A 120,482-nucleotide genomic window follows, 5' to 3' on the forward strand; every position below is an offset into this window, starting at 1 on the left:
GTTCAGAGCAGCATTATTTGTAATAGTTAGAACCTGGAAACAACCTAGATGCCACTCAACTGAGGAATGGATAAGGAAAATATGGTACATTTGCATATGGTGGTAAAAATGATATCTTGAAATTTCCAGGAAAATGAACAGAGCTAGAAAAAAAACGTAGTCCATAAGGTATCCCAGATCCAGAAAGACAAATATAATATGTACTCATTCATAAGTAGCTTTTAGACATAAAACAAAGAATAAGGAGCCTACAGTCCACAACCACAGAGAACCTAGACAATAAAGAAGACCCTAAGAGAGACACACATGGATCCACCTAGGAAGGAGGAAAGGACAAGATCTCCTGAGTAAATTGGGAGCATGGAAGTGTAGAAGAGGAGAGGGGAGGAAGGGAAGTGGGGAAAATATGTAGCTCAATTAAAAACAATAAATAAAATATAAAAAAGGAACACACAGGATAGGAGCCTAGTTCTCTAAAAGTATCAACCAAGAGTTTCTTGCTTCATATTGAAATGAAATAATAAAATTTAGATGTTGCCCCAGGGGGAACCTTCTAAGCAGGCCTTCTCTGCATAGACTTAATTGCATTATTTTCTTCCTTTGCCAAAGTGAAGCCAGTCCAGAGTTAGTGTGATGGCAAGAGTGTTTGATAGGCACACCACAGACAGAAGACAACATGCCAACTGCTCCCAAATGCTTGCCACTCTACACCATTAATATTTATTAGGTTGTGGTAGGCATAGTAAGGCCACAAGGGACCAAGTCAGTTCACTTTGAGGGAACATGACGTAGCTGACAGAGATGGGGGAAAAGCCTTACAGCCTAAAAGAGAAGCATTTAAAAACAGCATTGAACATTTCCAGAATCTTACTTCATGGCAGGAATATTCAAAACATTCTATTCACATTATCTAATTTTATCTTCGTAACAACCCTAAAGGCAACTCTGGCATGTGCCTCGTGAATGCTGAAGTTAAAAGTATACAGTGGAATCGACCTATAGGCATTTAGAAGAAAATATAAGGTAGTTGGCATCCTCCTTCATAGCATACACAGGAAAACATGTGCAAAAGCCCAGGCTGTAGAATGCTTCTGAAAACGTTCAGTTTTATGGGAGTGGAGAGATGGCTCAGGGATCAAGAGCATTAGCTGCACTTCCAGGCTGCACTTCCAGACTGCACGGGTTTGCTTCCAGACCCTGAGTGGCAGAGGACCATGGTCTGTCTCTAAGCACAGTTCTAGAGGATTCAGTGCCCTCATCTGGCTGCTGAAGGAACTGCAAGCATGTACAAAGAGACCATGCACGTAAAAGAAAACTAATCTAAAGGAGGAAGAGAAGACGAAGAGGATGGAGGAGGAGGTCTCTTGATAGATCATCATTTTAACTGTACAAATGCTTTTTCATTTTATGATGCTCAATCTGTGTCCGCTTGACCTGTATCCCAGGGCAGGTGGAGTCCCCTTCAGAAGGTCCTTTCCCACACCTATGCTCTGTGGGTGTTGCCTAAGCTTCTTCTAGCAGCGTCTCAGTTTGCACATGCGCCTTTGATCCATTCAGAATTAGTTTTGTACCTAATGACTGTGAGGAAACCAATTTCATTCTTCCACATGTGGGCATCCAGTTTCTCCAACAGCGCTGTAGAAAGTAATCTTTCCTCCAGTGTGTATTCTTGGTATCTTTATGGACTAGTAGATGGAATATGCTATCTTACACATACTCACACTGGGGTCTTGGATATGGTTCTCCCAGTGACACATATGTGTTCTTGTGTCGGTAACATATCATTTCAGTGAGGACGGCTCTGTATGATAACTTGAAGTTTGAAATGGTATCAGGATTGTTTGGCTAACTGGGGTCTTTTGTGGTTCCTTATAAATTTTAGGTTAGCTTTTTTCTCCCTGTTTTTGTGAAGAATAAGATGGGGCTTTTGATTGGCATTTCCCTGAAGTTAATCATGCCTTTGTGTAGAGCCGTCATGTTCATGTGAATAATTCTACTCATCCGAGAGCAAGGTACGTCTTTCCGTTTCCTAGTATCTGTTACTAGTTCTCTCTTCAGAAACTTGAAGTTTTCTTTGTAGAGGTCTTTACCCTCTTGGGTTAGATTTATTCCTAGCTATTTAAATGTTTTCAGGTTATTGCCAAAGGGAGTTTGTTCACGGTGTCCTTCTCTGTGTTTGTGATTGGTGCGTGGACAGCCTCTGGACTTTCGCAAGTTGACTGTATGTCATCTTGATGACATGGTGCTTCATTTCTAGTTCGCTGGTAGAAAATTCAGGATCTCTGACATAAAACATGTCATCTGCAAATAGGGATGTTTGATTTGTTTTTTCTTGGTTGTGTCTCTCTTCTTCTCTTGTCGTATTGCGCCCTCTAGTGCTCGGAGAACAGTCTTGCAAAGGAGTGGGGATAGCAGACAATGCTATCGTATTCCTGATTTCAGTAGGACTGCCTCAAACTTTTCTCCATTTGGGGATCCTCTACAGATTTAATGTGTAGAAAAAAGTTCCCTTTAGCCCTCCTCTCTCTAGGACTTTTATCACAAAGACACGTAGGAATTCATGGAAGGCCTTTTCTGCCTGAAGATGATCTTTTTTTTTTTTTTTGGTTCATTTGTTTTTTTCTTTTAGATCTTTTAGATGTGGCTCATAATATTTAGAGACTTGCGTGTGATGAACCAACCTTTCATTGCTGGGATAAAGTCAACTCAGTCATGGTTGGTAATCTATTTGATGTATGTCAGGATTTGGTTTTCAAGTTTTTACTGAGCATTTTTAAGTCTGCGATCAACAGAACTCACTCTTCCTTTCTTCCTCCTTCCTTTCTTCCCTTCCTTCCTTCCTCCTTTCCTTCCTTGCTGAGTCTTTACCTGGTTTTTATTAGTCTGAAACTGGCTAATAATAATAGCTTCATAGAAGGAGTTTGAAAGCTCTCCTTTCATTTCTGTATTTTTGATTAATTTCTTGACTTGCTCGTGCATAGTGGGTGAGTATTTTAATCTTCAGTTGTAGGGAACCTGATGACCACTTAGGTCCTGTGAGGGCACCAGGAACCCACATGCTCAGACATAAGTACAGACAAGATACCCAGCCATATAAAAATAAAAATTAAGTAAGAGGAATGAGCCACTATACCTCATGATTATTCTAAATTTATTGTTAGCATAATTAGCCTTATTTCTTACAAATTATTATTATCTGTTGCTAGGGCACATACCTACTCCTCTGACTGGGCTGAGAGTCAGGGAGTCACATCTCAGTGGAGAGCAGCCTGCCTTCTTCATTCCTCTGACTAGGGTGAGTGTCTGAGCCCTTACTGCAGTGTATAGAATGGCGGGTGTGCTTGCTGTCTCCTCCTCTCTGATCCTTGTCTCTCCAAGTGCCCAGGCTAGAGAAGGGGACTCCTGGCATAACCCAAAAGGAGGAATCACAAATGGAGAGCTGCCAGGATCGCACTTTTCAGAGACAACAAGGGCCAGCTGGAAGGGAGGGAGCTTTACATCACTTCAAGGTATATTTCTCCACCCCTGCCACCAAAGTCCCTTATGCCCTCAGTAAGGGTGTCACCTCTTGTTTGTGGTGGGCATGTGAGAGTGGTAGCTACAGTCTGTATTTTCTTTTTTCTTTTGTGTTTGGTGTTCATGCATATGTGCCTGTTTTTGTCTGTCTGTCTCTGCTCTTCTTGACCAGTAAACTCTGGAAAGGTTTCCCTAAGATCCCTCTCTCTTCTTCTTTCTCTCTTTCTCTCTCCCTTTCCCTCTCCCTCCCTCTCTCTCCTTAAATTATGCTGTTGGTCTCTTTAACCCACCATGGCCTGTCAACTACACAGATGCTGGAATAAAGAGAAATGAGTTTTGTGATGTGGAATTCTATGATCTCAGACTTGGGTGAGAGAAAATGGGACCCAGAGGCACTTGCCTATTGTACCAGAAGTTGAGAGGCAGATGCAGAAGGATTAGAAACTCAAGGTCACCGTCCATTCATAACGTCTTGACTCTATGCAGGAAGAACAGTGATAGTTGAGCCACAGCTGGACGGCACTGCTTTGATGAGCTCATCTCTTGCCTTCTCGTGAAGCTTTCCCTTCTTGTTGCGGGTGGTGGGGAGAAGCCACCACGCTCATTTCTAAAATCCAGCCTTTTTAAGTTCTTTAAAGGAAACTCTACACTTAAATTCATTTTTGCTAATTTGATTGTACTCTGCTGGGGAATCTCTTTTAGCCAATGGCCTTTGAGAGACTGGACCAGGTTGGGCAGGGCCTTGGGTACCAAAAAGGTGTGTGACTGCACACCCACTCTCCTCTTTCACCTGGATGCTGAATTTGATTCCTCTTTCTTATTTGTGCAGAGGACTGTGACCTTTGAGTCCCCCCCCCCCACATAAAGAACTCCTTGTTACACTCAATTCTGTGTTAGTGTGGGATTAATTTATTTGTGTTCATCTACACAGGGCACCCAATGTGTTTAACACCTATAGTATAATACCTATACCTAATATATAGGTAAATGTGTTATACCTATATACCTATAGAGTTGAGGGTTGGGGTGGAAATTTTGTAGGCTCAGGGATCTCACATAAGAAAGAGGAAACTGAATGAGATAATAGGTAGGTTAGTGTGAGCTTACACTAATAATAATAGTGAAGGAATACTTGTGAGCTATTGTTTATAGACAATTTACATTGATATAGATTCTTGTATATTGACACAAATTCAAATTATATTTGTTATATTGAGTATGTTCCTATTTCTGATTACAATATTTGTACACCTATGCAATGTTATTTTGTTATATTGTATGCATACATGCTTTTACCTCTGCTTCTTGATACAATTTTAGGATATATTTATCATATTGTACTATACATTTCCACCTCTGATCAAGATACATATACATGGTTTATATTTTGAGGTCATTGTCCTCATTTGCTGTGTAGTTGTTTAAAGATTGTTTAATATTCTAATATGAGGCCTCACTCTTTAAGCTATGCATATATTAAGAACTATTGGTCCATAGTCATACATGTTTATCATACTTATAGTTAGACTAATCAGGTTCTTTAAATACATAGATTTTATTCCACATAGATAGGTAGTCTTCAACCATTTCAAAGAACTGTAGAATATGACATTTAAATAACTTAGGATTCTGTTGATGTGAGACACAATTGCTCCCAGTACCGATCTATTCCTGAGAGAATGTTGAGCACCAAAGACACTCCACTTGGAGTTTGACTTCTTGGTAAAGCAGGCCTTTGGGCAAGGAACTACCCATACCTCAACCACTGACAAAATGCGCGGTATCCAGACTGAACAAACAGGATACAAGAAAAAGACTGCCAAGCCTCCCCAAGACAGGGTAAGATGGTTTTGAAAATTTTCCTGTCTCTGAAAATGGTCTGTCAGTTACTCTAGGCCTTAGGCAAAATTGATTTCTCCAACATTGCAAATGAGATTTTGGGTGATTGCCCAGGTAGTCAGTTGTCTCTGTCATCTACTGCACATTTTGGAAGCTGCTTGATTGTACTTCCTGTCTACTCAAGTAATATTATTTCCCTTCTCAGGTCTTCGATGGGGTTGAAGACTAGATAGTCATAGTTACTTTCCTTTTATGATTTAACCAAGCCATTATCAATACAAGACTTAGACTCCTTAGGATAGAATAATCATTGAAACATTTAGCATATGCTTCTTGCTTAATATTGTTTATGCTGGTTGTAATTCTAATTTTTATACTTGATATCTGTTTTTATTGTATATAGTTTTGTATTGGTTTGGAACTCTCTTATTTAGACAAAACAGGGAGGTGCTAGGGAACCTCCTTCAGCCAATGGCCTTTGAGAGGCTGGACCAGGTTGGGCATGGCCTTGGGTACCAAAAAGGTGCGCGCTTATACACCTGCTCTCTCTCTTCTCTCACCTGGATGCTGGATTTGGTTCCTGTTCCCCATTCGTGCAGAGGACTGTGATCTGTGAATCCCCCTAAATAAAGAACCCCTCATTATACTTAATTCTGAGTTGGTGTGGGATTAATTTATTCATGTTCACCTGTATTCTTCATTTTAATTTGGCATTATTTAATTTTATCTGAAGGCCAGTCAGCCCTACTGATTCTCCTGCCTCCCTTACCCTCAGGGTTTCAGACACATTGTCTTGTTGCCTGACCCAGTTCTTCTTCCTGAATGCGGCCATGAAAGGAGCGAACCTCTCACAAATATTTTAAATTGTTATCCTTATCAATTACTAAATAATGAAGTGTTATTGTCACTTTGGCCTTTACGTTATTACTAGGAGTTATTGAGGGAGGGGGGAGAGGCCGAACAGGATCTCTAGTCCCTCTTCCCTGTGTGGCCATATTGAATTAATCTCCCTGTTCTGCTTTTACCACCACCTCTGCCTACTTGATGCTTTTCCTCCCACATCTGCTTGCCATGATCCTGCTGGGTTTTTACTTGCTTATTTACTTCTGCAAAATGCATTCATTTCTATAAGAGGGCCTCCCTATCCTGCTAGGCATTGAATCAGCAAACAGAAACATAACTGGTAGTTATTGTATATAATGGACATTAGATGGCGCAAGTTCCCTTTACATGGGGTGGAATGCACTGGTGAACAATAAGCCCTATTGCCTTCTTTCTTTTTTCTTTTTCTTCTTCCTTTCCTCCCTCCTTCCCTTCTCCCTCCCTTCCTTCCTTCTTTCTTTTCTCCCTCCCTCTTTCCTTCCTTTCCTCCTTTTCTCCACCCTCTCTCTCCTTTTGTTGATTCTTTGGATCCTTAATTTATCTTTATCCTGTGACTTTCTGTGATTCTTCAGGCAAGCCTACAGGGTACCACTTGACCTTGAAAGAAAATTATTTTACTCCATTCTCATTGGTGGGTTTCATCCTGGAAGAAATATTTCAGTACATCATCTTGTATTCTTTCCTCCTCATACCCACAGTATTTATTTGTTGCTTATTTATTTATTCATTAATTTATTCAGAAAAGTATTTATTTTCTAAATAAATTCTAATTTATTTAGAAAAGTTCTTTTATCCATAAAACCACCTTGCCTGTCCCAAGGTGCTTTTATATAACACCTAGAAAATGACCTAAACATATTATCTTTGCTTTAACTTCTTTTCAAGAATGTAATTAAAATGTTATTTCAATATCTGTAAAATAAAAGCATCAGAATTGTCATGGTTTCCAGGTGTCCTTCAAGCTGATGCCTGGGTCTCTACTGCTCACGTCTCTCCCAGAGTTAGGATCCACACTGATGCTAATAAGAAAATGCCTCCTGCGGAGCTCAACAGGGCTACAGTGTGTGTGAGAAGTGTTTCAGAACAAGTCATGGTCATTTTGGTGCCATGTGGGCCCAGTCTCATTTTGGTGGAGAGATTACGGTTCTTGAGCTGCTCGGGTTAAAGGAGAATTCTGCTTGCACAGATGTCTGTCTTTCCTTCCTACTTTGCCCTAGTAAACCCAATCTAAAGGTAAACATATCCAAGAACTTAACTGTACTGTGAAACAAAGCTCTACACCTGACACAGACACTGGACCCAATGCTAGTCTTACCCACAAACAGAATACTGACAACTGTCCTAGCCCTAAACATACCCCAAACTCTATTTCTAATCCTAGCCATAACCCAAACTTAACACAAGCTCTAGTCCTAGACCTAACTTGAATACCAAATAAACACTAGCTCTTGCCTTAATTTAGCCCTATATACAAGAACTAAATGTGTCCCTAGACCCAAAAGAAATACAACTCAATCTCCAGCCCAAACCTTAAATCTAGGTCTCAAACTAACCTTAGCACTAGTTCTATCACTAACTGTATACTATGCTAGTTCTATCACTAACTATATACTATGCTAGCTCCATCACTAACTGTATACTACGCTAGTTCTATCACTAACTGTATACTATGCTAGTTCTATCACTAACTGTATACTATGATAGTTCTATCACTAACTGTATAATAAACTAGTTCTATCACTTACTTTATACCAAGGTATAACCAATCCCTGTCAATAATCCAAACCATGGCTTTGCTACCAAGCCTTAATGTAAATGTAAACCTAAACCTAGCTCTATCTATAAATCCAATATTAACACCAAACCTAATGAAAAACCAAATCCCAAACCTAACCTTATATCTAACTAGCCCTAACCTTAAAAATAACACCAATACCATCCTTAGATGTAACCCTAACCTACCTGTAACTCTAATAATGATCTCCTACTTCTACTCTAATGATAATCTTAGAAATATAGCTAATACTGTCCAGAGTTCTGAAACAATTTTGGGCATAACCCTAACCCTGCATCTTCCACAAATCCTAACTCTAGACAAAGATAGCACTATACCTAGCCCCAGATTAGCAATAACCCTAATACCAAACCTAGCTCTACATTAACCCTAAACCTGCACAAACTCTAACCCTAATCTTAGAAACAAAACCAATGGTATGTGTACCTAACCCTAACATTAATTTTAGAAATATTTCTAAGACTATCAAAAGCCCTAACCCTAACCTTTAGTGATAATATTCATCTAGACATAAATAGAACAGGATTTCTATCTCTAACCCTAACCCTAACACTAGCATCAGCCTTAAACTAACCTGGTTTAGCAACAACCAAAACCTAAATCAAAAAATGAAAATCTAAATCAAATTCTAACCATAAATGCAGGACAAAAATGAAGGATAATGACAAACCAAGACCTAACCTAAAACCAGAGCTTGCATCTGCCTCCAACATGAGATATAATGACAATGTTTCCTCTCCTTAATCCAAACAAAACATGAATATTAATATCACTAATCAACCTATAACTGTCTCTAACAACAATATAACCCTAGCCATACATGAACCCCGATTGCAACCTTAAACATAATACTGAGTATCACCCTAACCTTAAACTAACACTAAACCTAGATTCTAACCCTATTCCCTACCATAACACTAACACTAACCCTAGGGATACATTAACACTGCTCTTAACCCTAAGCATAATCCACTATCACCCTAATCCTAAATCAACTCTAGCACTAACCCCCGAACCTTAACGCTAAACCTAACACTAACCCTAAATTAACCCAACCCTAACCTTAAACACTTAAGCTAATCAAATCAACCCTAAACCTAACTCTAGCGTTAAATCTAAATCCTAACCCTAATGCCAAACCCTAACCCCTAACCTCAATCTAACACTGACCCAATACCTTAACCAAAACCTCTAATTCCTAACCCCTAGCACTAACCCCAACTGTAACCTAAGGCAAACCCTAACCCAAAACCTTAATCCATAACTTAACCCTAATCCAAACTCTACCATAGCCCCTAACCTTAAATCCTAATCCTAATCCCAAACTTAAGCTAATGCTAACCATAACCCCAAGCCTAACCCCAATTCTAACCTGATGCTAACCCTAATTCCTAACCCTTAGTTTATCCTTAACCAAAACTCTTAACTCTAACCTTAACCCTTAACCCAACTCATAACCCTAATCCCTAGCCTTAACCCTAAACCCTAGCTTAACCTTAATCCTTAACCCCTAACCCCTAAACTAATCCTGACCCCTAACCCTCACCCTTACTCTAACTCTCACCCTAACCCCTAATCTAACCTTATCCCTAACCAGAACCCTAAACCTGAGTATCACCCTAACACTAACTAAAGCACACCCTAACCCTTCAGTATCTCCAATCAGGCCCTATCCAAAACCTTAACACTTCATCTAGACACAGCACTAAAACTAGGTTCAAAAAAACCATAAACCATTTTGAACACTAACTCTCCCCTTTACCTTAACTCTCCCCAAACTCTTCTCTGACCCAGTCCTAAGCCTCACCCATGGTCTAGTATCTCACCATGGTTAAGTATTACTCCAAACCTAAACTTAATTCACGCAAAATTCTATTTTAGGGTCAGATCTAACATTAATCCTTACCCTTAGATCCAACTAACCCTAAGCCAGTAGTCAACAGAACTACAAACACTGACACATTATGAACCCTAACATTCACATAAATCAAAAACCTAACTATAATGGTCACCATAGTCATAAATTATTCCCAACCCTGTATCCATAACCTTAACTGGTGTGGAATATTAGTGTAAGATTTGCTATATTCATCTATGCTGTAAAATATTTGTTTAATGATGCAAAAGTGTGTTGCATTCTTTTATGTTGTATTTGTTTAACTCTGTGATGTTGTGTAACTTTGCCTGTCTAAAACACATTATTGGTCTAATAAAGAGATGAGAGGCCAATAGCAAGCCAGGAGAAAGAAATTGGTGGGACTGGCAGGCAGAGAGAATAAATAGGAGAAATCTAGGCTTGAGAGAAGAAGAGGAAGAGAGAAGAGCTAGGAACAAGAAAGGAAGAAGAGAAGAATACCAGGACCAGTCACCCAGGTACCCATTCAGCCATGGAGAAAGAAGGAAAGAAAGATATATAGAATAAAGAAAGGTAAAAATCCCAGAGGCAAAACATAGTTAAAAGGAAACTAGATAATTTAAGTTAGAAAAGCTGGCTATAAACAAGACAAACTAAGGCCAGGCATTCATAACTAAGAATAAGTCTCTGTATATTTCTTTGAGAGTTGGGTAGTGGGTCCCCAAAGACTAAAAACAAAACAAAACAACTACACTTAATCATATGCTACTAATTAAAGCTATACACCTAATCTATGCATTGGCTCTAATCCTAGACTTAATACTAACCCTAACCCTAATTATTACCCCAGCCTTAACCTACTTCTAACCAGAGCCCAATCCTAGCCCTGGCCCTAAGCCTTACACTCCCTCTAACCCTCTAACTTCACTATTAATCCAAACCTTAGTTATCACAATGAAACTAACCCTAGTTCAAATGTTACCTCTAATTATATCCTTAACCCTAATCCAGATTAAATCCATACCTCCAGCCAGAACCCTAAAATAAGGCTTAAACTTAAACTTAATCCTAGTACTGTCACTAACTATAGCTTTTACACTAACTTTGTACCAGTCTCTAACCTAACTTTATCCATAATCTTTACCCAGGTAATGCCAAAACCCTAACCCTAGTACTATGGTGGCTTATTGTTTTGTTTTGCTTGTGTTTTTGGTGTGTGTGTGTGTGTGTGTGTGTGTGTGTGTGTGTGTGTGTGTGTGTGGTTTTTCGAGACATGGTTTCTCTGTATAGTTCTGGCTGTCCTGGAACTTGCTCTGTAGTTCTGGCTGTCCTTGAACTCAGAGATCTGTCTGCCTCTGCTTCTCAAGTGCTGGGATTAAAGGTGTGAGCCACCACTAGCAGGCCCAAACCCTAATATTAAACCTAGCTTTAACCCTAATTTCAGGACTAATATTAAAAATACAGTCTAACTCTAACATTAACCCTAATAAGACCCAACTCAGAACCCTAGTTCTAACTCCGCATCTAGCCTGGATACTAAAACTCGTTTTAAAACACAACCACAAATTGATCTCTAACACTCACTGTACCCTCTACCCTACTGCTACACTAATTTCCTAACAGAGGTCTGTTTGTGAAAGGGTATCAGAAAGCCATGAATGTCACCTATTAGAATTTCTCATCACAAGAAACTTGGACATTTGTTTCATGAAGATCCAATAAAGAGGAATGGTAGACACTTGCTCTTATAAACCTAGACATTTAGTCTCATTTCCAAGCTCAACTGAATCTTCCAAAACAATACTTTTGTCATCAGCTGGAAGCTCCCTTCCCTACAAGAGACATTTTCACTGTGCAATTAGAATTTTGATGCTTCAGCTCTGTGCCCCAATGTTAGAATTATTTCTGATGTCCTATTGTGAGCACTGCTTACTAGTCTTTCCTTTCTTAAGTTCTTTGTTCTGAGAACCATTTGCCGTTGATTTGTGTCCAGGAGCAGTTATCACGTTAGCCAGCACAGTAAGGAAATGGCTAAAGTTGCTCTGTGTACGGATTCGGTGATCTCATTCTTGCCATCTTACTCAGCACAGAAGCATCTGCAAACTTGTCAGCACTACTTCTACATCAGCTGCTCCCCCCATAACATGCTTACAATGCAAATATCTCTCGTCTTCGGCTGCAGCTTCATCGGTTACAGATCACAATATAGATTTGTGTGGCGGTGAGATGACAGAGCTGAGAGTAGCTAGTTTAGAAGCTTTGTCCCTTACCTTCAGAATAAATCTTACAACCGAGGATTGGACTGTTTTATTTTTACACATTGAGATGGCTATAAAAACTACTTTTCAGATCTTTTGCTACAGGGGTGCAATCAACAGCCCTAACTGATGTGTCTCTGGATCTGCATTATTCTAAGGCCCTTTGTGCAGCTGCTCAAGAATGCTCATGTCGTGAACAATTTTATGCTGGGCACAGTGTTTTTAGATGCAGATGAGGTATAAGAAGGGACTTTGTCTGTCTTGAGGTGCTGTGGATAACCCTGTAACATCAACTGGAGGAAGACAATGAGCAATGATACATGGTACAACCTCCCCCGTGTGGGCAGAGGCATAAACAAAATGAGAATAAATATTAATAAAAACCTGTACAAATTGTACTCTCCCCAAAGAGGGGACATGAATAACATCCGTCTGCCAAAGAGCATTGGGATGTAACCCTCCAGGGTTAATGCCATCATGCATGACAGCCGGAAAAGGAACGCAGTGGGTGCATTGATTACCTCTCTGCCCAGCTTGTTCTGGGGAAATAGCAAATTCCTTTCATAAAGGGATGTTTTGATGGTACAGAGCATGACTCTCAGGGACTTTTTTTATCAAGTCAGACTGCAGAGCAGCACACACACAATACATCATGCATTGGCTATGCTTTCCCTTCAGCCGATGGCCTGGGGAGACTTGGGTGTGATCCAATATGCCCAACATAGTGAGGACACTGGAGGCAGCTGGCCGCGAGGTGGCTTCACTCTCCATCTGGGGTTCAACCAACACGGGCTGTCTCCAAGGCCTGTACTACTCTGACTACACAAGAGCAGTCACTGTAAACATTGGTGGGGGAAAACGAACATCTCTAAAATCATGCGGGCTGCAGAGAGTTCTGCTTGGAGAGCTGAACTGTAGAATGCGTTGTAGCTAAGGAAGAACCCGAGGAAGAGTGGTAGGCAGCCATAGGCAGCCACGTTGTTGCCAGAGGACTCCGTAAAGGTAGTTTAGTCAAAGTAACGGGCAGGGACTGTGTGACCTTGACAAAAATAAACCTGTGTGTGGATGCAAAGTGTAACATCCTGAATGGTGGAAAATGAGAATCCAGCTGCGGGGGGCGGGGCGGGAGGCAGGTAATTAGTCAGAGTATTGTCAGGCAGTGGACTGTCGTGGGCTGATGTGGTTGGTCTCCTGAATATGGGGCAATGGTTTCTTCTGTCTCTTTACCTAGAATTTCTATAGCGCATTTGCATCCCTTAGAGATTAATTTTGCCACCAAATCATACATAGTAAGGGGCTAGAAGCCTGGAGGTGGAATGTCCCAAATGCAACCATTCCAAAATGTGCTGCAGTTGCCGGAGTAGCCCAGTAGGGGTCATAGTTGCTCCCACTTCAGCTAAAGTCATCCTAAACTCTTTTGAAATGGCGTGAAGAGGGGTTGGCATTCTCTCTTAAAATCCGGACAGGTGTAGGAACTTTCTGGGTAGGAAGCTTAAGCGAGAGTCTGAGTCAATTACTGTCTCTCAGCAGTTCTTAGAACCACTAAGAGTTTTGAGACAATCTTTCCAGATTTCTAGATTTCGAGGGCATAGAGAATATTCCTCTATAATTATACCTAGGTATTGGACTACAGATGTCTTTTGAAACTTTTTTTCTGGAGTAATTTGAAGACCATGGGCCTAAAAGCTGCTTTTGAGGTGGACACAGTTAGCTGCCAAAATTCAGAAGTCAGAATGGCTCGTTAGAGCATCATCTACATAGTAGTAGTACCGGCCTTAGGGTTTTGTGGACGGGTGGCCGCAACAGATTCCTGACTCATAGCAGGGCTGCTTTAATACTCCAGAAAAGAATCTTCCATTGGAGGCAATGTGCAGGTAGATTAGGTTTAAAAAAAAGTTATTGAGCACCTTCCTTTGTTTAATTTGGGGGGAATATCATCAATTGGGCTATTTTTAATTCATATATAATATCAAACCAAGTTGGGGTAACTGAGTCAGAACTTTAATTTTCTCTGTAGAATCTTCATCTCTTACCTCTGGGTGGAGCTGTAGTCCCCATAGGGTCTGGTTGCCTCTTCCTAAAATAAGCTCTCCTGTGCCAGCAGGGATGGCTTGGGGTCCCACGTTAGAAGCTGGTTAAGACATGCAGTAGCAATGAGGTAGGATCGTCCTCTGCCCGAGTCTGCCCTGGAGAGCTGATGGATGACTATGTGGCTGAGGATCACCTGTCTGCTCTGTTGGTTCACAGGGCCTCCCCAGGCAACAGCCCTTGCAATTTGATGGTGCTAGGGTGCTAGAGCAGTCCCCATTCCCAGCTCCGTCAGAGGTTGCCCATGTATATCTGTGAATGGAATTTGTTAATCCAGGGGATTCTTCTCTGACATCGTGGGCATCAACCAAGGGGCCATGCAGGTCATCCAGATGGTACTGGGGCCTGCTTGCTTTTTAATTTTAAGTCCATGTGTTAATCACAAATAAAATGTTGTGATATATATCCTATCTCCCTTAAGGCATGTAAGTTCCTTAAGGGCTGCCGTGACAGCCACACCTTGAAGGTGGCTAGGACCTGTGTCTGCACACGGTCTAATCGTCTCTTGTAAGTTTAAGTGCTTATAAAACCCCTAAGTGCCTCTTTACATGTCTTGTTAGCATTTTCAAAAGCCAGTTGTTTTGTGAGCATCTTCCCTGCCTCAGGACTATCTGTAAGGCGCCCTTGTGAGAGCCAGGTCAGAGTCTGGGTACAATCCTTCCGGGCCCTGGTGAATCTCAGTTATCCGTGGAGTTTTTGCACTTTGGTGGGCGATTCTCTCCATGCCTTTAATATGTTGTTACCATGTTAATGTGGCAGTCTTGCAAAGGCTAGTGTAATTGGTTGTTGGTCACTTCATAAGGTCCTGGACACAGGAGTGTGTCTTTGGTTATAGCGACTCCAGGGGCTAGATTATGTTGTTTCTGGTCCTGATATAATCCTGTAACTCAGTTCTAAAGGAAAAACTGAGGCAAGATTTTGCCATGCTTAGCCAGTCAAAAGGAGGCCATGGCGTCACTGAGGACACTGGGAAGAGGTCCTTAGATAAAGGGAGCCGTAGGCCATAGGCAGTGCAGACTTGCTGGGTCTCCTTTAAGGGCTGAAAGGCAAAATCTCACGATAGCACATCAGGCCATCTAGTTTGGATTCTGAGGATCAGATTGCTCACACAGGGACAAACAATTAAAGCCACGAGCACCTTCCTCGGGGTCCCTCACCTTAGACAGGGCTGCTGTAGAGGTGTGAACCCACTCCCCCTGCAGTCTCTCTGTGACACAGCCCCAAGGGGCACTTGTGGCTTGGGCCGGGTGACCTCATTCTCAGAATCACTTTCCTGCATATCAGCATCCAAGGTACCAGGCAGGCCAGGGTGAGCATGAGCGGTACATCGAGTTCACCTTTCTATCTCCGCAGGTTGCAGGGATGCTACTGGAGTTACAGACCTGAGCCCCATCCCCTGCGTAGTAATTTTAAAAAAGTGGCACGTCAGAGGAAGTTGCCATGTGACAGAGCTCGGGTGGAGAGGGTTTTTTATTGGGGGGAAAGTGAATGGGAGAAGTGGGGAGGGGAGAGGAGAGACTGGCCCATGGGGACATTAACGGCAGAAGCGAAGGTGGGGGGAGAGAAGAGAAGAGAGACAGAGAGACAGGCAGAGAAGCAGAGAGAGAAAGAAGAGAGGGAAGGCGGGCAAGGCCCACCTTTTAAAAGCGAATGTAGGGACTGTGCACAGAAGGTGCTTTTAGCGGCTGCAGCTGAGGACACATCCTGTAAGGACCCCAAGGGCAGGCCAGTACAGATGCCTGAACATTAACACTCTGACACTATTTGTGTCAGGGACCAGAGGTCAATTCCTAGTCATCGAAGTGGCAAAGCCAGACTCCCCCACAATTCAATCAGGCAGGTCCTTCCCTTTTGTAGGCAAATGGCTGAAAACTGTGGAATCACATACGTGACTCCATAAACCAGAAGGGGGATTGGAAATGAGTTTGGGTCCTTCAGTGTAATAGCCACCCGCTAAGTCTTCTGTTCTCTCCCAAATAGCCAAACTCACTGTCCTTTCTTTGGGAAACCAAGGGCGTATCTCCTGAACACAATCTAAAAATTAACTGATGGAGCTACTTCCGAGGCCTCTCAAAATCTTCAAGTATTAATATATACCTTCGTGCCTACTGAGTCTCCCGGCTCAGCGATACGTTCCCCACACATAGAGACGCACTCCCCATTTACTTTAATGGACTTGCTTCGCCCTGGAGCCTTCCGTTGCCTGACCAATCGAGTTCCCCACAGTCAGGGGTCCTTATTTTGGCTCCCTTTGCCATGACCTTCCAAGTTTAGGGATTAACCTAACTGGGGCAAGAGGGAATGAAGAAACAGCGGACACACACACAGAAAAGCTTGGGTTGGGTGGGCCCTGTGCTCTGATGGAGACACATGAAAAAACAGGCTAGAAATCCAGCCCGTTTATTATGTGCAGCTGAACAAGGTCATGAGTTGACAGCTGAAGGAGGAGGCAGATTGAGCTCACCTTGGTAGGGTCTCTGTAGGGGACAGTTTCACATTGTAGACACCCAGAAGCAGGAAGGAGGCTGTGCGCAGCATTTTCTTCAGACACCGTCAGTATTCACACAGGGACCAGGGGAAGGCTTTGTCTGTCCTATGGGTCTAAGGCATTGGAGTCCTTGACAGGTGATCATGTCCACAACACATACTTACTCAGGGCTTCTGCTCACCGTGATGTGATCTCAGGTCTTTCCATTCTTTGCTCAGCCTTTCTTGAAACTGTGCGGGAGGTGGGTACTGTGCGACCCTTCTCCCTCTTGCCCACCTTCCATAGGTTCCATGACTATACTCCAGGGTGAAGGGTCTCCCCTCCTCCCCTTCATGGCTTCTAATACATTTCTGTCACATCTAATGTTTCCATGTCCCTATCTTGAAGGATGAAAACTTAGACCTTACCATTAGAAGGAAATTCCTTATTGTAAATTAAAGAACTATGTACTAGTGTTCTGGGTATATTGGCTCACATCCATAATTCCAGCACTCAGGAGGCCAAGGTAGAAGGCTCACTGCATGCTTGAGACCAGAATAGGTTATTTTTTTTAAAACCTTGTATCTGAGGAGTTGGACTTCGGAATCCCAAAGCTTTCTTTCCCCCCTTAGTGTAACACACTTGTAACCAAATGTCATCTCTAACACACACACCTAACTTGTAATCTTATTTCATACTAAGTGTCATAGACTGTCAAGCAAGAGGTCTTGAGTTTTTAACATTTCTGGAGTAACATATTTATTTTATAAGCATGAATAAGTCATAACTTAAGCAATAGCCATTGTATTTCCTAATGGTAAATGCACTGATTAAATTACAATAAAGGACATCTAAATTAGATATGCATTTTTATCTTCTCTCTACAAAGTGTATGTTCAAGTGTGTGTGTCGGTGTGTATATGTCTGCTTGTGTGTCTCTATGCATATGTTTGTGCATTGTGTGTCTGTATTATGTGTGTGTATGTTTGTGTGTGTCTGTCTGCTTGTATATGTGTGTGAATGTGTGTTAGTGGATGTCTGTCTTATGTGTGTATGTATGTGCATGTATGTGTGCTAGTGAACTGCTGTGTTAAGTGTGTGTGTGCATGTGAGTGTGTTAGTGGATTGATGTGTAAAATGTATGTGCATATGGTAGTGGATGCCTGTGTTATGTGTGTGTGCGTGTGTGTGCATCAGTGGATGTCTGTGTTGTGTGTGTGCATGTGTGTGCATCAGTGGATGTCTGTAGACAAAAGCAAAGTCCCTCCCTGAGTGTCAGGTCTTCCCTTCCTTGGGGACTCTCCTAACATACTTTTGAAGTGCTTCTAGCCTTGGATCTCTGTTTTTGTGGTTGCCTCCTGGTGATACATGGAAGTCTGTGGTGATTTTGAGCTTATTTAAGCCGGTTTGGGCAGGTGAACTTGCTTTCTCAACTTTCTCCACAAATTGCAGTTAAGCTGAAAATCAAACTAAGTTAAAGTTAATGAGCTCTTGTTAATTTCGCTTAATCCTAGTGTTACTGAAGAATTATGAAGGAAGAAAGAAGGAGGGGGCCAAGGAGACACTCAAGGCATTTCCTTTAATTAGGAACAAATCAAATATGTCTGGTGTCTCCCCCTCTTAGTCAATATAATATAATGCTGGACGTCTTACCGAGCTCAATAAGACATGGGAAGGCAATAAAAAGGACACAAAGGATTCAGTGTATCCTTATTTGCAGATGATGGATTCTGTACATAAAAGACCCTGAAGAGTCCATGAGACATATTCCACACCTGTTAAACACAGTCACAAAGTAGCAGGACTCAAAAATAACACTAAAAAATACATAACCTTCCTGTATGCAAATGACAAGCACACCAAGGAAGAAATTAGGGAAACAATTAAGTTTGCAACAGCCTTAAAAAATCATGGAACAAATATAACTAAGGAAGTGAAAGACTTGTATGATAAAAACATTAAGACACTGAAGATTGTACCAGGAGATGGAAAGAGCGCCCATGCTCCTGGATAGGCAGGATTAATACTATAAAAACAGCTGTCCTACAAAAGGCAACTTAAAGATATAGTGCAATTCTTATCAAAATTTAAATGCAATTCTTTATAGTAAAAAAATCTTAAATGTTATATAAAATGTGAAAGACTCATGACAACCAAAATCCTGAACAGAAAATGAATGGCTGGAGGTGTTGCCATCGAATACCTCAAGTTGTCCTCAGGGCACACTCAAAGGGCTCTGCATCCTTATCTTCGTTCGTTTCCTACTGGGGTGATGGAACATCCTGACCAAAAGCAGCTTGGGAAAGAAAGCTCTTATTTCTCCTCCCAGATTAAAGTCCTGCATGAAGTTAATTAAGTGAATGAACTCAGAGTAGGGTCCTGGAGGCAGGAACTAAAGCACAGGCCCCAGAGGGTGCTGCCTTCTGCCTTAGTTCCCATGGCTTGCTCAGCCTGAGTCCTTTACAACCTTGGGTATCCTACCCAGGAATGACACCATTTCCAGTGAGCTGGACTCTTCCGTATCAGTCTCCAATTGAGAAAATGCCCTAGAGCCTGCAATCTGATGCGTGCATTTTCTCAATAAATAGTCTTCTTTCCAGAAAACTCTAGCTTGTATCAAGTTGACAAACACTCAACCAAGACAACAGGCTCCTTGTCATACTAAACACTGGCATACTAAAATATTACTGTTAGTTCATAACCTTTCCTTTTTTGTTTATCCCTAAGGTCTCAAATTAATATCAACATCACAGTATAATAAAGCATGGTATAACAGTTAAAGCCCCACAGCGTGAAAAAGTTCAGTCTCTTCAAAGTACCCAAATTTGCTCTAAAATGCCAAAGATCGGACTCCTTTGAAGCCACAAACAAGTTAAGTAAAAATCAGGGCACAGCCCCAGTCAGAGACCAGAAAGAACCAGAAGATAGTGAAATCAGAGCCAAATTAAAGGTTAACAGTAGAAATTAAATCCTGTAGCTCAATGTCCCATATCTGGAACTGACTGAGAGCTTGGTTTGGGCAGTTCCATCTCTCTGTGTCTGCCGCCCACAACACACACAGCTCTCCTCATCCACTCTAATAATAGATTACTATTAACGTCATCAAAGAGCTCAATAGCAAATTAAAACAAATCCAAGTTTTAAAAGGGAAAAGGCAAGAATAGAAATTCCTCAAAAAGAGGCATACTGATAGCCAAAATATTTGTAAAAATAATTAAAATCATTAGTTATTAGGAAAATACACATCAAAATCACAGAGGGATTTTACTTCTCTGAGGATGCAATAATAATATCAAAAAGACAAAGCATGACATGTACTGACAGCAGGTAGGGGAAAGGGAAATGTTATATAATGTTGCTGCAGAACACAGAGCAGTTGATCCCTGTGAAGTAAGGGATGAAGCCACCCCCTACCCCAGAAACCACATTACCAAGTACCTATGCAACATCAATGGAATAGTCATATTGAAAACAGATACAGGCACTCCCATGTTTATTACAGCAATATTTGCAGTAGCCAAGACTCAAAGCACCATCGACAGATGAGCAACGGAAGAAAAAGTGACATTTGAACAGAACAGAATGTTTTTTATTGTAAAAAAATTCTGACATTTGCAGCAATATGGATGAAATTACAAAACTTTATGTTAAGTGCAATGAGACAGACATTGAACAAACACTGTGTAACTCACAAACAGGAAATACTTCAGAAGTTGATATCTGAGAAAGAAAAAGTAGAACATCAGTTACTATGGAGTGAGAAGTGGAGAAGAAAAGAGATGGGAGAAGTGGATAGTTTACATCAAAAAATTCTACTGTTCGGTTTCATAATAGGGTCATTAGAGCGAATAATAATGTGCTCCATATTACTAACTAGCTACTAAATAAAACATTATATTCTGAATAATCCTTCCAGGAAAAAAATAAATATTTGTGATAGATATGCTAATTACACTATTTGATAATACAATATAGTATAGCTACTGAGGTTTTACACCACAACAGATGCTTAGAAATATTACAGATCAGTTATAAATAAAATTTTAGCACAGGATCCCCACACCCCACAAAACATACTTTATCATCTCATTAGGGAACCTGAAAACCACGCAACCAAATGGCAAGTTTCTCGTGTAAGATGAAATGAAAGGAGGGGACGCGGAGGAAGTGCGTCAGCACAGCCGGAGGAGCGGAAAGGCTGTTGAACAGATGCAGCTGGAGACGAGACTGAGAGTCTGAGAGACCATAGAGAATCAGGAGATAGCGACAGCATTGCTCTTCCTACACAGAGGGTCACCGCGGGCCCTGGACAGGTGTCCTCAGTCCACGTGCAGAGTAAGGGAACAACATCTGCTTGACTCTCACCTCTCTCAAAGCGGACAAGGAGCTCTTGCTTTTCCTTTCGTTGTATTTCCTTTTTTCCTCTTCCAACCCCCCTTTCTCGTTTCCTCTATATAGGTCAGGTTTCTCTCAACCCTACTCTGTGGTTCAGACTACCAAAAAATTATAATTCTCATATTCCAGCATCTCTGGTACTGTGATTACTAAATATGCCATGACAACTGACACCAAACACATCAAGGGATAGTTATGCCCCATCTATTTATTATATACAATCACTGGTGTCTGTTGCACAAAATCAAGAATGTGAGTTGTCCCGTTCGGTCCTCACAACAGCCCTGTGAGGTAGTCAGGAAGCATCATGTCTCCAGAACATAGAAGATAGAGTCCCTAGTGGCAGGATGAATACCCAAGCCCGTGTCTTCTATGTCCTAATCCAGGACACCTTCCACTGTAAGATGAACTGAGCTCACTGTGGGGAGCAAAGCAGGCTCCCTGCTTAGAACCGTTGACTGCTTTTTGGGCTCACAAACACAGTTCTTTCAGACTTGCGACCTCATGCCCGTGCTCAGAGAGTCAACACTACATCTGGGTTAGGATCAGCATCAGAAGGATGAAGAGGATGGAACTAGAACGTCTTGAATGAGGGTTGCTGCTTGATTCTTATGGGACCGGGTTGGATGTTCTAACTTCAAAGCAGCAAAGTCCAGGAGACAAGGAGCCATTCAGAGGATCTTCTCATCTAACAATTTATTGATTCCTTCACAAATCCTCTTGAGGTTGGGCCTGCAGTTTCCGCGCGGACTATAGAGGGTGGAAAGGAACTCCACGTCAGCAAAGTGGTTGAAGACACGGTTTATGCGTCCATGGGTTCTGGGTGTCAAATGTCGCTGCACCAGTTCATGGACCAGGTCCTTGCATTCATGCAGCAGTTTAGAGAGCACATTTGTATCAAAGGTGTATTCTACTTCATAGAAACTGACCATGGTCATGGCAGTCTGGTTCAGCTTCTTCCGGAGTTTCTCCACAATTACAACCTCCTCCTGACTGAACTGTTTGTTCCGGTAGAGGATACCAATTTTGATGGCCACCTTGATTGAGTCTTTCATGATCTTGTGGGCTTCCTTCTTGCTATGGGTGTGCTCCTCCGTGACTTTGTACAGCTCGTCAAAGATCTCACTACTGGTATCGTCAATCAGCATGTTGGCTACAGTTTTGCTGGCTATTTTGCTCAGGATCTTCTTCTGAGCTTGAAGGGCAAGACTTTTCGAGCTGAACACATTAGGACCTATGGTAAAGAAATAAGCACATGTAGGACTATGAGAACCGTTACATTTTTTTTGCAAGTAAAACTCATTAAATTGATCTTACATCTTTGAACACAAACTAATGTCTATATCCACAAGCGCTTGACTGAACTCCACCCCAGATCTCCCAAGTGCTTAGATTATAGGCATGTGTCACCATGCCCTGCCCACCAACATTTTTTATTAATTTTATATTGCATTTATTTGTGTTGTGCGTGTGTGCATACTTACAATGCGTGGGCACACATGTTATGGTCACGGGGCAGCTTTGTGGAGTCCCAAGGGTTGAACTCAGTTTTTCGGGCTTGGTGGCAAGCACCCTTACAACAACTGAATTAATCTCATCAACCCTCATCACTGTTCCAGGCAGCACAAAGAAAGACACTTTATGGGGAAACAGACATCAAAAATGCCAAACCACCAGCTGACCTGCCCTCTCCACATGGGCCGGATCCTTCTGAGAAGTTTCTGAATGCCACTCGGGATGCTCTTCCATCTGGTCTAGAATTGTCTTTCCCTCTTCCAGACCAGGTCTTCCCAGTTTAGACCTACCTAATGCATGAGGCCTCTCTGATTCTACTACTTACCGAAGGTTTCCCCACAGCCACTAGCAACTATTCATTTTTGCAACTTACATAAGATAGAATTAGTGCATGGTGCTCAGAATGTAATCAACTTCCAGGGACACTATGGGCAAGTTGATCATAGAAATCCTTGATTTTTTGTTTTTTTTTTTTTTGTTTGTTTGTTTTTTTTGTTTTTTTTTTTGCCTGAGTCTCAGGATCCATGTTTTATTGAATCTAAGATATGTTATTTTTATTTTCAAGGTCTTGGAAATTGTGGCATGTGCCAGATGCCAGGCAGCTGTTGTGCTGGGGTTGTCATTGCCTGTCTGTACAACTTATACGACAGAGTCAGAAATTTGGGAGGAGGTCAAAAGAACTCTGCTAAAATAATATCCAACCAATGTTTTTGCTTATTATTTATGTAATTTAGCTGTTTATTTTTATTTTGAGGTGGGGTCTCACAGGGTGGGGATTTAGCTTAGTGGGAGGGCAGTTCCTTAGTAAGCACAAGGCCCTGGGTGTGGTCCACAGCTCCAGAAAAAAAAAAAAGAAAAGTCATAAAGACACAGTGTCTCTGTAGCCCAGGCTGGTCTGGAATTAACTCTGTAGGCCAGGCTGGTCTGGAACTTCTTATGTAGCATAAGCTAGATTTGAATTCAAGATTCTCTTGCCTCTGCCTCCTAAGTGTTGGGGTTGCAGATATGTGTCTCTGTGCCCAGGTTACTAATTCTCAAGGGCACAGAATGTTACTGTGTGGGAAACGCAAATACCAACAAATGACAAATCAGGAACGCCTTGTGTGATTAGCACACTGAAGGAAACACAGGAAAACCACAGACAGCTTATTTTGCTCTTTTCCTCTTCGTGAATAAAGGAAAACATATGTGTTTTTAAAATCCTACAACACTGTGTCTGCATAAGTCTATCTTGAATTTGTTGAAATACTCTATGAAGTCTACAACTGGCCTATGTAGCCTAAGCTGGCTTCGATCCTGCCATACTCTCACTTCTATCTCTGGTGCTGGGATTGCAAGAATGGACCACCATACTTGGCGCACTCACAGAACTTTAATTTCATGTATGCTCTTAATACTTGAAATATCTGATTAATCCATCATAATGATCTGCGACCAAAACGTGTAAATAAATTGAAGAGTCTGGTGATGATAAACCTCCACAGACTGAAAATTTTCTTCTATTGGGGCACAGTGCTCATCCCAAGACTAATCTGGGCTGAATATTTATTAATCTTTAAAAAATAAAGCTTTATGAGAAACACATCTCTAAATGACACGTGGAATAGCGGACTAAGGTACTTTGATTAAAAGACGCATCATCAATGTGAGTTTCAGATTTCTCTTTGTCTGGGAAGGGTCTCCACCCAGAGCTACAAATTCCTTTCAGTTTCTCCCTAGGAGGAAACACCATCATTGAGCAATGGGAAGAAGGAGGATCACCATGCCTTGGCCTCATGCATCTTCCTGGGCAAATGAGGTTGTATAAAGTCTGCGCAGAAAGGATGCGAGAATGGAGAGGGAATTTGTGTCTGGAAGTCTGTTCCCTCGATGCTGTCTTTGTCTGAGCTGGGTAAGCAATGCATGCTCACACGAAGGAGGAGGAGCACAAGTTTGAGGTTAGCCTGGGCTATTGAGAGGCTTCAAAATAAAACAAGAAATCTGGCTGAGAGATGGCTCAGCAGTTAACAGCGTGGTATGACTGCTCTTGCAGAGGACCTGAGTTCAGTTTCCAGGACCTACACCAGGCAGCTCACAACTGCCTGTAACTCTGTCTCCAGAGGATGGCCTCTTTCTGGCCCCTGTGGGCACCTGTACTCATCCATACTCAGACACACACACACACACACACACACACACACACACACACACACACTTGAAAATAGGATAAATCGGGCTGGAGAGATGGCTCAGAGGTTAAGAACACTGACCGCTCTTCCTGAGGTCCTGAGTTCAATTCCCAGCAACCACATAGTGGCTCACAACCATCTCTAATGAGATCTGGTGCCCTCTTCTGGTGAGTAGGCATATATGCAGACAGACCACTGTATTCATAATAAAAATTTTGAAAAAAAATAATAAAAAGTTCTTTAAAAAAAGAAAGAAAATAGGATAAATCTTTTTAAGACAAAATAATGTGTCTTGTGAAGAAAAAAAAGTCTCTTAAAGAAATTTGAAAACACTGGCTATAACACAAAATGTAATGGATTATTTTCTGTGAGGCTTAATAAATACATTACGGTGGTCCATCAACTTCAAGAGAAGACAGAAGTGACTGGGGAAGAAAAGCGCCTGTTCGCAACACATGTCCATTTACTGGTACATGGAACCAAAGCTATCTTACACAACAAAACCCATGTGGGTTAAGGGTCTTGAAGAGAGATTATGTTGTTCCGTCCACCCACAGGCTCATGAAATGATGTGCTGCTGCAAGGGGAAAGACGAGGGGACCGGAGGCAGAAGAGAAAGTGGTGTGAGAGTAGAGGCAGAGCCTGGGGTGACGTGACTGCCAACTCTGCGGATGGAAGATGCAGACATGAGCCAAGAAATCTGGGTGTCGAGATGAAGCTTTCTTCCTTACACCCTCCCAAATCCCTGCGAACCTGCTTCAGATTTCTGAGTTCCAGGACCATGAAGACAAACAGCATTTCAAGGCTCTCTGTTTACGGTGAATTGTTATGGCGTAGGAGGCTAATTCAGGTGGGTAGAAGAAAAATTTTCCACTTACTCACCACGATACCAAGCCCCTGGGTGGTTTGCCTAAGGTTTCTGGCCATCTCTCTAGAAAGGGAATTATTTATCTGCAAATAAACAGGACTTACAACTCTGAGAACTCAAGAAGGTCTGAATATGGAAATCTCCAAACACTTGAAAGATCACAAGGCTTGAGACAGAAGAAGCCAAATGTGAGGAACCATCAAAATCACCAGGAAAACAGATGAAACAAAAAGCCATATTGCAAGTGGATTGCCCCAGGACCACAAAATTGCTGCATTCAACGTGATCATAAATGTGCCTCATCACAGAGACCCCAACCCATCCCCGCAGATATCCAGGAAGGAAGGCTCTGTGATCACGCCAATGAGTTTTAGATGATCACCTATTTTTGCTCTTGAAGGTTAGTTCATCAGATATTGGCAAGGCTTCAAGAAGTCCTGCAGCAAAGATAATTCCATGGTTTTTTTTAACCACCCAGTCACAGTGGCTGAGTCGAGTTTTGGGAACCAAAGTCAAGGATAAGCTGACTAGGAAAGCAAGCTTCATTACGGCTAGTGGGAAACACTAAAATGTTCAGAATTGGTATTGATACAATCTATGGCCAGGGATAATTCTGTTAATTATCTCTGAACAGAAGTCCCCATTATCTAGCCATTAAGGGTAAAGGACAGTTACTGAGGCTTAGGGATTCCTGACTCAGTGGAATGAACTAGAGAGAGAACACCAAGATGCTCTACGTGGACACTTGAGTACGTAGGAAAAGCCTGGAGCAAGACCGAGCTGCTGTCTTAAAAACAGCGTTCAGCCAGAGCACAAGTTATACCTCTATATTTCCAGAAAACACGAAGCACTCCCAGATGGTGAAATGGCAGGCCGATGTGGCAAACAGCAGGAAAGTCTCACCAAGCTTGGTGAGTGGGCAGGAAAGTCAGAGGAACCTCGTGAGAACAAGGTAATAAACTTGGGGAGAGGGGCGAAGCAAATGACGGTTAGAAAAGACATCGGACTATGAGCTGTCTCCGGAGCCCAGGAGAGCGCTCTTGAGCGTCATCAGGCTGTGGGGAGGGAGGGACCAGAGCACAGCTATTCCGTCCTCCTCCTCACAGGCCTCTCATTCTCTACCGTTGATGCTTCTCTAAAAAGTGAGCGGAACACTTGAGCATGAGTTCGGAGAGCCAGATTAACATCCTACAACGGAGGCTCATTTGTAAGAGCAAGCAAACAGCATCACTTCATTTCTATTGACAACTCAAGATGACAGCAGCAGGAAAATTAGCTGCGAATGTTAAGCAGAAGTTATAAACGGACTTGGTATCCGGATGGAAGCAGTGTGTGCTGTTTAGGGAGGACCATCTGTCAGGGCAGGGAATCAAGTGTACAGGGAAGGTGGGGGGCAAGACCGTGGCCATGGAGAAGGCAAGACCCAGATGGAGGAACTCAGAAGACTTCTGGCCACCAGTCACTTATATTTCCGTGCAGGGAATAGGAAACATGAAGGTGTTTTGAGTGGGGCATGCTCACAAACAGCTCTTTAACTTCTGATGGAGGAGGGTTATCTGTCTATTGTGTTATTTTCATTGATCAATAAAGAGACTGCCTCTACCCCTTGAGGCGTTTCAAGGTCCTTGCTAGCAAGCAAGCTGCAGGCGGAGTAAACAGAACAGAATGCTGGGAAGAGGGCTATGAGGCAGAAGCCATGGAGCCAGCCACCAGGTCAGACATGCTAAATCTTTTCCGGTAAGCCACCAGCTCGTGGTGCTATACAGATTATTAAAAATGGGTTAATATCAAGATATGAGAGTTAGTCAGTAACTAACTCTCTAGAGATAATGGGCCAGGCAGTATTTAAACAAATACAACTTATGTGTTGTTATTTCTGGGACTAAGCTAGCCGTGCGGGAGCTGGGTGAGGCGAAAAGCAGGCCTGCCTGCAGCCCCTCACTACAAACTTCCTTCCGCAGGGAGTTCAGAAAGTGTCTGTCTGCAAGACACAAAATCAAAGACAGGGGAGGGGGGCTATTCTCTTAGCATGCAAGTACATATGAGCAGAGGAGAGCAGGCAGAGTCGGTGACTGTCCTCTTGGCGAGAGCTCTTCCACAGACACACTCTAAGGCAAAAGCAATGCTCTAACATGATCCGATAAGAAATCAGCCATAAAGTCAGGCCTGATGGTACACCTCTGCAATTGTAGCACTGGGAGGCCTTTTTTGAGGTGGGGCTTGTTTATTTTTCCCAGGTACCTATCATTTTAGGTGAAATGAAGAGATTTTGGCAGAGACAGCTGTCAACGTTTTCAATCTCTTGCTTTATCTTTTCTTACCCACCCCAGCCAACCACCACCCTACACCGAGCAATCTGTAACTCAACTCGTGATTCTGTACCTGAGGGGGCAGTGCGCCACCTATCTAGGGTCTAGGGTCATTACAGTCCTGTAGGAGAAGACCTGGCTGCTCTAGCTCATAAAGGAAGAAACTGAAGCCCAGTTGAGGGCAGCAGTTCATTCAAAAACTTGTAGCTAGTCAGCAGCAGCGCTCCAGGGCCCAAGATTCTAGACAAAGCCTACAACCATGGCCTTTCTACTCCAGGGCACTGCCTGCCTGCCTACCTGTCACTATGCTACTTGCTATGATGGTCAAGGACTCACCTCTGAAACAGTCAGCAAGTCTCCCATTAAATAATTGCTTTGGTAGGTTGCTTTGGTCATGGTGTCTCTTCACAGCACTAGAACAGTGACTAAATAGCTCCTTAATGACAGTGACTTCTTATGTGATACATGAAATGGACTTCTACTTAACTCTCCATCTACCTGGGAAAGCAAACACTCATCATTTAATACAAAAGGACAGCATTATGAGAGAATAACACATTTGCCAGAAGTTGATGATAGATATAGTTTTCTGTTTTGGGCAGAATTGCGTCTGTTTTAACAGAACAATGTGTGGATTTTGTTTTTCTTATTGATTTTATAGCTAGCTCTGAAAAGTAAATGAGAATCTGATCGCTTTCCTTTACCAGGACTATCTGAGGCAGATATTTGTGAAGTCACTAGAGACGGAATCATTTCCAACTGGACAGGATCTGACGATCCGAGACATTTTTATACCACACAAGGGCATTCATCAGTAAAGCCAGCGTCCACTCATGCAATCCCTTTAAACAAAGCCTAGCCATGCTCTCCTTTTAGGGTAGTCCTGCTTACTGAAGCACTTATGCGTATAAATGTTCATATTCTTGAGCAGTTCTATGAGATACACAACATCAGCAGTATTTTACATGCAGAGAAGCCAAGGCAAGAGAAAGTAAGGGACTTTTCTAAATCCACTGTGCAGGAGCTAACAGCGCTGGGTTCTGTGGTCCACCCTATTGCCCTGCACTTCACCCCCTGCTAAATACACATTATTTTAATACATACTAAACTTCCATGCAGGAGTAATAAACCAATTAGCTTAAATGGTTTTTTGAATGACTGCCCATTTTAAAATAAAAATTGATCAGGTTTTATCTCTCTCAGGAGAATTAATTTTTCAACAACTGGGCCTGGAGAGTTGGCTCGGTGATTAAGAGTGCTTACTGCCCTATCAGAAGGACCAGACTGCAGAGACCCATTCCCTCACCAGGCGCTCACAAACACCTGGAACTTCAGCTCCAGGGGACCGGACACCCTCTCCTGGCCTCCATGGACACATGCATGCTCTCTCACAGACATGCACATATGTACACACACACACACACACACACACACACACACACACACACACATGCACACACACCAGCAATACAACAAAGCTTTAAACTTACAAAGCATTTCAAGCACATAGATAAAATAGAAGAAAATATAATGCTTATATGGTCAATGCACAGAAAGAACAATCCTTTTAAAATTAATGTTTAAAATGTATTGTTATTGAACATATGTGGGGCATGAGTGTGGGTATATACACGTACCAAAGCCTGCACGTAGCGGTCAGAGGACAACTCTGTATAGTCTGGTCTCTCCGCCACCTTTATCTAAAAGTTCTGGAGATTTAACTCAGGTCATTGTGAGCCAGGTACTTTACCTGGCAAACCATCTAGTCAGCTCAAGTATAGTTCTTAATATCTTGCCTTCCAAGACAGAGGGAAAAGGCATCCTTTTTGTCTCCAGCTTCTCTCCCCGCTGCTCTTCCCTGGAATCCATTTGACTCTAGAGACTGATCTCTGACCTCTGGTTTTATAGATAAGTGGTTTCAAATTTTTCATAAAAGGTAAACCCTTTAGAAACATTTCATTCAACATCACACTTTCAGGATTTACCAAGTATGAATGTGTCCGCATATTTCCTTTGCTGGACATTCAAATTCAATGCACCTCCTGTGCACACACTGCAGTCTGCCAGATCCTACATCTAGAAGATGCCTGCCAAGTCCTGGCGGGAGTGCTGCCAACTGCTCTCCCAGCAGTGGTGAGATCCTGAGGTTAAGCGTCCTCGTCAATAGCCCACCTTTTGAATTTTTGTTCATCTCAATAGTACAAAAACTGGAATTTGGTTGTAACACACATTGCTCTCAGCCAATGGCATACAGAAAATTTAAACTTTAACACACAGTGACCAATCATTTCCTTGATTTTCTTTATCTGTTTAAAATTGTATTTTATGCCATGAGGTAATGAGGTCTCATATTTTCTAGAATGTGAAGGTTCTGTTTTTCGCATTTAGGTCTTCAGCCCACCTGGAGTATATCTATGCATATTCTATGAGGTTTGGATTGTCTCCAAACAATTTATTCTTTTGGTTAAATATTACATCCTTTCTGCTACTGATTTTTCAGGCATCCCTCCAATTTTCATATCAACTTTCCATATTTAACAAATATATTTCTGATTTTTTTAGTGCATTCTTTAATCTGTTGGTGTATTTCAATAGCGACGCCACACGTTAATTGCTAACACAATGGGTAAGTACCCCCAGTTTATTCTGCTTAGAAACTGTCTTGACTTTTCTTTTCCTCTCCAACATGAACTTCAAATCATTGCTCAAAATCTATTGCATAAAATCTAATGACAGAGTTCAGCAAGTTAAGTCACTTGGAGATAAACACAGAAGAACCCAACCATTAACAGCCATTTAGTTAACTGTCAGAAAGGGCCAGCCAGATGGCTGTGCTAGCTGATGACTGGAGTTTTGTCCTCAGGAGCCATGTGGAAAGGGAGAACTAGGAAGTTGGTCTCTGACCTCTACTGTGAAACACACAGCCCCCCCCCCTCACACACACACACATAACCAAGAAGTAAACTATAAGTTACATCAAAGGCTATTTGGTGAGTAAAATGTGCAGACAAGCTATAAGCATAGAGTAGAGAAGAGCCGGCCAAACGGTGAGAGGATAGTGTTTAATGGATGAAGTTTCCACATCAAAGATGACTTCACCTCCGCTTCTCCCAGTGATTTAGCTTTGGTGGGCTCTGTGGTTAGGTCGAGTAGACTGCATGCAGCATCTCTTGGGTATTATCACGTAGTCAACATTGCCTACACAAATTTGCCATATTTTCCTCATGTTTTCTTGTTTGTTTGTTGTTTTATTGCTTTGTTACAATGGTGCAAACCTCCACCAGTGTAACCTTGAGAAATAAGAATTATTGGTGTTTCTCTCTCATTCCTAACTTCAAAAGGATTACCTCTACATTTTTCCATAAGCTATGATGTCTGCTGTGGTTTTCATAAAGTTTTTTTTTAAATAGTTTTACAGGACAAAGAAAGTCATAAATCCAGGCAACTTTAAAATCCGTTGGTGAGTACACCAGACAGGCAGGTACAGCGAGATGGAGGGAGCTATTGTGTAGGCAAAGGATGCTGTGAGATGAAATTCTTAACTCTAGGATTGGTGGATGCTAGTGTTCTGCTAAGTTAACTGATAAAACTGGTAATTCATTATAAGAACAAGAGCTATTAAAGATACATATGAGTTAAATGAGATGCCAAAGCAAAAAATTAAAAGTCTTTTTAGAGTGGACTTTGAAACTGAGGGTAAATTCTAAAGTTACTGAGCACGCATCTTTCGGTGACATTGCTTGTCCTAGAGTTTCCTTGAGCAGCTTTCTGTGCTCCCTGAAGTGTCTTTATTACACAAACCAGTCCTAAAACCCTTCCAGCCCTAAAGCCCCCATCTCAGTTTGGCCCGCACTAAGGTCCCTACAGTTAGAGGACTCCTTGGGCTGCTAAAGCAAATGTCGCTGTGTCTTCAGACCCTCAACGATATTCCTGGGGATTTCTGCAGAGACCCGTCTCCAAGCTTCTTGGTGAGTTTCCCTGTGTTATTTGATGGGTTGATTCTTTGAGTGTGGGTTCTGCTTTCCTTTGCTTCTGCTTTTCTAACAAACAGAGGGACAGGTAGGCGAGGTGGGGATAACTTTTCTCCTGGCCCAAGATGCTGCCTGATAACATCCTTAGCTTTTGGTTTGTGGAAGCTAGCAGTCTGCTAAATTAATGGGTTCCCAAAGGCTTTAATCTATTACTCATAGATTTGGTTCTGACACAGAGGTGAGCAAGGAATGGCTGTTCTGGAGGGCTAGAACTAGCCCAAGCTGAGGTAGCTAGCCTTTGAACTTGCAACGTTCCAATCTCTCCGCAGCCCTGACTTTCTAATCAGCCAATTGGTCTCTGCAGACACAGCTTCTTTCAGGAGATTTTGTTCACACTTCCACTTGTTAGACAATGTACTTTGTGCATGCGGGGTTACATATTATTTATTAAATTTTGAGGTCCCTTGTCGCAAGGAAGGCTCATTTCTGGGATCTGATTCAAATGAAACTGAGCAGGGGGCAGGCCAGCAGTCTTCATCCAGGAGAGAGGAATAGCCTGGTAAAGGCCAGTGAGAGAGAGACACTTGGGGCACGGGAGAGGGCAAAGGAGAGAAAGGAGGAAGGGAGGGGAGCGGACAAAAATGCACAGTCCAATTAAAAACAATAGATAAATAAATAAACAAACAAACCCTTGGGTCACATCAAAACTATTAGCCGCTATGGTATGAATCTGAATTATTTTTATGTTGTCTGCATCTAACATAACATTTATATGTGACAATTGCTAAACCTAAAATTAAGTAATCAAGAGCACAATTTGGCTTAATGGAGTGACGTTTACAGATGAATCAAACATCTAAAATAATCAAAATTTACATATCTTTAATGAGATTGACTATATAGTTCTCCCTATATTTGTAACCTATGAACTATCAAACTTTTATTGAAATGGTTAGAAATGGGACTTTTGAAGAAGCCACTACTGTAGTATTATCTTTTAATTAAATACAAATATTGTTTAATTAACTATTAAAGAAAGGCTAGTTATATTATAGAACATTTAGATACTAATTGAAAGTGAATCAGTACTCAAGGTATAAACATCACGAATGTTATTAGGCGTTGATGTCTTTCGTATAACTTGGACAAGAAGAATTAACCAAAACCTTAATTATCTCAAGCAGAGTAAATAGAGTCAAAGTTTAACTTAAAACCTAGATTTTCTTTTTAACTTTGCCCAAATATACTGACTTATATAGACAATGAAAACACTTAAAGTTTCCAAACAGTTTCATATAAGCAAACAGTCACGACCAGAGGGCATGATTAAAGAAAGAACACAGGAGCTTCACTTGTGGCATCATTGAAACCAAGACTAGTATTCTATCAATTATAAACATTAGGTGATATCAGATGTCATAAACAATTTTATTTATTTGTTTGTTTGTTTATTTTTGGTTTTCGAGACAGGGTTTCTCTGTGTAGCTTTGGAACCTGTTCTGGAACTCTCTTTATAGACCAAATTGGCCTCGAACTCACAAAGATGCGCTGCCTCTGCATTCCCAATGCTGGGATTAAAGGCGTGCACCACCACCACCTGGCCACAAACAATATTTAAAATCTAATTTCAAAAATATCTGAGAAATAAAAAAGATTGTCAGGCTGTAGTGGCGCACGCCTTTAATCCCAGCACTCGGGAGGCGGAGGCAGGTGGATCTCTGACTTTGAGGCCAGCTTGATCTGCAGAGCAAGATCCAGGACAGTCAGGGCTGTTACACAGTGTAATCCTCTCTCATAAAGCCAGAGAGACAGACAGAGAGAAAGAGAGAGAGAGAGAGAGAGAGAGAGAGAGAGAGAGAGAGAGGAGGGGGGAGAGAGAGAGACAATGGGTGAAAAATGGTGTAGTTACTCGGGGCACTAGGCTGTCAGTGGAGGAAGATAAGAACACCCAGCATTTTGGGCGTTTACACGAATGTGCTTGCAGATGGCATGGAAGAGTTTGCAGCCTCCTAGGAGTGAGCTGGAAGCATCTGGCACAGTCTTCATCTGTAAAGTAGGAAGTAGTTTTTGATGTGATGTCCTTTTTTTCTTTTAGTTGATAAAATCGTCTGGTTTTTAACAGACGATTAATAAAGTCTCTGGAACTAATTTAAACTTTAGCTAACAGCTAAAGTCTTTTACGATACTATGTGCTATTGGTTCATCTAACAGACCAGACATTATAAACAGATTTAAGTATCAGCAAGCTTTACCATCACTATATAATTTAATAGGATTATTCTAAGGAGACATTATTTTATACACTTAATTTTTTATATACTTAAAATTTTTATATACTTAAAGCAATGACTATTTAAAAGGCAAAGGTTTTATCCAATAAGAAAACATATTCATAATCCCAGTAGCACAGACACTGAGAGAAACAATTAATAAATGGGACCTCCTGAAACTGAAAAGCTTCTGTAAAGCAAAAAGCATGGTCAACAAGACAAAATGACAGCCTACAGAATGGGAAAAGATCTTTACCAATCCCACAACAGACAGAGATCTGATCTCCAAAATATACAAAGAACTCAAGGAATTGGTCATCAAAAGAACAAATAATCCAATTAAAAAGTGGAGTACATACCTAAATAGAGAACTATCAACAGAAGAATCTAAAATGGCTGAAAGATACTTAAGGAAATACTCAACATCCTTAGCCAATGGAGAAATGCAAATCAAAACAACTCTGAAATTCCATCTTAGACCTATAAGAATTGCCAAGATAAAAAACACTAATGACAACTTATGCTGGAGAGATTGTGGGGTAAAGGGAACACTGCTACATCACTGGTGGAATGCAAACTGGTACAGCCCCTTTGGATATGGCAATTTCTCAGAAAATTCGGAAACAACCTTCTTCAAGACCCTATAATACCACTTTTGAGTATATATCCAAAGGATACTCAATTGTGCCACAAGGACATGTGCTCAACTATGTTCATAGCAGCATTGTTTGTCATAGCCAGAACCTGGAAACATCCCAAATGTCCCTCAACTGAAGAATGAATAAGGAAAATGTGGCCTATTTACACAATGGAGTACTAAGCAGCAGAAAAAATAACGACATCTTGAAATTTGTAGGCAAATGAATGGAGTTAGAAAACATCATATTGAGTGAGGTAATCCAGACCCCGAAAGACAAATATCATATGTACTCACTCATAGGTGGGTTTTAGACATAACGCAAAGAAAACCGGTTCTCAGAGAACCTAGACACCAATGAGGACCCTAAGAGAGACATACATGGATCTAATCTACATGGAAAGTAGAAAAAGACAAGGTCTCCTGAGTAAATTGGGAGCATGGAAACCATGGGAGAGGGCTGAAGGGGAGGGGAGAGGCAGGGAGGGAAGCAGAAAAAAATGTAGAGTTCAATAAAACCAATAAAAAAAATAAATAAAATTACAAAAAGGAAAAAGAAAACATATTTAATCACAGCTATTAAATTGTCCATTTAGTAAGAAAAGACTAAGAACAATTCAATACTTAAGAAAAGATTATTATAGAAAAAAGCATAAATTTTATCTCAGGGTATTGAATTAACCTTCAAAAATTTTATAGCCTTTATATTATTTTTAGTTATAACCATATTTATTTTACATACTGTCTATAACATACTTTAATCTTAGCATTATTATTATTGCAAAATTTGGAGAACAATTTTAATGAGACAATTTTAAGTGAAAACTCAGGAGGCTGCATCTAAAACACAGCATACGGTGTCTGAGCGATCCAATAATAATAAACAGGCAAAGTACGTAATAGTCTTTGTTTCTTAATCAAATTTAAATTAGTTATTTGTTAAAGATTTAAGTTATAACACATAGCTTGAAATGTTTTTTTGTCAGAAAAGGTATTTACTTTTTACTAATATTTCTGAAGCATCAAAAGTAGGATAAGGCATCTAGGGCAGGATAATGTTTGACTCTTCTTCTTCTTCTTCTTCTTCTTCTTCTTCTTCTTCTTCTTCTTCTTCTTCTTCTTCTTCTCCTACTACTACTACTACTTCTTCTTCTCGTTATTATTATAAAATAATATAAAAATAGATATGACTACTTTAGAAGATATGTATTTATGTCACATACACACACACATATATAATATGTATATGTATAATATATATATCACTATGGTGTAACATATTGTGATGATCTGCAAACTCTAAGATGTCTACGTAAGCCTCAAAGCAAATTTTCAAAATGACAATTTAAAAGTACTTGGAGTTTTCTCTTACATAGGCCTGACTAAAGTAAGAACCTTGAAAACCCCATTTTTAATTTGTTTGTTTTTAAAGAGGCAGTAGTGGTGAAAGATAGCCTTAAAATCCGTAGAATGTATATGCATTTATACACATACATATACACACAGACATCAGCTATCCTTTTTCTTTTTTGAGACAGGGTTTCTCTGTAGTTTTAGAGCCTGTCTGGGAACTAGCTCTTTAGACCAGGCTGACCTTGAACTCACAGAGATCTGCCTGCCTCTGCCTCCCAAGTGCTGGGATGAAAGGCGTGCGCCACCACCGCCCGCCATGAGCTTGGAGATGGGCCTCTGGAGAAATCCCTAGGAATATCGTTGAGGGTCTGAAGACACAGCGACATTTGCTTTAGCAGCCTGAGGAGCCCTGTAACTGTAGGGGCCTCAGTTCGGGCCAAACTGAGACGGGGGCTTTAGGGCTGGAAGGATTTTAGGACTGGTTTGTGTAATGAAGACACTTTAGGAAGCACAGAAAGCTGCTCAAGGAAACTCTAGGACAAGCAATGTCACCGAAAGATGAGTGTTCAGTAACTTTAGAATTTATCCTCAGTTTCAAAGTTCACTCTAAAAAGACTTTTAATTTTTTGCTTTGGCATCTCATTTAACTCATATGCATCTTCAATAGCTCTTTTTTAATATATAATGAATTACCAATTTTATCAGTTAACTTAGCAGAACACTAGTGTCCACTATCCAAGAGCTAAGAATTTCACCACACAGCATCCTTTGCCTATACAATAGCCCCCTGCATCTCTCTGCACCTGCCTGTCTGACGTACTCACCAATGGATTTTAAGCTTGCCTTGATTTATGGTTTTCTTTGTCCTATAAATCTCCAAAAACCTCATGAAACTGTTTCCTCATTAGAACAAGGAATTGGGGTAACCTAAATCTATGTCCCCAGGTCATGGTCACTCAAATGGTTCCAGAATAAACTATCTGTTACTGCCTTTAAGATGAAAGCTGTGGTTTTTATGTTGACACACATAAAGCCAGCTAGAGTACCTCATGGTGTTTACCTTCTCCGTTTTGCATGTCTTGATGGGTGAATATGTGTGTGTGTGTGTGTGTGTGTGTGTGTGTGTGTGTGTGTGTTTTCTTCCTTTCTCCTGAAAAATTTCCTATTACGCTGGCTGGGGAACATCTGTTTTAGGTCAGTTTTATGTGCTGCTTTTGGGGTTGACTTTCTCAGTTTTTACCCTGAAGTCATCTTCTTCACTGGGTCTCAGGTTTTCCTGCACATTTACACAAGCATGATGGGGCTCAAGACACTGGGTGACCAATCACTCATAAGTGTCTTCCCAGACAAGCAATACAGTTCCTTCTGACCCAGGAATGGGGGTTGTTTGTTGGGTTTCCCTGTGAGTCTGTGGAATATTGTGGGTGTCCCCCTGATATCCCCATACCTTTGAGTGGGAGGAAACAGGTACCTCTTCTCTTTGGTGTCTTTATCACGAGGTATCATAAAACCCCTAAGCCAAAGACTAGGCAAGGTCAGACAAGTAGCAACAGAAAATGTCAGAATTATGCATTTGAGTAGGAATGTCAGGAGTCAAAGGCCAAAGGATATTACATCAAAACATTCCAAAGACAGTGAAAACCAATACAAACACCAAAATGCCTTCAAAACTCCAAAGGCAAATAAAATGCTGACCAGAATGCCTTTAGAGATCCAAAATCAAGCCAGCCAACCAACCAATCAACCACCCAAACCAAATATCTGCACCAAAATGTTTTCAAAGCAAACAAATTAATTGGATTTCTTAAACAAATACATTGAAAGTGGACCAAAATGGGGTCTGTCAAAATAGAATCCTTGTTGAGGAGCTCAGAATAAACAAAAATGGACTGTCAGTCAAACCAAGGGAGGTCCTGACGCTGGAAAGAACTCACAACAATCACTAGAGGAAACACCACCAGGCAGTCTGGACTCAGTGTGTCCCTGCAGACACCTGGCTTCCATTCAGGTAGCCCTCCAGTGAAAGCGGACCATTCTCAAATCCCGAGTTGTGGCCCCGTAACTGTCTACCCAAAAGACACGACAACTCTTGTCTTAAAGAGAACATGAGTTTATTCTGGAGTCATTTTGAGTGACTGTGGTGTAATGGTCTGTCCTATCCCTTTAAAGAGATAAGCCACACCCACTCCCTCTCCTGTCCACCAGGCAAACTGATCTTCACCTTCCAGTCTGAGTCTCTTCCTTTCCATCTCTCTCCCAAAGAGGCAGCTTCCTTCTCCCCGTCCCCCCTCCCTCTCTCTCTGATGCTTTTCTCCCTTCTCCTTCCCCCCTTTCCCCTCTATAACCCATTAAATAAATATCCAACTTTACGTTGCATATCATGCCTACCCATCTTGGTCTCTCACCCACCAGGCAGCTCCATGCCTAGGACCAACTGGCCCTCACAGCCTGCAGGCCATCTGGGAGCTCCCTGCCTGGGATCCAGCTGCCTTCATGGCCCACCGTGGTCTCAGGACCTGCTGCCCACTGCCTCCCTCCACTTGGGAGACCTGTAACATAGTCTCATGACCCACTGCCCACTGCTGCCAGTCAGGGACCTGCGGCGTTTTATTTCTAAACCATTACACGTGCCCCTGGGAACACAGATTTAGATTACCCTGAATTCCATGTTCCCTGCTGTGGGTTTCTGACAGGCAACTCCAGCTTAAAGTATCTTCTTTCTGCTCCTTATTCTACCAAGGCTCTCTGCTTTTAAGTGGAAATACATACCTGATTTTATTAAACACATTCCCTGTGTCTACTTAGATTGCTTATCTCATAATACATCACTTGAACAATCATAAAAGTTTTAAACATAAATCATTCTTGCATTCCCATAACAAGCCTTACCTGATCTGATGTGTGTGGATAAAATACTGATGAATTCTAATAGCAAATTTAGGATTTGATATTTTTCTGGAGCAAACTCCAGGGAAAATAAATTATAGACTGAGGAGGTGGTTATTTACGCTCATAGAACCAAAGACCCTGAGAAATAATTTAATTTGATTAACTCAGCAACATATAAAACCCCAGTTTAATAAACACACGTACACATACAGTTTAATAAACACACACACACACACACACACACACACCTGTAAATTGAACTAAAAAGGTTGGAACACATGCAGGAGAAGCTAGAGGGGCAACAATCTTGTAGGCAACAGTGCATCTTATTTAACGGTCAATCTAGTTTATCTTTTAAAGAAAATATGAATTTCATTTCAATCAAAACCTGAATATGGAACAGCAGGAAGAGACACTTGCAACACACTCCTTATGAGATCCCTTGTGTATATGCCTTAGTAAAATGGGAACTGGAGTAAACCACATTGGAATATTCACGGTCAACACTGTCAACATCAGACGTATGTACTACTGAGGGGTGTACCACATAGTGGAAGGTGAGAAAGACGATCATCCAAGGAGTCTGAGGTTGGGACCCTGGACTTTGTAGACTGGCTCAAAGTGCTGTCCCATTCCCATTTCTGTGGTGGTAGAAGCCTGTTTTCCTGGAGGTTTCTCAGACGTACTCCTTTCTTGAGAAGCCCTTCCTAAATCAATGTCCCCCTCTATTTGGTTCTAGGAAGTTAAGTGGTTCAGAAAAAAAAAACATTTGTAGACTTTCCAGTAATCCAAGATAGTACCAGTGAAAGGATTTGTGCTGCTGAATTACCAGGTAGTCTTTCAAGGATGCCAGAACAGTTAGTCTCTGGAGTCAAAACTCCAGGGGTGGTCATGGAGTTACTCCTCAAAGACAGGGACACACAGCCTGCTGACCTGACTCAGGAACAGTAGGAAACAATGGGGGAGCAGGTTTCCCATTCCCCTGCCGAGCCCCTCAAATTCTCCGGGGTAACTATCTCCTTGTGTACCTGGGTTCTTAGTCTGCTAAACAGAGAAGCAGCCTAAAAGTGATCCCCATCAGAATCTGCAGTTGAGTTTTGAATCCACAAACCCCACCATGGGGTACATACCAAATGGAGCATTTCTTGTGGACCGGGTCAGCAGCCGTCCTTTAGTCAAAGGCTGATCCGTCCCGTCCAGACCCCCCCTTCTACTGTTGTCTTTAGACATAGTGCTGTTTCCTTTGAAAACTCTGGGGTGTTTACCTGAAAGCCAACAGCCTTCGTCTTCTATGGCACCCCTCCAGAAGTCCTTCTGTGGTGCGGGAGAATTATCTGTATTCTGTCAATCATGTATTTTAATAAAACGCTGATTGGCCAGGCAGGAAGTATAGGCGGGTCAACCAGACAGGAAGTAGAGGCGGAGTAATGAGAATAGGATAAGGCTAGGGAGGAGAGAAGTTCCTCAGCCACTCCTGCACAGACCACCGAAGAGGCAACATGTAAGCTGCCCCCGCTGGAAAAGGTACTGAGCCATTATGGCTAACATAGATGAGAATAATGGGTTAATATAAGTTATAAGAGTTAACAAGAAGCCTGACCTAATGGGCCAATCAGTTTATAACCTTATGGAGTCCTGTGTGTAATTTCTCTTTGGGATTTGCCGGCTGTTGGGGTACCGGGGGGGACGGAAACCCCAACAAGCCGGCCCTCATACTACACTTCTGTCTTTTCTGGGGCTCTGGACTCCTCCAACAGACCTCAGCATGTGCCAACCACAGAACAAGCAGTTGGCAGGATCTCTCCCAAAGACTCTTCCTGTGCCAACCTCGGCACCCACATACTGAGCCACAGACTGCCAGTTCTGCCAGCCATAGGCCTGAGTGAGCTGCCCTGTGCTATCTACACAGGCCTGTAGAAACTTCAGCTCCAGTTTCTCCCATTAGACCCCACTCTGTGTGCATCCCTGGCTCCCCTAAATCAAAGCTCATGTTTGCCCCAGACTCGCGGCAATTGCACTGTGCATCATATCCACAAGCCCACACAAGTCCAGCGACTCTCCGGAGCTGTCCTCTAAACAAACAGCTCTGCACGGGGCCTAGTCAGGGAATTCCCATTGGCCTTCCTTTGTTTGCTTCTTGTCAGTTCCAAGTGGGGTATCCCTGACACACGGCAAACATTCAATAAACCTAAACCTCGAAAATTAAATAGCGACTGTTCAGCACAAGAAGGTACCCATGGAGGATTCGTCTTATTCTTCCTCATTTTCACTCCACACTCAACGGTAACTGCTGTTGCCAGTGCCACAAATGGCCTTTTAAAAATTACAATTGTAAAATGCAATTTAATGGTTACAGCCAATTTTCTGGATTGCTTTGATTAATTGTACGTTTGACGGCAACCAGTGTACATGTGCTGAGCAAACCCAGCCTTATTTTATCCATACCCTGCTTCCCAACTTCTGGCCTCAATAGTCTCCATTCGGGGGGACTTTTATGAGACACACCGAGTGGCACTTGCCTTTATGTGTCCAACGTATTTCACTTAACATGATGTCTTCTAGTTCCATCTATTCTACTGCTAATGACAGAATTCTATTCTTCTTTATGGCTGAAAATTGCTCCATATACACATATACAAATATGTGTGTGAGTGTATACATTACACTTTTACTATCCATTCATCAACTAATGGGTACCCATGCTGATTCTTATCCTGCCATTATGAAAAAAAAGCCACGGAAACATGGCTACCCAGGTATCTCTAGCATGTTGACTTCATTTCCTTTGGATAGATACGTAAAAGTTAGATAGCTGGATGAGACAGTAAATCTATTTTTATAATTTTTTATATGTTTGGCTGTTTTGCCTTCATGTATGTCTCCAAGTGCGCAGTGTCTGGATTCCCCTGGGATTGGAATTATAGATGGTTTTGAGCCACTATGTTGGTACTAGGAAAGAATCCTTGTCCTCTGGAAGAGTGGCAAATGTTTTTAACCCATAAGTCATCTCTCCAGCTCCTATTTTTATTTTTTTAAAAAGGAACTTCCATAAACTTTTCCATAGCATCTATAGCAATTTATATTCCCACCATTAGTGTATGAGAATTTATCCTTTATCACAGACTTGCCAGTATTTGCTATTTTGGGCTTTTTGACAACCATTCTAGCTATGTTGAGATGTTTTCTCATTGTAGTTTTGATTTGCGTTTCTCTAATGGCTAATGATATTGAATACTTTTCCCATATATTTGTTTGCCAATTGGATAGTCTTTTAATTGTCCATGTGGGATATCTGAAGCAAGGGGGGCCTGTTGTTTGTCACCATGTGAGAGTACAGAGTGCTACAGGCCTTACTGGGAAGGTCTGCTGACTGCCACAATCCAGGACACAGAATGTCAAGAGTGCCCCAAGCTAGGTTTCTCAGTCTTTGACTGACCTGACTGTCAGCAGCATGGAGTTCTTCTTAGGGTTGGGGTCTCTGCTGTCATCCCCCAAGTTCCCCAGTTTCTTCACAGACTTATGTGGACTCCCAGGCATGGCTCAGCCAGGACTCTGAGCTAATGGCCTATCTTCCATTCACTCTACATCTCCGAGGTCTTCATCTGGCATCATCTCTCGACTATACCATGACCTTTCACACCAGGGCCCCCTCTATGACTCTGCTCATTCAATCATCCCAACCCTACTTCTCAGCCCAAGCCCCACTCAACCTCAAGGGCTCTACTTCAAGTACCTCAGACTCCTGAGAAAGGTTTTCCTATAATTCTCTTTAGACATTAATCATGGCTAATCACCCATGCCTGGATGAACAACTTTATCTCCTCCCAGTCTAAACTCCTCGAGAGCAGAAATCATGGTTCATGCACCCAAAAGCTACCTACAGGACTTGAAATGAATGTCTCTCAGTTCTGACATGTATTAGAATTCACATTAACACCAATGATAGCCAGGTGGTGGTGGCACACCCCTTTAAACCTGGCATTTGGGAGACAGAGGCAGGTAGATCTCTGTGAGTTCAAGGCCAGCCTGGACTGCAGAGTAAGTTCCAGAACAGTCAGAGCTGTTACACAGAGAAACCCTTTCTTTAAAAGACAAGAACAAGAAGAACAATAACAACAACAAAAGAAGACCAATGATAACCTGAGCTGGCATATACTTGGGATACTGAGGTCTCCTTCCTCCTCCTGGGGTCAGGGCTTCCTGCATTGTGCTCCTTACCCAGTGAGGGGTTGTAGCAATCACATTATTTCCTTGCTTTTTTTTAAATTTCAAAATAATGCAGGTATATCATTTCAAAATCAAACCAATGTACAAAACTTGTAATGAAATGAGACATCTTCTGACCCATCTCTGATGCTGGCCTCTTTGAGACAAACCCTTCAGGCTATTCCAGATGTTTCCATGACTAATGGCCTCCACTGTTTAAATTATATACTTATACTTGTAGTTCTTTGCTTTTAACTTCAGACTACAGAAGACGGAAATGTCATTGTCTTCCCTATTTGTTTTTCCGTCTACCTTCTAATTTGGTTCTCTGTCAACATTTGGTTAGATCACACTTTGGCAGTTACATTATTATGATTTAGATAACATTCATAGCTTAGCCAGGATGTTCTCTGACTTCTATGACTGCATTTCCTCTCTTACGCATCTTGTTTTTCCCAGGAGTTAACACAGCTTGTCCATCATCTGGTGTATTTCCTATATATCTAGAGCTAAGACACCCCCGAAATTCTAAGAGGTACATGGTTCTCAGTAGGTGAAACACATCAACTACTTGTCTGCTGCTAAGATCCAAGCAGATTTTCCTCTATACCTGACATCTCCCTCCCCCTTCACCACTTCTCCTTGGCCCTGTCTGAGTTCTCAGATTCATGGCTTCTCTCCTTTAATTTACTTCCCAGTCAAGCAGAGTGCTCTATTTGTTACTCTTCATCTCCGTGACAAAATACTGAACAGAAATAACACCAGGAAGGGAAGGTTTGTTCAGCCCAGAGGATTACTGCATGGTTGTGAGGCCCCAAGAACTTGGGAAGAACATCACGGCAGCAGGAGCTGCAGAGGGTAAAGAAACAGGCTGTTCATCTAAGGTCAGAGAGGAAGCAAAGAGAAAAGAATGGGCAGAACGAGATCAACCTAAGGACACGCCCTTAATGGTTTATTTCATCTGCCTAGGCCCTACCTCCTAACATTTCCAGAGCCTCCAGAAACAGTGCTACCAGCTGGGAACCAAGCACCTAACACATGAGCCTGCAGGAGACATAGTCTTTTCAAATCACGATAGGCACTTTGTCCAGAATAGATGTCAACAAACACCTTAAAAAGTCAGAGAATAAAGGGTCAAGAGGCAGAATACAAAATTTTACGTAGGTTTTTAAAATAAACACTTAAACTGTAACCATTTAAATATAAAGACACAAAAAATGTAGAAATTGTATTGCACTTGAAGACCTAGTTGACCTATGCTTCGGTAGCTCCCCATGAAAGAGGTCTTGGGAAGGTGCTTTGTTTCTGAGTTCTAGCATGTCTCACAATGGCTTTATTCTATCTTCACACTTGACTAAACTTGGTTTAACTGGGTCCAGGGAGCTACAAAATTCATTTGCCTCAAATATGCTAAGGACTTACTACCATTGCCACCTAGTTCTTAAGGTCACGGTTTTTAAAAACTATTATAGTGTGCGGTCCTGTTTTTACTCTCTGGTGGTTAAGATCATGACTTCAAAATCAGTTTCTAGAACTGATCACTGGACTCAGTTTCTACTCCTTTTGCTTTACTTCTCCTGGAGGCCTTGTGAGGCTGTGTAGAAATCCAGGGTCAGGAAATTGGGAGGGCCAGAAATGCTGAAGGAGAAAAAGACACAGAACATCGATAGTAATCCAATGATTTGGAAGTCTGGGGCTGGAGGATCACAAATTGAAAGCCAGGCAGCCTGGAAAACAGAATGAGACCTTTCTTTAAAGAAGAAAAGCCTGGGGAGGGGGACAATGACCACATGATTCATCTGGTAACAGCATTTGCTGTCAAGCCTGGTGGCCTGAGTTCAATTCCCGGAACTCATGTGGTGGAAAGAGAGAACCAGCTTCTGCAAAGTTGTCCTCTAACCTCCACATATGTGCCATGGCATATACAAGTACTCGGTATATACAGGTACTCGGTATATACAGGTACTCGGTATATACAGGTACTCGGTATGTACAGGTACTCCATATGTACAGGTACTCCGTATATACAGGTACTCCGTATATACAGGTACTCGATGTATACAGGTATTCCGTATATACAGGTACTCCGCATATACAGGCACTCCATATATACAGGCACTCTGTATATACAGGTACTCCGTACATACAGGTACTCCATATATACAGGCACTCCGTATATACAGGCACTCCGTATATACAGGCACTCAGTATATACAGGCACTCCGTATATACAGGCACTCGGTATATACAGGCACTCCGTATATACAGGCACTCGGTATATACAGGCACTCCGTATATACAGGCACTCGGTATATACAGGCACTCCGTATATACAGGCACTCCGTGTATACAGGCACTCGGTGTATACAGGCACTCGGTATATACAGGCACTCTGTATATACAGGCACTCGGTATATACAGGCACTCCACATATACAGGCACTCCGTATACACAGGCACTCCGTATACACAGGCACTCCATATACACAGGCACTCCGTATACACAGGCACTCCGTATACACAGGTACTCGGTATACACAGGTACTCGGTATATACAGGCACTCGGTATATACAGGCACTCCACATATACAGGCACTCCGTATACACAGGCACTCCGTATACACAGGCACTCCGTATACACAGGTACTCGGTATACACAGGTACTCGGTATATACAGGCACTCGGTATATACAGGTACTCCATATATACAGGCACTCCGTATATACAGGCACTTCGTATATACAGGCACTCCGTATATACAGCACTCCCCCGACCTTCTAACTATAGGATCAAGTGTTCTTAGTCCTTGTCCAGCCCTGATTTCACTCACACCTCAGCCACTCTCACCAGATTATAATAATTAAAACAGATACAAATATATGAGAGACAGAAGAGGTTTATACACACTATGCAAGTCTTCTAATAGCTATATCCCCAATCCCTTAAGAATCCAAGTAATCCTCCTGCCTCAGCCTCCCAAGTGCTGGGATTATGGGTACTCATCACTATAATGAACTTTAGAGATGATTTTTAAATGTGTGTGTGTGTATGTCTGTATAATTGTATGCTCCGTGTATGCAGGAGTCCCCAGAGGCCCTAAGAGGCTGTAAGACCCTCAGGAGCTAGAGTTACAGGCAGCTGTAAGCCACACAATCTGGGCACTGAACTCAGGGCTCCTAAAAGAACAGAAAGTGTTCTTAATACGCAGCCATCTCTCCAGCCCCAAAAAGTTTTTAAAATATTGATTCTTTGAAATTTTCATATATTTATATAATGTATCTTGATCATATCCACAACTCAATTCATCTCTCCAACTTTCCCCGGACATGCCCCCATCACATCTCCCTTCCAACTTCATGTCTTTTTATACCTTTTTTTTTTTTAAACACTCTGAGTCAGTAAGTTATACCTATATGATCGCAGGCATGAGGTTATCCACTGGGGCAGAGGAAGCTCTCTGTGGCCACGTTCCTAAAGGACTCTTCCACTCCCAGCAGTCAGCAACTGCCAGTGTCTTTTCAGCTAAGGGTGGGACAACAAGGCCCTCCTCAATCCATATGGGAAGTTTGAACTGGCTTGATCTCACCCAGGTCTTGTACAGGTACCCACAGCTGCTGTGAGTTCATGTGCACAGGAGCTGGGCCATGACAGGAGGTGTCACAGCACCTCCTCCCCATCGTCTAGCTCTTGCATTCTCTGTGTCCCCTCTCACTCGGTGTTCCCTGCGTCTTGGGGAGGATTGATATAGATGGCTCACTGTCTCAGTTCGGGTTTCTATTGCTGTGAAGAGACACCACAACCACGGCAACTCTTATAAAAGGAAACACTTAACTGGGGGTGGCTTACACTTTCAAAGGTTTAGTCCATTTCCGTCACGGCAAGAAGCATGACAGCATGCAGGCAGACGTGGTGCTGGAGAAGGAGCCGAGAGTTCTACATCCTGATCCTCAGGCAGCAGGAAGCAACCGTGACTCTGGCTGTAGCTTGAGCATAGGTGACCTCAAAGCTTATCCCCACAATGACACATTCCTTCAACAAGGCCACACCCACTCCAACAAGGCCGCACCCACTCCAACAAGGCCACACCCACTCCAACAAGACCACACCTCCTAATAGTGCCACTCCCTATGGGGCCCACTTTCTTTCAAACCACACCATAGCTGGGCACTGACAGTTGCTTATTTTCCGCTCTTTAAGCAGAAATTCAGAGATAACTTTATAGAGAGTTTTTTTTTCTTCTCTGTTTTCCCCACCTTTTTTTTTTTTTTAAACCTGGGCTGTCAACATATTAGGCAATTTTCTACCAGTAAGCTCCATCCTAGAGAATTCTTAACAGCAAAATAACACACTGAGAATGGCTGGAGACAGATATCTTTGCTCACTTGTGAACCTTGGCCCATTCCGCTACTGGGGAGGAGAAGAAGGCCTGTGGTGGGGGTGTTTGGGAACAGCTGTGAGTGGATATGGTCTCAGGAGGAGCTGTGTATTATTCTTAGCACAACATCTGCTTCTCTAGGAATTTACCTCCGTCTCAACCATGTTTTTCTGTATACTCTCTGCTCTCTTGTTTTAAAAGCCAAGTTGGTTATATTCAATTATGAATAATAAGATAACCGTTCCTGGTTGTTGTTATTGTTGTGGTTCTTGTTGCTGTGTGTGTGCCTGCACTAATGTTGTGAAGCAGTTTCCTCCAAGACTGAAACATCCCACCCTGCAGGAAAGTTCCTTTAGGCAGAAATCATACAGTTCAAAATAGCTTCAGGAAATCCCTGAAACTGAGCAGACCCACTGCCCCCCCCACCCCCAGGAGTGAAATGACTGCTGAAAGCCATCTCAGGTAATGAAGGACAAACCTTCTGAGACCAGCCAAGCTGCCCTGGAGAAGCTCAGACCAATTGAGGCACCTGGAAAGGACACTCTCCAGCCCGTTGAGTTGCCTGCAGGCTGTGCCGTGTGCTGCAGGTTCCCAGCTCTGTGAGCTGTCACCTGCGCTAAGGTGGGCCTTGGTAATGTGGCTGCCTAGCTGTCTGTGAGTCATTTCCACCCCTGTAATAACCCCTCTCCCATATTCCTGTAAATAACACCAATAAAACTCATAGGTTCACCAAGCCAGGCTTTGGGTGGACTCAGTCCTGATGGGCTCCCTCTCTGGGGTGAGTACACATGTGTGTTGTATCTCTCCTGGAAAAGTCTTCTCAAACAACAGCTGTGGATTCTACCCAGGGCCTCGCCAAGCCAATGTTCTCACTCATGGGCCACACTCTGGTCCCTAGATAGTGCCTTAATAAGCAGGGGACTAAATGATGGAACTGCTTGCTTTGATTTCCTCTTGAAAACTAAATGAGCTTCTTTATGTGGAGGAGAGGAGTTCTTTATGGAGCCTATTGTAATTTTAGATTTAAAGTGCATAAAATAAGCCATTATTCACAACATAAACCAACAAAGTATAGACAAGAAATCCTGTCAAACAAGAAATGCCAATCCTCAACAGGGATTGAGAGAAATTGAAAACTGCTTTAACAATGCTGGTAAATGTGAGTTTTGCATTCTCCTACCAACTTCCTGATAGGCTGTCTTCCCGGTAGGCTGCAGTAGGACGAGGTGGAGGTAGGGGAGGTAGAGAACACAGGGCCTATATATGACCTCTTATTTTCAAGCTTCAAGGTGCACAATAAACCCCTCAATCAGATTTCTATCCAACTGCTTCAGAAGCAGATACTATAGATCAACTCACTGCCACACAACTCCTCAATGATGAATTTGTTTGAGAATGATGGAAAAATGGTGGAGGCGACCAACCTATAAGCTAATGTAATCTTGTGATACTGAATTTTAAATGTTCTTTTCTCCCCTAATTTTAAGTGTAATAAATACAAAAACAAAGCATATAAACAACAACCAAAAAGAACCCTGAAGATGGAAGTCAGTCATGACTAGGATAGAAGTCAAGGATAGAGAAACAGTCTTGGGATGGGGGGTGAGAATCAGGATGTCAGATGTCCACACTGCTGGCCAGCAAGATGCTACAAGACTGTGCTTCAAGAAAGCCAAAAGAATAGGGTCCACAGGCTCCCAGAGTAGGTCCTAGCAAGCTCCAGTGCCCATGGCCAGACTGTGCTCTAGGATCTGTAAGCTCACCATTGATCAGACTGTCTGCCCTTCTCTGTGGCCAAGAATGCTCAAAGGAGAAGGTGAGCCAGAAGAAAAGGGGATCAAAGCCAGGGGCATGATAGGAGGAAGAGGGATGAGGGTAGGTATGGGTTCACTCCCTCTCTCCCGCCAGGAGCATGGAGAAATGCTAAGAGAGAGACTGGGAAGATTGCCAGACAGTCAGAAGAAAGAGCCATGAGGAGGGGTGGTGGGTCACATTTGGATTCTGCTTTTAACTGATGGTCCCTGAGATCAAAACCAGGACCGTACACATGCTAACCAGAAGCGTTCACACGGAGCTGCATCACCACCAGCTCCTGTTGCTGCTTTTCAAGAACATTTCCTGTTGAAAGTTATGTGCATTTTTGATAGGAAATCTACAGGAGGCATACACAGAAGAAAGAGTTACTAATAAATGTAAACACACATAATGGTATATTTTGTTTGAATATAAAAAATGTGAATGTGATGGGCTGTAACACTCACATTTCAGACAGTTGTGTGTATAGTTGAGCACCTATGCATACATTCATACATGCCTATGAACACATACAGTGGTTCTGTGTATAGTTGTATACCTATGCATACGTTCATACATGCCTATGAACACATACAGTGGTTGTTTGTATAGTTGTACACCTACGCATATGTTCATACATGCCTATGAACACATAAAACACAATGGACTATTTAAATAGACTATTAAATTTCCCTTGTGAAGTGCCATAATGTAAATTCTTCTCCATATCATTAAACATTCTTCAAACTAATATTTCTTAAGAGCTGAATAATATTACACTGTCTGTAATCAAGTGTTTAATGTGTAATTGTCATGCATTTAGTTTGTAAGTGCCATGTATTTAATGTGCAAGAATCATGTACTTATTCATTCAGTGAGTGTTTGACTGAATATTGAGTTTTTTATTTTTGAGGTTTTTCTTCCTTTGGGATCATCACATTAAAATAGTAAAAGTAGGCCCACAATTTGAGATTGGGGTAATGTAACCCTCCTGATATTGTTTGCTTTACCCATGTCTTGATTTTGCTCTGTGGTAAGGTCATACGTTCCTTTAAGTCCACTCTGAGGCTGCCATCAGAGCTGGGGAAAGAAGAGAGAAAAGTAAGACCCAAGATAAGGGCTTTGCAAGGACTCTGTGGTCCAGGAGGAAAGGCCTCTGGCAGGTGTGAGTCTTGCTCAGGACCAGCCTGAGTTAGACCACTTAGGGCTCTTCAGAGCTGTGCTGTAAGAAGGAGAGGCATTTCCCAAAGGAAAGGTTTTTGTCAAAAGAGCAAAGCTACCACTCTATCATGGGGACACAGGAAGGAAAAGGGTATTGCAAGAAATACAATGGTAACAGTTAAAGAAGGGGACAGGAGTATCAGGATTATGGACCAATTAGTCAAAGTAAAAAGAAAAAAGAGTTAAGGCAATTGAAGTTTAATTTTCACCATACACCTCTCTGGGCTTTCTAAAAGTTAACCTTGTATAAAGTTAGTTCTCCCTGTTTATTCAATGGGATTCAATCAATGAATTATGAAGTTAAGTCCTAAAGACAGAGAGGCTTAACATAAGGAAACTCATTTCCCATTTTCCTTCCAACAAATTTAATCCTTTATTTAAAAATCAATCTCAAGAAAGATAGGACATAACTGGAGAACTAGGGACCAATACAATTCTTCTTGAACCTAACATCTGAAAATAATTAACTGGTTTTTTATTTCATAGGCCCTTACAGTTAAAATATTTTGAATATTTTATAGAAATACTAAACTTCTAAGACATTGGATTTTTAAAGACTGTGGAACTTTTAGATATACTATCCTTTGTTGATGATGTTTTGGCACAATTGTTTATACAAATTCAACAAATGAAATGTCAAATCATGGGAAGTTTAGGAAACACCATCATACAATGACACTTATGAACTCGGGACTTAAAAACTAGGGACTAGTTGGTTTACCAATCTAAGTGAGGACTCAACTAACTTAAAGCTAAAAGGAAGGAAAGGCTGTGGGTGCTACTTTATTCATGGTACAATGAACTCCACATAGAATACAAGAGCCTGCACTGAGAGCAAAACCCTCCTGTGAAGAAAGGCTGAAGTCTGAATTGTAAAATTGTGAGGAAAAGATGAGCTCTTATAGAGAAAACTTAACAACCCTTTTTCTTTGGCTATATATACAAAAGTATCCGTGGTACGTTCTTCTGAGTTCTTAACAGGCAAAGTAGGCTCTCAACATCCACTTAAGCATGGAAAGTTATCCTATGTTTTATGTTATGATAGTAACATGAGGTTTTGGAGACAAACAGGAAAGAAAAGGTTATGGTTTAAAATGATGTGTCTGTATATTAAAGCTGACAAGGAGTACATTGTACTGGCTAGGTATGTCAAGTAGACACAAACCTGAACTTACTTTGGGAAGAGGAAATCTCAATTTAAGAATTACCTCCATCACCTGCGGAGTATGGGTATGTCGGTATGTCTGCGGGGCATTTGGTTCACTGCTAATTGAAATAGGAGAGCCCAACCCAGTTTGGGTGATACCATCCTTAGGCAGGTGGGCCTGAGCTGTATAAGAAAGGTAGCTGAGAAAGCAAGGAAGAAGCCAGTAACCCGTGTTCCTTCACAGTCTCTGATTCAGGTAGTGCCTCCAGGCTCCTGCCTTCAGTTCCTGCCTTGGCTCCCCTCAATGGTGAACTGTAATCTGTAAGGCATGTAAATACTTTCTTCCTCCAGGACGCTTTTGGTCAGTCTTTTATCACAGCGACAGAAGACAGACTAGGAGACAGGTGGCTATCTCAGACCATAGAATAATTACAGTTCTTTGTTTACAAAACACAATTACATACGGTTTTAGGGAGGAACACTGAAGTCAGAGGACCTAGCCTACCAGTCCAGTTTTCAGCCTGCCTGGCCATGCAGCCAAATGAAGTTTGGTGTGTTGTTGTTGTTGTTGTTGGTGGTGGTGGTATGTTTACCTCTGTGGGTAAACACTAAAGAACAGGGACTCTTGTTCTCATATAAAACACAGTTTCCAAATAAAGCTGTCTCTCGTCTTCCTGGGATTGCCTTGGGATAACTATTTTCTCGGGAAAAGCATGCATCTTCTTTGGGTCCTGTCTAATATTCCATTTTGCTCTATTCTCACACGATCTACCATGAGCTTTCACTCCTACGAGTCCTGAAAAGAATGTTCCTGAAAAGTAGTAACTAAACTATCATGTAGGAACCCAAACCTAGGTTAAAAGCTCCTTTTCTTGGTAATTAACACAGTTTTAGGCATTCGTTAGAGCGACAGAAAGCAGAGACAAAAACAGCCTCCATCAGTCCACTCTAGAGCCTATGTGGGTTGATCCTTGCCCATGTGTGACTACTAATGCAGAGTATGTCTAATTCACAGCAGGGCCTGTGGAGAAATAATGCCCTAACTAACAGAGGGGGGCCAGTTGTTGGGGTTCTGGGTATGGAGGGAACTGAGCATGATATGCAAAGCATCTTAGTAACACCCGTCCATTTAATACACGGTCTTGAACTTAAGATGACTTTGATTCCACTTACAAGCTGCACAGTCCTGAGACAGTTACTTCCACTCTGGGCCTCTATTTCATTGCCTAGAAAATTAGGCTATTCCTAGTCTTTAACTCAGAAGGGTGATTAGTTCAAGGTGAAATGTCACAGGAATAAGTAACCATGTCCCTAAGGACTTATGGGCTGGACTTTGGGAGACAAAAACCATCCATGCCTGTCTCCCTCTTGTTTGGCCACCTAAGTTCCTTGCTTCTCCTACCACAGAATTCCTAATGCCAGTCTTTGCCGGCTACCTTTCTTAATTTTATCCAACAGAAACCAAGGAAACAGGATTCAAGGGTAGCAGCAAAGAACAGTTGCAGAAAAGCCCTTCACGTCCTTCTCCTCTCCGATTCCCTGTTTTACAGCCTTCCAGCTGGACCGCAGGCCCCAAACTGGGGACACAGAACATACACGTGTGCTCACCAATAACTTACTTCCTGTCTCACACGAGAAGTGGATGCCCCCGCCACACACACAAAAAAGCCGTGTGCCCTGACTAACGCTCTTACTTTTCAGGCTAGAGCGGCTCACAGAAAGCATGCTTTACTTTTGAAACAGAATCTCGCAGCCAGTGGCTGTCTCTGCGGTTTCTCTAGTTTAAGCAATATTGGACACCACGAAAGTGTCTCCTTTTCTTCCCGGAGAACTGAATTACAAAATCCTGGTTTCTATTAGGGTGTGTCCAGCACTCTCTGTGCTGCCAAGCCTTCCATTTTTATAGTCTGTACACGGGCAGATTTTCCATGAACAGGCTCAAATGTATTCCCAAGCAGTGATGTCTAAGAAACTCAGTAAGCATTTAACCAAAAAGAACACTTCTTACTGCAAAACAAAAGTAGCGTATTCTTATGTCTCAGCATACATGGGAGCTGAAGGGTGTTCACTCGTCTTAGAGGGCTTTTGTCCTGAGAGGGGCTGGTAAATGAAGTTTATCCTTTAGATTCTCTCCTTTCTCTTTCCTTCCCTGCCTCCCTTTCTTCCTTTTTCTCTTTATGGCTTTGGGAATCCAACCCAAACACTTATTCATGCTAGGCAAGCACTCTACCACTGAGATACACCCTCGGCCCTCCTTTTTTTCTCTCTACAGACTTACATAGAATACACCCCAAACACCCACCTACACAGACATTTTATATAAATTAGAGACCAAGTAACTGAAAAATTAAACAAAATTATTTATAGAGTATCTTTCTAGAGATTTGAATGTGGATTAAAGTGGAAGCTGGTGGCAACTGTGGAGGAGAATGAACCCATTAGAGAAAGTGCTAACAAAGAGAGGGACGAGAATTTCATTTGGCTGACGAATAAAAAAGCAGGTACCATAGTTTCTTAAAGAGGAAAATAATGCAGGAAATGGTTTTATATCTACATATTCATAGACACTATTTCAGAAACTTCCCGTGAGAACAAATTGTGTTGTCCCCGTGTTCCAAATCCTACACTGCATCCTGCTAGGATCGCCCAGTTGCACAGATTCTGTTTGAGTGCTTCCCTCCACCTAACAGGACTGCAAACAGCTTCCTGTCTCCCTCCCCCTCACCTCTTCTTCTACGGATTTTGATCCCAAAAGAAGTTCAAAACCAAAACCAAACCAAAACCGATCCTCGTCCTACCAAGTTGTACCCCCGTCTGCTTCCTGGAGAACCAACCCACTACCCGTGTGTGCATACATGCCTCTATCTGCCCAGGCATCCAGCAGCCTGTCACTGGGTTTAGGGCACATAAGAGGTCTGGGGGTGGGCTACTACAGATGAAAAAAAAAAGAGCCAGTTCTACCCATTAGGGAACTAGTGAATATAATAGTCCAGTATAGGAACAATCATAAAATACTGAATATTGTGACCAGTGCTAAGGATATAAAGGCAACAGCCAGGGTTGCAATTCCAAGCAAGAGAGATCTAGAATCTTCACTCATTATAGCCGTCAGTATCTCTAACCTGCTTCCCCTATGCAGTGCCAAACCCTAGAGGACAAAACCAACTCTGTTGTCTCTCTTCACAGCTCCTCATCAGGTCTAACAGAGTCCCAGACAGTACAGAAGTCACCAAGCACTGTAAACAAAGCACAAGACAACACAACCAACAGTTCTAAACATTAGGGAAAGCTCTGACGAAGGCCTGCCCTTCAGTGTGAAGCTCCCAGGAAGCTCCTCCAGATGCTCAGATGTCTATTAAAACTTTATCCATAGAATCTGAGAATCCGCAGAAACACAAGACAAGTTCCTGACCACCAAACAGCTACAGCTCATTGCGTGGGCAGGACAGAAACCAGTTCAAGCTTCAAAAACAGGAACAAGAAAAGGAACTTGACTAATAGCCAAATGGTACAGTATGCTCAGGCCATCTCTGCTTTCAGCTGGTCAGCTCACTCACCATTAATCTGTCAGCAAAGGGTAATTAATAACCTCCATCATTAACCTGACGCTGGGAACCAGACCCCTAAACTTGCAAACACACCTGCAGGTTTTCTTTAGCGCCAAAGAAGAAAAAACCCTTCGAACAAAACCTCACTGTCAAGTGTGGTAAGGAGCATGGCTCTGGAGAACAGTGGTAGTGTCCAGAGTCCATCCCCAGTGTTTCTCTGCCTCCAGGGCACTTCCACTCAACTGTTTGCTCTCATCCCAGCTCAACACATGCCACTGTCTCTCTTCATTGTCCTGTCACTGCCTTGGTGCAGCCTATAAGTAACTTCTGCTGCTGTCTCCGAAGTGCCATTGGCATCCTTCCTCTGTCCTGCATTCAAGCCACCAGCCTCTCCAGTGTTGGGCTCACACTCTGAAAGCAGAATCTCAGGAATCCCTGCATCTCTTCATCTCTGTAAGAAGTGATGTCTGGAGGTGGTTTCTGTTGGCCCAACAATCATGGGACACCCCTTCCCAAGTTTTGCAGACCTTCTTCTAGTTAGCCTGCCCTACACCGACTGCTTTAGTTCCTGAGAACTCCCAGAATTCCAGCTGCCTCTCGCTCCTGGAATGTCTGTCTCCTCTTGACAATTTTACTACACCTACCTATTGCTTATTACATGGACCAACTGATGATCCAACGAAGCGGTAAAGGCAGTTAGAGCCTGCCATTTTCTATCTCCCGCAGAGACCCCATCACATGGAAGTGCTTTCCTGCAGTGCCTCCTCAGGTACAATCAGCCTGACTTTCCTGGACCAGGGAGTTGGTGGTTCAAGAAGCTCTCTTGTTTTTGGCTGAGCAGACAGACTCTCTTGATTTTCCAAACCAGAAGGGAAAAAAATTGATATTGCTAATGCTACTCCCCCGTTGCTTCTTAGACATGATTCTCATTCCCTTTAGAATTAATATATCAAGCCCTAGGATTTTCAAGAGATGGATGATGGATATGCCGACAGTTGAGCCTCTGGACTGAATCCAGTGTTCCCTAAACTCTGCTGCTTTGCTAATCACAGAATGAACCACAAAATGACAGAAAAGCAGGGGAGATGCAGACGGCAGAATGGCATAGAAACATCACCCTGTGCCGCCTGGGCTGGGGGAAGATTTCTACAAATGGCACGCTCCAATCTCTTCTCCCCAACCCTTCCGAACCCAGGGTGTCTGTTACTCAATGAGAGTCTATTCTGCACCAAATGGGAGGAGCTTTCGAAGAGTCTCCTAAAGCAGTAAAAAGCAAGTCACCTAGGGAAACTGCCTGGCTCCTTGCCAACAGGTGACCACCATGGGGAAGTTCAAGAGCGGCGTGAATCCTCCTGGGCCTCCTGCCACCTGGGCAGCAGTAAGAGGTTTCTGGAGAGGGAGCAGCACCCGGAGGAGACTGCCAGGCCTCTTCCGTTTGGAGTAGCACAGCACAGGGGAGCTCCCATCTCTGCATTAGCAAGTGGACTGGCTGAGGCGGTCTCTGCCTTTTTCAACCCCTCTAGAGCCAAGGAGAGGAGGAGAGGATGGTGAAAGTGGGAGGTCGCAAAGTTCCCATCTTGTTGAGCTGGAAGAGGAGTGGAGATGAAAAGTAAACAAAATTCTTCCTGCACTCACATGTAACCTGAGAAGACAACTCGAAATCCCGTCAGCTAAACAGTGGAATCATGGCAATTCTATTGAATATATATATATATATATATATATATATATATATGTGTGTGTGTGTGTGTGTGTGTGTGTGTGTGTGTGTTTGCCTTGCAGTTTTCACTCTCTATATGTTATATATATTATATATACATATTTATAGTATATATATTTACTTGGCAATTTTTACTCTATAAAGCACTAAGATCGATTATTTCGTGGGGTTCTTAGAGATAACCTAAATGGGTAAAATAACAGTTGCCATTTACTGAAATGGCCAAGAACACTTTCCAGGTGTTATTTACTTGATTCTGGTAGTACTAATGTCGGGAAGAGAAGTAACTTGCCCCCAAGAGAGACACTAAGGTCTTTCTCATTCTAGAGATTTTTTTTCTTAACCTTATAAAGGGCATCTTATGTGCAGAGGAGGCAACAGTCCTTACCACTCAACTCCCGACAAAGTCAAGCATGTGTGCAGGCACAGGAGCCATCTTCCCCAGTTACAGACTCTCCCCTGGAGGAGGTGCAGATCCACAGGAGAATGCCAGCTTCTCCTAAGGGCAAAAGTCAGCCTCTGTGGGTGGGTGTCTGTCATTTGAATTATACCCGACTCTGCAACACAGTGTCTACAACAGGGTGCAAGCAAAGCAAGACGGAGAAGCGACACTAATTCTGGAGCTTTGTCCCAAAGGAGAACACTTTCAGACTGGAAATAATGAGACTAAATGCCATTTAGCATAATGGCTCATGACATTAAAATAAATGTTCAAGTCGTGAGATTCCAGCACACAAGGCAAGAAGTGACTGCAGGAAACAGTAAGGTGCAAACAAATGGTGACGGTTCGTGAGAGCGGGCTGCCCCTGCTCTCACAGGCGCAGCTGACCTGAGAGATAGATAAGGCCAGCCGCTAGCTGTGCAGCGGTGCAGTGGCCTTCTCACACAAACTGTCAGTCACCCGGACAGACAGGGGCATTCAGAGTTGCAGCAGGTTGCGGGTGGGCACACCAGGGTGTGCATGTGCTCTTTCTCTCTCTTTTCCTCTGACTACCAAGCACCCTGGAGTCTCTCCAACTCTCTTCTCCTTGTTAAGGAGTTCCCTTGCCTCCCTCCCTGTCTCCCTCAGTCCCCTAGCTTCCACCCACGGGATAAGCTGGTAGACTGACCGTGGCAAAGCTACTGACATTGCTCAAGTGTCAGTGACAGCATGTCTGGTGTCCGTCTACCCCAAGCTCTGGAAATATACTTAGATCCTCACAGATGCCTATTAAATACACCTATTGGATTATTCCATGATTAGAGAAGATCCAAAAGCCACCTGGGAAGCAAAATCTTGGCACCTTAAAGTCACAGAAACACAAACGCATGCCAAAGGATGGCGCTTATGAACGTACTACACGGAGCAGGGCTTCCTAGCACAGCCGTTGGAAGCCTCACTCACACACAGGCCCCTCCCTTTCTGCCTACCTTGCCCCATGAATCCTACCCACGCTAAGTTGGGTATCACAGTCACCCTCTGAGGAGTAAGCACAGCTCAGAAAGATAAGTAACAGGGCCCATGACTAGGAGTTTGGGAAAGCCCTTTATTAAACCTCAACCTCTGAAAATGGAGATTAAAAAATTAAAAACAAACAAGAACAAAAGCCCCCTAGCTAGATGTCCTACTCTGGCTCCTGAACATGCATTTCCTACACCCACGCCTGATCTAACAGGCCTTCCACCAATTGGTCTCCACGGTTGACACTCGAGCGCGCCTTGGAAAGCGTATAGACTTCATGGTGTATAAGTCTGTGCTAGGAGGTTTCCAGCAGGCAGTCACGGTCTGTAGGGCAAGTAAATTTTCAAGACTGTACTAGGTGCACAGAACTATGATTGCCAACAGAAAGTGAGGGGTCCTGGAGCCTGGACCCCGGGCAGGTAGAGGCAGAGCCGCTGGTAGAAGTGGGCTGAGTCTGGCGGAAAATAGACCGACGGTTGTGGGCAGCTTCCTCCTGTTGCTCGGTACTGGGATTAGGCGGAGGAGGACATTCATTTCTCTCCTAATAAGCAGCCACCTATCCTATTGCTTCCATAACTATTGATTATGAAAAGCTTGTGGCGCCTCTTAAAGGGAAAGACCAGCTCTGCGTGTCGCCGCGACTGCTTTAGGACCCCTCATCCTGGGCCCTCCTCCTCTAGCCACGCCACAGGGTTGGGCTAGGACTTCTGTGCCGGCTTGCCCAGCAGTCTCAAGAACCGCAGACACAAGCCGAGCCAAGAGCCAATAGCTCTGCCCACGGGTCTTTTCTTCCCACCGACTCTGAGGCACGGCCTCACAGCCCCAGGATGGAGGACCCGGCAACACACGGAAAGTTACTTCCAAAGGGTTGCGCCGATTTCTGCAGAAAACTACAAGGCGTAGATTTCTCGAGCCCCCACCCCCGCCCGCCCCAGTAGTGAGCCTCAAGGCCGCCGCTGGAGACCCCGCCACAGTGTGATCCATGGGTAAATGTCCCTCTTGCCCCTCCGACGCACCTAAGTGCCATGGGGTAAGAGGACGCCCCAAAACCAGTTCCCAGTTTTGGTCGGAAAGATCTTGGGCTGCCGGAGGACCGGCCTCCTGCCCCGCAGCTCCAAGAAATACTCTCGATTTCCTGCACTGGTCTCCCCTCCTCTTCAACCCCAGCCCTCCCGGCAGGGTTGCCCCCTCTCTACCTGCAGCAGTCACAGGCTCGCCCTCGCTCTGCTCTCCAGAATCTGAATCCATACTGTGGGCTTCCGCCCGCGCATCCACCACCGCCCGCCTGCGGGGCGCTGGGGCTGGCGTCCAGGCTCGGTGGCGGTGGCACACTCGATATGGGCTGCAAAGAGTCTGGAGCCCGGACGGAGCAGAGTGGGCAGTGTGTGGCCAGACACTAGGGCCAGGGGGCGGCTCCTGAGAGGCCAAGCCTGCTCCTGTGGCCCGCCCGCCGCCCGCCGGTGCCTGCACGCGAGAGTGGGGGGGGGGGGGGGCGGGAGGGGGACGGGAGGGGGTAGGATGTGAGAGAGGGGGAGGAGGAGTGTCCAGTGCCCCAGGGCTCCTGGCTGGGATTAAGTAGCCCGGGTTCCTCTACACCCAGAGCCGTGGAATGGGAGCCCGGCGAGGTGGTGCGGGTCCTGGAAGTCAGGTCCCCTTCTTTGGGTGTGGCAAAGTTTGCAAAAATTCTTCAGTGAAAAAGCGCCTCTGACCATTAAAAAAAGGAGTTATTATTAAGGTTTAGGGTTGTGAGGCTGCACGCGTTTTAGTTCAACTTCATCCCTTAGACACTTGAGTGAAATCTCTGTGTGTCTGTTTCCTCGCGTGGAAGAGTGGGCGAACGGTCTTGCAGGAATATTGTGGGATATATGATGCCGGTTCGCCTGTAAGAGAACAAGCAGCGGGCCTCACACCCAGTGAGGGAGAAAACGACTAGTCAGGTAGTGCTAACTCCAGCCGTTCTTGCACTTCTCCGCGTGGGCGTGGCCTGTCGAGCTGGTTCTGAGAGCTGGGTGAGGGCCCAGCCTGAGTTGGCCTGGAAGACTGGACCCACCCTGACAACCATGCTCTGTGCCAATTCTTTCCTCCAGCTCAAGAGGCACGAATTGATTTTTAAAACGTTTTCTTTTCTGGGGAGATGGCTAGAGGGTAAGAACGCTTGGTGTTCAAGCATGGAGAGCTGAATTTAAAAGTCCCCCACCCCCCCGCGTGATCTCCACAGGTGCCTGTGACCCCATGGAGGACAGCCACAGGAGGATTTCTGGGACTTGCGGGCTACCAGCCTAGCACCAGGTTCAATTAGAGATCCTGTCTGAAGGAAATAAGATGGTAGCGAATGACGGACACCTGGTGTCCTCCTCTGACCTGGGAGGTGAAGAGGAACCTTTTCTTGCTGATGGGATTAAATGCAAAGAACTAAACTTTCTCAACATCCCCTTATACTTCCATTAAAAAAAAATATTATTATCTAATCAAGAGAGCAAGGCAGGGAAGAGACACTGAGCAAAAACTCAGTTGTTAATTTCTGAGTATACATGTGCTTTCATTGTATTCCTCTATTATAGGCTTAAAATTCACATAACCCCGAGCCTGCTTTTCTTGAGTATAAACTGACCACGGCGGTCACAAACTATTGACCTGAGAGAAAAGAAATCAGGAAGAGAATGTTGGCTTAGAGGTGCCAGATTCCCAGTGTGTCCTTCGAACATTCATTTCGTCTGAGCTAATAAGACCCAGGGATGAATTTAGGTCGAACCATTTGAAATTGCATTTTGGAGATGAGAAACACGGTTGCGATTTGGCTGTCGTATTGAAGCAACCCATGGCCATCCGCAATTTACGATATGCGGGAAGGACGCAAATCGAGTCTGTCTGGAGTGGGCAATTGTCTGTTGTGGCCCTCTGTACAGGCAAGCTTTGGCTCCTCATCTAGTTAGTAGCTACTTCATTTCGTGAGAGGTGGACCTCACAGAACATTATTAAAGCTCTACTTTACGTTCTGGGGAAAAGTTTTATGGAAGACCAAACTCCTTGGCCTCAATGATAAAAGCTGGATTGGATGAAATGCTCAACAGAAAGAAAGAAAGAAAGAAAGAAAGAAAGAAAGAAAGGAAGGAAGGAAGGAAGGAAGGAAGGAAGGAAGGAAGGAAGGAAGGAAGGAAGGAAAAGAAAGCCCCTATATAAGAAGTGCACTCTTGGGCAAATGGCCCAGCCTCTCTGTCTCCTCCTGTATTAGCATTTCCTTCACAGTGCCCTGTGAAGGAGGAAAAGTGGTGGGCGTGGAAGTAACTCTTCAATGCTGGTACACTGTTAATGTCTGATAACGGAAAGAACATAAATTCCTTAGTCTCATGGGTCTCATTTAGAAAAAAGATAAAACCAAAACCCTATTTTTAAATGAAAAATCAAAAAGAAATGCAAAATTGGACCCAAGTCAATGCTCAGAAAAGAAATGGCTGGGTCATTTTAAAAGGCTGCTGTGCTAGATCTGATAGCTCATGCCCATAATCCCAGCACTGGGAAGCTGAGACAGAACTGCTGGCCACAAGTTCAAAACCAGCCTGGGCTGCAGAATGAGTTCCAGGTTAGACTGCCCTGCAGGGTGAGACCCTGCCTTGAAAAAATAATGAGTCAAGAATTTTTAAAAGTTTGCTCTAGCCACTTCTCAGGAAATTTGTAACGACTTCTCACAACTGAGTACGCTGAGCCAAAGGCATTTGGTATGAAGAACATGTGGCTTAGTGACATGTCTAAGATTCTGAGTTCAGTCCCCGGCACACACACACACACACACACACACAGAGAGAGAGAGAGAGAGAGAGAGAGAGAGAGAGAGAGAGAGAGAGAGAGAGAGAGAGAGAGAGTCTCTAAATGCCAAGCTGTAATACTGTGATTCAACAACAGGAATATGAGTTGCTCTCTGGGCCTTATACTTTGTTTCCTTGTGCTTGGTAGGTCTGTTTTTGTTTTTATTTGCTTGTATATGTTTCATGGACAGATGTTCTATGACAGTTACATGGATACAATCGTGTCTAACAGCAAAAATTAACAGGAACTCCTTGTCCTGAGACCAACAGAGAAGTCCTGGGAACACATATTCCCGACACCAGACCTCCTCTGAATACCAGCTTATTTGAGCTCAGAGGTAAGTGCTTGTGAGTGCAGAGGAGGAAGAACTGGTCACAGTGCCCTGGAAAGTGCAGGAGCTAAGTCTTTCCACAGTAACCCTCTTCGGTTAGCCGATCCCAGCCTATTCTGTGTGCAGAATGAGACAGATGGAGAAAGAAATATTGTATGTACGATTAAACAATGGAAGCAAGAGATCCAAACTAAATAATGTCTCCATTCTGGTTTCCTATGATATGCATTATGTCGTCATGGGACAAGACAAAGGGAACTGATTGCTGGCATTCGAGTGTAAAGAGAAATGTTACATTATCTGTGCCCCCAGATGGAAAAGCCAGTGCCAGAGAAGCCCTTAAAGCAACGTCTCATGACCGGAGACAGTGAAATCCAAAGTGTGGCTTTCTCTTTACAAACCCATCCTGGCATTTCTTTTTTCTTAAAAGAATTTAAAAAATAAAAAAACAAAACAAAAAAAACTCTTTAGGAGCTGAAAGGGAAAATAGATTTCATTAATGCTTTTGTGTATTTTTAGAAGAATGGCCTCACTCTGCAGACCTGAATCTAGAGTCAGAGAATTGCAATCTGCCTTCTTTGGTGTTTACACGGCATCTTTGGAGCCTGGTAGCTCTGCAGCCAAGAGAACATCTAACTCTCTTTGGCCATTTCTTAGCAGCGCATAGAAGTTTTCACTTGTTAGAGAAATTGTCTATCTGCTGGGAAAAGTATCTCTATCTGTAAGGTTTCAAGAAATAGAAAGTAAAGTAGATCCATTTCTGCTAAGGCAATAATACTCTTTTAATCTGAGCCAGGGCTGACTCATCTGCCTGTCTCCTCTTGTGGGCTGGAAAGGGAGTGTCTGCAAACCTCTTGACAGCAGAGGGGAGGGAGGCTTCACGGAAGGTGGTTTCTAATGCTCCAGCTCCAGATTCAAGTGTGCTTTTCTCTGGGTTGAGGTGGCCTTGACCCAGGAGACAAGGAGTTCTCTAAGCCTCATTATTGACAAGTTATCTCCAGGTATACATAAGGTAGCTTCTGCCAGAGTCATCATGGCTCCATAGGAGCTGATGCTTACAGGTAGTTTTGTATTGTTCTAAGAGGACAAGGAGCTGGAAGACAGTCTTGAAAGAAGGGAGGGGCTTTTCACATTTCTCTCTTTCTAGCAAAAATAGGATTTTATGATTTCCATTCCTTCTTTCAAATGCAGGGCACTATGACCATGGAAAACAGGAAAAAAAGAGGAAAATAAAAAAAACCGTAATAATCCCACTAGTTACAATCCTTGCTAATGTTCTGTGGTGGTTGATCAACTTGATACACATGGGGAAAAAAAAAGGAACCTCAGTTGAATATTTGCCCCCATGAGATTGGCATGCAGGTATGTCTGTGGAGAATTTTCTTGAAACTAATTGATGTAGGAAGAACAAGCCTACTGTGGATGTACCATCCTTAGGCAGGTGGGCAAGGGCTATATAAGGCTAGTGGCTGGACTTGAGCCTGGGAGGAATCCAGCAAGCAGAGTTCCTCCATCGCTACTGCTTCAAGTCCCTGGACAGCTGAAGTTCCTCCCATGACAATATGATGAAGCAAGCCCTTTCCTCCCGGGTTGCTTTCTGTCATGACGGTATGATGAAGTAAGCCCTTTTTCCTCCTGAGTTACTTTCTGTCATGGCGTTTCTTTCAGTAACAGAAAGCAAAATAGAATGTGTATCTTCTGGAACTTTCCCCCTTGCTGGCTGTATAGTATTCTGTTTTTGTTGGCTTTGTTTGTTTGTTTTTTTAGCTGGCAGAAGCCTGGGCTGGGGCCAGCCAGGAAATGAGTATTAAGTACATTCTTCCCAGATCTCTATCCCTGAATCTTGGCTTTCTGACTGCAGCTGTGTCTCCTCTGTGATCACCATGAAACTCAGGTGACCCCAGCAGCTAGGTCACCGTCGCAGCGTCTCTGGTCTTGTGTCCTTTCAATCCAGAGTGGCAATGGTTGCCTGCTGCGACAAATGTTCAGATGGCCTCGCTAGCTCCCGTTTGACTTCTCCACTCTTCCATGGCATGTGCATTCCCCAAATTGCTCTGCCTTCTTTGAAAACAGGAAAAATGCTTTCCTAATTTGAATTTATTCGGACCTCATCAGAAGGATATTGGTTCCTGGATAGTCATGGGCAGAGATATTGTAGGAGGCTGGAGCTCCAACTTTTTAGGATTCTTTTGGATTCACACTTGAAACACTACTGCAGATGTGGAAGATTCTCCTATAGCTAAGAATATCACATTTATTCTCACGAAGACCTTATTGGGGGCTGGAGAGACAGAAGTTAGGGACATGAACTGCTCTTACAGAGGATCTGAATTCGGTCCTTAGCACTGATGCCAGCTGAAGCCCTGGAGAAATCGCGTGTTCAAATTCTGGGAGTGGAAGGTGAGATTGGAACCCAGAACTCCTGAGGTTTGCTAGACCTCAGCTCCTCATCTAACGCTGGCTCCCTCCCCTGGCTATGCCTTCAATAGCCCTTCTCCATGGTTTATGTTAATCACCCTGCTGATCTGGGGAAAGGGAAAACTGAATGCTCTAAATTTTCCCGTTTTAATTTTATTGTAATTATATGACAAACTAGTTCAATAATGCTTACTTGCTAATTATTATACAGAACAAATGTTGCTTGCCAAGTGTTGAGTGGAACCTTTTATTCTTCTCTTCAAAAATTTTATCCTTAGGAAAGCTAAATACGTGTTCCAATCTGGAAGGCTTCATTTATGTAAGTCTCCGATTTCATAATGTGTGTGTGGAATGTAGGGGTGGAGAATGGGAAAAGGGTGCTCAAGGTCAGCCGGTCTAACCTTGTCACTCCAGATGGAAAGAAACACATCTAAAATTATAGAGCACTTCGCCCAGAGCCAGGGGTAGGTGGGATTAGAACCCAGGTCACTGGCCTAGTTTAAAACGACTCTCCCTTGTGGCCCCTCCACCTGCCAGCGTTCCTATCCCTTCCCGCTGGTTTCACGTACTCTTTCTCTAATACTGCTCTTTCCTTTCATTATTTTTCTCAGCTGCTAGCCTGTTTTCAAAACAGGATTTAACCAAAACCTCTTTTCGGGGTCCTTGTCTCTCTCTCCTCTCCCTCTCTTCTCTTTCCTGGGTTTTCAAACTGTCCGTTCTTCTCTTCAGTCTAGCCTACATGCTCCTCATGTTCTTTCCCAAATCTGCCCTTGACATTGTACCTTCATGGATTCCTCCGCTTTGATCCAAGGCCAGTCTGTCTGGTTGAAACCATGAACTCTTCTACTGGAGGAGTCTTCTAAGTCCTGGGTCTGAACTCTGGTCGCCACACACCTTGGATCATTCTGAGAAAGGCCGTAAGTTAATATCATAACCTTTCTGCATAAGCAGGACCCGTGGGACTGTCTCTACTGTTGCCTGGCTTCTTGGCTGCTGATGTGAATGTCTTCACACCTCAAACATGACTGCAGATGTGGGAAATCCTCCTCTAGCCAAAAATATCACATCTCTTCTCATTAAGACGTATTTTATCCAGTGCTGGAGAGATAGATGGCTTAGTAGTTAAGGGCATGTACTGTTCTTGCAGAACATTTGAATTTGGTTCCCAGGATTCATTATCTGGTGACTCAGCCTCCTGTATCTCCAGCTCTAGGTAATCCAATGCCTTCTCTTACACCTACAGCCACACACACACACACACACACACACACACACTTCTCAGAATATATCATCCATGAAGTTTCAGTGCTTCTGCAATTTTCTCCTTTGACTGTTAGTAATAAACTTAGATGGGTTTTATATCTTTGCCAAGTTGGTGTTATATAGGGATTTACAAGAGATTGGGCTTATTAAAGCTTTTTCAGGTTAGTGACCTTGTTTGAGTATATTAGCCTTTCCCAGGAGCAGAGCGTATTGACACCATAGTTTCTGTTGGCTGGTGTTTTTCTAGCCTTGCGAATTTTGTTTCTTTCCTCAGTGTGGGCTTTGTCTCCGGCATATAATTGCTAGAAGTTAGGAACTCAGTCTATCTTCCACACTCCTGTAATTCATACATTAATTCCTCTTGTTAAATTTGGAAGACAAGTGTGCAGGACACTTGCTTTCTCCTTTCACACAAGTGATGCTTCAGCAAAGTTACAAAGAAGGGGAATTGTTGGCAGGCATAAAAGGACAGCTTCTGGAACCCAAGAACACAATCTGTTGTGTCTTCCTGTCCTCTCGTGTGAAGTAGGGTCAGTGAGATGCGGACGTCCAGTTTCGGCGTGGAGCAATCTGTCTTTCTAAAGTCCCCATTGTGACCAAAGGCTTTGCGTTCCCAGACTAGTGGTGACAAGTTTTGCTTTCTAATTTTTGTATTATTTCTACATTGGCATCCAAAGTCTTATCAGATTCTAATGCCACTTCTTCCATGAGTCTTTTAATTTTACTTTTTCCTCAATATACCAAGCTCTCACAGTTCTTGTCCATGACTTTGAAAAGACGGGCTCTTGTATGACCGTAACTGGATTCCAGTGACTCTCCCATCTCAGCCGCTTGTGTGACCGGAACCATAGGCTCAAACATTGCCACACTACGACATTACCCTCGTCACTGACCCTACTCTCGCCAGCCTTGTTCTAGTCCAGGGACACCAAACTAAAGTCTGATTTGGGCCTAACGTTTAGTGAACTGGGTGTAATTCGAGGGTTGCCTGACTGTCCCAGATCTCTTCAGATGCCAATTCTGAGGACCGCATTCTCTGTGGGATTCTGAGTCAGTTCTGACAACATTTCTTTCCACTAGATTATGAGGGAGGAAATGATCTTGTTTATAACCCAGAATGTTTTGTTCCTGGGATCCTTATACATCCTCCAGTCCAACGTTCCCCTCAGTCTCTACCAGCAAAGAGCCATGAGCCAGTGTAAACCAGTGAGCTAGGCTCTGCCTCAGTTCCACCACTCCCATTGGGTGCTCTCCTGGAAACGTAGGCCTCCTTATACTCTGATACTCTGAGACCTGGCCATTCCTGACCACCGGAAATAGCAAAAAGGAGTCAGTACAAACCGCTGGAGAATTTGCCTAACATAGCTACCATTATGTATACTTTCACTTTATTTAAAACATTACCTTGCTTGGCTTTTTTTTTTTTTTTTGGAGTGGCTTCCAATGTTTTTAGACTAATAGTTTCCCTACAAAACTATAGCCAAGAGCCAGAGGGAAATCAGGAAGAAAGGGTCCCAAGTTACTCAAAAATATTACCAGTAAGTCTCTTCAGCTCTTCCTCATGGTCTATTTTCTTTCTTTACCCCCAAACTGCAAGGCACGCGAACAAGAAGGTGCAGTAGGCACCAGAGCTGGTGTAATAATTTCTTTCCATGCCCACATGGCCTATCACTCTCCTTCCTGAAACCCAGGTGGCTTCCTTCTTACTGAAGGAAACTTCAGGCCTTTGAAAATGGAAGTGAAAGAAGAACCCTAAACAACGGTGGGGGGGGGGGGGCAGGATGGAGAATAAGCCCGTGTTCCTCCTCCAGTCCTGTTCTCCACAGTCTTACAGAAGTCCAGGGCAATGAGCTTCAGATGCCCTCAAGGTAAGTGGCCTCCAGTTAACCCATCAGCAGTGATTACTTTCTCATTTCTGTCCTGTGATAGCATACACTGAGGCACACTTTGGGATTACTTCCCCCCAAAATATATGTCATCAGGTCTTTATTTCAGGGTCTCTTTCTGACCGAGCCTATTCTAACACAAGTTACAAGAACAAAGCCAAGGAGTGAGAAAACTCTTAAAAGCTGAGTTCACAGCCGGGGCCCATTGAGTCACAGCATATAGAACACACTGAGCTAACATAGCAATCATGGCAAAAATGTATTTCAGAGAAGAGGCCTGGGAGTAAGCCCCACGTTTTGAAATGCTTTCTGCATACAAGAGTCAAAACAAACTGTGAAATACATTTTAAGTATCTTAAGGAAGAATTCGTTGGCTGTCTGAAAGCCTGAGTCTCCTGAAAGACCCTGCTCACAAGGATTTGCTGGGTTTTCATTTGAATTGAAGTCATCACCTTCAAGCTTTAAGCCTCCTGGCTCCAGAAGTTTGGAGTTTTATGACTCATGTTCTCACATTAGTTTCTTATTGTAGCCCTTCCTTCCTTGCATAATAGAGTTCTTTTTTTTTAAAAGTCTGCCTCCCCGCAGAAGCCCCCTTTGCCCCTTGGCCATTTTAATGGCTCCTCATTGTCTCATTCCTGGGCTGCGAGGATCAGCTCTGCATGCAGAATCCCAGGGGCCAGGACACTGAAATCGGCGCTTCTGTTTTGTTTTCCATCCAAATTGATTATTTTTTTCAGTTTTCATCCAGATGTTTAATATCATGTAAACACAGCTTGGAAGAATTCCTGAAGCGCTTGCAGATGCATGCCAGTGAGACGCTTTCCAAATTACATATAATGATGCCCGCGGGCTATTTTAATCCACGCCATAATCTCTGCCTAGAATTTTAGCTGTGGGATTAAGATGGAAAGAAAGTGATAAATTCACGTGTATGGGTGATTTGTCTATTTGATTACAGACCTTTTGAAAACATTCAGGGATTGACACCATTTCCCCCCCCCAAGTGCTGACATCTCTTGTGTCCATTACCTGCCCCATCAATTCTTACCCTGGTTCTTGGCTATGGTCTTAAAAAGTTTTGCAAGGAAACTTATTGTCTAAAAATATTGGGAGTCACCCCAAAAATATCATATTAAAGTAGTACAGACTAAGTGTCTTAAAATCCAGAAACTACTTTCTGAAGGCCAAAATTCAAAATCAGAGAGCTGGAATCCAGTTTACTGTGAAGACATTCCTTTTGTTAGATCGGGGTGTGAGAGGGAGGCAGACCTTGTTTGTCCCTGTTGTAAGTGCATTAATCCTATCACAGAGACTCGCTCTCAACAGGCACCACGGTGGGTCCTGTTACTTGGGAAGTCAAGCTAGGAGGATCACTGGAGTCAAGGAGTTTAGGCCAGCCTGAACTGGCCTAACATAGAAAGATATCTCCTCGCTGGGTGGTGGTGGTGCACACCTATAATCCCAGCACTCGGAAGGCAGAGGCAGGCGGATCTCTGTAAGTTCAAAACCAGCATGGTCTACAGAGAGAGAGTTCCAGGACATACAGGGCTATACAGAGAAACCCTGTCTTGAAAAAAAAAAAGAGAGGAAGGAAGGAAGGGAGGAAGGAGGGAAGGAAGGAAGGAAGGAAGGAAGGAAGGAAGGAAGGAAGGAAAGAAGAAAGAGAAATCTCCTCAAAAGCAACCCCCCAAAATAAACAAACCAGAGCCAACTATTCCTCCCAGGTCATCTTCATTCCTCTCTGCCACCCACTGAACTTCAGAAAATAGGATCCATTCTCCTGCCACATCCAACAAACACAGCACACCACCAAGGATAAACATCACCGCAGTGTAAAAGGACGGAGAAGTTCTAAGTAAATGGCCAAGAAGCAAGCAGGCAAAGTCATTTTAATATCTGACAAAATAGGCTTCTACCAGAAACTAATCAGAAGAGATAGGGAAGAACATGCATAGTCACCAAAGGAAAAGTCCACCAAGAGAAATCTGCAGTTCTTAACATCTGTGCCCCAAACACAGGGACAACCAAGTTCATAAAAAAAAATACCAGTACAGCTTGAATCACATATTGACCCTCACACAGTGACAGAAGGTGACTTCAGTACCCAACTCCTGACAGTGTTCCGGTCATCCACACAAAAACCAAATAGACACACTGGAGTTATAATGTCATAAATAAAATAGCAAGTAGCCACAGGATATTTCACTCAAATACAAAAGAATATACTTCCTTTTCAGCAACTTGCGGACCTTTCTCCGAAGCTGATGGCATACCTGGACATAGAAAAAGTCTCAACAGATATAAGAAAATTAAAACATCGCTCTGCATCCTCTCTGACCACCATGAGTTAAAACTAAGTATCAACAACATGGAAAGCTTACAAACTCACGGAAACGGAACAACTCTCCACTGAATGAAAAAAAAAAAATGGGTCAAGAAAGAAACGAAAGCCGCCAGCCATCCCAGCTTCCATCCAGAGGGCCTTCGGAGTGGTGAGTTGATTCGGGCCCCCGCGGGCCCGGCGAGGGGGAGCTAGGACTCTCCCCGACCCCATAGACTCCCAGGTCAGCCTGCTCTGCTGGCTCCACCCTGCTAGATTCCCCGCCAGCCATCCCAGCTTCCATCCAGAGGGCCTTCGGAGTGGTGAGTTGATTCGGGCTCGCGGCAGGGGCCCGGCGAGGGGGAGCTAGGACTCTCCCCGACCCCATAGACTCCCAGGTCAGCCTGCTCTGCCGGCTCCACCCTGCTAGCTTCCCCGCCAGCCGTCCCAGCTTCCATCCAGAGGGCCTTCGGAGTGGTGAGTTGATTCAGGCCCGCGACAGGGGCCCGGCGAGGGGAAGCTAGGACTCTCCCCGACCCCATAGACTCCCAGGTCAGCCTGCTCTGCTGGCTCCACCCTGCTAGCTTCCCCGCCAGCCATCCCAGCTTCCATCCAGAGGGCCTTCGGAGTGGTGAGTTGATTCGGGCCCGCGACAGGGGCCCGGCGAGGGGGAGCTAGGACTCTCCCCGACCCCATAGATTCCCAGGTCAGCCTGCTCTGCTGGCTCCACCCTGCTAGCTTCCCCGCCAACCATCCCAGCTTCCATCCAGAGGGCCTTCGGAGTGGTGAGTTGATTCGGGCCCGCGGCAGGGGCCCGGCGAGGGGGAGCTCGGACTTTCCCCGACCCCATAGACTCCCAGGTCAGCCTGCAGTGCTGTTTCCACCCTGCTAGGCTCTCCCACCTGCCATCCCAGCTTCCATCCAGGTACAAATTTCTATATTTCTCCCCTCCCACTGAGCCCATAAAATTTCCCCAGTTCAGCTGCCTTGCACACTGGGCCTGCTCTGTAGGGGCATCCCGGAAAGAGGCAGTGCCTGTGCTTCAATACCCTGCTTGGGGAAAGGTAGGCATTCTATCAGTGAACTCCCTGCCCAACAAGGGAACCTGACCCGATACCAGAAGTTCCAATAGAGAGCATTTGATCGAAGAGATGGGCAGACGCCAAGGCAAGACCTCCTCCAACAATCTGAAAAACAACATGAAAATATCAGATCCCAATGACCCTACAACAGAAGGATTTGAACACTCTAACCCAGATGAAGTGGAAAAAAGTGCCATTATGAAAGCAATAGAGTCCCTTAAACAGGATATGAATAACTCCCTTAAGGAACTGGTCGAGAAGTATAGCAAAAAGTTTGAAGAAATGAGTATAGAAATGGATGAGAAATATAACAAAAAGTTTGAAGAAATAAGTAAATCCGTGAGTGATACCCTGAGAAACCAAGAAAAAACAATCAAACAAGTAAAGGAAACAGTCCAAGAATTGAAAACTGAAATGGAGGCAATGAAGAAAGCACAAAACGAGAACCGGCTGGATATGGAAAACCTAGGTAAACGAGCGGAGACTACAGAATCAAGCATAACCAATAGAATACAAGAGATAGAAGAACGAATCTCAGATTCTGAAGATACCATAGAGAAAATAAATGCTCTGGTCAGAGAAAATGGCAAATCCAACAAATTCTCTTCACAAAACATTCAGAAAATCAGGGACACAATAAAAAAACCAAATCTAAGAATAATAGGGATTGAAGAAGGAGAAGAACTGCAGATCAAAGGCCCAGAAAATATATTCAACAAAATTATAGAAGAAAACTTTCCCAACCTAAAGAACGATATTCCTATGAAGGTTCAAGAAGCATACAGAACACCGAATAGATTGGATCAGAAAAAAACATCCCCGCGCCATATAATAATCAAAACACAAAACATAAATATTAAAGAAAAAATTTTAAGAGCTGCAAAGGAAAAAGGTCAAGTAACTTATAAAGGTAAACCTATCAGGCTTACACCGGATTTCTCTATGGAAACCATGAAAGCCAGAAGATCCTGGATAGAGGTACTGCAGAAACTAAGAGACCATGGATGCAAACCCAGACTACTATACCCAGCCAAGCTATTGTTCACTATCAACGGAGAAAACAAAATATTCCAGGATAAAAACAAATTTAAACAGTACGTAGCTACTAATCCAGCCTTACAGAGAATATTAGAAGGAAAATCACTACCGAAGGAATCCAACATTCCCAACACGATCTACAATAACTCGAACATCTAGCGACCATTCACAAGCACAAATCAAAGAAGAAAAACACATACACTCTACTACCTAAAAAAAAAAAATGACTGGAGTCAACAACCACTGGTCATTAATATCACTTAATATCAATGGACTCAATTCACCTATAAAGAGGCACAGACTTAGAGATTGGATACGAAAACAGGATCCAACATTCTGCTGTTTACAAGAAACACACCTCAACCACAAAGACAGACACTTACTCAGAGTAAAGGGTTGGGAAAAGGTTTTCCAAGCAAATGGACCTAAGAAACAAGCGGGCGTGGCCATTCTAATATCTAACAAAATCGACTTCAAACTAAAATCAATCAGAAGAAATGGAGATGGACATTTCATACTCATAACTGGAACAATTCATCAGGAGGAAGTCTCAATCCTGAATATCTATGCTCCTAATTTAAAGGCACCCACATATGTAAAAGAAACTCTTCTAGAACTCAAGGCGGTCATCAAACCACACACACTAATAGTAGGAGACTTCAACACTCCTCTCTCACCAATGGACAGGTCAATCAGACAGAAACCAAACAGAGAATTGAGAGACCTATTGGAGGTATTGAATCAAATGGACTTAACAGACATCTGTAGAACACTCCACCCAAATAGGAAAGAATATACCTTTTTCTCTGCAGCTCATGGAACCTTCTCGAAAATTGACCACATACTCGGTAACAAAGCAAACTTCCACAGATACAAAAAAATATTAGTAACTACCTGTGTCTTGTCAGATCACCATGGACTAAAATTAGAATTCAACAACAATGCTCCCCCCAGGAAGCCAACAAACTCATGGAAACTGAACAGTCAACTACTAAATCACCCCTGGGTCAAGGAAGAAATAAAGAAAGAAATTAATCTCTTCCTTGAATTTAATGAAAACAAAGACACAACATACTCAAACCTATGGGACACTATGAAAGCAGTGCTAAGAGGAAAGTTCATAGCACTAAGTGCCCAATTAAAGAAAGCGGAGAAAGCACACATTGGAGACTTAACAGCACACTTGAAAGATCTAGAAAAAAAAGAAGCAGACTCACCCAGGAGGAGTAGAAGACTGGAAATAATCAAACTGAGGGCTGAAATCAACAAAATAGAAACAGAGAAAACAATCCAAAGAATCAATGAATCAAAAAGCTGGTTCTTGGAGAAAATCAACAAGATTGACAAACCCCTATCCAAGTTAATCAAACGGCAGAGAGAGAACATGCAAATTAATAAGATCAGAAATGAAAAGGGGGACATAACCACAGACACAGAGGAAATTCAGAGAATCATTAGATCTTACTATGAAAGTTTATATGCCACAAAGTTGGAAAATGTAAAAGAAATGGACATTTTTTTAGATAAATACCATATACCAAAGTTGAACCAAGAACAGGTGAACAATCTAAATAGACCTGTTAGTCGCGAAGAGTTAGAAGCTGTTATCAAAAATCTCCCTACCAAAAAAAGCCCAGGACCAGATGGTTTCAATGCAGAATTCTACCAGAACTTCCAGGAAGAGCTAATACCTATACTCCTTAACGTATTCCACAATATAGAAACAGAAGAGTCACTGCCTAACTCCTTTTATGAAGCTACAGTTACCCTAATACCAAAACCACACAAAGACACAACCAAGAAAGAGAATTACAGGCCAATCTCACTCATGAACATCGACGCGAAAATTCTCAATAAAATACTGGCAAACCGAATCCAAGAGCACATTAGAAAAATTATCCATTATGATCAAGTCGGCTTCATTCCAGAGATGCAGGGCTGGTTCAACATACGCAAATCTATCAATGTAATCCATCATATAAATAAACTGAAAGAAAAAAACCATATGATCATCTCACTAGATGCTGAAAAAGCATTTGACAAAATTCAACACCCATTTATGATAAAGGTGTTGGAGAGACTGGGGATACAAGGATCATACCTAAATATAATAAAAGCAATATACAGCAAGCCGACAGCTAACATCAAACTGAATGGAGAGAAACTCAAAGCCTTTCCACTAAAATCAGGAACGCGACAAGGCTGTCCACTCTCTCCATACCTCTTCAATATAGTGCTTGAAGTTCTAGCAATAGCAATAAGACAACATAAGGGGATCACGGGGATTCGAATTGGAAAGGATGAAGTTAAACTTTCATTATTTGCTGACGATATGATAGTGTACATAAGCGACCCCAAAAACTCTACCAAAGAACTCCTACAGCTGATAAACACCTTTAGTAACGTGGCAGGATACAAGATCAACTCCAAAAAATCAGTGGCCCTCCTATACACAAAGGATAAAGAAGCAGAGAGGGAAATCAGAGAAGCATCACCTTTCATGATAGCCACAAATAGCATAAAATATCTTGGGGTTACTCTAACCAAGGAAGTGAAAGACCTATTTGACAAAAACTTTAAGTCTTTGAAGAAAGAAATTGAGGAGGATACCAGAAAATGGAAAGACCTCCCCTGCTCTTGGATTGGGAGAATCAACATAGTAAAAATGGCAATTCTACCAAAAGCAATCTATAGATTCAATGCAATCCCCATCAAAATCCCATCAAACTTCTTCACAGACCTTGAGAGAACAATAATCAAGTTTATATGGCAAAACAAAAAACCCAGGATAGCCAAAACAATCTTATACAATCTTATACAACTTCTGGAGGCATTACCATCCCTGACTTCAAACTCTATTATAGAGCTACAGTATTGAAAACAGCTTGGTATTGGCATAAGAACAGAGAAGTCGACCTATGGAAACGAATAGAAGACCCAGATATTAACCCACAAACTTATGAACACCTAATTTTCGACAAGGGAGCTAAAGGTATACAATGGAAGAAGGAAAGCATCTTTAACAAATGGTGCTGGCATAACTGGATGTCAACCTGTAAAAAAATGAAAGTAGATCCATATCTATCACCATGCACAAAAATCAAGTCCAAATGGATTAAAGACATCAACATTAATCCGTCTACTTTGAACCTGATAGAAGAGAAAGTGGGAAGTAGTCTACAAGATATAGGCACAGGAGGCCTCTTCCTAAGTAGGACCCCAGCAGCACAGACAATAAGAGAAACAATGAATAAATGGGATCTACTGAAACTGGGAAGCTTCTGTAAAGCAAAGGACACTGTCAGTAGGACAAAAAGGCTGCCTTCTGACTGGGAGAAGATCTTCACCGACCCCTCATCAGACAAAGGTCTGATCTCCAAAATATACAAAGAACTCAAGAGGCTGGGCACTAAGGCTCTAATTAACCCAATTAAAAAATGGGGTACTGAACTTAACAGAGAATTCACAACAGATGAACTTCGAATGGCCGGAAGACACTTGAGGTCATGCTCAACCTCCTTGGCGATCAGGGAAATGCAAATCAAAACCACTTTGAGATACCATCTTACACCTGTCAGAATAGCTAAAGTCAAAAACACCAACGATAGCCTATGCTGGAGAGGATGTGGGGTGAGGGGAACACTCATCCATTGCTGGTGGGAATGCAAACTCGTGCAGCCACTGTGGAAATCAGTGTGGCGGTTTCTCAGGAAACTGGGAGTCAACCTCCCTTAGGACCCAGCAATACCACTCTTGGGAATATACCCTAAAGATTCCCTAACATACTACAAAAGCATTTGTTCAACTATGTTCATAGCTGCACTATTTGTAATAGCCAGAACATGGAAACAACCTAGGTGCCCCTCAATAGAAGAATGGTTAAAAAAGGTGTGGAACATATATACATTAGAGTTTTACTCGGCGGTAAAAAACAATGACATCTTGAATTTTGCATGCAAATGGATGGAAATAGAAAACGCTTTACTGAGTGAGGTAAGCCAGACCCAAAAAGAGGAACACGGTATGTATTCACTCATAAGTGGATTCTAACCATAATTAAAGGTCTTTGAGCCTATTATTCGTGATCCTAGAGAAGCTAAATAAGAAGATGAACCTGATGAAGATTATTTAGCTATTCACCAGGAGGTAGGAAATAGACAAGAGTCCCAGGTAACCTCGGGTGCATGGTGGGGTGGGAGGGTCGATGGAGGGGGAGAGGGCTAGAGAGAAGGGAGTAGGGGAGGAACGGGGAAAGCTTGGTGGTCGGGGATGGGGGGGGAGGGAGGTAGGATGAATATGGGATCAGGGAACAATATATTTCAACTAAGGGAGCCATTTTAGGGTTTACAGGAGACTTGATTATATATGGGATCCCAGGTCCAAAGAGAAATCCCCCAGATTGCTCTCTGGACAGAGGAGAGGGTGCCTGAATCGGCCGTGGCCCATGACCATACTGATGTATATTTTGCTTATCACCATAGATCCTTCGTCTGGCGAAGGACGGCTATGCAGTCGGAGGCCCACATTGGAGCACCGGATTGAGCCCCCCGAGGTCCGGAGGGGGAGCGGAAGGAGGAGGAACATGAAAGACGAAATCAGTACCGCGAGGGATGCTATCACCCACTGATACAAGGGAACGGATCTGATGAGAGTTTACCAGGGCCAGTCGGACTGGGACTGAACGAGGACGTGATCTAGCCAGATTCTCGGAATTTGGCCGGATTCTCTGACTGTGGCTGGCCCGGGGTCTTTCTGAAAAGCCATTGACTATGACACTGGGACCTGTTTCCTCTGCATATGCTGGATTTTGGGGATCCAGTCTGTTTGGACGCTCGCCTTCCTGGACCTTTAGGGAGGGGGAGGGAGCTGGAGCTTCCCACAGGGCAGGAAACCCTGACTGCCCTGGGGGACGGAGGGGAAGGAGGGGGGGAGTGGGGGGAATGGGAGGGTGTTGGGAGGGGGGGCGGAAATGGAAACTTTTATAATTTAATAAAATTTACTAAAAAAAAAAAGAAAGAAACGAAAGACTTTCTAGAACTGAATAAAAATGAATGTACAACAAACCATACCAGTATAATAAAAGCTTTTAAGACATCAAAGAAGTAGATTGAAGAAGATAATAGAAGATGGAAAGATCTCTCATGCTCATGGATTGGTGGATGAATTTAGTAAAAAAAATGACCACCCTACTAAAAGCGATCTACAGAGTCAATGCAGTCCCCATCATAATCCAACACAGACCTTCACAGAAGTCACAGGACAATCTAAGGTTCACGTGGAAAGAGGAAAAACAACAGAGAAGTTAAAACAAGCCTGGATACTAAAAGAACTGCTGGGGATCGCCAGCCCTGATTGTTGTCCTACAAAGCTTCTGCACTGCAAGGGACACCATCATTTGGACAAAGTGGTAGGCTACAGCATGGGCAAAGGTATTACCACTTTCACATCTGACGGAGTGTTAGTATCGAAAATGTAAAAGAACTTGAAAATGGCATCAGGAACTAAACAGAGAGTTCTCAGAAAATGAAACACAAATGACTAAGGAACACTCAAAATGTTCGACATCCTTAGTCATCAGAGGAAGAAGACATATTAAAACCATTTTTAAAACTTCATCTTGCAGCAGTCAGAATCGTCATAATCAATGAAACAAATGACAGCTCATGCGGGTGCGGATGTGGGGGGAGGGGAGCACTTACTCATTGCTGGGTAGACGCATAAAACTTGTATAGCCACTGTGGAAATCAGTGCAGAGACTCCCCAGGAATATGGGAATAGATCTACCTCGAGATCCAGCTATAGCACTCCTAGGCTTACACCTGAAGGACTGTACTCTACCATAGAGACATTTGTTCATCCGCGTTATGGCTGCTCTAGTTATAATAGCCAGAAACTGGGGCAGCCTAGATAGCTGCCAATGGGCGAATGGGGCATCTACACAATGAAATATCATTCAGCTGTTAAGAAAAATGAAATTATAAAATTCACAGGAAAATGAATGGAGTTAGAAAAAAATTATGCTGAGTGAGGCAATCCAGACCCCAAAACAAAATATTGCATTTTTTATTTTATAGGTATATGTTAGCTTTTAAGCCTTCACTATTTATGCTGCAATCCATATAACAATAGATATTAGGTACCTCGTCAGGGACCAGAGGGTAGAAGAGGCTCTCCCAAGGAAGGGGAATAGATACACTGTTATGAAGAGGTGAGGGAGAAACTGGACTGGAGGACCAAATAGGGACGGATGTAGGGAGAGGGAATGTGGGGATGGATAACTAGAAGGAAGGGACATTTTATGGGCCATATGGAAACCTACTACTGTAGAAGATTCCTAAAACATATGCACCTATAAAATCATCTAAATGGAATCATCAAATAATGGGGAGACGATGCCCTAGCTAGATTTCTTACCCAATCAACTGACACCTCCAGTGACAGGAATGGATTACATCTTGTTGAATTGTCTACAGGGGTCTCATGGAAACCCAAACATCTCAGCTACTGCCAGAGCTATTGGTCACACTATAAACTGATGGTAAGGTCCTATTGCTGAAGACAGCGCTTGTATATCTCACTGAGCACAGAGAAGTCCAGCTGGTGTCTAACTAGAGCCTTCACTCCTACTAACTAATGCTACTGCTACATGGTACTGGAAGATACTCTGCATGCTACCAAAGGAGAAAGGTAGCCATCAACCCAGCTACAGATCTGTGATCTCCAACTGTGATCTGTCTGTGAGATGTGTTGGTATAATAGTGGGACCAATATGGCAGGCATAATAAGCCACTATCTAATTAGACTTAAGGCCCATGAGATATAGCCCATGCCTGACGCTGGTAGAATGGCCAAGAACCTGAGACTGCATAGATCATGGGCCTCATAGAAAACTAAATACTACTGTTCTATTAAAGGAACGCAGTAATAAAGTGACTCCTGATGACACCGCTATACCCACAGATCAGTGCCACACTCAGCCATCACCAGAGAAAGATTTTCTTTCAGTAGACTGGAACGAAAACAGAGACCCACAGTATGCAGAGAGTGAGAGACTTCGGTGCGCACCCTGTCCTAAACAGGATGCCTTTATCCTACCCCTCCCTTCAGGACTCAGGACTCTGCAGAAGAGGAAGTGGAAAGATTTTAGAGCTAGAGGTGATGGGTGTCTCCAAGGAAACTGCCTTTCACACAGCAGGCCCGATGCACATACGAACTCAGAAAAGACCATGGCAGCATGGACAAGGCCTGCAGTGCCTCCATACTGTGAAGAAGAAGTGGACATAGGGCCTCACCCCATGTCCCACGCATAACCAAGAAGATCTCTGCAGCTGATACCTGTTGGCAAAGAAAAAATGGTTTTCTCCAATGGAGTCACACTAGGTACATTAACCACACTTCAGTGTGGACTCCGTGCCCAGGAATGGTTAGCCAACACAAAATGAACTCACTGGTATTTTTGGAAGTGGACCGGAACTCTTGTGATGGGGTCATCTCTGCATCGTATGATGTGGAGTGTGAGCACCCTACAGCAGAAGGGTGGACAGGTGTTGGACCAGATATTCTCTAGGTTTCTTTCCCTCTCCCAAAAATTCTGCCAATGTCTTTTCCTAGCATTTCTTTTGTTGCTTTGCTGTAAAATAGGTGTCGAGATGCTGAAAATTCAAATAGGAGAGGAATCTCAGGGAAATTATGTTACTAGGAAACCAGAACGCCTTGGCATTCATTCAGGAGAATGTATTCTGTTACCATACACTGTTCCTGAAGTTCTGCCAAACCAATTTCTTTATCTGGGGCCAGTCTTTATCGCTTGTTTCCCTCCCCCAAATGGCCAAGGCTCAACACTTCTCAGTATCAAAGCTACTGGTTAGCAATTTTTTGTCCTGTTCTTTTGGGTACTAAAGAATAAGGCAGACTGTTTAGCATATTTATTCTTCTAAACAAGAGGGTGAACTTATTTGGAATCTTTGGAGTTCTGTTGCCTAAATATATAAAATGTGTAGTCAAAGTTTCTCAACCTTAGCGTGAGAGCATCACGAATACACAGCTCTTTGTCATGGGGCTCTGTAGGCTGTTTTAGGGCATCTTTGGGGTCTAGTTACTAGACTCTAGTAGTCTAGACTCTAGGGGTCCCTCGCAGTTTTGACAACCAAAGATGTCTAAGTAAAAACACTGGGAATAAATCGTGTCAGTGTTGCTAACCTAATAAGCAGTCAAGCGGTGTGAGGAGTCCACCTTTTCTGATCATATCATCTGATGTAGGAGATAAGGGCCCCATGTAACTAATATCAAGGACCAGAAGCCAACTGACCTTTGTTCAAATTCGGAGTCTCTTATCTCCAACTCAGTCACTTCTCTAAGCTTTAGTCTCTCTCTGTGAAACAGGACAATGAGACCACATACTGGTCAAGAGAATAAAATCAGATAACATTTGTTTATCCCAGGGCTACTTAAGAGTGCCATCCATGTGACTTATTACTTTTATTAATCCTGTCCCCCAGCTGGGCTAGGAATGGTTATTTAGTCCTTGGCTTACAATTTAACCTGAACGCGTTCTGTCTTGAACACATAGACTAACTACTATAACTCGCAACTCTGAGGCTTGAAGGCTGAAGACAACGGTTTATTTTCACCCTCCTAATGGCCTGGGTGTCTCTAGTGGGGCAACTGTCCTAGGGAGCTCTTCTCCAAGCGGACTTGGAAAGCTGGGCTCCTGTCTGGTAGCTCCACCACTCCAGTGTCTTTCCTAATGTACAAACGCTCTGAAGGCTTCATGAAACTGAGACGTGATCTACTTTCACACTGCCTCGGCGATTCAAAGTGATGGTTAACCTGTCTTAAGTATCTACAGTAAAGAAATGCTTAAAGCAGTGTGTTTTGATAAATCAATTTTCAATTTTGATTTTTTTTTGCCCTATCAGCTATTAAAATTCGAAGGAAGATGCCTTCTATGGGAAACGTGAGTATTGGTTTGGGACAGGAAAATGACATAATCAGACTATTCCAGGAAGGTCTCTGGTGACAGTTTGAGGGCTTGTTTGTAGAGCTGAACAATTAGACCAAGGACGAAGATCTTACTGTCACACTCGAAGCAAGTGAAGATCTGGGCTGGGCAGGAGCAAGTCAGTAAATATATGCAATTTTCATTTGTTAATTATAGCTCCATAAAAGAACCAAAAGTGGAAAGTTTAAAGGAGGTGGGGTCGGTGGCAGAATGTTTTGTTGACACGTTCGAGTCATGAGTTTAGTCCCTAGAACTGCAAAAACAATAACAGAGACAAGAAGCATTAGGGAATAGGATTATTAATGCCCAGGGAAGTGAAAGTGTCGGTATTGTCAGCTGGTGTGACAGGAGAGATTAGCTGGGATGCTGAAAGAGGAAGCCTGGAGGTTTGGAGGAAGCTGCGGATGTTGGTAGGTGAGATCATCCAGGGACCGACTTGAAAAAGGAGAACAGGAAAAGCAGCTCAGGGTGAATCTCAGCCAACAGCCCACCTGGGAGGCTTTGGAGAAGAGCATGAGAAGAGAGAGGGGTCCAGATTGGTACCTGACCCAGAAGTTGGGGAACAGGGTATATGACAGGAGGGACATGGCACACGGCAGATGTTGCACAAGTCTTCAAGGAGTTAAAAAAAAAAAGCTACCGTTGGAAACACTATAACAACACTTCTCAACCTGCAGGTTGCAATCCCTTGCTGGGGGAGGGGGGGAGGTGTTGAACAGCTCTCTCACAAAGGTCACCAAAGATCATTGAAAAACACAGATGTTTACAGTTCACAACAGTAGCAAAATTATAGTTATGAAGTAGCAATGAAAATAATTTTATAGTTGGAGTCGCCACAACCTGGGGAACTGTATTGACGGGCGGAACCTTAGGAAGGCTGAGAGTCACTGTGCTGTAAGATGGAACTCATCATCTCAAGGCTTAGAGGACTTGAAGGCAGCAAGGCAGACGTAGTTCTGGGAGTTTTAGCTGGATGGACTGGGAAGGACTTGACAGGAAAGGGTTTTGGAGCACTCTACAGGGGAGGTTGGGGGTCTGGTTGGAGGGAAACCAAGTGTCTGAGGAGAGAGGCCTGGGAATGGAAGGAGGAGACCCTGTCCATTGAGAGGTGGGCAGCAGACAGTGTAGGGAGCCATGCAGAGCAATGGGAGGTGCGCTGGGAAAAGGCAGGAGGCTTTCTTCCCAGGGTGTAGGCAGTGACGGAAATGGAGAAGGCAGAAGAAACGTGTGTATGAGCAGAAACTCTGAGGGGATGCCAGGAAGCTGCCAAAATTCATGCATTTATGTATGGTTACATGTGTATGTGTGTATGTGTATGTATGTGCTTATATGTATGTATGTGTGTATGCATGTGAATTGTGTGTAGTGTGTGCTGTGTGTGTGTGTGTGTGTGTGTACATGGTGCTAACATAGTGAAAACCATCTGGTGCCACTTTGTATCAGAGACTCCGGAAACTACAAGGCTTGAACGGACCATGAAGATCAAGCAGTCACAATGCTGTATTTCGCAACACAGGACAAGAAATTTCTAGAGGTTAGTTCGGTCATCTGCCTCAATTGCAGTTAGCCAGTGGGGAGCAGAGCCAGGGAAACGTAAGTTCCCTTCGTGCTTTGTCTGCCGCCTCTCCCTCTGACAAATTGGAGCCGTTTTCCTTCCTATTCTCTAAGCATAGAAGGAAAATAGTGGTTTGCCATGCCGATCTGGGAAAGGATCGCCATAAGGAATTTAATCCGCGCTTAGGACCCTTTTCTTCACACTGTCAGAGGAATTATCAAAAGAAAATTATTGGACAGAACTAGCTGTGTATTATAGCTTCCAAGCCCATAAGCACAGATGTCCACTGGCAAAACTGAAATAAAATTGAAATGAACTAAAACTTGTTTTGTTTTTCGTTCCTGGGGATAAAAAATTCTTGCTACACATAAAGTGCTCTGGTTCGGTCTCCTCCCCCTTATTACTAAACAAAAGCAGAGCACAACAAAAATAGGAACGAGTGCAGGGGTGCAGGGGTCCGCTCCCGCTCCCATTTCTTCCTCTGATGACAATGTCTTTTTTTTTTTTTTTTGTCAGATCGCATTGTGGAATATCCATCACAGCACTGTCTCTGTAGAGGCCTCAAAGAAACTGAAGTGTGTGGTGGGATGGCCATACGAGAGCCCATCTCTTTGGGTCCTTTCAGGCCCACGCTGGTGATGGAGGAAGTCATTAAGCCCACTGGAGAATGAACAAGATGAGAAGCTGTGTCTTCTGGTGCTTAGGGCTATGGGTGGGAAGCAAGACATTCTGGGTTCCAATTCCACCCCTTTCATCCGCCTATAATAGCAGGTTTACTTTTGGAAAGATTTTTAGTTGGTGAAACAAACTAGTACCAACCAGTCCTGCACTCCAGGATTATTTTGAAGGCCACCACAGAAGAGTAGCAAATCCAAGTATGTGGCTTCATCAATGCTAACTGGACCATTTATATCACGTGACAAGGACTCCTTGACCAAATTTCTGGCAAGCTCTTCTGAGCCTCTTTTCAACGATCTTGACTTTGAGTTTCCGAGTCTGTGTCCATCCTTGCCAAATCTAGAGAGACACTCAGTCAGTCTAAACAGAGTGCCTCATCCTTGACATCTGATCACCTGGTCTACCCTCAGCAAGAGACCCTCTGAATTGGCTTAGCAAGAGGCCACCTACCACTGCCTTTTCCTCTTAGTAATTTTCTGTATCCACTAGTCCCCGTCTCAGCTTCTTGGCTCTAAGTTACCACTAGTCCCTGTGTTTGGAGCTGAACTCCAGCCCTCCATGTTTCCTATCACAGCCCTGAATAAAATCTTCCTTAGTGTTTTAACAAGCATGAGGGTTATACTTTCTTCAACAAGAATAGAGCAGAGTTAATGAGGCCCTGATAGGAATACTCTCTCAGTAGGTTGAGAATAAATTAGAAAACGGGTGTGAGAAATTGGGGCTGACTGCTTGCTAGTCCTCACAGGGTACCTGCATCCTGGCTGGGCCCTGTGTGGCAAGCATTTCACCCCAGCTCTGCAGGTTCAGAACGTTGATTCATCAGAGCCTCCAGGAGGCAAGCAAGAGCAGGAATGTGAGGCCCGAGCTCACAGAGACTCCAGTTTCACATTCTCTCACATTCTTGCTATTCTCAGTAGCTTTAGGACCTTGATCCTTTAACTTTTAGTTGGTTGGTTTTTATATGAAAATCGGGGCTAACAAAGACTTTCTTTAGATGTTCTGATCTGATATATCCTGAAGAGCCTAGAAAGGTTAAGATGCCAATAAGAGAGATTCACTAAGAGTTTGAATGGAACCAAACTCTCAGAGGCACTGGCTGTAAACTAAGATGTGAGCTTTCACTTCACGGGAGTGAAAAACATTACACCTACCTAAGACCCATGGCTGTGCTCCAGGCTTGGTTTCCCCTCTCATCTCCTGGGACAGTGCATCAATAATGCGAGGGCTGCAAAAGCCTTAAGAGTATACCCACAAGGGTGGCACAGTTGCTGGCACCCTGCTCCTCTATGCTCACACCTGCAGGCTGCCCTGTGCGGGTACCTGTCCACGCTTAGCCAGGTGCTACAATCATTCTGGCTGGTGGAACACCCTCAGATCACTCAGAGAACAATGTGGAAATCTCTGAAAACAAAACAAAACAAAGAAAGAAAAAAACACTCCTAGCAACAGCCTCCAATCAGCCAATTCCATATTAGACCAGCTCTATGATGCATCTGTGCCATCTCCTAGGGCACCATAGCAGAACGGAGCTCAAATGTTGAGGGACTCTTGCATGGCTGCTCACTCTTCAGTCCCTGCTCTCCTCTCCCTGTCTCATTCCAGCTCAGGAGTTACTTGCTCATTTTCCAAGAATATCCTTGGCCCTGGGCCTCCGAGACTCGGTGACCTCACTAAGAGAGTCCTCAGCCACGAGGCAACTAAGTACCTGAGCTGGAGGCTGTCCAAGGCAAGCTCTCCAGTTGACAAATGAAAATGATATCAAGAGGCCACACTGATTTGTTCAGATTCACGAAGAAGTGGAATTGGCTCTGAAATGAGTTCTTCTGATTTATTAGTCTACCTAATGAATAGATATTTATCTCCGTGCCAGCTCTACAGTGATCCCCAGATGCTGCAGAAACCAGCTCTGAAGGAATGGCCTGGAATCCTACCTTTGCCATTGGAGCACAAGATTCACTTTCTTACCCGTTCTTCCTGATTGTCGCAGAATACTCCTTATTCTTTGAAATCTGTTAGCCAGTAGAGCAATCAGCAGAGGTCTTAGCATATGGAGGTCATTCTTAGTGCCCTCCCCCATCCCTAGGTCTCCTTGAGGATCTGCTCCTTGCTCCTCCCAGGAGCTGGTCTCAGTCATGTCCACTGCTTGCTGGGGCTCAAGTCTTGGTCTCCCTTTCGGTTGTCTGCTTGCTTCTCCTTTCTCAGCTACATCTGCATTTCTAGAATTTGCCGTTCACATCCACAGCCTCCTTTTTCCTTGCTTTGCCAGCTTACTCCTGCGAGTTCTTGAACCTGACCCTGCAGAGGCTTTGGCAGCTCATCCAAGGCTGCACAGGAATCACAGCAGAGGCTAGGGCCTCCAGCGTCCAGAAGGACTCACTCAGGGAAGGAGAGGTCTATTTTTTTTTCTGAAAACTTACCTGAAATGTCTCCTATCCTGCATTCATCCCTGACCTTTGAACTGTTACAATGAATCCTATTGCTTACTATATTGCTTTTGCATGCAGCTCTGTCTTTGAATCATTTCCTTTCCAAAAGACACACTTGGTTTCCCAGGCTTATTTTCTGTCCATCAGGGAGACCTAAGTTCCCATTTCAGTCTCATTCCTCAACAGTACTGTGGTTTGGGGCAAATTGCAGAATTAGCATCTCTGTACATCAATTTCTCTTGGCTTTCTGTAAAATAGGAAACTCTCCCACTTCACTGGTTTGAATGAAACTATGTATCACATATACAATAAATATTAATATTTTTCTTCTTTGCCTGTACCCAAGGTTCTCTCATAAAATGGTACACTCATCTACTTTTCCCAATTGCTGTTGCCCACCCTTTATGTTGAAACTGGGGTGCTGGCGATAAGGTTACTGTTGGGAAGCAACACTGGGCATTTGTCAGGTAGGGAATAGTGCTGAGGGGTTCCACAGGAACCAAAGAGACCCAGTAAGGAGAAAGACCTTTCTCTCTTTTTCTGTGTAGCCTGGTCTCTGGGGAACATCTAGCCTAACTCGAAGAGCAGACATTTATGGCTTCTCCATAGATCACAGTGGCATATGCTCTCCACCTTGGGCTATGAGGAAGCCAAATAATAATTGTCACATGAACAATACCCAGAACTGAATGCAGTCTCTGCTACTGACTCTTCAGAAAGCTTTGGGAAGCAGCTGACCACCTCTTCAACAAATTCTGAGACATCCATGACCTTGCTCTCAGCTGCCTCATCAGGAGAGCAGGACTTTGCATCAGTTTCGTATGGCCCCGAGGGTGGCCCGGCTTCAGAGTCAAGGCTGTCAGCCTGACCCTGACTCATGTAGGCTCTGAGTTTAGAACTCAGAACCAGACCGTTCTGGAGATGGAAAGGAGGAGGTTCCGGTGAATTACTGAAGAACAGCTGCATGAGCTCAGTAGCCTGGTGCCACCATTCACCAAAACTGCCATCAAAGGAGTCCGGAGCTAGCCCAGAAGACCCGGGGAAGACTTGAATCATTTCTGCTTGCCCAGATAGGTACCTGGTTGTTATAGGAGGCCATGTGTTTGTTCCCGGCTGCTCAGTCCTTAAATAATTACACAGATACTGTATCAGTTAAAACTTGGTCCATTAGCTCTAGATTCTTACTGACTAACTTTTACACCTTAATTTAACTCATTTCTATTAATCTGTGTATCGCCACATGGCTGTGGCTTATTGGCAAGATTCCATCTGGCGTCTGTCTCTGGCAGGGCTACATGGCTTCTCCTGACTCCATTTTCTCTTCCCCAGCATTCAATTTAGTTTTCCCCTCCTAACTCTGTTCTGCCCTGCTATGGGCTCAAAGCAGTTTCTTTCCTGATTAACCAATAAAGGCAACACACAGACAGAAGGACCTCCCACACCACCTGGTTTCTTTCAGCATGCCTCCTCATCCTTCCACAGAATCCTGAATCTTGTGCTCATTTTGTGACATTTGTGAGTGAAAAGACAGCTCAGCTCAAGGATGATGACCAAGTCCCCAAAAGGCGTCAGCACACATCTGGGACTAGGAGACTCTGACTCAGCACCATTGCACAAGTCTGTGGGGAGTGGTAGCTTTGCATCTTTTCCTTAGGTGCGTATGTCTCTGTATCTGTGTCTGCTTTGGTAGGATTCTGAAGGGGTCCTGGGTAGTGGTGGTGATGGTGGTAAGCCTCTTATGTTCCTGCATTGCCCACAACTAACTCAGGCTCTGATGGCAACCCTCAGACCCAACTGCAGACTCACCACAAACGATACTCCTGGGGCATGGACCCAGACTTCGGAGGCGTAGTTCTCCTAGATATGAACCTTTCACCTAGATATGAACCATTCATATTCCTCCTTGTCACTGCAGAATCTATGGAGTAAACTTAATAAATGTATATTGAAAACATGAATTTTAGGTGCCTGTTAAATTCTACCCATCATGTTTACTCTAGGAAAAAAAAAAGAGTAGTGAGTTTTTCCCAGTACATAAGTGATAAGGCTGGGACCTGCCGATGCCAGCCTCACCTTGGATCAAGGCGCATCGATCGTGTGTGATTTGTTTTTAATTACCTTCAGGTCCTAAACAATAGAGCCACACATGCCCTAGCCTGGAGAGTTCAAACAGAAGACATCCTATATCTGCTGGTCGCAGTCACCTGGGGCTTCATTCCAGTTGTCTGTACACTATCCAGACATCACTTCCCAGGTCACTGCTGCTGTGTGGCCTGTGGAAGACTCCCAAATGGAAACTGGGGGCTGGGAGTGTCTCTGTGATAAGAGTGTTTCCTGCTTAGACACGAGGAGCTGAGTCTGAATTACCAGCAGCCGTCTAAAATTCTGAGCTTGGTTGCATGTATTCCTATAACCCAGACTAGGAATTGGGGGACAGAGGACCACTGGAGTCTTTCTAACTTCCTGTCTGCTCCAGGTTCACTGCCAGATTCATCTAAGAGAGTAAGAAGGAAGTGATGGAGCAGGATATCTGACATCCTCCTCTGGCCTTCACACACACAGGCATGTCTGTACATATGTGTGCATACACCACACACATAACACACACACACCACATACCATACACCACACATACACACACATACCACACACAGAGAGACATGCATATACACACCACACATACAAACACACACATATACTACACATATGTCACACATACAAGAATACACACACTACACACACATACCATGCACACAAACATACACACACAAATACACAAACACCACACATAGAAACATACACATACACATACAAATACTCATATATACACACACCACACATATAAACGCACACACACCATACTACACTGGACATATACACGCACACACACACACACACATACTATAAAAATGTAAAAGAAATGGAGGGACCCGCGCCATGGGGATCACAGAGCCTCCAGGAATCTGGACCATCTGTGGATGTCTCCCACGTAATATGATACAGTCCCGGGCTGGGAAAAAGTGGTCATTAGGGAGCACAAATGCACTCTCAGGTGGCTGGGAAGAGGTGAAAGGAAGAAAGCTAGTGCGAGCTTGTTCAGTTCTATTAGGGGAATCTCTTTCTCTCTTAAAATGGGACAAGGGCTGAAATCCCGTTAACCTCAGAAGGTGCAAGGGAAACATTTCCATAAAGCCTGCACTGCACAGCAGGGAAAGGAGGGTTGGCAGATGAGGCCGCCATGGAACCTGGTTCCAGACCCGAGTATTGCTTAATCTCTAAATAGTTGGGAAGTTTATCTTTTAATAAGCAGATTTATTAAGGCACAATACATATTATACAAGTAACTACCTTAAAGCATAAAATTCAATAGTTTGCTGTATTATATAATTTTTAAAATTTTGGTTGGCATATATATGTAATAGGTATATATATATATATAGAGAGAGAGAGAGAGAGAGAAATAAATACACAAATACACATAATATAGAAATAAATATTCCTATTTTAACATTCACACAGTTGTGTATTTTCAAAACTTTCCTGTTGTGGAATATTAGTTGAAGATGTGTTGCAATTTTTTTATGCTGTGGAATATTTGTTTAATGATGCATAATTGTGTTGCATTTTTTATGTTACATTTGTTTAATTCTCTGAAGCTGTATTGCTTTGCTTGTCTCAAAAAACCTGATTGATCTAATAGAGAGCTGAATGGCGAATAGCGAGGCAGGAGAAGGATAGGTGGGGCTGGCGGGCAGAGAGAATAGATAGGAGGAGAACTCTGGGAAGAAAGGTCAGGGAGTGAAAAAAAAGAGAGAGGAGGATGTCCAGGACCAGCCACACAGTGAGACATGGAATAAGAAGGAAAGAAAAGGCATACAGAAATAGAGAAAAGTTAAAAACAGAGGCAAAAGGTAGGCCGGATAATTTAGGTTAAGAAAAGCTGGCTATAAACAAGTCAATCTAAGGCCGGGCATTTCATAAGAAAAAATAAACCTCCATGTGTGATTACTTGGGAGCTGGTTGGTGGCCCTGCAAAGGATAAAGAGTGAAAACCCAACAGCACTTTACACTCTCCCTAACAGAGACTCTAACTGTAAACAGAAATCCCCTTTGTTCTCTGCTTCTGTCTTATCAACTTTACGGTCTTCATCCTGTCTCTGTGAGAGTGTCTACTCTGGGTACCTCGCATAGATGAAATCCTATGATTGTCCGTTGATGTTTGTCAATACAAACTTAGTACAATGTTTCCGTTTTGACTGATGTTATAACAAGTAACACAATTACTTTTTTCATGTTAAATATTATTTAATTGTATAAGGACTGGAGAGATGGCTCACTGACTGCTCTTCCAGAGAACCCAGGTTTGATTTCCAGCACCTACATGGGGCTCACAACCAATTGCGACTCCAGTTCCAGGAAACACAGTGTCCTCTTCTGGTCTCTGTGGGCACCAGGCACACGAATATGCACAATCATACATGCAGGCAAAATACCCATACTAAAAAAAAATAATAAAATATAAATAAATAAGTATATTCATTGTATAATACATACATGTCACATTTTTTCTCACTTGTTCATCTATTGGACTCATGAATGCTCTGACCTAATTAGTGGATTAGTCAATCGAGGGGTTTGTAATTTAGCGGAATACTTGAAGTGGAAACTGTAGAGGGTGGAGCCTGATTGGAGGAAGTGGATTCGTGGTGTTGTGTTTGCAGAGGGAATATCTTGATCCCGTCCTATGTCTGCCTTTCTGTTTCCTAGCCCTGTGGGGTGAGCAGCCTCCTTTGACTTCCCATCCCACTGCCACAGCCTTCTGCCTTCACCTTGTGTTTAGAGCAAAGGCTTCCATCAGGGCTGAAATGTGAGACAATATCAACCTCGCCCGCACACAGCTGATTTGCTCAGAGAGTTTGTCCCAACCACCAAAGCTGAGCACTACTTATTTTGAATTAAACAACAGTGAACATTGACATCATATCGGTTACACCTCCAATTTTAATTTCTTTCGAGTTCACACAAGATAGTAATGTTGCTGGGTCAGACGTTCTTATTCTGTGTTTGGCTTTTTGAGGAACCACTAGACTATAGCTGCAGTGGACACACGATAACGTTCCCACTAGCAATGCACAAGTGTTCCACATCCCACCAGTTCTCACTCTACCTTGGATGACAGCCTTCCCTCCTTACCTGTGGGGCACTGGCTCCAGGACCTGCCAGATATAAGAAATCTGAAAGTTTTTGCATGCATTACACAAGAGTGTGCTGTAAATCATCTCTGCATTACCTAATACAATGTAAAAATGCTTTGGAAATGATGTTACTTAGGAAATAGTGGCTAAAAGGGCCACTATTTCACACAAACACTTTTTAAGAAAAATCTTTCAAATCAGAGGTTAGATGGATGCGCAGATGTGGGTGACCTGACTCACAACCATGTGAGGTGTGATCTCAGTGTGGGTTTGACTTGCATTGTTAAAGGTGGAAATGCAAAATCTCTTTTAAGGCCGTTCAAGGAGGCAACACAGTGCTGCCAACTGTAATCACCATGGCAGACCACAGAGCAGGAACTTGCCTTTTTATAAATTGATTGTAGCTCCATTCTACTATGGTCAGAGCGGATTTATTGTATGCCGTTCGCTCTTTGAATAGTGTTGAGGCTTGTTTTATGTCCCCATGAATTCCAGTTTTAGAATAGAATAATTTGAGGGAAAAAAGGAGAATGATGTGTGTTCTGAAACTGTAGAATGCAATGTTCTCTTGGGTCCACAATTTATAAATTACTTAAATCAGGTTTATGCAGCACTGTGTTTAAATCTTGAATGTTTTTTTTGTTTACTGCTTCACCTAGGGATTATGGGAGAGATTTGTCAAATATTTCATGATTCTGGGGTCTATTTCTCTTTATTCTGTCAAGTTTTGCTTTGCACTTGTGGAATTGTGTGTTTTTTGCGGAGTCAGATTTAGAATTATTACAGCTCCTGGTGTGGAGATTTTTATTGAAATAGAGTTTCCCTTTCATCTCTGATGCTCCGTGCCTCAGAGGCGAACTTGTCTGACACCAGCTCAGCCCCAGCGTGTCCCTGGGCTTGTATTTACGGGTCGTGCCATTATCTTCCTTCACTTGGATGGTATGGAAACTGATTTTAATAAGCACAGACTTTGTGTAACTTTGCCTTTTCAACTGATATATCAGGGCCATTTACATTCAATAAAATACTGATACACTGAGTTTGCTTCTACCCACATACTTACTCTTCTATTTTGTTCCGCCTGGTCTGTATTCCTTTTTCTCTTCTTTATGTTTAAAATCACATTTATTAGTCACATAAACATTTTGAGACCAAATAATACCTCCCCTTCTGAATCCTCAGCATAATTTATCACAGGTTTTAATAAACTACTACAAGTAACTAAGAGGAAAATGTAATTTAAAATCACAGAAAAGGTAAATAACCAGATGTGGACCACTGACAAGGTGACATATTTTTTTAAGATTGAGCCACTGATTTGCAACTTTTATTAAAATAAATTTCACCTATAAATGCAAAATAATTGGTGATGTGATCATGATTTGTATGGATAAGAGTTGAATTTTTACATTAAAAAATAACAAAGTTTCAACTATGGGACAAATATGACATCATATTCATTTACGTCAGTGCCACGGTCCAAAATACATTTTCCTCTATGCTTCTAATCCTGGTGCTGCACAGCAGGGGCTTCCAGCGGGAGTTGGCATCCAGTCTGCTCTTGACGGAGACAGCACTAGGCAGATGCTGCCTGAGGTCTGGGTAATGCTGGATGTGGCAGAAGCAGTGGAACGCGTTAGGAGAGTTCTCCTTTTCTTGGACTGTCGGGTCAACTACAAAGTGATGGAGCCCCAGTACAGTAGGGTACCCACCACGGTAACAGTGTCTCCTACAAGGTAGGCTTTATCTTCAGAGAGGAATTCAGATCTTTTGACAGAGTGTGAGTTCTTCTTTACTGGAGTGTCCGTCTATCTTAGTGATCCTGCACTCTCGCTGCGGCTGCGAGACTCCCCGGCAAGGGTTCTTTATTGGTGCGCTTAACTAGATGGGTCGTGGTGGTAGTTAATGTCGTTAGACTTGACTAGATGGGTCGCGGTGTTAGTTAACGTCATTAAACTTGGGACATTGTTTGATTGCAGAGCTGGAATCTGCAGCTTGCTCTGGGCACTGTACTTGTTCCCCGACCTCAGTCCCAGGGACTTTTCCAATGACAGTTCCACGGTCACTGCCATCTTCTCCCCTTTTCCTCTTCTTGTTTCCTTTCAGATAACTCATATTATTTTTTGTACTTTTAGTCTTCATTGAAGTGAAATTTGCATAACATAAACCAGGCCATTTCAAAATGAAAAATCCAATGGTGTTTGGTACCTTCCCTACATTGTATGACCAATACGTCTGTCTAGTTTCGAGCCATTTTCATTACCCCACAAGGAGATGTCATATCCACCTCTTTTTGTGGACTGAAAATGGATCAAAGGGCCTTGTGAGTTCTCTACCACTGAGCTCCATCCCCGGCCCTTCGTGTTGTAAGATAAAGCCTCACTATGTAGCTCAAGCTGGCCTCAAACCCACCTTCCTGCCTCAGGTTTTGGAATGCTGGTATCACACACACAGACCACCATACCCCGCTTCCCTTGGGACAGTTGCTTCTCAACTACCCAAGAGGATTCCCAAGAATCTACTTTCCTGGCTCTGGTAACCACAAACCTATTTTGTTTCTGTAGATTTTTACTTCTCTTTTAGTGATTACCTCAGAGGTTAGCAATGCACACTCCTAACTTCTTAGATTTTTATGTAAAGCAGTGTATTTGTTTTATTGCTTCCAGGGCAAGGAAAATACTTAAGAACATACACCTGGTATTGTTTCCCTGTGAAGATGACAAAAGTCAAGGCTAGCTGCTAGACTGTTGGCACCAAGTTCTTCTTGGCTTCCTGTCTACTCCAATCAGCAACTATATTGTAGAGGAAGGTGCCCACAGACTGCCCAGTGCCCACCAACACACTACCTTCTCTCCATGACTTTCTCTCCTTGGTGCCTTTTAATTTGATGATTTTGATGGCTTTGGGATCTTGTCTAGCCTTTTCAGGTACCTGTGAGGCTCTCTTCAATAAACCACTCCGCCACGGTTGAGGGCAGGGTTCGATGCCTTCATTTTGCAGCCAGGACACGGGAGCCTCAAGGGAGAAGTCAATGGTCTAATTTTACTGCTAATTAAGGCAGGCTGGATTTAGAACCCTGGCCTCCTGGTGCCCATTTCTGCGCTGTCTACCACAACAGACTGGGCAACAAAGCCGTCTTACTCCATCAAACTTCAGATGAGCCATTGCTTGCTCCTTTAAGAATGATTTCATTTGGAATTGCTCTATTTCTAAGCACTGGGCAAATAAATAAGATTTCTTTCTTTCTTTTTTTGCCATCAAGATCTTCTCTTTGAGGTTTCAGCAGTTTTATATTGATTTGATAACTGTAGTTTTCTCTGACTTTATCCTATTTTGATCATATAGTGTCATGAATCTAAGCCAGTGGTTCTCAACCTGTGGGTCGCCAACACCACAGGGGTCACATATCAGATATCCTGCGTTCTAGATAGTTGCATTATGATTCAAAACAGCAGCAAAACCCCCACAGGGGTCACATACCAGATATCCTGAATATTAGATATTTACATTATGGTTCATAACATCAGAAAATTACAGCTATGAAGTAGCCGTGAAAATAATTTTATGATTGGGGGGCTGGTCTCCATAACATGAGGAACTGTATTAAAGGGCCGCAGCTTTAGGAAAGTTGAGAACCACTGATAAACTTTGAGGGGTTTTGACAGTTTTGTGATATTATTGCTTGAATTACAGCACGCGCTTTCTGCTGCTCATTTTATCATGATATTTGCAGGTGCAAACCCTTCAGGAATCATGCAGACTTGACGGGTGCATCAGAGGTAAGCAAGGATATAGTGGAAGAAATGGGAATAGCTGTGTGTTCCAGACACACAGAACGAGAGAAGCCTAAATCAAACACCTTGCTATCTTTACTTAACAAACAAGAGGGAGGCACCCAGGTTTGCGGTAGCATCCTTTCCTCTCTGGGAGCTGACTGACCTCATCTACTTGAACCTATGTGGCCTACTGCTGTAACTTGGCTCAAATCAGCAGGATGGGCAGAGGGAAGAAGTGTTCATAACCCCTCCCTTCAGGTTCTTCCTTAGACATCTCTGTCCCATTGAATGGATTTGTTCACATGGTCTCAAGCCGTGTAAGGGAGACTGGGAAATGTATTCTTCATTCTGGGATACCACTTCTTGGGCTGACATTTAGAGGTTCTATTATTGTGGGGAGGGGGGAAGGTTAGTAAATACTGAAGGACAATTAGCAGTCCCCCGCCTACCAGATAGTTATTGTAAAAGGCAATAGGCTGGCTATAAACCGAGGCCTTGGAAAAAGAAATAGGAAAAATGTCACAAAGATTGGGCATTGAAGGGCGAATACGAGTTCAATCAAAGATCATTCAGGGTCAAACGCCCCTGCCAGGCTTCCTGCCTAAAATGTTCTTTAACTCAACTCATATTCGCTACCACCTGGGAGTTTACAGTGTAGATATTGCTTAATAGAACTGATTTCTAGAGCAGAGACATGAGGGTTTTACAGTGGAGAATGTAAAACCATGGGAAGAGCCGTTGTTTTATTATGTAGGAGGAAAAGGATGCAAACCACTGTGTATAAACCAAGAGTTCAGGTAGAAGCGTGTGTGCCAACTTAAACCTACTCTCCAGGCAGCTGGGAGAAAGTACAGGTAGATGTGAGGATTGGAGATGCAGGTTTGGGGTTTGCCTTTAGGCTATCACAGGTAAAACTGTCAGAACAGGTACTTGCCTCAAGAAGACATCTGTAGAGCAAATAGCCCAGGTAAGGACTGACGTCAGCAGGGGGAGGGAAACTAGCAAATTGATGTGACATCTGTACAGGGCCAGCAGTCCCCAAAGGGCTTGCCCTCACTTCCCAGCCTCATCTCTCTGTCCCTGGCCACACCACCCTTCTGGGATTTGCTCTTCCCTTAACTCTCGTTAACCCTCCCTTAATAATTAATCTCCTGGTTAGATGTTCATTAGCTAGTTTACTGCACTTTGTAATATTCAGCTTAACTTTTATTATACAAGCAATACACAGTCACATTTTTAAATATTAGAAAATGGAGTCAAACAAGAAGAACATTAAGATCCCATGTGATTCCTTCACCTGAACTAGTGTTTTGGTCAAGATATGTTAAGACTCGTACCTGTAGCTCCCTCCCTGATACTATTCCTGAGTTTATTGTAAGCCCCGCGCCTGCCTAAGATGCACACCTGCCTCTTATTAAGCCTTACAGCAATGCATAAGGTAGGACTCATCACCCCCAAAGAAGCAGAGCAGAGAGAAGTTTACAGACCTACCCCATCATTCAGGCACTGATATCCTAATCTGTGTGTGCATACTGACTTGCTTTTTAACCGTTGATTATAAAAGTTTTAACCCTACGACATTGGAGAAGAAGCACTAGTGAGAAAGCACACACCCAGTCTTAGCTCCAGGGGCCAACAGCTCATGGTCAGCCCCGTTGTGCTTGCTCTGCTTGCCAGCCTGGACCCTCATTATTCTAACGCAAACCGTGAACTCTGTGCCGCCTCGGCCATAGCACCTGCGTCTCCAGTGAGACCTTGCTTAAAGCATATACCATCCAAATGAACAAATCCTACATGATACATTTCATACCAGTACTTCAGCCTCAGCTACGAGTTCATGCACAGTTTATTTGACTTGGGACCCCGCATGCTCCCCGGGAACAAGAATTCACAGTGAGACTGTGCTCCTCCCTGGCACCCTGTCCTCCTTGCGAACGCTCAACCTACCATATGGGCTAGAGAACCTCTGTGACCCATTATATATCTCTTCATAACATTTTGTAGATTTGAGGGGTTACCTTAAGCAGGCAAATTAAGATATTGATTTGTAATTTTCTTTACTAAAGACCCAGTAAAAGGCATTTTCATTCTCTATCCTTTCTGACATCTATTTCTCTTCTTATGACCTGCAGGGCTCTTTGATCTCTAATGAGGCTCTATTCTATTTCTGTTCCATGCTCAGCTGGTCTGAGATCATAAGTGGATCCTTATAATGCTTTTAATCCATCTACACAATCGCCCATCAAATTAACTGAGTACCAATTATTTGTTAGAGAGTGTAACTGGCAGATATGGTCCCTATGTCTATGGATTTATAGTCCAGAAGAGAGAGAATGAAAAAAATACAGACAAACAACTAATTAGAACAACTTCAAGTCATGATAAGTAGCATATAAAGGCAAAGAAGGAACAGATACAGAATTTCATGGTAGAAACTGCTTTCAAAACCCTTTAGAAACAATGTGCTTTTACTTACTTGAAGTTATTCTTAAAGCAGCCTCTATGACTGGTATTTAAAAGCGATTACACCTTTCACTATGATTTTGGTAACTGGTTCCTGCTAGTACTTATTTGTGACTCTGTAGTTTTCCTTCAACGTCTCCGTAGTTCTAACACTCCCTGTCTGATGACTCAGGTGGTGGTACTGGGGGCTTTGCACTCCATTTCCTCAGTGGAAAGAGTGCCCTCCCTGAAAACGACTCTCCTACTGGGAAGCAGCATGGTTGTCATAGGGTTTGATATATCATGTCTCAGATGGTGGTTGCTTAATCCATGATTTTTTAAAACTTAGGTTAGAACAAGGTCATTGAAAAGGACGAGAGATATGGGTTCAAATAGTACTTCTTCTAATCCCTAGTCCTCAAGCATGATGCCCCCAAAGGCACTTCGGGGTTCACATGTTCACCCAACAAGTTAATTGAGCACTTAGTATTTGCCAAAGACTATGGTTGACAGATGTGGTTCCTACTCATATGAACTTATAGTCTATGAGCAAGATAGATAAGCGGGGAGAGAGAGACTGCTCAGGGGATCTCTAATGGCAGTGTGTGGGATGGAGCTGTCTGGAATCCAGGCTGGTGGCAAGGACACTGTTGAGAGCGTCTGAGTCTCTGGGGCACTGTGAACATTAATGGCACTGGCTTCTCCTGTTAATGTCCTTTGTAATTTGCCTTTTGGGCTGGATGTAGCTTAGCACATTGCCACTTGGCAATTTTTGGAGATAAAAATATCACTAAGTGTAGTTATGACCATTTTGTCACTGTGGGGCTTCCATTTTTCCAAATTGAAGCAAACCACGGAAAGAGAGAATCTTAGGCCATCAGAGTCATCAAGTCGAACACAGCAGGCTGTTCAAATGAGGGCTTGAGAGGGATGTTCAAGCAACGTCCCAGCAGGTCCTGCTAGTGCCGGGCTAGCGCAAACACGCAGGCACAACCACTTGGATGAAAATTAACTGTGTAATTGATGATTACTAAATCAAGTGCACTTAGTTCAAAACACTTTAATCCCATTCTGGAAAAATAAATCAAATATGAATTTTTGACTAATGTCCTGCAGCATGCTGTCTTCAGCCATTATACCCGCATTCCACACAGTCCTATGGCGTCTGGTGATGGAGGGGGAAGTGTTTTGCATTGAAGTACTCTGAACCATATCTAGTACTTCGCCTTCTACTAGGCACTGAGTGGGCCTCTTATCAAACACTGAGAATGCTGCAGCGAATATTTCTGCACAAAGTTCCTGAGTGTTTCCCATAGGCTAGACTCTTTGGAGTGGATCTTTGGGTCAAAGGATATACACATGTGAAGTGTTTAATAAACTACTTTGTTTCCCAATGCCATTTAAACACTGCACCAATTATAAAAGTGGTTTTCTATTAAGTTTTTTTTTCTTTTTGAAGTGGGGTCCTATGTAATCAAAGCTGATCTTGAACTGATTTGTGGTTGAGGATGACCTGGAAATTTTGATGGTCCTCCCAGCTGCCACACCCAGCTTCAAGGTCTCTTTCCTTAAATTCTTCCAGGCTGGATCTCCTTGGCCTCTAGTTAAAAAGTTCCTTGCTTCCTTTGAGAGAAATGAGAGTCAAGGAGACGTTGTTCCCTTTGCTCTGCACGTGGACTGAGGGCACCTGTCCAGGGCCGCAGTGGTGACTCTCCATGAAGGAAGAGCAATGCTTTCACTAACTCCCGGTTTTCCCCAGTTTCTCAGACTCTTCAGTTTCATCTCCAGCTACAACCGTTCAACAGCCTTTCCGCTCCTCCGGCTGTGCTGACGCACTTCCTCCCGTGTCTCCTCCTTTCATTTAATCTTACATGAGAAACTTGCCATTTGGTTGAGTAGTTTTCAACAAACAAGTCACAAGACAAAATGGCAGCCTACAAAATAGGAAAAGATCTTCACCAACCCTACATCAGACAGAGGTCTGATCTCCAAAATATACAAAGAACTCAAGAAATTGGTCATCAAAAGAACAAATAATCCAATTTAAAAAATGGAATACAGACCTAAACAGAGAACGCTCAACAGAGGAATCTAAAATGACTGAAAGACACTTAAGGAAATGCTCAACATCCCTAGTCATCAGAGAAATGTAAATCAAAACAACTTTGAGATTCCATCTTATAACTGTAAGAATGACCAAGAGGATTTGGGGGTAAAGGGAACACTCCTGCATTGCTGGTGGGAGTGAAAACTGGTACAGCCCCTTTGGATATCAGTATGGTGATTTCTCAGAAAATTAGGAAACAACCTTACTCGAGACTCAGCAATACTACTTTTGGGACTATATCCAAAGGATGCTCAATCATACCACAAGGATATATGCTCAACTATGTTCATAGCAGCTCTGTTTGTCATAGCCAGAACCTGGAAACAACCTAAATGCCTCTCGACCAAAGAATGGATAAGGAAAATGTGGTCCATTTACACAATGAGTGCTACACAGCAGAGAAAAATAACAACATCTTGAAATTTGCAGGCAAATGAATGGAACTAGAAAACATCATATTGAGTGAGGTAACCCAGACCCAGAAAGACATGAACTCACTCATAAGTGGTTTTTAAACATAAAGCAAAGAAACACCAACATACAAATCACAATCCCAGAGAACATAGACAACAACAAGGACCAGGACCGTAAGAGACACATACATGGATCTAATCTACATGGGAAGTAGAAAAAGACAAGATCTCCTGAGTAAATTGGGAACATGGGGGCCTTAGGGGAGAGTTGAATGGGAGGGGAGAGGCAGGGAGGGGAGCAAAGAAAAATGTAGAGCTCAATAAAATCAATTTTAAAAAATGGAAGGGGAAAGCCCAGACTCCTAGTAGCCTGAACTGGCTTTCTCCTGTGACCAGATCGGTGCCTGGCCCAATTGTCATCCAAGAGGTCATGTCCAGCAAGTAATGGATGCAGATGTGAAGATCCACAGCCAAACACTGGGTAGAGTTTGGGAATCCTGCAGAGGAGGAGAAGGGGAAAGGAGTGTGGGTGCCAGAGAGGTCAAGGACACTGTGGGAACAGTCACACGGTCAACTATCTTGGGCTCATGGGGGGCACAGACTGGACCAACAACCAGAGAGCCTACATGAGCCTGGCCTGGGCACTCTGTTTATATGTTACAGTTGGGTAGTTTGGTCTCCTTGTGCGACTCCTGAAAGAGGCAGTAGGGACTGTCTCCATCTCTTTTGCTGGTTTTTAAGACCCTGTTGCTCATGCTGGGTCACCTTGCCCAGCCTTAATACATGGGGAGTTGCTTAGTCTTACCGCAACTTTATATGCCATGTTTTGTTGATACTCATAAGAGATCTGCTCTTTCCTGGATGGAGACGGAAGAGAAGAGGATGAGGGAGTGGGAAAGGGAGAGGAAGAGGGGAAGGAGGACTGGGAGAGAAGAATGGGGGTGGGAGGCTGAAGTGGGGATGTAAAATAAATATATGAATAAAAAAAAGTCACCAAGAAAGGAACATGTCTGATTGAAACATGAAAAGATGCCGAGGCTCGGTGACGAGCCTGCAACTAAACACATAATAAGGGTTTAGGATATAGTTCAGTGCTATAGTGGTTGTCTAGTACTTATGAGGTCCTGAGCTTGGTCCCTATCGCTGCTGCTGCTGCTGCTGCTGCTGCTGCTGCTGCTGCTGCTGCTGCTGCTGCTGCTGCTGATGATGATGATGATGATGATGATGATGATGATGACGATGATAAGGTATAGCACACTATTTTAAAACCTATCTTAACAGCAAAAATTACCCAGCTTGAAAGAGGAGTTTCAACGGCCAAGGCTCATGGGCCAAATGAACACTTCTGTGCTTCCAGGAATTATTCTACGCTGGCATAGGCTTGTAATCCCAGCACTTGGCAAGGGATCGAGGGTTCAAATCCAGCCTATAATACGTGCATGCTGTTTCAAATAATGAAGAAGAAGTAAGGGAGGCAAGGAGACTGAAAAGGAGAGAGACAGGAAGAAAAGAATTAAAGAGTTTGGAGTTTTGGGGGGTAAAAAGTAAATGGCAAAATTAACCGACTTTTGGAAAAGAGTTTGCACTGACACCATAATAATATTTGTTATGGCCAAATTTGACAGCGAGTACTGAAATTAGTGGATAAAACGATAGCTCACTAGTTTCTCCACTTTATGATTTCATTTTCCCGTTTGTAAGAAATTAGTAATTTGTGAGGAAATGCTTTGAGACATGTAAATATTCTCTCATCAAATGTTTATCACCCTCAAGTCCGTTCCAGCATCACGCACTTCCCTCTAACCCTATCCTTCCTTTTGTACTTGCTGGTCGGGTTTTCTATAAGGAAGAACTTTCTTCAGGTTTGCACAAGTGTTTGTGGTTCTAACCGTGAGCACACGGAGTCTCCCTTTATACAGAGATAAGGTGAGTCATCAGCAATTCTCCAGTTGGCCAGATTTGACCAGTGATGCGAGCCCTCCTGAGTTTTCCCACCTCCTGTTAAGAATCTACTGAGTTTCTGCCACAGTATACCTCGGGCTTTCCATGTTCCAGGCCCAGAACACACGACCTTTCTCCACAGAGTCTTGGTTCATTTAATAGGAGGTGGTACTTAGGGACCGTGATCTGATGTTCTATGTGCCCACTGCCCACGTATGCCATGTGTCTAGGTACTAGGAAACGCACGCATCTATGTGGTAAAAAGTGGATCCCGTGCATATACTTCCAGTTCCACTTATCCTTAGAGACCATCTAATCGTCCTCCTTGTGTTTGCAACTTATCCCTCTGACAACAAGAAACTTAGTGTTGATTTTCCTTCGACCTAAAGTAAAGAACGAAAGTGCTGCCCCTTGCTGCTGAGGAAAGCAGATCTACTAACTAGAGTTTAGATTCTTCCCAGTTACATTAGGTAACCGTATATGTGAGAAAAAACAGAAATCATAAGTGTACTATTTGATATGTTTTGACAAGTGAACACACACGCATTTTATTAAGTAAACAAAGATTCTCATCTCAGAAAATATCAAACATTCTTATCTCAGAAAAGTCCCTTCATCGACTCCCTCCAGAGTCACCATCTTTCTGATTTTTATTTTTCCATTTATTTATTTATTTATTTGGCTTTTCAAGAAAAGGTTTCCCTGTGTAACAGTCCTACCTGTCCTGGAACTTGTTCTGTAGACCAGGCTGACCTCGAACTCACTGAAATCCGCCTGCCTCTGCCTCCCGAGTGTTGGGATTAAAGGTGTGCACCACCACCGCCTGGTTTGATTTTTATTTTAGGTGTTGACTGCTTTGCCTTTTATGTGACTACAGATAGATCAATTAGTGCTTAGCTACCCTTTCATGTTTACGTCTTCTGTTTGTATGATATATGTGAGATTCATCCACTATGTAGCCATGTGGTTTTCCTTGCTGACCATTTCCACGTTACACATGCACTACAGTTGGTCTATGTGTTTCCGGGGGGCTGCGTTGTCCCCTATGTTCAAGTATTGTGAATAAAGGTGTATTAGGGCTACTATTGCTGTGATGAAATACCATGACCAAAAGTAACTTGCACGGGTGGGTGGGGGGCAGTATTTTGCTTACAGTTCATCATCAAAAGTAGTGAGGGCAGTAACTCACACAGACCAGGAACCTGGAGGCAGACGCTGATGCAGAGGCTATGAGGGGTGTTTCTTACTGGCTTGCTCAACTTGCTTTCTGATAGAACCCAGATCCACCAGCCCAGGGATGGCACCACCCACAAAGGACCAGGTCTTCCCCTCTCAATCACTAATTTAAAAAAATGCCCTAAAGCCAAATCTTACGGAGGCATTTTCTTTTTCTTTCTTTCTTTCTTTCTTTCTTTCTTTCTTTCTTTCTTTCTTTCTTACTTACTTACTTTTTTCTTTCTCTCTTTTTAATTTAAATGCATTTTATTAAGGAAAATATATCTTCATTTATTTAGAAAATTTTCCAAATTGACTTTATTTATTTTATATCCCAACCATAGTTTCCCCTTCCTCCCTCCTCTCCTCTAATCCCCTCCCCACCACCTCCTCTATGGCCCCACCAATTCACTCCTCCTCTGCTCCTTTTCAGAAAGAGGCAGGCCCTCCTATGGATATCAGCAAAGCATGGCATATCAAGCTGTGGTAGGACTAAGCACCTCGCCTTGTAATAAGACTGAGCAAGGCAACCCAGTATGAAGAACAGGTTCCCAAAGAGAACCAAAGCATTAGGGATGGCCCTGCTCCCACTGTCAGGAGTCCAACAAGTAGACCAAGTGACATAAAGCTGTCACATATATGTGGAGGGTCTAGGTCTATTCCACGCTGGTTCCCTGATAGACAGTTTAGCCTCTGTGAGCCCCGATGAGTCCAGGTTAGTTGTTTCTGTGGGCTTTCTTGTGATGTTCTTTTTTACTATCTATCATTTTTTTTATTTATTTTACACACCAACCAGTTTTCCTTCCCATCTCTCCTCCCTTCCCTTCCCCCACCTCCCTTCTACCACCCCCATCCACAGATCCTCTGTCTCCATTCAGAAGGAGTAAGGCCTCCCATGGGATTCAACAAAGCATGGTATGTCAAGTTGAGGCAGGACTAAGCTCCTCACTGCTGCAGCAAGGCTGAACAAGACATCCCACCATAGGGAATAGGTTCCAAAGAGTCAGCTCATGCATCAAGAACAGATCCTGGTCCCACTGTTAGGGGTCCCACCAAAGGCCAAGCTACACAACTGTCACCCAGATGCAGAGGGCCTAGGTCGATCCCATGCCGGCACCCTAGCTGTCTGTCAAGAGCCTGTGAGCTCCCACAACCTCAGCTCAGCTATCTCATTAATCCCTCCACCCTCTTTTTAACTGGACCCCCAGAGTTCAGCCCAGTGCTTGGCTGTGGATCTTGGCTGTGAATGAAGGCGCCATGATGACCATTAGAGTAGTCATCAAATTGATTGCAGGGGAAGGCCAGTTCAGGCATCCTCTCCATTATTGCTAGGAGTCTTAGCTGGGGTCACCTTGAGGATTCCTGGATGTTTCCCTAGCACCAGTTTTCTCCCTAACTCCGTAATGGCCCCCTCTATCAAGTCATCTCTTTCATTGCTCACCCACTCCTTCCCTCCCCCAACTTGACCATCCTGATCCCTCATGTTCCCATTTTCCCAGCCCCTCGCCCCACCCCAAGTCCTGTGACGTTCTTGTTGCCTCTAGTTCATACAATCCTTCCCCTCTCTCTTCAGCAGGATTCCCCAAGCTCAACCCAATGTTTGGCTGTGGATGTCTGCATCTGTTTCTATCAGTCTCTGGATGAAGCCTCTCTGATGACAGTTGGGGTAGGCACAAATCTATGAGTATTCCAAAATATCTCTAGGCATCATTAGACATTTTTCCCCTCTCCAACCATTTTTAGTTCTATCCTAGGTCCCCGGGCTATCTAGCCTCTGAGTCCGGCACTCCAGGCAGTGTCGGGGTGGGCTCTCCGCTGGCCTGGATCTCAGGCTGAACCAGTCATTGGTTGGTCACTCCCACAATCTCTGTGCCACCCTTACTCAAGCACAGCCCATAGGCAGAACAGAGTGCAGGCTAAAGGTTGTGTGGCTGGGTTAGTTTCCCCTCCTTTCACTGGTCATCTTGCCTGGTCACAGGAGATGGTCAGTTTGAGTTATGTAGCCACTGTTGCTAAGAGTCCTAGGTAAGGGCATCCTTGTAGATTCCTGGAAGTTTCCCTTGTCTCGGGTTTTTACTTGACCCAGAAAAGATGCTCTCCTCCTTTCCAGTCATCTCTATCAGTACTCCTCCCTTCCACCCACCACCAAACTCAGTCCCTCACACTCCTATCCCTACTGCCTCCAGTCCACCTCAAATCTCTTCTATTTCCTCTTCCCGGAGAGACTCTTGCATCCCCCTTGGGACCTATGAAGGCATTTTCTTAACTGAGGTCCCTTCTTCTCATAAGACTTTAGCTTGTGTCAAATTGGCATCAAACTATTCAGTACAAAAGGTATCATCAATATTCCTGTCCCAGTTAGATTTTGTCAAGTTGATACAAATCTAGATATGCCCGGGAAGAGGGAATCTCACCAGAGGATTTGTCTCCATCAGACTGGGCACATTTGTGGGGTATTTTCTTAACTAATTGATGGAAAAGGTTCCAGCATCATCTGTGCTGGTATCATCCCTGGGCAGGTGGACCTGGGCTGCATAAGGAAGAAAGTGAAGTGTGAGCCTGGGAGGAAGTCAGTCCAGTGAGCGGGGGTTCCCCACAGACTCTGCTTCAGTCCTGGTTTCAGGGTCCTGCGTTGGTTTCCCTAGCTTGCTGATAAATTATAACCTGGGAGTCGTAAGATGAAATGATATGCCCCACCCCGTTGTCTTTGGTTAGTGTTTTAGCATAGTCACCGAAACCAAGCTAGTATAGATCCTGGACTAGCGTTTTCTGTGGCTGTGCGTTCTTATTCCTCTTGGGTACAAAGGCTGCTTCTTGGGGCAGGGGTGTATTCAGATTTGCTTTTTTTTTAAACTAGCACTTACAAATTGCTGTATAATTTCATATTCCCGCCAGCAGTGGATAGGCGCTCAAGCTGTTTCATATCTTACAAATATTTGTTCTTTTCAGTCTTTCTAATTTTAGCCATTCTAGTAGTTTTGATGTCTGTTTCTTTGCTAACTAATGGCTTTGAGTTTCTCCCCTCACTTCTTAAGGTGCAAGCATGCCCTCGTCTTGGTTTGACTAATTTTCTGCTCTGTTTCTCTGAAGTGGAAATAGTGTGGTTCCTAAGGTTTTTTGGAATTAAGCTCAAAGGAATAGATCACAAAGTTCAAGGATGCTCTATACATTCCTAATTCAGATTAACATAAGCCTTTGTTAATAAGACAAAAAATGTAATTAATCACATGCATATAATTTGCTTGCATTTGTTCTGTTTTGTAAAGCTGATTTCAATTATAGATATTTATAAAGAAAATGAGTATCTGGCATTGTTTACAAGCTAACACTTCCAGAGTTTTTATGAAAATTATATGAGTTAAAAGATGAATTTTCATAAATTTTCCTTAGCAGTCCTTTTTTATTTTTAGAAAGTAATACAAACTGTTCAAGGCTAGCATCAACATATTCCCAGACTGGTAAGTGCACTTGGTGCTCCACACTGCTTTTGGTTTGTGTGTTTGTTCAGTATGCCTGCCACAACCCTGAGCGCCGTTGTCTGTGTTTCACAGGTGACACCGGAGCATCCTCAGAGAAGTTAAGTGATTTGCCCAAAGTGTTGAAGTTGATACTGGATCATGAACTAAGACAAACAGGTCTGTGTCATGGTCCACGGTGGCTTCTACGGGAATCATCTGGACTCTTCAGAGCCCGATGTGTTATCTGGCCCTATGAAAGCAGCTCCTTTGTCTGCTTCACTGAAGGAGCACCGTGTTCTAGCCCCGGAGTCCATATCCAGGCAAGGATAGGGAAGACCTACATTTAGTTAGGGTGATGGATTAGAGACAGATGTGTCTTCTGGGTTTCTGTAGAGAAGGATGTTTCTTCCATGGAGAATCAGTTGGGGACAGTAGTGTGAATGGAGGCGCTCTCCTCTTTGAGGAAACACTGTCATGCCTCAGGAGTCTGTCGGGATGCCGGTTCAGCCCATTCTTCCCTCCCAGGGGTAGCATTAGCGGTGTCTTGATTTTCTTCTTTGCTGACTGATGGATGAGTTCAACTCAGTTTTAGGTAGCTCCGCCCCACGTTCCTAAGTCCTTCCTCTGGATCCACGTGATGGAGGTAGCGCGTCTACCCAGGCTCTCACGCCTTGTTCCTGGTTTAAAATAGCACGGCCATGAGGAAAATGCTCCAGCTGCAATCTACACATTCTTTCCTCAAAGAAAAGACTCGCTTTCATACTGTCTATCTAGTAATATACTGGTACATTATAGATCTTCTGGACTATGGAACGACTTTGGAATTACAGCACAAGCATGCAAAATAATTTGTAAGGAAAAAAATCTACACAGTGTTGCACAAACAAACAAACAAACAAAACTGTAGCCATTTGCTACTGATGACAATGTCTGGGTCCGTGGTGCTACCACAGTCAGGTTCTATGTTGGTGTCCGTGACCATGACACCACTAAAGGCCACACTGATGCTTGGGATCTGAGCCACAGCCTATGGCCATGTTGGTGTCTGAGGGCCTTGCTGCCACTGGAGCCATTCTGATTTTTGTGACCTGTGCTGCCACCAGGGCCACGGTGACATCTAGGCCCCAGCTGCTGCTAAGGGCTGTATTTGGGTCAGTGTTCTGTTATAGCTGGGGCTATAACATCTGTGATGATGTTCATAGTCCATGTTACCACATGGGGTCATAGGAGCTCTGCGTGTTGAAATCCAAGGGTTGCTAAGCCAGCCCAACCCCTCTCTGGCCCTAGAAGAGCTGGCCCTGCTCCTCACTGGACACTACAGCAGAAGAGCTAGTCCCATCCCCCATGGGACAGGCACCTAAGAGAGCTGGCTCTGCCCCTCGCCTGAGGTGGGCAGTTCCAGTGGTCCAGACTAACCAGCTCAGCTACCACCCAGACCCACATCCCGGTCCTTGGGTTGGTTCAACCTAAAATCCACCCCATCTAGGACCTGCTGGAGTGCATGAAGGGACTCGTCCTGCAGAACAATAACCTCAGGATCCCCATGACTTGGGACAACAGCAGATGTCCAGGAGGAGTTTTAGTGAGGACCCAGTGATGACGGTGTGCCAGAGGACTTGAACCAGACCAACGGCTCATTGTGATGAACATTTCGTGGGTGGGGCTGACTGGACAAAGGGGTATACTACGTGACACACCGTGGCCCAAAATGCCACTGGGATGAATGAAGAGGTATTGGAAAGATGGAGGAGCGAGGTGTTTGTGTTTATTTGTTTCATTTTGGTTTTAATTGATTTTCTGGGGCATTCCTTTGGAGAGCATGCTGCAAGAGTGGGAGTGGATTTGGAGGGACTATAAAGGGAGCAGGATTGGGGTGCATGATGTGAAATTACTAAAAAAAAGAATTATGTTTAAAAAACAAAAACAAATTGTAGCCATAAGCACAACTTAATAAAAACAATAAGATTAATAAAGCCAGAACTTTCTCTCATGCTCTTCCTCTCCAGATATCAACCGTCCCACTTTCTAGCCACCTGTGACATTTTCCCAACCAGCAACACCTCTTGCCACTCTTGTGTGGCCTCCTGTCTGGGTTGATGTCTTGTCGCATTCTTCCAAACACTTACACACAGACAGACATTAAAAGTCAGGATCTGCACATGAGAGGGGGCACAAGATATTTTTTTTCTGAAACTGGGTCCCCTCATTTCATAGACTATTTTCTAGCTCCATCCTTTTGTCTACCTATAGAAGAGCAGACTGGAAACGTGGCAAGCAGACACAATGGGATCTTATTCAGCTGTTGGTGAAAAGGAAGGCTGTGGGTTTTTGCTTTGCGAATGGTTCTCTTCATAGAGAATCCAGTAGGGAAGTAACCAGATGTGCACCTCAAACTGAAAGAAGACTCTCAGTTTATACTTTATTGGGACAGATCTTGAGAGCTGACCAACATAACTTGCTAGTCTTTTCAGTAAGCGGCTCAGGCCTGAAGAAAATGCAGTTCTCTTATTCCTCTTTGGCATCTGCATTGTGTCTAATGTCCGTCTATTGTATTTTTATTTTCCGGGTCACTTTGTTCCTTACTACTCCCCTGCCACATACACACATTGTGCCAGAATCTGATTTGCTCTGAGCTTTGCATTGATCTCTGTGGCATACTTAACTCTCATTTACCCTCTTCATTAGCAGGACTATTTCCAGGACAGACCACTTGCTTGCGATAGGAGAAGGGCACTCTCATGAGCTCACTGGACTGCTGTAGAATTACGTGTTAGTTTATTGTCTTCATCACTTCTGTTTTGCTGTGACAAAACACCATAACCAAGGCAGATTCTAAAAGGAAGAGTTTATTTGTAGCCTACAACTTCAGAGGACGTTAGAGGCCATGACTACCATGGCAAGGGACATGGCAGCAGGCAGGCAGCTATGGGCCCGCAGAAGTCTTGGACAGCCTACATCTTGATCCTCATCACATGGCAGAAAGGAATAACTGGGGTTGGCTTGGGATTTTGAAATCCCAAAACCTCCTGCCAGTAACACACCTCCTCCAACAAAGCCACACCTCCCAATCCTTCCCAAACAGGTCCACCATCTGGAGACCGAGTATTCAAACATTCTTTATTCAAATTGGGCCATTCTCATTCAAACTGCCACACTTATACAAACCTAAAAGAAAATAAAGAATTTTCACCTAGCTAGAATATGAATATTTCTTCAGTTGCCTCAGAAGTGATGGTTTGACTGCTGGGTATGGCACTAACTATAGTTAAGTTAGCAACTGTTCCTTTGTTCCCTTTATATCACTGACCAGCTATTTATTATTTTCTTGTGCCATCCTTTGAGACAGCTTTTTTTTTATTCTGCCTTCCCTCATTAATGAATTATGTAAATCTTTTGACACATGCTCCTTATATATTTGTATAAATTATATTTTTAGAATTCTGAAGATTATGCTTTGACACCCCCAAATGTAACTGAAATTGAATTTCTCACCACTCTGGAGGGCTGTCAAAGCTCAGTTTAGTTGAGTGAGATAAAATGACAAAATCCTTACGCCTGAGTCTGGTGGTTTAAGAACCAGAATTAGGTATAGAAAATTAGAAGAAACCTCAAATATTTTCTGAGGTCAGTACTTACAGATTAAGAATATGAAATGTGCTGGGTGGTGGTGGTGCATGCCTTTAATAATCCCAGTACTTAGGAGGCAGAGGCAGGCAGACGTCTGTGAGTTCAATACCAGCCTGACCTAGAAAAGCTAGTTTCATGACAGGCCCCAAAAGCTACAGAGAAACCCTGTCTCGAAAAACAAAACAAACAAACAAAAAAAGAAGAATATAAATTCATTGATTAGAATAATGTTCCACTGTGCAATGTATATTATATATTCATTTATTTAGGTAGCCATTTTCTCACCTAGCATACATTTGAGGAGCATCTTCTGTCTGCTAGGTTCTCTTGTAGGATCTAGAAGAGGGTTAGGAACATAGAAGTGATTTAGTCTTCTAGATGTCCTTGGGTGTTGTGGGTGAACACATACACACAGGGCCACTAATATACCAGTGGTAGGTAACCCACAGTGTGATGTAAGAGCAACTGAGAGCAGGGCTAGTGTAGCATTGTGGGAACATTCAGAAGTGGCTGCTGACAGATTCTGAGTGGTTGTTAAACTGAATCTTAATGTATGAGTAGGACACAATTAGGTCTGAAATAAGAAAAGACCATTCCAAAGAGGAAACATAAAAACCAGCACGGGAGGGAAGATGGCATGACCTGTGGACAGAGGCTGTGGCATGAGGCAAGGAGGAACATGTGCACTGTGAACACGCTTTTGTCTATGTGGTGGTTAATTTTATATCTTGACTTGATATGGGCCATGGGATGACCACATAACTGATTAGACACTACTGAGGGTTCTGTGAGAGACTCTTTCCAGATGAGATCAATATTCGGATTGGCGAACTGAATAATGAAGATCAGCTTCACCACTGTAAGTGGGTATCATTCTTCCCATTGTATAGAGCGCGGGGGGGGGGGATGTATAGAAGTTTGATTCTATCCATTGGTTGACCGCTGAGACACATTGGTCTTGTTGTAATGATTGTTGTGTCTCTTTAAAAGACAAGCCACGCCCACTTCCTCCCCCATTCGCTGAGGCAGGCTGATCTTCAGCTTTCAGCCTGAGCTTGCTCTCTTTTCTGTCTTCCTCTCGAAGAGGCAGCTTTGCTTCTCCCTCTCTCCCCACTTCACCGCTTGCCCCCTTCTCTGTCTCTCTCTACTCTTCTCCCCACCTCTCCTTCTCCCTTCCCCTTCCATAATCCCCTGAATAAATATTCAACCTCACTTGTCCTGTCCTGGGACTGGAACTTACCCCATCAAGTTGCTTGTTCACAGGGCTCAAGCTCATACTGAAATGGAACCACTGGCTTTCCCGAGTCTCCACCTCTCCTATAGCAGATAAAGGGACTTCTCAGTCTCCAGAATCATGTGAGCCAGGTACTTAAAATTTTACAATATCTGTCTGCCAATTGTCTGTCTCCTGTTGGTCAGGTTTCTTTGAAGGACCCTAACACTCATCTGATGACTGAACCATCTGCCTGACTTCTCCATGCCTCTCTTCATCTTGACGTGACTGGTCCCTCAATGTGAAGTCCCTGCGGGGTATCTATCAGCCATCACTGTTTTGAGAACCATAGCTACATGACTGTTAACAGCCTCGGGAAGCAGCTGTTATCACCGGGTCTTCACCATGCTATTAAAAAGCTGCATCCCCACAGTGGTTATAATGCTGCCATTTACAGAGCTGAGCGTGTGCAGGGACTCTCAATTTATATTCTGTTGTTTATTCTCAGGGTAATCCTGTGAGGCAGAAACTGCTAGTTAGACCTGGAAAGATCTAGTTCACAGAAGTTAAATCACTGAGTATCACAGAGCAGCTAAGAGTCGGGCTTAGGGCTCTGATTAGGGCTCAATATTCTCCTATGAGTGCTATCAACACCTTGCATCTTGTGAGCATGTTATACCAGACACACTGTGTATAGAGGTCAGGGGTCTGATGCAAATTAGTCTAGGGAAAAGGAGCATTAAGAAGTCCTGATTTGAGTGTCCTTTTGTGCTTCTGTCTTCTCTCTGTGTGTTAGCCCTTTGGAGAAAAAATGTCAAAAAAAGAAAGGAAGGAAGGAAGGAAGGAGGGAGGGAGGAAGGGAGGAAGGGAGGGAGGAAGGGAGGAAGGAAAAGAAAATGGAAACACGAGTCAGGACTTACTTGTAAATAGAAGTTACTCTGCCCAGACCTGCGGCTTATTAATATAGTGTTTCTTCCCCTCACTTGGACAAAATAATGGTAAGTTTGATTTGATGTGGGGTGGGGAACGGGAGAAGCAGTTTGGTTTTTTTGATTTCCTACAGAGCAGAGCTGTACCATGTTCTTCACCCCTCATCATCCTGGTTTTGCTGCTGTTAGTGGCTAAGGGTGTTGATTGGGCTCTTGAGAACTAGGCCTGCCCACTTGAAGGCGAGCCAACTTGAAGGCATTGTTCTGAGATGAAATTGCCTATGCTTCACAATTCAGCACCTCTGGTAGTTCTAGGAACTGCTGTTCACGGGACGGGACAGGTTCATCAGTGTCTTCAAGGGCACTGTTGCATAGAATTCCATTGGCTGTGTTCATTCTCTTCTGGAAAATTCCCGGCTGTCAAAGCAGACAGCATTTCTGTCTACCACAGCTGCACAGTCCCCAGCAGGAGGACAATAATTCTGCCACCCTGCCTGGATTGCTTGGGGGGTTTATGTGTACATGTGTGTCTCTTAGTCTATTTTTCCATCTGGTTTCCTTCTAAACGATGCTGTTTCAATGCTTTCCACAAATGGAATCTTGAAAATAAACACATTGAATAGATAAGAACAAAAGAGGGATCAGGTCTCAACGCTGGTCACTGCTGGAAGGTTTTCTCAACTGCAGAGAGACGGCAGTGAGCAGATGAGAAGCCCATCCCTGTGAAATGTGCCCAAGGGTACGGTTCGTATGCAGTCTAATCAGAGCGACATGAGCAGACGGCCTCAAACAGTAGGTGCTTGCCAGCTTCTAGAGCCCTTGAAAACTTAGGATACTCTTGGTTGGCCCTGACTTCATGCCTTCTACAACAGAAGAGGGAAGAGTTACAGCTAAATCATTGGTTCATCTTTTGGAGATTTCCTTGTCTACTGCTATTATCATCCCCCAGTGTTCTCTCCACATCCCTCTGTTCTATGGCTACTGTCTTGATTTGATCTAGCAGAGAAGAAGGCAAGGCATTCCCACACAGCCCATGGTGGTTTGAAATGTGCCCCCATATGCTCACACAGCTGAATGCTTGGTCCTCAGGCAGTGGCGCTGTTTGGGGAGGTTATGGAACCTTTTGGAGGTGGAGCTTTGGTGGAGGAAGTGTGTCATGGGAAGCCGACTTTGGGTGTTTATAGCCTTACCTCACTTCCTGGTCTCTCTCTTTGCTTCTGGCGTATGGATGAAATGTAGTTAGCCAGCTTCCTGCTCCTGCTGCCATGTCTGCCTATTGCAATGCCTTCTGGGTCATGATGGCTTCTTATTCTTCTAGAACTGTAAGCCAAGCTAAACCCTCTCTTCCTTGAGTTGCTTCTAGTCGTGATATTTTATCACAGCAACAGAAAGTAGCTAACACAGTGCCTTGCTGCACTGTGGACCTGCTGTTATGGTTTTCAGCTCTTTAAGAGACAGGCCACGCCCACTCCCGGCGATCCCTGTCCTCCTCCCGCCATTTTAGATTCTCACTGTCCCTTTTGGCGCATGTGCGCGCGTCCCTTCTCCCGTTACCTTCTCTGTCTCTCTTCTTTTTCTTCTCTTTTCCCTCTCTCTCTCTCTCTCTCTGGGAGTCATCCCAGGGGAACTTCATGCACTCTTCTTAATTTTTTTGGTACACCATTGAGTTCAAATTGTGCTGCTCATGTGCTCGTGGGTGTGGGGTCATCCTCTGATAATTACACACCTCTACTTTAACCTCTGCCCACTTCGGTCTCTGTCCAGTTGAGACCAGCACAGATCTATGGGTCCAAGCATAAATTTTAAAAGGCAGCTTGACAACATAGTCATTTAGCAAAACAATAGTATGTTTGGGGCTAGTTCTTAATGCAAAAATAGAAATGGAGATGTTGGTTCTAATAGCGTTTTCTCTCTAGCCAGAGAAAAGTCTAAAGAAAAGCAGTAGGGTTCCTGACACACAATACATTTCTCCTTGCTCTCCACAACTAAGAGGTGGGCCCAGATTTCTCTCACTGAAAGGAAACTCTGTCATGCTGCCCTCATGCTTGGCAGCAGCCAGGAAGATTTCCTCACACAGATAGTATTTCTCTTAGCCCCAAAGACATGCAAAGACTTCCCACCTTACAAGGTGAGGTGATTCAAATAGGAATGACCCCCATAGGCTCATATATTTGGTCATTAGAAAGTGGCGCTACTTGAGAGAGAGTAGGAGGTGTGGCCTTGTTGGAGGGAGTGTGTCACTGAAGGTGGACTTTGGATCCAGATGTAGAACTCTCAGCTCTTCAGGCACTATGCCTTTCTGCATGCCGCCGGACTTTCTACCATGCTGATAATGAACTAAACCAGGATGTTTCTTCTCTTTTACATACCTCTGATTATGTTCTGCTAGGACCCTTTCCATCCTACTCAGCATTGACGGACTTCCTTGTGTGTAGTGCCCACCACTCTCTAGCTTTGTCTCCAACACACTTGTCCATATCTATTCTGGTGTGACTACGACAACTGTTTGGAGGGCTTTGGTTTGTGTCTGCTAGCATGCCAAGGACCTTCTCATCTTAGGGCCTCTGTGTTGCTATTTCCACCATCTAGATGGTTCTTCCCAGGTTGCTGCATAACTATTATCCCATCTCCTTCAGGTGTTCCACAACTAGCCCTGAGTGAAGAGAGGCCTTCCTAAGCACCGTCGATACATCTCAGTCCTCTGCCTCCCCCTGGCCTCTACAAACCTTTTCTCTTAATTTTCTCTATGAAAAATATCCCTAACTAGCACACTATATATTTAACTTGTTAGTTTCATATCTACCCGCCCCACTACAATTTTAGCCCTATGAAAACAAGACTTCATTTTTTCCTGACATACAGCCCTTCATAAATTTTTGTGGAATGCATAAAATATTTATCCTCTCCTTCTCGTCACACAATGGTTACAACTTGGATGAGCAGCATAGCCTGAAGGTCCTGTCAGTGCCTCAGACCCACCCCCACCTCTTAGGATCTAGGATCAGACCTCCTGGATCCACACACACAGTAGAATGGAGTTGATTGACTTTAGCCTGGGTTTAATTCTCAACTCCACTTCTCCTCCCTGTCAGCGAAGGGTCATGGCAACCCCACCTCATGAGCCTGCTATTGGCTTGCAATCAGTGAGGAAGAAAAATGACAGGGTGTGAAAGTCCCAGGAACAGAGAGCAAATGCTCAGCAATTTGCAGATGCCATGGTCACTGCTGTCCTTCGACTCTCACGGTTTCCTTTTTACACGCTCTACCATCGCTTTTTTTTTTTTTTTTTTTTTTTTTTTTTTTTTTTTTGATGTAGCTAACAATCAAAACATCTGCACTCCTCGCTTGGAGAGATTACCAGAGAATCTGACTTCCCTTTCAGTTGGGTCGCATTGCAGCTGGGAAGGGTTACGATTCTTCCTTTATGCTGGAAAATACTAGAAAGAAATAGTGCCCTGCTGATCCCCATCCCTCGGAAAAATCCTCCAGTTTCCAGCGTTTAATCCCTGCTCCCGCATTTTCCCACTTCCCTCTCCCCATTTGATTGTGGTAGCTTTGAAATTTGAAAAAGGAAGAAATGAAATTTAGAGAATTTATCAGGCATCTTTTCATACAGCAGCGCCTGAGGTAGCCAGTCTGTGGGTGATTGGCTTTGGGGCTGTGGCAAGGCAGCCCACCGTGGCAGCTCACAGTGGTAGGGCTACACCATGGCAGCCCACCGAGGCAGTCCACTGAGGCCGGGCTACTGCAGTGAAGCAGGACTTCTCACCTCATACCCGAGGAGTAAACAAGAACAAAAGAAAAGAGTCCCAGGGTTCCCTTCTTTAGCATGGCCCTTGACCACCCATAGACCTCTAGCTAATCCCACTTCATCTGCCATTTCCATTGTGGCTGTGCTGAGGACCGAGCCTTTAGACTCATAGAGTGGTGGTGGAGAGTGGGTGGGGACTTAAGGTCCAAACTCTGGTAGGGAATCTAAATAATTTGTCAAGACCCCAGAACTAGGAAATGAGCAGAGAAGGTACTTAAGCCTAACTCCAAAATCCAGTATTTATAACTTCCTACCATGCCCCCTCTTTAATTTTTTTCACTATCAAACTCCACTGGAGTTGGAGGCCTAAATCACTCCCCACTTATCTGCTATTGAATGCCTCCAGGCTGCACAGAGTTCCTCCCAAAGTCCAACTGTCCTGCCAAAGTCCCCATAAGCCCTGGCCAGGAAGCAGAACACAGGGCAAGACCTGGGCCTTGTGCTAGCATGCCTGCTCTGTGAAATCCCGAGACCCCCTGCAGTGGAGTGAGCCTTCCTCAGGAAACTCAGGGGCCACAGGACTGAATCTGACCTCTCCCCATGGGTTAGGGGATAATATTTCTTTAAAGTAAAAATCATGGTTCTCATAGAATTGTAAAATGAACCCAGTAAAGATCTAACTCGTTAACAGAATGGGGGAACGGTAGATGTTATAGTTCATTCAAAACGACAGGTCAAGTGGAACAAAAGAACGTTGAGATGATTTTTATATGGGTTTGGAGCTTGCTTTACTACTTGGGAAAGAGCAGAAATATTGACGGGTTTATAGACACGAATTACTTACACTTCTGTGATAATTTACAGTGCTATAAAACAACTCAAAGGCAATAGCAGTTAGAGCTCCTATAGAATCAGACAACCTGGGAGAGTTCCAACAGCCATTAAAAGGCTGTTTGGTAATTGTCTTTACTCATCCCGAACGCTTAAACTCTTCCTTGCAAATGAGTGGTTTCCCATGGGGTATCTCTGCTAGTTTCTCCTTCCCAGGAATCCTTAGGAAGTCTTAGATTGTAGGCTTTCGGGATAAACAAACCTTGAACTGAGAATCTCCATTTAGCGTTGCTAATGTACGGCTTCACGCAGGACACCTGGCTAAATGCCCCTCTTGTTGGAACTGTAGGCACTGAAGTGTCTGGCACATGGTAATAACAGAATCAAACACTTTGATTTTTCACTCTGTCCAAGTCACACTTCCTAATGTAATGTATTTACACATCACCATCTCCATTCTACATGTGTGAGAACTGAGGTCCCCGGTAGTCCTGCACTGGACCAGGGTCCTGCTTTCTGGAGCTGGGATGTAATTTGGGGCAGTTACTGCTTGTGTGCAGTGCTGCTGACCTTTGCAGCGCAAACTGGCTTGGCTCTTCCTGCTAAGGCACCAGCTATGAGGCTGGTGGTCCATCTCTCATTCACTTGATCTCTGTAACCATTCCCCAGGCCTCTAACAGTATAGCGTATGTTGATATAAAGGCAATCATAGTCTAAAGTGTGTGTGTGTGTGTAAGTGTTCATCCATCAATGTTCTGTAGGTGACATTTATCCACATTGTTGAATGTAGTTGGTTTGTTTGCTCCCATTGATATATAGATACACAATTTATCCTTTATAGAATGGGCAGACATCTGAGAAGGTTTTACTTTGTGGTTACAGTACATACTTTCTGGCCCACAGGGTCCCGTATTTTTGCTTTTTTAATTTTTTTAAGTTATTGAGTTATTTAGCAAGACATTTTCTTGACTCCAGCTTAACAGATGGGTCTGCCTTGTTTCTTCATTGCCGCAATCAACAGCTTTTCTTCTGTGTTTTTCCCTTGTTAGGGTCATGCATGCCAAACCATTTGCAGGCCTCTAATCCGTGCTGAGCAAGGTCCAAAGCTGACCTGTTAGGGCCCTAACGTTTACAAGACCAGCTCTTCGTATCCATCCGCATTCAGGCTGCAGAGAGCAGTATCAGCTTCCTGGGGCAGACTCACAGGCTTAGCAGAACTTGGGAACTCAGCAGTTGACCCTGTAACTCATTTCCCTTCAGACTCGGTTTTCCCACTGTGGCGGCGATGCCTGTTTTCCTCTTCTGTCTCCTGACTGACAAGCATTTCTATTCGGCTTCCCTCCCGCTTTGTCTGCTCCTCAAATGGATAAAAGCGGCTTCTCTCCTAGCCTGTGTCATCTCTGCCTCACGCACCTCCCAGCCTCATCCCTTTTCTCCTCTGACCACACAGGGCTGGATTTGGTTCAGCTCTTTACTTTCACTGTTTGTCCCGTGTTGTGGATTCAGTCTGTCTTTCTGAGATGTTGGGATCGTCGCTGCTTCTGTTTCCTTTTCCTTCCCCACAGGTCCCCTGAGTCATTTCCTTACCTGAAATCTCTCTTCCCAGATGGGCAGCCCTCCCGCTCCCAGAGTGCCTGCTCTGACTTCCCATCAGGAAGGGTGAAGCCCAGATCCCTAGATGAGGCGGGTCAGGTCAAAGGTTTATACATTGGCTTCGTAAAATATGAAGCATAAATAAAAGCTAGATAGTTCTAGTTGTGAGCGCCAACTAGGAAAAAGAATGTGAGTTAGATGACTAAGTGGATCCAAACAGCAGGAAGCGCTGGTCTTCAGGTTTGGGGCTGAGCTTCCTTGCAACAAAAGAAATGAAAAGAACCATAGCTTATAGTGCTGCTGTTATTAGGACAATAACTAAAATTTTAAAATTATATCTATATGTTTGAGAGAATATCTTATTGTTATTTCTCCTAAACACCCAGCATAATGTGGTCTATAAATATTTTAAGGCTAAATTAATAAATTGCTATTGTCCCTGGAGCCTATGTATTGAATATTTTTCAATCAGAAAAATATAGATTCTGATAGTGTTTACTATCAGAATCTGAAGATGGTCCATGTGTGATGAGTTATGTGTGAGTAGAAGAGGGATGCTCTGGTCAGTAACAATGACCGTAGGGGTGAAGGGGGTGCTTCATGAAATGTAGGTAATAACTTCCTAAATTAAGCTGACCGTCTCCCTGAAAGTGTACGTATTCCAATTTATTACCAAGTTCAGTTTAGCAAGAGGTCAGCACCAGAGCTGATACAAGAGACGAGAGTCCAGTTAGCATTATGTCAGGACGTCAGTAGCACACACAGAATGGCAACTTCAACAGCCATTTCCCAGTATGAGAAGACGTTCTGAACCTGATCATTTTCCACGTGGAAAATAATCTCAATGAAAGCCTGGTGTAAGGGAGGTGACCAACACACTGGAGAGGAGAGAAGGCATAATTTTCACAATGCGACAGTGATAACTCATGTATGCACGGATTTTACTGATAACACACATTCTAGTTCTTTGAAAATGGACAACAGTAGACTCTGTGGCACATGCAAGAGTAACAAGTATTTAACAATATACAATATTTTTGAAGAGATAATAGGGTTTTCAAATATGTGTTCATCAACCTACTGGGAAACCAATGCATGGACTCCTTAGTCCAACCCGTGGAAACATATAGTGTTTGTTCAAAGAGGATAAGTTCAACAATTAACCAGATATCTGATCCTGAGGAGAAGTTTTCTCCATCAACCAAGCACTTCTCCTCCTTCCGTCCTCTCCATGTTCCTACCCCAACTCCTGGTTTTCTTTCCAAACATATTTTTATGTCCACATTATCTAGATATAACTCTCAGCTTCCTACTTCACTATAAAAATACAGGTTCAGATGCACGCTTACATGTGAAGTAAAAGCAGACATTCCAGGAGAATTAGGTGACTGAACACTACCGGTCTGAAATCTCTTCAATTACACAGCTCCAGAGACAGCAATAATTACCAATAGACTAGCATAACTATTATAATTAGGACAATATATCATTCTATAACTAGAATATTCGGATATAATTAGCAATAGAATTATCAAGTGAATTAGCTTCATATGCCCACCCTCACCTTGCTCATAAGAGTCAAAATTACTTGGGTGATTATCTAGACCTGCAAACAGATTTGGGTAGATAGTTACACACTGTCTCTCTTTAAACCATATAATGT

General features: G+C 43.4%; 1 protein-coding gene and 1 pseudogene across 1 annotated transcript; both read right to left on the reverse strand.

The window, feature by feature from the left end:
• Positions 1–20,165: 20,165 nt before the first annotated feature.
• Positions 20,166–59,983, reverse strand: Tipe3 (TNF alpha induced protein 8 like 3). Its single transcript, XM_048417459.3, has 2 exons — positions 59,723–59,983; positions 20,166–22,329 (listed from the first exon to the last, which is right to left on the reverse strand). Exons 1-2 carry the CDS (start codon positions 59,772–59,774, stop codon positions 21,767–21,769), a joined length of 615 nt encoding a protein of 204 aa, XP_048273416.3. The 5' UTR covers positions 59,775–59,983; the 3' UTR covers positions 20,166–21,766.
• A 33,001-nt stretch (positions 59,984–92,984) lies between these two features.
• Positions 92,985–93,595, reverse strand: LOC125388718 (eukaryotic translation elongation factor 1 epsilon-1 pseudogene; annotated as a pseudogene).
• Positions 93,596–120,482: the final 26,887 nt, after the last annotated feature.

This window comes from Myodes glareolus, chromosome 4 (assembly GCF_982192425.1).
Source record: "Myodes glareolus chromosome 4, mMyoGla1.1, whole genome shotgun sequence".
Taxonomy (NCBI): domain Eukaryota; kingdom Metazoa; phylum Chordata; class Mammalia; order Rodentia; family Cricetidae; genus Myodes; species Myodes glareolus.

What these genes read in the sequence shown, in the direction of transcription:
- Tipe3 (XM_048417459.3), bottom strand. Translation starts at nt 59,774, where the DNA reads ATGGATTCAGATTCTGGAGAGCAGAGCGAGGGCGAGCCTGTGACTGCT. An exon ending in CGAGCCTGTGACTGCTGCAG is followed by an intron (nt 22,330 to 59,722) that starts GTAGAGAGGGGG and finishes TCTTTACCATAG; the next exon opens with GTCCTAATGTGTTCAGCTCG.